Below are 138,223 nucleotides of genomic sequence, written 5' to 3' on the forward strand. Positions count from 1 at the left end.
GGCTAACTATGGACTGTGCCTTCATGCTGCCTGGTATTGAACTATTATTCCGTTTGGTTTCTCTCATGGCCAAAGCAGTTTTATTTATGATGTTCAAACACAGAAAATAAAATTCTGTAACAAAATTGTTTAAAACAGACATTTTTACTGAACGAGCTGCAAGAGTGAGAAATAATATTGAAGGCCAAACTAGAAATTATCTTTTTAAAATATTAAGGTCCAAGATTACCAGTTTTGCACAGTTTGTTAAGAACGATTAACTGGAAAGTAACTACAGTATGTGACATTTCCTGCCCTGTTTTTAGATCGGATCGCTCCACCATGGTCTTGGATGTGTAAGTAACCTATTTATCATTCTATCTGAATCTTCCTTGTCCAAGTCTGTGTAAAATGGTTCTGTTTCCTATTAGTTTGTAGACTGAGGCCATAATAACCTCTAGCATGTTTTTGGGGGCTGTGTTTTGCCCTCTTAGGTGCTGTCGCTGCCTCATCGCCGTTTGGTGTGTTACTGCCGCCTGTTTGAAGTGCCAGATCCAAACAAGCCTCAGAAGCTGGGCCTGCATCAGCGGGAGATCTTCCTGTTCAATGACCTCCTTGTGGTAAAAGCCCTTTCCTCTTCCCCCCTTCCCTGTTTGAGCTTTTGCACCCTTCCAATCCAAAACCAACAATCGCTTTGTTTCCTTTTAGGTAACAAAGATTTTCCAAAAGAAGAAGAACTCAGTTACGTACAGCTTCCGACAGTCCTTCTCTCTGTACGGGATGCAAGTCATGTTGTTTGAAAATCAGTGTAAGTGTTCCTTATGATAGTGTCTACATCACAGAGGTTATTGAAGTTGGTATACTGTGCAGACCTTCCTAAGTTTGGAGGAATTGACACCTTAAATTAATCTGACTGCTTTATAAATCGCTTTTCCTCTCATTTTTTAGATTACCCAAATGGAATTAGACTAACATCAGCAATACCAGGTGCAGACATCAAAGTGCTCATCAACTTTAATGCACCCAACCCCCAGGACCGAAAGAAGTTCACAGACGATCTGCGAGAGTCAATTGCAGAGGTCCAGGAAATGGAGAAATACAGAATAGAGTGTAAGCTGCCTTTTTGGCCCATCCCATCCCCCCTCCCTCTCTCTTGCTAAATTAAATAGAAACTGAGCATGGTACTTATTATTCAGCTGCCTCAGTTTATAAGCAAGTAGATTACAAGAGCTCACAGCATGGTTCAGTTTATAGTGGACATGCAGAGCTGGTGTTACAATAAAGAGCAGGAAGTTGAAAGATCTCTATGTCAGTTAAGTCTTTGCCATTAACCCCAGTGTCTCCACGGTTCATTTCCACAGCCGAGCTAGAGAAGCAGAAGGGGGTGGTGAGGCCCAGCATGTCGCAAAGCTCCGGCCTTAAGAAGGAAGCCGGCAACGGGGGCATGAACCGTGCCAGTCTGGATGACAGTTACGCCATGGGCGAGGGCCTGAAGAGGAGCGCCCTCAGCAGCTCCCTGCGGGACCTCTCTGAAGCAGGTAGAGATTAAGCATAATGCTTGCCTTTTTCCAGATGGGTATAGCTTACTTTTCACGTTCTTTCCGCCGAGAGATTTAAGGGGATAAAAATAGCAAAATGTTGTGTCACTGCACCATACATTGATTTTTACAGTTCTCCTGGCTCCAAATCCATTAACTCACTCTGGATAGTTTGGTCTAGAAGTTGTTGGATATTGTTACGATTTACAGTGTCTCGCAAATGTATTCATACCCTTTTTATTTTAAACAATTTTGAAAGTTAACCGGAATACAGCTGTTCAATGCATTTTGCTGTTATTCTATCTGATAATGAAACACAAATTTGTGCATATTTGAAAGGAAATATAAATTTAGTATTAAATTTAGTGCATAAAACCCAGTGCAACCAATTGTTTTAAAAAGTCACCTACAGTAGTTATAAAATAGGGGCAGGGTATGATTTAATTTCTTAATCTACCTGGAGGAAACAAAATCTGCACATCATTCTGGAGACACCATCCCCACTGTTGGGGTCAGCAGCATCTTGCAGTGGAAAAATGATGGAGCCAATGAGAAAATAGATTTAGTACTGGGCAGCACTGGGAAATATCTGTAAAAGAATCCAGACCAATTCCGTTTTTAGCTGGATGATCTTAACCAAAAGAAGGAATAAACAATATTGATCATTGTTCCAAACTCCAGACCTCAACGGCAGCTGTCCTGAATGTTTTAGATGTTTCCTACTTCATCACACCCGATTTCCATTTATGGCTGACTAATCAGTTTGCAGAACTGCCATAATTCGAATCAGTTGTCTTATACCACGGAAATATCTCAAACTTGCTGGAAACTGGTCCTAGTTAATATCAACATATGATTATCTGATTTAATGCTCATGAGAAGGTTCTGATCTAAATATTAGTTAAAGTGTGCACGTCTGTGTTTTTTAAAGCTCTCCATCTTATCTGACTGAGCTTGGCCTTTTTTTTTTTTTTTTTTAGTAAGAATGGAGTAAAGCATCCCAATCTATACTTGCAAAGCTGGTAGATACATACCAAAAAAGATCTATAGCTGTTAACAAACCACTTCAGTTATGTACTACTCTTGTCTAGGTGTCTCACATCAAATCCACAGCACTTTGTCTGCAATATATTGTTTCAAGGGGCATGAATACGTTTTTAACACACTGTATTTAAGAGCCGATGGCCTGTTTGAGTAAAGGTTGAACAAAGGTTTTACAATTCATTGCTGATAAATAAGGAATCTTGGGCAGTCCTCACTCCTTTTTATTTCTATAAATTTCTTTCTCACATCTTACCATTCTTATAATTGCTTATATTTTGGTCCCAGCATTGCTGCATTCCTAATTTTGTTTTCATCCTAAAACATCTAACAAAAACAGCATTACATGTTACTCCGAAATCCCATGCCGTCTCCTTTTTACCTGTTAGCAAACACCAGTTGAGCAGTTATTAAGATAAAGACAGCTTTTGCATCAAGAATCATCTCATATCCATGTATTTCAGTGTGTATTTCTGTGCCTTACAAACAGGAATACATGTCATTCATTGCAAATAACTGCTGAAGTTATCAGGTGAAAAACTTGATAATATAATGAAATCCAGTTAGGGGGTCTTCCTCACAGTTCTGAAGATGAGATTTCATGTTGTATTGATCGACCCTGTGTGGGGAAGCTCCAGGTCAGGGAGTGAAGGAGTCCATAGACATCCCTCTGCCCTCCTGTCTCCAGTGTTTTTCCTTTTTTTTTTCTGTGCAGGGAATGGCATGCTAGTGGGGTCATTTTTGTTTGTTTTCTTTTCTCCATACTCCATTTTACATGTATTTTACTGTCCATACACATCAGGTATTTCCCTGTTCATGTGTAATTATTGGTCATATATCACTGGCTGAGTGGGCCGTAAAGCTCCACCCTCAGACCTAGATGTGCAGCAGCCACTGTTTGGCTTCTGATCTGACGCCTGCTTTATGACACTAGCTGAGACTGGCTTTATTTTTTATTTTTTTGGCTTTTTTTTGACGTCCCTGAATTCCCTGAGTTGATTTGCTCAAGAGAAAAATCTGTTGAAATTCTGCTCCGCTGTGAACCTTTTGGCAGGATTTAGAAATGACCCTTGGACTGAGAATTTCCTGGTGCAAATTGACTTTAGATGTAAAATTAAATACAGAATACAAGTGAAGTTTTTTATTTTATTTTATTATTATTATTATTTTATTCAAACTGTTTTCTTATTTTAGTTCTGAGTAAAGAAAACCAAAGCTTCACCTGCCCACCACCTCCCTCGCAGACCCGACCGCCCCTCTTCCCATCCCCTCTTCTATCTCTCGTATTTGGATCTTACCCACAGTCCACTGCGCTGCCCCCCTACCACATCACCCACATCTCCTTTAATTTTGGGCGGCCGAAACGTCTGTAGTCGATCCAGGAAGTGCTGTCGATCTCTAATCTCTGGTATTGCATGTCTCGGGCAGGCAAGCGGGGGCGTCGCAGCAGTGCAGGATCACTAGACAGCAATATGGAAGTAAGTTGGAAGCAGCTGGTATCCGAGCTCCTCTTTCTTTGTGATGATGTGCACTGTGAAACACTCCATTTTTTTTTTGGGGCTTACACCTCCTTTGCTTCATAGACTCCAGTCCATTTGTTTGGATCATTTATTTTTTCTTGATGGGATGCCTTATAACCTGCTTGCCTCAGTTAGTGTGCATGCATGGGTTGCCTGATTCCCCTCTTCTGTTTTTTTTGGAAGCCAGAGATCTACTCTTTTGGTCATGTTATATGACCAATATACACTCTACCTTCAAACAAGCATGACTCCCACTAATGCCTCCTATGACCCCCTCCCCTCCTTCCCTTGTCGCCTGTGTCTGTCTTTCATTCAGTCACATCCAAGCGGTTTTCATTTGGTTCTTCTCTTTGGCAGGGTGGTAGCTCTGAAAGACACTAGGAAACTCTTCATTTCCTGCAGCCCCTCTCCCTGTCTGGGTCTGTCTTTTATTTTTTTTCCTCTTATCCACAACTTAGATGCTGTAAGGTTCAAGTCAGCGTATAGCTCTCATAATAAATAATGATTTTCCAACAGATTGGAAAAAAATGTGGATTTCATTCACTCATTTTGCACTCATTTCATGTATTCATGAGTCAAAGTGTAGAATCTTGGAAATCTTAGGGTGCATATGTTGTTTCTTCGATCTTAGACGAAGCATGTCTAAGAAAAAAAAGTAAGGGTTCTTTTGCTCCTTTAGAGCAGTTTTGGACCCAAAACAGGAGGCAGAGTGCCCAGCCCTGTTGTGAAGTCTGCACAGAAGTGCTTAGTTCCTCCTGCCATCTGACTTCTAGATGAATGCTAATGTGTGAATGATAATTTTTGCCTGTCACACCCTCTGCATGTGGAAACTGTGCCTTCATTAATGATACCAATTTGCATGTGTGACTTTTAGAGTTTAGCAAAAAAAAAGATGAAATGTAGTTTTCTCAACTTTTTTTTTTTTTTTTGTTCCTCTTTGGGAGATTTGTTCTTGTCAAACTATTTATGATTATGGATTTACTTTTCTAAGATAATTACCTTCCTAACTCTCTGAAAATGGGTTTCTTTTTGTCATGAAAGCTGAAATGTTCCTGCTGCTGCCTATCATGACATTTTTAGTTTCTCATTTGCATGCTATATAAACATTTTGCTACTTCTTTATCTGACAAATGAAAACTGTAATTATGAACCTTTTAAAAGTATTCTCACCCCTTGAACTTTCTCCTCATTTTACAACCACACACTTGTGTATATATATATATATATATCGGGATGTGATGCTATAGTCACAAGGTAGTTCCTAATTGTAAAATAATATGAAAATATGGTTTAATAAAATGATACAAATAAAGATATGAAAAGTGTGGAGTGTACTAACATTTCAGAACCCACTGTAATCCACTCCCTTTAGGAGAGAACAGAAAGGAGATGGCTTACTTGTGCATAGATTTATCTAAGTGTAAATCCAGCTGTTCAGGAGTTTTTGTAATCTGTAATGCAATAAACAATTGAAGGCAAATGATCAAACCAGACAGGGATAAATTCATAGGGAATTTTAATACAGCATAATGTTGCAGGACAATATATATATATTTTTACAATTCTCACTGAAAGCTGTACTATCCGCCATCTTTACATAGAGTAGCCCACAACTGTAAGTCTATAGAGCTGAAAAGGACAAAAAAAGCATTCAAACTTGCTCTAAAGGAGCTGCAGAGATCAGCCACTCAGGTAGAACAGTCCACTTACAGAACAATTATAGACCTGTTTACTGTTTGTAAACAAAGAGGGTTATGCTCTTTGCCCAGCAACAGAAATATGATCGCTACCATGACTTGTTAAGCTACAGTAGCATAATATCTGAGAGTTATGGCAAAGTTCATGGCAACTGGCTTACATAACCATGCTCACTTATTGAATGGGAACATGATGTTAGCAGGAGGTGTGCATTGTAAATCAGTTGGATAAAAATCAAGAAGCTTCTTATTTAACCCTCATTTAACACCCCATGAGATGAATTAATTTTGTATAAATGTAGAGAAAGGTTTATAATGCAGGGAACGTGCCATCCTTTGCAAAATGCACTTTCATAGGTCTTATGTAAGATGGATATAGCAGGATGAGAACTAATTACTGGACTATTTATTAGCCTTTTATTTAAAGCAGCTCCTGGGCTTGGTTAATATTTGCTCTGTATCATCAGTATATCAAAGCTTGCACCAATTGAAAAAAAAAAAAAATATATATATATATATATATATGAAACGCTTTTCTGCAAATACTGCTGATTAGCATTTGTTTCCCCTTCAGTAAAGGAAACACACAAATGTGGTTGTTCATTAGTCCAAACCTGTATATCTAGATTTAACTGCATTAAGTAATTGATCCTTGGAAAAAATGATCAGTTACCTAATGCAGTTGATCTCATGTTTTCTAGTGATCACAGGTTTTCTAGTGATATCAGAGGATAGCCACATAATCTTACCTGTTGCAAATTGGACATCACTGAAGCCTTTTTGACTTGTTACTGAAATCCACAGCCACCTTCATTGACTCTGAAACGATCTGTGGTTAGTGTGCAGTAAAACATAAGTCCTGTAAACACAACAACCAGTTTGATGCTGGTTATTTGCATTTGATCCTGCTTTCTTTTTACACTTGAAAATGAGTTTGGTTACACTATTTAAGGCAATACAACTGTTGCCACCTTGTGCATGCAGCTTCTTTATGGCTTTGCACTGTAAATCAGTCAGTTAGCCATGCTAAAAACAAATGACATTAATGGAATATTTACCTGCATAAGGACATGGTTGAAAGAAATGAAGAGACATAATTTTTGAAGTTGTTTTAGATGCCATGTAGGGGATACATCAAGCACATGAGCAACGCTGGCCAGAGGAGATGTAAAGATGGATGAGGCTAAAAACAGAAAACTCTTGCTGGGGGGCTGCAGCCCTTTTATAGCCAAAACATTTAACACTGGGGTGAAGGTTTGTCTTCCAGCTGGACAGTGACAATAAACACATAGCCAGAGATTCAATGTTGTGTTACAATGACATAGTTAAAATAATGAACCAAACCCAATTTAGAATTTCTGACTAGGCCTAAAAAGTTAATGTTCACAGATGATCTTAATTCAATCTGTAGGATTTTACGGTTTGCAAAGAACTATCTGTAGACCTGGGAAGCTGGTAAAGACACACCTGGAGAGGCCCTCAGCAGCATTTTCAGTCAACGTGGTTCAATGTTGTATTTACTCAGTGTGGCTGATTTTATATCCTCACCACATATCACAATTTTTTTTTATCTGTAAACAATTTGCTGCATCCTTTCCCCTCCACTTCCCAGGGACACATTTTGTTTGTGGTTGTAATCTGATAAAACGTAGAAATGTTCAAGGGATATGAATTATAGAATTGATAATGCTACATATCAGTTTAATTTTATTTTTAATTGTTTATGTTTTCCTTCTTCAGGGGTCCATCATTAGCAGTCCGCACACACGTCGGAGACCCACCACGGCACGGGAGGGGTCTTCCCGCGGCCATCCCTCCATCCCTAACTCAGCATCCACTTCTATCCTCGGGTCGCTCTTTGGTAGCAAGCGGGGAAAGCCATCATCTCAGAGCCAGACCCCTATGCCGCCGCCAGGACACCCCACCCTCATATCGCACAAGCCCCACCCCACCAACCTGCACCACACAGCGCAGGTAGTGCACACGGTGCAGGCCCAGCTACATGGCCCGCATCCCCAGTACTGCCAGCTCCCTCAAAATCCCCCGCCTTACCACCACCACCACCACTACCACCCGCCTCCCCACACACAGTACCACCAGCATCCGGCCTACTCCTCACAACCGCACCACCACTCACAGCACGGCCACTACAGCCAGCACCCCCACCATCCACCGCACACTCACCACCACGGCCAGCAGGCGGGCCCAGCACACGGCGGGCACAAACCCAAACACAGTGGTATCAGCACCGTAGTGTGATGCTCCTCACCCGGAGACAGGAGGTCGAAAAGAGGGAACTTTTTGAATGAAGGACAATCGCTTACACCAAAGGGACTGACAGCATAACTCTATGGCCTGTCCACTGTGTTTCAGCTGCTGTGCTGGGAACCAGTCACACCCAGACACCGCTTTCACCTCCAGGTCCAACTTATATGCAGGATAGAAATCGGACACAAATCTTCCAATAGGGGCCTTCACTAGTTTGCCTGATCTGGGGCTTCTGTGTGTGGAGGGCTTGGATAGTCTGCACAGGAAGGCTCTTTATTTTCCACAAGCTCTAGTCCGCTGCTTAATCCCCTCATTTATTCCTCCAACCATTACATAATCAGGAGGAGGGAAACCTTAAGATGAGAACATGTCTGACTGTTTTTCACAGTTTCAACTGTTGATTCTTTGGGTTTTCAGATCCTTCCATCATGTGACAGCTATGTGTCGTCACCTCCTCTAGAGCTCATGTATAATACAGAAAAAACGTAGATATAAGCATTTCACACTAAGTCTCTGGACAGCTGAACAACTCATTCATAGTAGTTCTAGTGCTGTACTTACTGTATGCGACAACTATACGTTTTGTGTCTTAGCTCTCATTAAATAAATGTGCCAATTATTAACGCATAATCTATTTAGTCGAGACTTCATGTACAGTATATTGTGTGTAAAGTAATTTGTAAGATTATACTTACAATTATTATAAGCGAAAATGGCGTCTATCAGTATTACGCTGACTTTGGTGACGGGATGAAGATCCGAAGAAAGGAGCAAACTCCCATTCAGCCTGGTCTGGTTAGGTCCAGGCCTCTGATCTGTATTGAAGCTTTTTGTTTGGCTATTCGGTGAATAGAAAAACACTAAATGAACAGCTAAAGATGGCAGCCGCTGTATATTTGACCTTAAATTATTTTGTTTGAGGTGGAGCTGACTTACTAAAAGAGACGTTTTGTCAAAAAAGAAAAAAAAAATACTGAAAAAGGAGCACTAAAAATGAGGAAATTGGTGCTAAGCTGTTAGCAGATAAAGTTTTTGTTCATGTTACAAATGGTCCCAGACAAAGTCAATATGCAGCTGCTGCTTTCTTTGCTTCTAAAATCAGACAAAAAAATTATCCTTAATTTTTTGTTTTTTTTGTTTTTTTGCCTTGTTTGGATTATTTGTCTCATTCCCCAACTCAATTTTGGTAGATTTGTTTTTTTGTTTTTTTTCTATTTAATGTGCAATATCTTTGTACAGATTTTGTACATCAAGAGCAAGCAAGGCCTCTCCTCGCATTTGTGTGTTTGTCATTTTGCGTCAATATTTATTTATTTTCACTTTTGACCCCCTGTCTGAGTAATTTTCTCTGTAAATTAATGTCCACCTGTCCTCATGGTCTTATGAGAGGTACAGACTTGGAGCTCAGTGGAATGTCCTGTAAGATTTTTTTTTTTGTTTGTTTGTTTTGCATGTAATGTTTTCGATGTGAGGCTAACCTCTGCACATTGTATAACAAATCAGTGTTACCACGGCAAGTTTAAGTGCAATCATGCAGGCTTGTACTTGAGAGTGAAAGTCTGTCGTCTTGTTGTCCAGAATGAGATTCAGGTGAAAACACTTTTTTTTTTTTTGTTCTTTTAAAAAGATGTTTAAATACCTAGACACTTCAGAGTGGAAAGTAGAATGTGTGTATATATTTTAATAAAAAGGAAACAGAAATATTTAGCTGGACAAGCACATATAAAAGGACGGTTTTGTTGTTTTATTCAGGAAATGCAGTTATAACCTACACAAATGCAAGCTAAACAAAAGAACTGGTAAATGTAAAGATTATCTTTCTATATTCTACAAATAAGAGTCTATTCTAGTGTGTAAATTAGTGACAGTAAGCTGTTTGTCCCAATATTCAGGTTATAAAATGTATTTTACTATTCATGAAGAAATCCACAGAAGTCAGGCTCACACATAATCTTTTTTTTTTTTTTCTTCCTATAGACGACAGACATATCATGACCCGGGACATTAATGATCAGCTGAATGTGTCTTTTTCCAATGATTTCATATCTTTGCTATAATTCAGAAATTTTTGAATTTGGTGTGAAACTGATACAACTGTTTATTTTTTGGTGTGTTGATGTGCTTTAAATGTTGTTTTTGTTTCTTTCTCAAAAGTACCCCAACAATGCACTGCATGGATCCGATGCATCATGCGTCCTATTCACTGTGAGCTGATGGGGAAGAAATCAGCCTATTAAATGTTGGACTTCTTTGCTTTTTTTTTTTTCTTTTGGGTTCTGAATAAGTTGGAACTTTACAATGTTGGCGTGTCCTTGTCGTTCCATGTTTTATGCCTGGTAGTTATTGAAGCTCAGCATGCATTTCATCTACAAAGCCATTGTGTAAATTACAAACATGGAAGAAGAAAGAAAAACAAACAAAAAGAAAATGTTGCACTGCGTCGCTGAGGGCTTTCATCATGTAAATACAGGATTCTGTCGTGCAAACTGATGAACTGCTCGGTGAGAGAGTTAAACTTTGTGAAGACTGTAAAAGGGACCAAAACTGGGGTTAAAAGGAGATGTACATAATGTCTATATTTCCAGCGCTCTACTCTGACATCTGCAGTTGAGATCAGGATTTACACACATTGCCTCCTGGGTGGATGGGAGGTGCCGATTGAACGGATCGATCCTCTCTTCCTCCAGCTGTTTCAAACTTAGATTTGCTGTGGAAATCAACACCAGACTGTTATCAAAAGCGTGCTGCCCTAAATTACATGCAGCTCTCCTTCCATACATGCAAACACACCTGTAGAGAATACATACAGATAAATTTAATCACAACCTGCTGCGAGCTGTTCGGTCTGGCACGAAACAAGTTTTGAGGAATGGAAACGACAGAAATGGCCTCATTTAAATGTGCATTCTGTTTGTACAGTGAATAGTGAGTCAGTAAGACCCCAGTTATTGTAAAACTTCAACTGTGACAATGTTGAGAACGCAAAATAAACAAATATATGACTTATGGTACACTGGTTGTTATTCTCCATTGTTAAACTTAACCTTTCAGGTTTGAAATCTAGGAGATTCTTGTTCATAAGTTGCTGTTACCAAAAGGAAGGATTAACTTTTTACTTTTCTTACATTCTGTTAATAGATCAGTCTCAACTGTTGCTGTTGTAAATAAAAAAATTTTATTTACTTGCCTAATGACAGAATAAAAAAACTAGCTATGTAAAAGATTTCTTCTAATTAGAACATTTTAATGTAATCCTTTAGTATTTAGTAGAAATATATTTTAGGTTTTATGAATAGAATAATTTTTTGCTCTATCTTTCCAATAGCATCTTGTAATAATTTAATTTTCCTTTAGACAAAACTGGTCTGTTTGGGTTCCACTGCTTTGTTGGAGCATCATAAATAAAAAGGGCAACATATATACATACATACATATACATACATATATATATATATTACACCTTATAATCTGAACAGAGAAATCACCTACAAATTTGTTCAAATTATAATTTATGTTTTTTTTTATTAAAATAATTTGGTTTAAGATATTCATTCATGAAACATAGCACAAGTTTCTGCTTTTATTGTAATTTGCCCCCAATTATGTAATCATTGCTCAAAATGAGAAAATACCATCACCTGTCTTTAACATTAAAAAAATCAACTTTCAAAATGGTCCTATTTCTGTACAGAAAAACAAAATGAAATAATTCACCTCATGTCCTACCACATTATTTCTATAAGTCAGATAACTCCTTTTTTCTTTCAAAAACCTTTTTTTTTTATATCCTTGCACACCTTATTTTAAGGGTTTGTTTTATTTGAAATCTATAATAAATTTAAAAATATTGCATACAGTATGCTGTTAATATTTATTTAATGTAGGAAAAGATGCTTATCTTTTATATAGTTTGGAACCAAAATTTCCAGCAGCACAATAATTTGATGTGTACTCCTCATGTTGATACTTTTGCAAACAGGACATTTTCTAGTAATCTTCTTTAACATTTCACAAGGTTAGAATAGAGAGAAATATTTTCACCATTTTTCTTTGTACAAGAAAGCTTCAGATTCTTCTACTTCCTTTCTTATACTGCAGCTCATCACACGAAAGTTCTAAAGGATCTAACTAGAGTTAAGTTTGTACCACCATTTGTGAACCACTTTTGCGTTGTTTTAAGAATTTGTTTTAGATTATTTAGTTGAATTGGCCAATTTTGACAAAATTTCAGTCAATTTTTAGAGACCAATAGACTCCTGATATAATAGAAAAAGGTTCCTGATGACTCAAATTAACCAGATTCTATTGGCCTTTTGATGAGAAAGCAATACAACAGCAGGAACGCTGGTCCAGCACACGGAACAGCAGGTATTAAGTGCGTTTCCTCAAACCCTTCTGGAACTCTGTATGCGGCTTTTGTCTTAAGAAAAGTATTAAAGACTAGATCTAAGCTGATTTGAGCTATGTTTCTATGCTTATGTTTGCTTATGTACATTATGACAGAAACAAACCTTTGGATGATGGTATCACTGCCAAGGAGCTCATTTAACATGAACATCCAGATGGTTAGCTTAACCAGACCAGCTAAAATGTCTGCTTAAGGTCTTGTTACTTTATAAGAAAAATAAGATGGCTGTCTCAAAAGTGAAAAAAAGTGGATGAGCTGAGGGCTCAAATAAAACCAATACATCAACATAAAGCAAAGAACTGTTAAATTGTGACATTTAAAACCAACCCAAACTTCCTAGTGATATCCAACCATGCATATATACATGGGAAATCATATCCCTAAAACAAAAGGCTCTAAAGAATTAGAAAAAGGGAAAAGCATTGTTACTCCTACCTGGGGTCTTAACAACAATGAGGCCAAGAAGAGACACAGACTCAGAGTAGACCAAGCTGAGGAGTATTAACAATGCCTTCCCACAGCTCTGCTCCTGTACATGTTGATGTGTATGTAGCACACTGAAGCAGAACTAGCCCACTATTTCTTTTCTTTGTTACTCTAAAGCACAATGTGTGCTTTAATTCCCATTTGATCTACTTTACAATGTGATGACTTTCTTTTATCTACACTTTCTGTAAAACAGAAGCCCATCTCATATTTGAATTTCAATTCAGTTTATTTATATAGCGCCAATTCACAACATGTCATCTTAAAGCACCTTACAGAGACAATTCAACCAGATCACACAGACCTATTGGTTCAAAGTTTTCTAGCTGATTTCATTGACTCTTCAGCAATCCCTCACACCAAGCATGCATGTAGCGAGACTGGGGAGAATAAATCCTTTCACAGGAAGAAACCTCCAGAACCAGGCTCATTGTGGGCAGCCATCTGCCGAGGCAGACTGGAATTCTAGAAGCAGATATACAAAAAAGCAAATATTAAATGTTACTGTCCACAGGTGGATCCCTGCAGAAAAGACAAAGCCAGCTCCCATGTCAGAGAATGAAAGAGAGTACATATTGTTAGTCACAGTAAGACAAGCAGGACTACACTGAAAGACAGGCCAGCCTCCAGCATTTAAAAATCTGGAGAGTGTCACAGCCAAACTAGAACAAACCAGATGAAGCTACTACGATGAGAAAAAGCAAAGAGAGCATTAAGTTAGAGGCTGTACTAACAAATACTGCAGAATTGGAAAATAGAGATAGAATAATGAAAAGGGGTCTCTATGTCCACCAGCAGTCTAAGCCTATAACAGCATAACTATAGAGGGGTCAGGATAACCTGAGCAGGATGGCCATCCCATAAAATCATTACTGCTATGAGCAGGTGGAATGAACAGTTCTACAAAGCTATGGCTCTTGGTGAATTTAGCAACCATATTAAAAAGACATCTAGTATCATTCTTATAAACAAAGTCCAAAGTATGAAGATGAGAATGTGTGGGACTATTCACATTTTGAAAAAAAGCCAATAGCGTCTAAGATAGCATTAAAGGCTGCACTTAAGCTATTACCTTCAGTGTCTGCATGGATGATATAATCCTCCACTATGATGACTATGTCAGTATTTAACAATAAATAACACAGGAACTCTGAAAACTCATATATAAGTTCTGAGTAAGGACCTGGTGGATGATACAAAGTAACAAAAAGAAGAGGTTTTGTTGCTTTGCAATTTGGATGAGGGAAACTAAGGGTTAAATGTTCAAAAGGTTATAATTATTAACTGACTTAGGAGTAATCACTAAGTCAGACTAAAAGATTTTTGCTACTCCCCCTACTGGCCCAGAATTTCTGGGTATGTGAAAATTAAAATAACTACAGGGAGTTGGTTATTTATGCTCACATAAAGCTCTTGCTGCAGCCCTTTCTGTAAGACAACATAAATCAATTTGATTATCACAATCAAGTCATTAACTAACAAACTTTTTGAAAAAAGAGCTCTCATTTACTCTTTTGAAATTCTTTTTTAATTTATTTGATTTTGGTTGTTGGCAAGACACTGCCTGGATGGAATGATGAGTGGGAAACCGTCGAGAAGCTGCAGAGAGGTGTGTTAAACTACAAATCAGTGTTCTGGTCTGTACCCTGGATTGTCAGGGTTTTGGAAAATTAATACATTTGGCCAGATTATTAGAAAGAAGAGCTACACCATCCGTCTCTAGGATGGATGCTCTCTCCAAATCACACCAGGTTTCCCCCAAAAAGAATGTAAAATATAATTTTGGCTCACATTGTTTTTAGGAAATCACCTAGACAACCGCCAGCTGAATGGGGACATGTGGCTAAACATGTTATTAATGGCGGATCAGGGAGTGGACCAGAAAAAATTACGGAGTCTGACATTGTTTTGGCAAACTTACACACCGGAGCAACACTAATTTTAGTGACCTCTGATTGGCGTGTTTTTTACTGCCAGCATGAAATATATTCTTTCTGCATTTAACCTTATCATTCGCTAGATAGGATATGATCATGTTGCCCGTTCTGGCCCCCGGCAAACATTAGGCTATGGTCCCTGGTGTCTCTAATGCTACGCTTCTTACCATGGAGCTGCCAATTATCAGAGTGTTCTTCTCAGTGGGTGCATCACTGAGCGGGGAAAAATGGCCAGAAACGTGGATGGGTTGGTGGTGACCAGTGGGCAGAGATATACAACTACACTTTCTGCATACTGTCACCCTGGCTGTTCAGGAACTGTTGGAGAACCACTTATTGTTAAAGGGATGTGTCCCTGGTCTTAGTGGCTCCAGGTTGTTAACAATTGCGCCTAATCCAACTCCTGGATGTTCAATAGCCCGAAGCCAGGACTCTTAACTCTCACAACCTCGGTTCCAAAGCTATAAAAGTGCTACAGTACATGTATTACACATGTAATTATGGCTAAAAGAGGCATAAGAACATCTTACACAGAGATTAGGAGAGAGGAGAGGGAGATTCCCCAGCAGTTTCCTACTCAGTAGTATGGAACATCTCCATACTTGAATGGAGAGCATAAGGCTGATAAAAATCCATCTCATTTAAATTTGCTGTTCATTTTTAGAATGATTTCAAAAATTTTATGAGCCCTTTTTTAATTTCCACATCAGAGCAGCACTAAACCATCCCTACTATTCCACTAGAGGGCATCGATTAAATTTACAGCAGGAAAAAAATAAGTCACCTCAGAACTACACCTACAAATTGAAAGTTTGTCAACAAAACGTCATCACAGTCTATCATCTTACTCTTAAGCATGTCACCAAAGCTTATTTTTGAAGATCTGAAGGTTTTACCTCATAAAATCCACATATCCCTTATGTTCCCCTTCAAATGCTGCAGTGAATGTTAACAGCACACCCATTGCAGTTTTGTTTGGAGAGTCTCAGTCCGCATATTGATAGATAACGCTTATCACTTTGAAGCAGATGGACTTCTTTTAAGTCATGTGAACATTAACTGTGCACTATTATGGGTGCACTCCTGCTTAACATGAGGTTTTATATCGTTGCGCTCACTAACACATCAGTTTTGCAGTAAAGGAGTCAGGAGCTCTTGCTGTTCAAACTACATAAGTATGACTGGCATTAGCAGAAGAGTCCTTGAAGTTGGATTGACACAGAAAGGTTTGTTTTTGTGTTTTTAAAGGCAATTTTTGGTATAAGAATATATACATATATGTTTGTTCTGTGTTTAGTGATGCTACCAGCAGCTGATGTTCTTGTTGCTTAGTGCGACTCTAACCCTAACTAGACTCCTGACAGTGCCAAGTTTAAATATATTAATGAATTTCATACTAATTTCAATTCACTCCAATATTTCAATATCTGTATTACTATAAATATTAAACATCTGGTGTCTTGATGTGAACAGCTGGAGATTACATTCTTGCTTTAGGGAGTCAATTTTGTTTTGTTTTTCTTTTCTGATAGGCATCATCTAAATTTATATAAATATTTAACATGTTTCACTGTGGACATTGTTTCTAGTATTGCAGAACCTTTTAGTTTATGATAGACTTTAATCCTGGTGGTTGTTGTTTTTTTTAACATCACCGGTAGTCTGTCATTTGAGTCTGCTACCAGTCTGCCTGCCTGCTATTCTAGTCTATTATTATCTCTAACTTTCCATAAACATTTTAAAAACAAAACCGTTCAGGCCAAATATCGCGTTTTTGTTGTTTTTTTTTATACTGTTGTGTAACAGGGTAAAGATCAGGGAAGGATTATCCATAAATACATTTTCAAATTCAGTTTTACAAGGTTTTGCTATTGCAAAAATTGTACAGCATTTCTATGGAGCGTGAGTGAACTATGACACAGTTTTTCATACCAACCAAACAGAGATTTGAAGATAGCCCAAAGGTAGTTTTGGAATGAAACCTGTATGTCATGTCTTTTTCACTAAATAAAACCATTAAGGGACACTTGCTGTCATAAACTATAGTGTTACCTTGAATTTCCATCCCATAGATTGAACTGCTGCTTGGCACCAGAAACTGTTAAGAGAACCATTGCAACAATTCTACTTTTCTTTGAAATTAAAAGTAGGCTATTTCTGGAAAAATTCCTTTATGTTTTGGTCCTTCTTTTTTTTTCTCTGTCTCTCAATCTATTGCAAACAGATTGCTGCTGACAGACAAAATGACCATTATACACTCTCCACATCACCTGGGTTTCCTTTTATAGATAACTGCTACCAAACTTGGATAATATGATCCAATGCCTTGTGTATTTTTATTAATGCACCTGAATTTGACTTATGTATTTGGGCTGCTTTGTTATTAATTGAAAAATATCTCAATCTTATTTGATGCAGATTTAAATCCTTAAGCTAAATACATTTATAAATATACATCACCCAATTGTGGTGCAAAATATTAAGGACAAATTGAACTAATTTATTAAATTGATTAAAAGATAAGCAATTGGAGCTCGGCTTTTGCTCTGATTAAAATTATTTTAAAATATCAGTCTCCGTATCGAGATAATCTTTTATATTTCTGATCTCAAGAGCAATCAAATTTCTACCCAGAATTGAACCTGGCCTTTATTGATTGCTTCAAAAAATGTGTTCTTTATCAATAAATTGTCGAGTGACATTGGGTCTAAGGATTATCTGCAGCATGTGTGCAGATGTGACGATGTAGGTATAATTTGACCCCTTTCTGTCGGTAGAAGTGTCTAAAACTCAATTTGGTTTCATGCAACTGTACATTGATGGTGTTAGGATAATTATCATTGATAATGTGTGAGTTTATTACACCCTAATATTACCTGCCTGTTGCGTGTCAGAACTGATGTTTTCCCCCAGTAGTTTATCTAATTAGGACTGTTCCTCTGTCCGGATATACATTTATAATATTCATTTTGTACATGGCAAAGATTTGAGAAGGGAATGAGAACGGTGTCCTACAGCTAAGAACAAAGTTTAATATTTGGATAAGGCTGGAGCCATGGATCTCTCCTCATCTGCAAACAGGTATGATGTAATGATGAAATGACTTGATGATGTGGCAGACTGGAAATGTATAAAATGCTTCTCTAACTGTTAATTGGGGCCCACTTAAGGAGATGTGAGCCCGGTTTGTAAGCACTGTAACCCTAAGCGACTCCTCTGATCTGAGTAAGATTACAATTTCTTTCAAAATGTGTTGTAATTTATCATGGTTATTTCATAGATATACATAATGAAGTTTTAATTAAAGAGTTTGTCCTGAGTGATCTCTTTTCAGGAAAAAGAATCGGAGAGATAAAAATTCAAGGTGTAAACACAGAGCTTCCCTTTAACAAAGGATAAAGACTTCCCAGCCTAACCCAGAACAGGTTTAAAATTGATTAAAAAAAATGTCAGTGCTCTGGGGAGAGTTTTTCTCTATGAATATCTTAAATATTATTTACAATTAATTCTAGAATAAAGGGTCTGGAGAGGGAAAACATAGAAGAACAGAATTTACTGAAGCGATGTCAGTTGAAAGAAGAGACTGGAGATTGGTGAAAATAATGCACTTCATCATTTTGCAATCCTAAAAGCTAAAATATAATAGAATTCTTGTCTGTAGTGTGTATATAATCAGATCACATATGTACTAATGTGTTTTACTTTAATTTTTTATTGGCAGTGTTATTATTATTGAGTAAAAAAAAACTACTTGTTCCAACAGGATGCTGCTCCACAGTGTGACGTTAGCTGTCTGCTTTCTCCTGACCTCATCAAGCCCTCAGAAAACTGCCCAGTCCTGTGTTTTCTCTGTTCTCCAATCATCTGGGCTGAGTGTCAACTGCAGCTCTTTAAACCTCATGGAGCTGCCTCATCTACCTTCAGAAACCACAGAACTTTATGTGCATGACAACCAGCTAACCTCGGTGCCTCCAGGCTGGTTTGACCGACTGCCTAACTTAAAAAAGGTGTCGCTGTCTCCAAACCCGTTCCGCTGTGACTGCAGCATCCAGTACCTGAGGAACTGGCTGTTAAAGAACAAGGCTGTTGTCTCAGAGGAGCCTTTATGTTCTAGTCCAGACTCTGTAGCTCAAAGAACCATCACTTGCCTTGGTGATGCCTACTTCTCTTCATGCAGTTTTCCACGCATACATCAAATAACCACCTCCATCTGTGTTTATGTGTCTTATAATACAGTCTCAGCAGTGATGGTGTTCTGCATTAATCTTCTGCTTTTGTGGAGTTTGAAACTTGCCAGAAAATCTACCTTCACCCTGTATGTGGAAGAGAGACACTCAGGATTTGAGGCGGACTCTCTGCGCTCACTGAAGCCCAAACACAGGAGAAGGTTGCACACCGGACTTTCAGGGGTCAGTGCCGACTCGGATTCTCTTATTCTATCAGAGGACTTGGAAAGGCCACTCCTCAATATGGAGTTACTCCCACAAGTGCTAGAAACGTTACACAAGAAGCACAACATAAAAATTAAGGCCACCTAACGGACTTTTGTTTGCACCTCAGATAAAACTGGCAAAAAGTAAAAAAAGAAGGAAGGGAAAATTAGGTTAAAACAAAGATGCTAAATGGATTTTTTCTGACTTTGCAGCAGCCATTTTACATTAAAGTCCAACTAATTGAGTTTTCATTTTTTGCTATACTTCACAATCAAACCTACTTTGTTTAATTCATTAGAGAGATTACTTACAGGAGTTGTTTTATTTATTGTTCCTTGCAAACTATAAGTGACAATTTTGATTTCTGTGTCCAGAACTCTTTCATGCTTTTGTTCACCTTTAAGTGTGTTGTGTTGATGTTCATGACTGATTGAAAAAAAAGCAAATGGAAATCTGGGCTTTTGTTGATTTAACTGTACTTGCATTGAGACTGTAGGAAAAGATAACTGAGTAACAGCTCTTTGATGCCTGATATTGTCTGAATGGAAGGACATTTCGGTGGAAAATGGTATAAAATATGATGGAAGCCCAAACATAAGCAAAGGATTTTCTTCCTCAGTTTTAGTTATTGGATCATTTTAATAAAGAAATTGTCTAAAATAAATATATTGCTTCATGATAAACCTGTTGTTACCAACGCCTTAGTTACTTTACCTTAACTTTACCTTAACTTTACCTTAACTGTTGGTGCCCCCATGTTCTCTAAAATCCCATCTGACCAGCATTCTCCCTTTTTTTATTTTTATTTCTCTTTATCCATAGAGACCTAACAATAAATGCAAGCACACATTCCAGTTACGTGGCTTTTAGCTTGGCACCATCACTTTGTAAATAAATTTTACTCAAGTTGTTTGAATTGAAGCAACTTCAGTAACAAAACGGTGCAGGTGTTTTATCTCTATATTGGCTAGAAAAAACTACAACTTTATTTTGACAATTCTTTACTAAAAAAAATCTTGCTAAAAACTTTTCTATACAAACATAGATGAAATTTTAACATTTATTATCGATGTTAATGATTTTTTTCTGCAAAAATGGCATCATATCATCAACACTTTTAGTATCAACTTCTTAACCTTTCTCTGAACAAACACTTTCTTGTCGCTACTTTTCGTTCAACGCCTGATTTGTTGAGTCCATCATCATTAACAGTTTCTCCCACCTGAGCTGTGGCTCTCTGCTGTTCCCCCTCCATTAACTTTGACCTGACTTCTACTTTAATTGATGTTATCTTTGCCAGGTCTGTAGATTTAGGTGGTCAGTCATATCCCAGAGAGTTAGCCATTGTTCAAAATAACTTGCATCTTTAGACGAACCAAAGAATCCTTTAATCAGTTTAAAGCTTTGCATTAAGTCTGTGATGATCCTTGACCTGCACAATGCATTTTGTTTGGGTCTTTCAATAAAAAGCCTGGGAAGCGTTCAGAAAAGAGCTGAATCTATTGGGAGGATAATTAACACACAATTGGATACTGTTTATCATTTAGGTGACTTCAGATTTTAAAACATCTGCTTTTTTCCCCTTTAACCTCACAATTATACACTGCCCTGTAATGGAGTGTCATATGAGACACCAGTAAATACACCAAGTAGAGGTTTAGGGTTACAGTTTGACAAAAGGCAATGAGTGAAAGGGAGGGTCCATATATGGCTTATCATCATCTGCATGGTTGACACAGCTTGCTATTTTCCTTGGATTTACTTTTTTGGTCTAGAGCATAAGCTACTGCAACTGGTAAACATCAGTGTAAAACAGAGGAACAGGTAACGATATATTAATCAAGTTTTGTGTCTATATAGTATTATACAGATAATTCATTACGGAAAACAGTTGTCTCAATTTTATATGAGCTGACTAAAGCTGGATTAAAACAGAAGTCAGCTAAATTATTATGCTGCGGTCTCACACTACTGCTTTGTAGGACAATGCTTGCAAAATATCTTCCTCATAGTGGTTAATGTTTATTACACAACATGGCATGAGATGAAACTAAAGGCTTCATTTTTTTTTTTTTTTAATTTTAAAGAAAGGAAAACTAAAAAGAAATGGATTATTACTTGTGCTGATACCAGAGCCCAACTGGATTATTTTGGTTTAGCTGGAAAGAAAAAAAACGCAAAAAGTTATCCAGTATTCAACACTGGAGATGTTCGGGTTTTTTTTAACCCAAATCATGTCTAAAGAAGACATTGTTTCCTCAAACATGTACAGTTATAACCATGTAAGATATCTATACTTTTTAAACTTTTTAACTGTCTTTATTTGCAACTACAAATTAAAAAAAATGTCAAAAATAAATAAAAAAATGTAGAAATAATAAAACAGAAAATCTATCAGTTTATACATATATTCCTGAAAACCAAGACCATCAAATTTAGCCATCTATTTTCGCTACCAATTTATCGTTATTCAACAATAGTCCATCACAGGCAACACACAAAAGGGTTAAACAACCATTAATGCAAACTTTTACCTTAGTGGATTTACTGAAACAGTTCCTATCAAACGTGTTTTGGAACATGTGTGGGTGAATTCCAAAATACCAAGATGGAATACGGCAGGAAGGCTCCAGAATCAGCAGGACCCCACCCCAAGATTGCACTCTGGACACTTCTTGCTGCGAGGGAACAATCCTAACCATTTTGTCACTATGCAGCCTTTTCTACCCCCCGAAAATATATAAAAGAAATTGATTTATTTTCTTTATCAAAGACTTTGCTTAAAATGTGTATAATGAGGGGGGAAAAAAACACATACATTAAGTCAATTTTGTAGTTATTCTTTATGTTTCTACCAAGGTAAGGTACTTACAACAAAAAAGGACTTGGTAAAATAACTGAATGGCTGTGTTGTTATTGTTGTCTCTGGAATGAAAATCTGAGAGCATATAAGAGAAGTTTTACATTAAAGCAAATGTTAAACGGGTAAACAACAACTTTTTTTTTTAACAAACGTAAAAGATCTGTGCAAATATTGGTTATGGCTTTCACAGCAACACAAAATGTGGATAGACGACTCATCTGAAAGAACGGTATTGCACATCAAACTGTTGTTATTACATTAAAACTACTCGTCGTGTTCATGCATAGATCTTAAAGGGTTAACTGAGTGAACAAAGGACTGAAAAGGAAATCATGACAGCGAATGTTCTCAGACTATCCTCTTCTAAAACACAGACGAACTTCTGGAATACGAGGACGGCTTCATGGTTTGTACTTTTTAACTTCTGATCATCTAAAAAATAACCAGGGTCACATAAGGCAGCTAGAACACGTCTCTTACGAACAACAAAGTTAAAGATGATAACAAAACCAAATAATGGTCACAGTTAATTGATTCTCTTACATTTGTCTTCATGAATGTTAGAAGATAAGCTATGTTATCTTAATGCCCTGTCTGTCAGTTATTTACTCAATGTCCACAGTGATGCACTCCCAACTGTTTCCTGCATTAAGTGGTGCGATCCCAGATTTATGCCGTTACAATGTGTACTCGAACGGCAAAGGAACCTGATCGGACCAGAATCTCTACTGAGGCACAAACTTTTCCTGCTGGAAGATGAGCTCCACGGCTTCCTCCACGTCCTGCACGATGTGGTCTGGCTCCACCAGCGCCGGGTCAAACCTGAAGTCCCGGTGACCGTGAAATACAGTTTCTTTGATGCAGCGGCTTGCGTCGGACGGGACCTCCGCGTTGGGGTTGTACACCCCTGTACAAACTAGAACGGACTTACAGGAAGTGGCAGAGGGCAGAGCAAGCTCATTTTCCCACATGCTGTCGATCTCTTCTTCCCCGCCAGGCATGGCGGCACTGGACCCAGTGGCAGCAGCCACCTTGGCAACAGCTTTGGGGTTCTTTCTAGCAACTCTCTCCTCAAGGAAGCGATTGTACAGATTGGCCCCATATATATCAGTCATGAGGTTATCGCTGTAAAAGTTGGAGAAGAAAAAGAAATAAAGTACAAGATTCGTCCATTCTTTCTCATAATAGAGTGTTTCACAATGTTGCTTAGACTTTGACAAGACTGCACTTTAAATACTTAGGTGGGAACTGTTGCCTACAGAAATAAAAGATCTCACCCTATAGCATAAAGGGAAGTGATGGGAAGTTTCCATTGCCTCTGCATGGCCTGGCTTCTGATGAGATACTCTGCAAAATGATAGGTCAGCTCGCTGGGCTTTCCCATGAGGGCCTCATACTTCAGGTCTGTGCCAGTAATCTTCTTAAAGATATTCTCCAAGCACACAAGAAATGTCCCATGGCCAAACCTGAAAGAAGATGAAATAGCAGTACCAGATTATTTACTGTTAACATGAAAAAAAAAACATTCAGGGACAAAATCTATCCCTAGATTACCTTGGAGAGTTCGCCTCTGCCATCCACATTAGGTCCATGTTGCAGGCCAAAAGAGGGAGGTGGGGTAACGCATGGGGTTGGTGAGGACTGTTGAGGTTACCATGGGTCAATAGAACATCAATTATCAGCTGCAGGTTTGTCTCCCATCGGATTGGCTCACCGAACAAAACCACAGCTGCATGTAAGGATAAACCATTGAGATGCAACCTCTGAGATGGCAAAGATATCAGACTGAGAAGGATACGCAAGTGATAGATTCATACCTTCAACTTTAGGAAGGTTTACTATAGGACTGGACTGAAACAAAAGAAGAAAATCTTATCAAATATTGATTTATAGGATAAAATATCTTAAAAGACACCAAATTAAAACATCTAATTTCCAGAAAAAATTGCATGTCTTACCGGCAGTTTGGGTCGTCTGTTATGATCCACCATATCCAGCAGCGGGTACGACTCCCTCACCATGTCAATGCTGATGACATTCTTAAACCCCAAACTGCAGGAAAAGTTTTAAAAAGGAATGAGAACAACTTTTAGGTTTTTCTTTAAAAAAGAAATGAAACCAATGCAATAGGGATAATTTTTGCTAATACTTTTTAGCAATTTCCAGAACAGGCCCTTGTCCCGACACCAGGACACATTTTTCGTGGAATTTCTTGAACATCCTCAGGGGACTATGGGACATGATGACTTGGTCTTGTGTAATCTGAAAGTAGGGCAATGGATGTCAGCAGAGTTGTCAGGGTACACCAGACAAACCAAATGAACAGAGTGTGTTTTGTAACTCACAGGCACTCCCAGGATGTGAGAGAGCTGGTCTGCTTTTGTTTGTCTGAGACAGTTCCCTGCATTAGTGACAAAAACAACTGGCACCACAAACTGTCCCTGAGAGTCCACCAACTTCTCAAAAGCCGCTTTGGCTGCAGGAATAAGCATCCTACCCCGGACAAGCACGCCATCGATGTCAAACAGCAGCCCAAATCTTGGCTGTGGCTGAAGAGAGGAGAGAAGCCAATGCATGATGTAAACTGCATAAAATAATATAAAAAGCACCCAGATGCTATGAAAAATTGGCTTTAAAAATTTGATCCAGTGAACATTCATAAAAAATAAGTCTTACTAGTCCAAAATGTACTAATATACTCCATATTTGATCCTTTGAGGATAAGTATGTTGTATTAATGATAAAGATAGTGATATAAAATTCAAAATTTTCAACCTTCAGAAAACTATGTATTGCACCCTACTGCTGCCAACTGTGGTTCTGATACAGTATGACAGATGAAAACAGAAAAAAAAGAAAAGAAAAACCCTGACAAACCTTTTTCTGGTATAAATATTTTGTTTAACACTCAAACCAAATTTTAGTATTTGAAGAAATAGGAAATGAACTTTGACTCTATGGATGTCAACATGGTTAGAAATGGCCCCACTTCACTGTCTGTAACCCCGGTACTGAAATCCTTTAAAAGCAGGCCCTGGGTATTGGGAACATCCAACTTTTCACCATTAAAACGCCATAGTTAAGGGGAAAGAAGTAGCAATTTAAAACATATTTCAATTAGCTTCTCATGCTAATATATTTATGGCCCCACACGCTCAATTTAAATCTAATGCCTATGTAATTAGCTGCATAAATCCTAAACTATGTAACCAGTGTTCTTAAGCCTCTTTCCCATTGAAAATACTGGGTTTACGCATGTTTTTCAAACAATGGTCGACCCGCTAACAATCAGCATTTGGCAAAAAAAAAAAGCCGTATTTGATGATGGTGTCTGGGGACATCAGCATCCTAGGTTAGCATTTACGCTGTCACCACTGTGGCAGAAAGCAGGAAAGCAAACAATGGAGAGCAACATTTAAAGAAGCAAGGGCCTAGTCAATGTGCTTTTTTTCGTTGGTTTATCTGTCTAAATCTCTCTTATGAGTGCTGTGCCATATTTATCGAATGTAAACCAGTTGTTTGAGCTTGTTAAATCATACTTCACACACAATGGTATCACGTAAACTAACGGGTCTACCCGGGTCTGGTGTTCCCACAGAATGCCGCTTGCTAAGTTGTTTGACCCGGGTAGATGCGCCTCGGTGAGCTGTTCCCACTGCCACTAAAAGCTGATTGATCCTGGGTTTAAACTGTTTTTTCCAGTGGGAAAGGGAGTATATTTCTTTCAAAACTAAGCTGCACTTACTTCCATATTAAAGACAAAAAACGTTTGTATCAAATGATATAATTGCATTATGGCCTCTAGAGCTGGATCTTAAGCTTACAAATCAAGTTAATATTTTTCTTCTTTAAATCAATTCAAATTAAAAATATGACTAAAATATCTTTCTGTGTGAAACAACTTAGAGGAAAATATGTTCATTAGTTGTTTGTATAGATTTCTATTTGGAGGTCAATTGAACATTACTGTCAAAATATTAAGTTTAAGAAAGTTTTAAAAATATTTTTATCTATATAAAAACATTTAATGTAGCAGTATTTTGAGGTTTAAAGCAAACTTTGTGATCAAAGTTCCAGTCTTCATAAAAACCATTTCAGATTTTTGTTTTTGTTCTCTGGGAGATCTTAGGAGCTGTTGGGCGCCCCCTGCTGGTCTGGATGGTGCTTAGAGGCTGCTCAGTTTGCCTCCATCTGTGGCTGGCTTTGAGGATTACAACATTACAAATCATATTAAAGCTTTACCAACAGATACGAATGTGTACCCCTTTCATTTGAGGCTCCATTTAGTAAAAAAAATAAAAATAAAAACTTAAGTTTAACCCCCCCCCCCCTACTGCTGCCTCTGCCCTGATGTTAGAACCCCCCCTTCGCTGCGCATCCATGCCTAACAAAGTTTACATTTTGGCCTAGCCGTTAGATTGTCACAAATCTCCGAAATTACTAAAAGATCCGGCCTTTGTGGAGCAGCGTTATTGTTCTTCTGAACCGAGGAACAGCAACAGTTCGCACTGTACCTTGTTCCCAGACTGAGTTCCGCAAAGCCCGCACCGAGAACCGACAATCCCAGCCTTTCGCTTGGCTTGACGGTTACTGACGGTGAGAAGGCCCCGGAAAAACGGCAGGAGTCCCCTCATCTCCTTTGCTTAACCCCGTGGGGTTCAAAAAAACAGATAAAAAAAACGTACTTAAATATCGATTCAATAAAAAAGAAACAACCCCCACATGAAGCTGGAGCCGGCTCACACCGGCTGGCTGCTGGGCTTGTTTTTTTTCTTTAAAATGTGACTGGAGCAGAGCTGGTGACGCAGGATGGGGAGGAGGAGGGTCTCTGCTCTGCATCTGCACCGCAAAACCCCCGCTGCCATTTTAGACACCCGAGGTGGAGCTTAGCAGCTCTAAAATCGGACAAACAACGGATCTCATTCATCACTGCTTTTTTAATCATTGCAGTTTTCTGCTTAGAATTACAGGTGATTCATATACTCAAGTATTATGAAAAAGTTTATTAGTATGCGAGCTTTGGGAAAACATTTCATGTATGTCCCCATATCCTTAAAATTGCCACACACAAATAAATCATACCCAATTAAGAGCTTTGGCTATATATATATATATATATATACCCAATTAAGAGCTTTGGCTATATATATATATATATATACATATATCTTTGAATCCAACAGAAAACCTGTGTTGATTTTTTCATACATATTCTTCAGCTTATTAATATTGTATAGAGAGCTTCTTGATAGGCATTACAAACTTTACCTGTTTTTTTCTGGTACCCATATTATTAGATATACTTACAATTTTCCTCAAACAGAACTTAATTCGGACCAGTTTCTCTTGTGAAATGACAAACATTTAGTGTCAGCAGAACTGAAATGAAGTCAGACCAAAACACTCCTCCCCGTGCTCCTCCAGCTTTATTGATAGTTTAAAATTACATTTCTATTTTCTAGGACTTCAGTTGCACTTTCCTTCCGACTTAAAAACTGAGTACAAGCAAATGGTATTTATACAGTAGTCTAAGTGATATTGTACAAAAATAACATTTCGATTTCTGTGAAAACATTTGTCATTCCCAAATAACTCCTAATTCTGCTTTTCTGACAACTGTTCTTGATGTTTAATTTCCGCCAAGGTAAAAAATAAAATAAAAAAAAAGAAAAAAATAAAGGAAACCAGAACATTTCCAAGCCATTTTTTTTAAAAACAGAAAACCTACCTTGGACTACCAAAGTGATATTTAAATTGTAAACAGATTTCTATAAAAGAGCATGGGTCTTTTTAATACCTCCAAAATTATTTTTTTTTATATCTTAGTAATATAGCGTTTGTTATCGCCCACTTGTAGCTGCTTGTAGGGCTGAAATGCATCATGTTATGAACTGTTTCCTTGTCAAACTCTCTTGGCCAACTCATATTCCACTAAAACAAACCAAAATAACCACTTATGGATGTTTGGTTTCCATTTACTCCAGTCTTCCATCTCATTTTACTGAGATGCACGTCCACAAGCTCAGAGGTCCTATAGATTCCCATATGTTTAGTCCCGTTTATTCCTCACTGATCACCAGTGGCCTGGAAAGGGGGAGGTTCTTTAACAAAGCATTATACATAACACCGCTACCAAACTAAAACATTTTTTGTATTGAATGCAGAAAGATATTTTTGATCACCCCTTTCTTTGTATTACATATCGAGAGGCTCACAGGCCTGGGACTAGCCTCTGTCAGCCAACCTTTGGCCAGTGAAGAGGATTCAGAGAAAATAATACAACCAACCATCAATCTGAAAAAAAAGGAGGGGCAACAGAGGGTGCTGATTATGCAGTTGCTTCAATGGTGCACTCTTTTGCCAGGTGGCCTGCCTTTCCACAGTTGTAGCAGTTGGTCTCACTGGCTTTACTGCAGTGCACAGCGACATGACCAATCTCACCACATCTGAAGAAAAAATAGAAAGCATGAGTAGGTTATTTAGGGCTAGATAAAACAGAGAGGGAATGGAAAAAAATAAACTCCACTTACCTGTAACATTTCACCTTATCACAAAGCTTTTGGATGTGCCCAAACCCGCCACAGGAATAGCACTTTTGCTCGTTGGCGTGGTCACAGTCCCGGGCCATGTGGCCAGCTTTGCCACAGGTGTAGCAGAGCTGCTCCCTCTCCTTCCTGGGTTCCTTGCAGTCCCGGGAAATGTGACCGCTCCTGTGGCAGTTGTAGCACGCTGGACATGGATGAGGTGGTATAAAAAAGGTTATCACTTTTTTTTTTTTTTTTACCTGTAAAAAACAGCTGATACAGAATAAAAAAAAGAAATCCATTACACACCATCCTCAGTTTGGTCACAGTCCCTGGCCATGTGTCCCTGGTCTCCACAACGATAACAGAACAGCTCTGTAATGTCAAAACCAGTATGCAAATAAGAGTGGACAAAAAAAACAAAACCTAAAGCATATTTTTGTCCAACTGCTGCTCAAGCAATTTTCTGTTTTTATTATTAAAGACAAATATAACATTAAAACAATGAATGGATATTTCTATTACTGAAAAAAGGCATTTCCAACATAGAATCTTGAAAAACCTTAATGAAGCAGGGACAACATCTTAATCAGGAATTGTTCAAACAAAACCCTAACATAAGCACACGTTTTATGCTGCAACAAGGTATACTGTACCCTTTCCTCGTCCTCGGCCCCTTCCACGTCCCCGTGCACCGCTGGCATTAGGACAATGCTTGACCCAATGCCCAGAGCGGCCACATCCAAAGCACTCGCTGTTGCTGCTCATCTCCATAACCTAAAAAAACATGAAAACGAAGTATTGAAAGACAATTTAGGATTATAACATAATATATTGCATTTGTTGAATCCATCTATGTGGTTGGATTGACTTGGTGATACACATCCTGCATATATGAAAGTTTTGGTCTTGTAAAGTGCCTCCAAATATAATTGATAGTAAATTAATTTTATTAACAGAAGTGAGCAAAACACTGATTGCTTTAATAAAAATCAACCAAGCCACTACCATGTGGGGTTCTACTCTACATTGAGGGAAGAGATATTTACCAGCAGCTGTGTCTAAGATAAACAAACCATCAAGACTAACTACAGAGCTAACTTACAGAAACTTCCTCATGATGTGATCGCCTTAGGTCAAACTTCTGTTGCTGAAGACATTAAGTCGAGAAGAATGGAAGTTAATTAAGCACTAACGTGAGTACTGAGATAATGAGGCTCCTGAACAAAAAACTAATAAGATCTATGATCAAGTCACAAACTATTTTAACTTTATTGCTATGCAATTCGGACAGTGCAACCTAAATCTAAATATATGATCGTGCAGTTCTGCTGACTGCTAAATGAATATCAGCCAGAGCACGCCGCCAAGTAGCGCGTCGCATCGTGTTGTGATAAAACGTGTTTAACGTTAACAAAAACCCCAAATATATCCAACAAAATTATACACCTAACTACTTCCAATGGCGGTAAAGGTTACAGACGTTAAGTACGTAGAGGTCGGGTGTGAATGCAAAATGGTAAAAACTGGTTTACAGGCTTGCAAAGCAGAAAAGCTAAAATGCCAAAGGTTGAAACTCCGCTAACGTTGGCCTAGTCACGTTGATTTTCCTCCTGCGTACTCGCGAGACAGCAGCGCTGGCTAGCCCAGTCCGCTAGCAAACATTAGCTCAACACCTCACGACCAACAAACGCGCTTCGGTCGACGACCGATCCGCGCCGCCTTGCAAGAAACCGACAATCCGCGCCTAGTTGTGATAAATATCCGCCATAAGTGCGTTTTGGTGGCTGCTCGAGGAAATACGCCGTAAAAACAAAATTTCCCGCCAGGGCGCACACACCAAAGTCGTTGTGACGAGCTAGCATTAGCAGGCCAGGCTAACAGCCCGTTGCTTGAGTTTTTGTGGGAGCAAACATTTATTGAAAGCTGTATTTATTCACGGAAGGAATACAATCACACAATATAGTCCGGGCTATCGTTAGTGTCAACAAACAGTACATGTGCATTTAAATTCTATATAATAGATCGCAAATGGTTGAATTTAATGCCGTTTTATTACTTACCTTGATGGCTACCTAGCTGTGTCAGTGTTTACGCCTCCTTCTTTGCGCTACATGCGGTGCCAGCAGGAGTTCCTGAATTGTCATTCGCATTATCCAGTAAAAAGCCGCGCTGTCATTGGCCCCTGCTTCCACAAGGAACCAATCATATGCAAGGATCTCTGGACACCGCCTCTGGACATTAGCCAATCACGGACACGGAAGGGTCCCATTTTTACCTTAAGTATCTTTTAGTCATCCATCTACACCTCCCAGTATAGATCTTGATACGCGTTCTATTTTTTTTTTTATTTCAGGAGAGAGCAATATCACATCACATATAGTTTTTTATTTTATTTTAACCCTTTATAGGGCATTCAGTAAAATACTTTGAAAATCCAAAACTCAAGCCAATAGTGTTATTGGAATCCAGGACAAGACTTTTATTACCTTTATAACATTCAATAAATATGGATATTTTGATGGAAAAAATTAATGTCAATGTAATAACAAGAAACAACAAATTGCCCAAAAATATTAAACAGTTATTCTATAAGAAATTCATGAAAAACACTCTGAGTGTAAGAAACACTTCTTTTTTTTGTGGTACAACATAACCTTAGAGGTATTAATGCTGATTTCCATTTGTATGCCATTAATAAGAAACGGTAACTTGCCCTATAAAGGGTTAAATACTAGTTGTGTAGTTTGCTGTGCTGACATGAAAGAAAGGGGGACATAAGGCTCACAAGTTGACATTCACAAGTTTGAAGCAGAACAAATAACCACAAATATACCTGGATATTAAAAGTATGACTGGAAAAGTGAGTTTTTTCACCCATGGATACCTCCAAATACACGATTGCTACCTTCAGTGATACTGGGGGGTTAATTTTTATCTTTTATTTGCCCTTTTTATGTAATTACCGCAGTTGCTTTCACTGTACTATATAACTAAATTGAGTTGGCATCTTGCTACAGAGCTTTAAAAAAATTGAAGGGATAAAACACGTGTAGCTCGGCTGACTGCATTTGTGTCATTGAACACATAGAAACAGGATGATTTGTATTTCAGCCCCCAATTCCCAATTTTAACGTTAGAAATAATTTAAACATTGCCATCAGATCGGACCCTGGTTCACTGTTGTCCACATAATTGTGGATAGAGATGACACAATAAACCAATCGCATTCAGAATCGGGCCATTTTTTTTTTTTTATTATTGATCAGCTGTGATCCTAGATTGACAAATCAAATAGACTAAAATTAGAATTTTATAATCTGTTTGAAACGAAAAGCCTCCATCAAAAATAATACATCACATTTTTTTTTCTCTTTTAAATTCTGTCATAGAAAAATAAATTAAGAATCTGATATTAGATTCTTAAGGAGAGCCTGATCTTTGCTTACATTGTTTAATACATCCCTTTTACCATAAAACATAATTCTTCTGACTTCCACTAGAGGAAGCCCTGGTTCCTCAATTGTTTTTCTATATAAAGTTATTGTTATTCCTCAGGTTTGAGAAAGATGTATATACATTAAGTAGACTAAGAGTTAGACAACTTTTATTTTCATTTTTTATACACAGAGTGTATACAAAACAAAAATTTGTTTTGTAAAGCTTTCAGACAGTAAATGGCCAGCAGCTTTGTAGTGAAATGAACATTTCCATCTCATAAAGTCCAGCAGTAATCAAATATAAACAATGTGGGAGAAAAATAAAAACATGTTTCAAAATAGGCATTGAAATGGAAGTTCAGAGCATTGCAAAGACAAATATATATGGTGCAATTATGCAGTAGACATTTTTCTTTTTCTCTCTAAATCAATTTTTTCAAATTTTTCCCCCAACAGTTCAACGGTCTTATGGCAGTGGGGGAAAAGTAGTTGCAGAACCTACTGATCTTGCAGCGAATGCTGTGAAGCCTCTTCCCAGAGGGCAGCAGGGAGTACAGTCCATGGTGGGGATATGAGCGGTCGCTGATGATGTTAAAGGCTCGGGACACACAGCGCTGGGATGAAATGTCTTTAACGGAGTGAAGAGGAGCCCCGATAATCCTCTTTGCTGTTCTCACTACTCTTCTCACTTTCTTCTAGTCTGCGGCGCTGCAGCCTCAACATCACACAGTGAGATAGCTGGTCAGAACGCTCTCTATGGATCTTCTGTAGAAGGCTGTAATAATTCAGGTTAAAAAAACATATTTTTTTAATTTATAAAAAAATATGTTTTGTGATCATCTTGATTAACTTCCTTAAGTTACCTAACTTATTAAAGACCATGACTAGTTAAAGATGTGAACTATGGAATATAAAAATGATATGTTGATTTTTACTCACTGTGCCAGTGACAGTTATACACCTTATTATCTGTAAGGATCATATTTTAATTTTGGACCTTTATCAATGCATTTGAAGTAACATCCTAAGAATCAAATCCAAATAATTCTCAACCAGCTGTTAAGCATGCTGGTAGCCACGTCATGCCTATTTCTGAGCCAGCAGTAGTTTTAAAGAATTGGACAAAGTGGGTAGCGTAATAAAACAAGCACCAACTCTAAATTCTTTAACATCAAGCAGGTGCTTGCAGTTTGGAGATAGTTGGTCTTTCCAGCTGAGCCACGATCCCAAACACACATCAACCGTAGTATTGGAATGGATGAAGTATTATGCTTCTGAAATGTCATAATCCCCACTTGGATTTTGGATGGAAACAAAAAGTGTTTGGTTTCTCTGCAACTTTTAAAAATAAACCCTTACACACACACACACACATATATATATGTATATATATATTTATTAAGAGTTTGTATGAAAATTCAATGTTTAAAACTTGATTGAAGGAGTTACGATGACCTAAAAGTTCTGTTGCGTTTCTACCACCTGCTACTCTTTAAAAAGTCCCTAATGGATTGATGGATTGTTTATTGAAGGCAGCAAAACTGTCAGAGGCAACCATTGGAGCTGCAAGCATCTCAGCTAAGAGTGCTCAGTGCATGGATCAATAGGTGGAAGATGCGCTCATCATTCTTAAGGTGGACTTGGATCTAAAGCTCCAACACTAGGTTTTAGGTTTTTTTAAATATCGTCATTTTAGAAGCTGGCACACATTTGAGTAAGGGAATTAACTGCAATAATAACCTGCATGGCAATATTTCAAAGCCATTAAGTTCTATTCTAATTAAAAGCAGGAGTAGAGTTGAATGTGGAAAAGGATACCTTAAAAAGCATCACAATGACAAAACCCTGCCCTCATCTTCACAGAAACATTAGTTGGTGTTTCTGTTAGCTGTTGGATTGCTTACTCATCTGCAAAGAGGCCATAGGTATTTGCATATTTTAACAAATCTACATTAATGCATATTTCGCTTTTGAACATTAAGTTTTACGCTTCAATCTCTTGTCCAAAGTGTCTGGAGCTGCCATATGGAAACAATATATGCTGAACCCATCAGGGTATAGATGACACAGGATGGTAGAAAAACTGATTCTCTCTAAGATGCTATCATAGCCTGCTGAGTGGAACTACAGGCTATTTGAGTACCCTAGGGGACTCTGACCAGGATGCCACAGACATGGTGAAGACATGGTGAGTGGAAATGGGTATGGTTTCTCAGTTATATTGTTTCAAGGTCAGTTTCAGAACGAATAAACCATTTTTAGGGTAGAAGAAATTGCAATAATGCTTGGGTATAAAAATGAAAACACCATACCACACTGTGCAAATAAGAAATACAGTGCATTTATGTCCTCTGGACAAAAACAAAAATAGATATAAGTTGCCCGTGCAACGTGCACGCACTACACATTTGTTTTTATATATATCTTTCTGTCTTTTGATCAAATTCGTCAAATGGGACACGAAGTGTACTCTAAGCAGAAAAATAAGGTATATTTCCAAAGATTTTTGCAGTATCCTCTTTTCCCCAGAAGAGGTCGCGCATGGTTATAATTTACTCCTTAAAACCATCCGCTGGTTACTAATTTGCTCGTGCTTTAAAAAAAACAAACCTTAAACTCGTTTGAACATAAGTTTCAAATTCATATAAATGTTGTCTCAAAATTGCAAAAGGGCGATTGGCCGTTGTAAGTTTTTCTTTTTTTATGCTCACTGCTTTAAATACTACGACTCGGGACAAGGCAGGACTTTGAAGTGTGCATAAATTATGCGCGATTATATCAACAGCGGAGCGTTAAAAAAATCAGACATATCTTAGAGAGTTAAAAGCAACAGCCTCGTCTCAGTGGGAGGGTTTAAAGTTCTGTGTAATAGTTGCGCAGTGTGACTGATGTTTGCAGGTCTTGTTGTGACTGCAAGGTCCTGTTTCAAACACTGGCGTCAGATGGACGCACGGCACCAAGTCAGCCCGCTTCTCCCCGAACAACGTAAATATTGATTGTAACAGCGCCGCATTACGAAGCACTTCGTCGGACTTCTACTTTGGAAAGAAGAAAGAAGAAGAAAATCTCTGGTGTTACTTTGAAGGACCTTTTTTTTTTTGTTGTTGTTGCTCTTCCCCTTTCAACACGACTTTCAGGATTCAACATTTTCCTGCTTTTTTGGGTGGTTTCTAAAAAAAAAAAAAGTAGACCCACCTGTGACCTTCGCTTCTTTGATTAACGTGATATCCATCCGCGGTGGGATTATTTGATCCAACGTCTGGACTTTTCACAAACTTTGACTACTTTTCCCGTTTTTTTCCTCCTTTGAATGCGTTGCAATTATGATGATGATGTCACTGACGCCACTTTTCGCTAAAGTTATGGCGGAGCAGAACTTTTTTAACTTCTCTTGGTGAGCACGACCATCCTATAAACTTAACGCTTATTGTTTTACGCTACTTAAAGCAACGTTGGTTTAAAAAAAGCATGAAAGTAAATACAAAATGAACTAGAAATGCACGGAAGAGAGAAGTAGGACGTGAAGTGTCTGCTTGTGAGGGCCTTCGGGGCAGTATCAGTGTTTTAACTGAAACAGCCAGGCCTCGTGAAAACACGTAGCTACATTTTGCGGCTGCCGTTTGTTAGTTTTAGAAAATCACTTGTGTATTTTCATTGACTTTTTGTATATTGTAGTTTTAGATATTTTATTCGTTTTCGATGGAAAAAAGTGTGGTTTTCCACAGCCCGAGCCATTATTAAGGCTAACACGCTGACAATTACTATGGAGGGTTGCTGGTAGCATTTACAGCAGTTGGATGTCAACAAACAGTTTCACCTGAAATCAGAAATAACTTTAGAGTTATACAGTCATCCTGTGAGTAGGTTAGCGATAAAGAACGAAAAAGGAGGGGTTTTCACTCTGCTTAAATCGAATCAGTCATGTAATTTACCTATATTTATTATCATCTGCACAATACTTGGATAAAATGTCCTTCTTACTGCTTAAAATAAATGTCAGCTAAATTATTCCTTTAGCTCAATGCACACCTTTATTAAAACAGGTTTGTGTGATTTTTTGGCACCAGGAAATACTCTGCTTATGTTTGGAAATCATAAAGTTTGTGATGATAGCATATTTAATACTGAATATAACCACTGTTAGAGTTTAAGTGCATTTAATGATAGATGAATAAAATATATCTTAACAATTCATTAATTGCTCATTATAGTAAAATCAGTCCTATTTAAAAAGTAATCTGATTAATAGGTTTATTCTTGAAATTCTGAGTACTTTTTGATGGTTTGGATAAATTCAACTATAGTTAAAGGTGATTGGTTTTAAAGTAACTGTGCCAAAATGCAAGGGTTTTGTGTACAACTGTGACTCAAACACAGTGGAACTACATATGATTTAACATGAGATTAAAATCCTTTCTGTTGTCCACATTTGGTAATTTATGTCCTATTGTTTATAAAGTGACATATTTGGTTTTTACAATTCTGATACTGTAATGTGGCAATTTTCTCCCCTACATGAATAGCTGTACAGCTTTTCATTGTATTCCAGTGCACTTTATACTGCCTGTTATCTGTGTTTCTGTTTTGCACTGATGCCCTTTTTTGGCCACATTGCAGCTCTGAACTCAAATCCCGCAGCATGTAGGAACTTTAAAGAGCCATTTTTTGTTTTTTTCATTTAGCCTTTTTTCCTTAGCTTTCCTGCACATAGAACATATAAATAGGCCTGGTGGAACAGCAGCAACACCAACAGCAGAGAGAGGGGGAGAAAAAAAAAAAGAAAAAGAACCACCTCTCTAGGGTCAGCAGGTCTTTGTATAAATACAGCAGTGGTAATTAGGAGTTATGCAAGCTGATAGTGCACATGCATAAAGTCTCTGCCAGAAATGGGCAAAAACCCTCTGTATTTACAATATAGCACCGCAGTTTGTAGTGCAAACAAAGCTAAAAGAGAGGGTGTGTGGGGTTATGCGGGCCGTGCTTTTTTTCTTTTCGTTTTTTTTTTTGGCAACTTATTTTTGTCTCTTATACAGTTAGTGTCTGAATAAAATAGACAATAGAGGCGGGGAAAGAAAAGGTTCAGTATATTTTGTCATGCTTGCTTTAAAACTACATACCACAGAGAAATCTGTATGTAAATGTTTGCTTATTTTATGCAGGTCGATTGTTCTCTTTGTATAATTTAAATAGTTGCCATTACCTGCTCCTTAAAAAACTTACCTAATTATTAGCTTAATCCTACAGTTTTGCTCTCAGCAAGATTACCTCTAACCTTATAATGATGTAACTCAAATCTTTTTGTTTTGCTACATTTACTTTTAACTGCAGATGAAAACGGTCCTTGTTGTAATCAGGTTGAGTTCATGCCATCTGTTGGGGTTTCCGTTGTGTTTAAATAAAGAGCAAAGACTGACCAGTTGTAAATTAGCATTGCTTTGTAAAAACGGACGCTACTCAGCATGTATTGGTTCTATTATTATCTGTGATAGTCCTGGCAATGAGAGAAGGCCGATAAAGGTGACGCATGTTTTCTTTTTTCAGACCATTTTAAGTGCTTAGTGTTACTGATGGAGCACTTTCAAGGAGCGTGGAAGACCCTAAGCAACGGCTTCGGCATGAAGGACTCACCGTTTGAGGGCCCCTGCCTTTCCCCAACCATGTTCCAGGGCTTCACCTGCCAGCGACGCTCCTCAGACGACAGCAAGATTCCAGATTCCAAGGCTAACAGCACGATCCGCGTCTTCCTTCCAAATCAGCAGCGCACTGTGGTAGGCCTCTGAAATTTCAGGCTCCGATTGATGCTTCAGAACTAATAGATTTTTTTTTTTTTTTAATGTCATTAATATTTGTTGTGGTTCTGTTAGGTAAACGTACGACCAGGTATGACTCTTTACAGCTGTTTGATCAAAGCCCTGAAGGTACGAGGTCTGCAGCCTCAGTGCTGCGCCGTCTTCCAGCTGCATCCCGGACAGAGAAAGTAAGCTGAGGATATCCGATAATCAGAAATAAGATTATTCAGCCCTCCCACTGTGGGTATTAAATACATTTATTGTGTGTCTATATATTTGTAGTAAAAAATCCCGGATGGACTGGAATACTGATTCAACCTCACTGATCGGGGAAGAGCTACTTGTTGAGGTTTTAGATCATGTCCCTTTGACAACGCATAATTTTGTAAGTAGCTTGACCAATCACAACTTCCCTTATTTGGAAATATAACTACAGGAAAAAAAATGTCTTTACACTTTTATCGTGTCTTTTTCTTCCTTTAGGTCCGGAAGACGTATCTGAAGCTAGCCTTCTGCGACATTTGCCAGAAGTTTCTCCTGAATGGATTCCGCTGCCAAACATGCGGCTATAAATTTCATGAGCATTGTAGCACCAAAGTGCCCACCATGTGTGTGGACTGGAGCAACATTAGACAACTCCTGTAAGTATACCAAAAGGGGAAAATATGTTTCTAATTAATTGGATGTCTGTCACTTGATTCTTGGTTTTAGAGCTGAAAAACAAAGTCAATTTCTGCAGTACGAACTAATACAATACAGGAGTAGGACTTTTTCCCCCATTATCCATACATCTGAACACACACAGAGGATTAGTATTGCATGTATATTTGGTCACACATGTTTGAGAGGTAAATTTCTTTAGCACAGAAAAGATAAAAGAGGGAAGTTAAGCTGTAATGATAGCTGACTTCGGATTAGCTCACTCTTATTTGCATAGCTTTCCACACATGCACTCTGAACAGAGACTTTTTAGTTTTTCCCTGCCTGATGGGTGAAGAATCAACAGTAATTACTAACAAAGAGGAGAATCCCTTTAACCTGACAGCTTCTTTGTTGGTGCATCTTAATAAAACAGAATATTATTATTTAAATTGAAAAACTAGATATTATATGTTGTGAAATATTCAGTGTCTATTTTCTGTCACAAAAAATGAGGTTTTGATAAAAAAATAAAATAATGGAACTTTATTGATCTCACATTGGAGAAATTTACCTCTGCATTTAACCGATCCCCTGGGAAGCAGAAGGCTGTGATTGTGGGGTGCCTAGGGTTAGAGTTTTGCTCAGGGAGCCAGGTTGACAGTCTGTGGGGCTCAAACTCACAACCTCAGGATTCCAAGCCCTATACCCTAACCACTAGGCCACCACTCCCCCTTACTTAAGGATTGAGACCTTGAAAAATATTTAAATGACGCCATTTGAAAGATGGTTTGTTTCAAAAGCTCGTTGCTGAAGAAGGTGGCTTCTCAGATTGCAGTATCCAAGCTTAGTAAAGGAAAGTTGAGTGGAAGGAAAAAGGTGCCCCTTGAGTGTTGAGGGTTCATTCAGTGTTTTAGAGGAGATTCTCCGGCAGATGACTGCTGCTGTAGCCTTGACTTACAGGAAATGCTTCACAATGACATATCCCAGACATTGGTTACAACTTTCCCTTTCTTCCCTTTTTACCTCTCCTTCCTCAGTGATGTCAGAAGCACATTTAGCTGTGGGAACAAAGAAGGACTGGGAGGTGTTTTTCTAAAAGAATAAAAATTCTTTAGAGCATTGCAGTCTATCTGTACATCCTATAGCAGTCACTTCCTACTTTAGAGTCAACATTTCCACAAGTTCCTATAGTTTTTTTTTTTTCTTCTCCATCAGGTTGTGTCCAACACCATCAGAAAGTGGTTTCCCGTCCCTACCACAATTTCCGCCCCGACGTATGAGGGAATCCCTAACCCGGTTTCCGAGGTGAGCTGAACTAACTTGGCTTTACAGCGAGAAGTGATGGAGAAGAAACAGATTGCTAGTGGAACCTTTCTATGGCCGCTAACTTCTAGGAAAGCTTTACAGGGCAATACTTGTTAAATGTTCTAAGATTTATGGCTGAATTTTTAGATGTAAAACAGGTGCCGGCATCAGCCCCAGCAAAAATAAATGGTTCAAAATATAGTTGACACAATTGTATGCATGGCATGGCCACCGCAATGTAATGACCTACAAAATTGAACATCAAAGCGGTTATTTCCGATTGCAATATTTCTCATATTGAAACTGCGATGATGAGTGTGATTAGATATAATGTGCTGCTCTGAAAGTAACTAGATTTTGAGAAAGGCAGGCGGATTAGGTCAAACCACTTTTTAAGTTTCTAGGAGAGGTATCAGTTTTATATCATAAATCACTCCTATTAGTATATCATTAGTCTTTGTAGTCTGTCATTGCTTTTTATGTGGGTTATTGTGTGAGGGTATAACCTTTCAGTAACCAAAGCCATTTCCATATCTCTCTTGGTCGTGTGCAGCGCAAGTGCAGGCACTACCTGCAGTGCCTTGCAATAGTATTTATACAGCTTGACTTTTTGCAGAGATTAGGCACCCTAAAACTGCAGGTTTTAATTTGTTTGGCTGATATTTCATCTGATTCACCAAACTGATGCTCAAGTGTAAAGTGGAAGGAAATGAATAGTTGACTTTATTTTCTCTAGCAAACTGAAGTGTTTTTAACATTATTGCAAAATGGCTCACACTGAAAAAACAGAGAGCATCTTAAAATCTGTGATTATTTAAGTTTTTCCAAAGATTTTGATTTTGATTAAACTGTTCTTAACATAGATCTTTTCCTTACCAACTCATTGCTGTTGTCTGTTAGGTCAACCTTCCCCCAATCTCAAAGTTTATAAATTTATCACAATAGTATTTCCTGTCATACCATCGACATATCCGGGGCATAAGCTTTATGGCTTCCCCTGTATTCCTCTTAACATTGCCCACTGTCCATGACCCTTATTGTGAAATTCAAGCCCACAGCATGATGCTGCCACCGCCTCGATCAATGTTATTTTCCCACAAAATAACAAATTATTTTCCCTCTTATTCTTCCAGTTATGGGCTACTTTGAGTTGATCTGTTGTTTAAAATGATAAAAAAATACATGCATATATATTAGGAAGTTTGTGGTTTTAAGTATCCAAATTTCAGTCAGGTGAGTTTTTTGTGTTTTGGTCTAACTACACCTTTGATCTACTTCAACATCTACTGCATGCCAATGAATATTTGTACTTGCTAAAATTAGAAAGTGTAAGCCTGTATGGGCAGACCTTAGATATGAGCAGCAGCCAGGTCATTTTAAGATTAACATACCTGGCTGGTAAGTTTTGTACTCTTTAACTGAGCCAGGACTGGTGTTGGCAAAATGCCTCTGCAACTTTGACACAACAAACAATGGCTCAAAGGGGAAGGCTGTAATAAATATTAACCAATAAGTTACTTCCCCAAAAATCTTTTACTTTAACCTTTTTTTCCCCCTTTGTGCGCTTATCCTTTTGATTAGGTGTGTTACCCACTCTGTTGTCTGTTTCTGTGTCAAAGATGTGACTTCAGCCCATATTCTAAAAAATAAATACCTGAAAAGGAGTAAACGTGACAGAAATTAAACCAGCACACCCACATTGGACTAATTTTAAAGAACTTTCTGAAATGAATGTTAGTTACAGTAAAAAGGTTGTTTATCTGTGGGTCAGCAGCTTGGTTTTTATTCCATTTATTCAATAATTCCTTTTCTTTATTCTTGTCCTCTATTTTTTTCCCAGCTCGATCCACCGAAACTCGACCCCTCATGCCTTTAACTACGCCCCGCCATACCAACCTGCAGGCAGCGGTGGGCTCTCCCAGAGGCAGCGCTCCACTTCTACACCTAATGTCCACATGGTCAGCACGGCGCTGCCTGTAGACGGTAGCTCATTCGAGGTAAGCTTCGTCCAGTTGTCTTAGACCTTAAAATGCTTATATCTTAGAGATTCCCTCAGTCTTTGACTTGCATTATTTAGCTTTGTTTTAAGTCATCCTCTGAACAGTGTATTTATTTAGGCCCTAGATGGCATCTTGTTTCAGCTTTTTTTTTTTTTAATGCCCTTACACTTTTTGACTTCCTCGTTCAGTTCCAGTTTCTGCTTTATCACCATCACTAGGGTTGCATAATCAGCTCACATGTTTTTCATGATTTCTGCTCTACTTAGTCCGTTTAAACCCAAAACATGAGGTTCTTTTCTTATTTCATCCCCATTTTCTTAACTCTTCCCTTTTCCTCCTGTCTCCTCACCGGTCTTTTTATATTGTTTACTGGGGAGTAGCTAGACTGTCTGAGTACCTCTCACAGCTCCTGGTGCCGTAGATTCTGGCTGAAGAGGAAAGTAGGTTTTGTGCACTTTCCCGAGACTTTTGTTGAGGCCTCGTCTGAGAGTCCAGAAAAGGTTAGAAGGCAGAGTAACTGTGTGCGACCTGAATGCATGCCTTGCAAGTGGGTTATCTGCACTTTCATCTCAGTAATGCAGATGTCGCGTGATGAGTGGCAGATGGCATCAATTTTAGTGTTTGTGTAAGCTTATTAAAAATAACCTGTATTTTTTTGTGTGTTAATTTGTGTTTCAGGATGTCATGCGGGATCATGACTCAGGTGAGTTCCGCTTAGCATGTTAATATTATTGTTTATTATATTCCTCACAGGAACTATAAATTGTAAGCTTTTGACTTTTCACCCCATTTTAAATTATGCGTATGTTTTGATCATGTAAAAGAGAAAGCTTAATATTTGAGGAATATGATGGAAGATCAAGCTGGTTGAAATGGGACATTGAGCAACTAGTTTTGGTAATTTTCATTTGTACTTCCTCAAATCAAACTTTCCCTTCTACAATTTTTTAGGGTTGCTTGTGGGTGTGGAATGTGGAAACGAATGGAAAGTTTAGATCCAGTTGCCTGAATTAAATTTGCATCCACCTTCCTTTTGAAGGTTAATTATTGGTCTCTAAGAACAGATAATGTACAATACCTTGGAAAAGTAACCTTGCCTGCAAGCTGAATTCTTGTGGTATTTGTACTTTCAAACACTCTTGATCCGTTGTAGGTTAGCCAATTATGCTGCAGCGTTATGGTTTATAGCCAAAAGCTGCCAAGCCAATAGAAACAGAACAGTGCAGGAGGACGTTCGCATAGCTGCTGCTATCACATCCGTGTTGTCGGAATCCACGATTTGATCTTTTAAAGAGGAACAGCAAGGGCATAAAAGTTTAAGTTGTTGTGGTTTCTCTTTCCATCTGCTGCTATTTCATTTGTAACCATGACTGGCTAAAACCGTTCTGCTGAAATCCCTGAACAAATTCGATTGGAGCAGTCCCTGATTTATATTGTTATTATTATCAGTTATATATTCTAATATCTATTGTTTAATTACTGATATCAAAACTCCATGGAGTCCTGACCCCAACTTTGGGAATCTGTTATAAAGTATTAATTATTGGCTTATTGGGGTTGAATACAAACTCAAACTGTTGAGGCTTTTCATTACAGACCTTTGGAACTTTTACCACTACTCAATAGAGAGAATCGTGACAAATGGATATACAATATGATATGCCAACTGCTCTGCAACCCAGAAGATGCCATTACAGGGGTTCTATGTATTGAATAACACACCTTAGCTACATTGATGCTGCTAAAACCAAATGCTGCCAAGTTTATACTGTAGAATTATGAAACGGCTTCTTTATTTTATATAAAACATTGAAATGTTCTGGCTCAACAGAACAAAATGTTAAAAAGTTAATTACATATAAAAACTTATGCTTCAGTTTAATCACTTCTGATCAAACGGCTTGTACAAGCACTGGTAAAAATGATTAATGAACGCTGTCTTTTGGTTTTGTTGTGATTTTTCTCCTATAGCTGGAAGTTCCCCCAGCCAGAGCCCCACAGGCTGGACACAGTCCAAAGCCCCAGCTTCCCATCGAGAAAGAGCCTCATCCTTCAACACTCAGGAGAAAAATAAAATTGTATGTTCTGCCTTTTATGTTTTTAATACATGTTTTTTTTTGAGTGAATAGTTGCGTCATTCTTCGGTTCCTGTTTATGCAGAGGCCTAATCGAGATTCGAGTTATTACTGGGAAATTGAGGCCAGCGAGGTTTATCTACATTCCCACATTGGTTCAGGCTCTTTTGGAACAGTATACAAAGGAAAATGGCATGGTAAGAATGGTAAAAGATACAAACATTGCAAAGTTTTTACGTCATTGCCTCTCATCTTTAAGTGTTTCTCCTGTAGGTGATGTTGCAGTGAAGATATTAAAGGTTACTGACCCAACACCGGAGCAGCTTCAAGCATTCAGAAATGAAGTGGCCGTTCTAAGGTAATCTCTTACAGGAACATGTTTACTCTGTTACTTATGTTACTGCTAAAGAAATTCAGATATATTGTTGTCTTTTTGGTACAATGACAGGAGAGACTCTTTTCCAAAAAAAAAAAAAAAAAAAAAAAAAAACTATCCCTCAACAGTTGCAAACTGACAAATTCAGAGTGAATCATCCTCACTTCAAAACTTTTATGTGACAGTGTCTTCATTTCCTCATTGCTTTGTGCTCTGCAGGAAAACCCGACATGTCAACATCCTTCTGTTTATGGGCTACATGACGAGGGACAACCTGGCCATCGTGACGCAGTGGTGTGAGGGGAGCAGCCTTTACAAACACATCCATGTCCTGGAGACTAATTTCACCATGATCCAGCTCATAGATATTGCCAGACAGACAGCTCAGGGCATGGAGTAAGTTACCAAGAACGGAGCTTTGATACAAAATGTCTCCGGCAGCATGATTCATTTTTCCTTTTCTTTTTTCCAGCTATTTACATGCAAAAAACATAATTCATCGTGACATGAAGTCCAACAGTATCCTTTTCTACTATTTTTTTCCATTCCCTTTAATGTGTGGCTTTACTGTGAGTGAAGCACAAAGTCAGCCTTTTTCCTCAGTATGTTTAGATGTAATACCTTGACATCTGCACAGACATCTTTCTGCACGAGGGGTTAACTGTAAAAATCGGCGACTTTGGTCTTGCTACTGTGAAGTCCAGGTGGACTGGGTCACAACAGGTGGAGCAACCCTCTGGATCCATTCTTTGGATGGTTGGTGCATTTCAATGAACTTGAAAACAAAATAAAAAAAAGAAGCCATGTCAACCTTTGAGCATCCGGTTTCAGAAACCCAGCCTTTTCCCAACTACTGAACTCTATATTCTTTAGTGTGGATGCAGTTATCGAGGGAATGAAAACTGATTTTGGGTTGTCCTTTATGAAACAAAGAATAGTCAGGGGATGAAAAAACATGCAAGAAGCTGTTTTAAAGGAAGCTATTTTGAAATCAGGGAAGATGAATAATTTTATAGCAAATAATTCAACTCCGAAGGACAACTCACAGATTTATTTTTGCATGTACTGGTGTTCTACTAATTCAGAAGAGCCCAAAGGGCTGCCTGTGGAGAGACCATTGCTTCTTTGTTTATTGAAATTTAGCCAGGAAGCACAACGGGTTGATAACCATAGATACTTTTCCCTATCTGACTTTTCACTAATAGATTAATATCACATACAACAAGAAATGTCTTTTATTATCCTTAATTTTTACCAGATTTTAGAATAAATAGCAACACAGACTTCCATTCTAAAGCAGAGGCAGGCTAAGACTCAAAAAGCTTGGCTTTAGTCGGTAAGCTTTTGAAAGAGAAAAGGTGTCTTTTTGCCCAGAATAGATTAAAAAAAAATCTAAAATCTTAAATACATTTAAAAAAAATGTATTTAAAGAAAACCATGTGTTAAATATTCTGGGGTAACCCTCATGTCTTTCCTTATTTTATGTAATGCTCTCTCCAAAAGCATCAGTTTCCTTAAAGGAGCAACAATCCTTTATCTTAGACAGAAAGAACTAAAGAATATTAATGTGTACATCTAAAGGTTTTTTTTTTTTTTTTTTTTTAGATGCAATATGGTGTGACATCAAAAAATCTCTCTGTGGCATTCTCCAACTGAGCCAGCCACTCAGGACTTTAAATTTTACCCCCAAGCTGATCAGAATTTTCACCCGGGATGATAGTTTGCCAAAATGAAATTCCCTTGCTGACAGCATTTGCAGCTATGAGTTACTTAGTACTTCATTAGACATGTTTGTCTGAAAGGTGACGCTGTTTTTCTTAGTATTTATGCTTAAAAAATATCCACATAGAAGGTGGTTGGTGAGAAGGGGAGGGGAAGGGGGGTTCTGGACAGAGGGTGGTCTGTTAGATGCTGAAAACCTTGAGAATCCAGAACTCAGTGGTGTTTTTTTATTTCGAATTGGAACACTTCAGTGTGATAACAAATTTGCTCCAAGACTACATAATGAATGACTGCTCAAAACGGAAAGGCTATGAAAAAATATTTATGAAATTGTAATATTATACGGTAATGGATCTTGAAAGGACAACAGAAATTTCTAAAGAGTGATCTTAGTAGCAGAGGTTTTGGCTTTTACGACACCCAAATCTCAATATATTAAAAATGTTTACAAAACTCTAATTGCCAAATTTCTTTAATCTTCATTTTATTTTTTTATTTTTATTGTAAAGTTAACAATAATGTGTGCATCATTTACAGGCTCCAGAGGTGATCCGAATGGAGGATAACAATCCCTACAGCTTCCAGTCTGATGTCTATTCCTATGGAATCGTTCTCTTTGAGCTGATGACTGGAGAGCTCCCATACTCCCACATAGCAAGCCGAGATCAGGTGAAATCCTTTACATGTCTGGCTCTTCTTCAGGTGGCCAAATTTAAATTTTTCATTTGTATTTCTTGGTTGTTCTCCTTTTTCGTTAAAGGTTTTATAAAGGTGTCATTGGTACCCTTATCTGTAGTAGGCAGGGATTTTGTTTGAAGAGAAATGAAATTTTCATGGAAAAGGTCAGCTTTTACAAAGTCTGTTGAACAGATGTCTAGCTTATTTTAGCAACTGAATACAGCTTAAAGTTAGAAATCTGAATATTTAAACTTTGAGATATGTTGGACTAATCAAGTTAAGGTAAGTATCACTTGTAAAACTATCAAAAAATTTAACTTAAATAATCCAAACTGTGCAGCAATAGTTTTCGGTATTTTGTTTGGAATAACTGTGACACTGCAATCAGACATTTTCCCCAATTTCAAATCTGTGGTCATGAAAACACTCTGCTGCCATCTGATGGGGGTTGTTGGGCTGGCCTATGGCCGACAGAGACCGACGACTTGGAGCCGCCGGCCTAATTTTAGATCTCGTAATCCAACCCTGTGAAAAAAGGGGTTCTCAAGTTTGCATTTCAGAGTTTAAGTCCTGCCTTTTTATAAAATCCATTAGGGTAGAAGATCTGGCTAATTAAGATCTGGGTTCTCATCTGTATAGAATAGGACTTAAGCGTTTAAGAACTTGTGCCTAAAATAGTATTAGGGTCTATGCAGGAACCTGTTCTTCCTGATCCGGTGGAATGACCTTGTACTCGGGTGAACTTGCAGGCACATGGAGTACTGCTGTCATCTTTTATCTCTGCACCATCATGCCCTCATACCTTTACAATGGCTGTAATGTTTTAGATGTCTGCCACCTTAGTCTATCTCACCATATTTAAAGTTATATCCATCTGAATGACCGCTGTTTCAGGGTGAATGTCGGCTTCCCTTTTAGTTCATATTCAAATATATACAGATATTTTTACTCTTTATTTTTCATATTTTGTCTCTTCTACCAACAAAAGTTGCTTTTGCTCAGCCGTATTAATGCACCAGCGATACAGGAACAGCTTTAATTATTAAATGTGGCCTGAATAGTTCAATACCCCCACCACCCTCACCACCCCCACCACTGAATCGAGGTAACATTATACTGCTGCAAATATCTTTTCTAAAAGGAGTACAGCTTAAGAGAATACAAACATTACATTTCTAAAAGAACTAAAATTGAGTAAAACTCAAAATATTAAGATTAATTTTTGCATAGCTTGTAAAAGCCTTTCTGCTCATTTTCAAATGGCTTCAAGTTATCGTTGCAGATTGTATTTCTCTTAAATGAGTTTTTGTTAATGTAACAAAACATTGCAGGAAATGATACAAGTCTAAACTTTTTTTTTGCAAATTTATTTTTTTAGTACTCTTGTGGTTTAGCCTATGACTGCATCAGATTGGCATGTCTAGCAAAAGTTAAATTTCTTTGCAAAATAGCTCAAGATCAGTCAGATTAGAAGGGAATGTCTAAACATTTAGTACTTCTCACAGTTTATTAGATGTTTAGTATGGACTGAGTTGCTATTGGTGGAAGGTGGACAGCTCCATTATCAAGTCTTTGTTGACTTTAACAAAATTGAGCATTATTCAGCTCCATTTACGTGGTATATTAGGCCTTCTTTTCCCTGATGAAAATGAAGCATCCCTGTAGCGTGATGCTGCTAGCATCATCTCTCATTGCAGTTCTGATCTGTTTGAAGTAATTCACTTTTATTTTTTTCTTAAACACATAAAGGTACATTGCCTTCCTTTGATAGTGGCTTTGCCACGCTTCCATAAATACTGGAGTTTTATCATGCATGACCAGAAATTTTTCCTACTCTCCTTGTGCTGCCCATCAGGTTAGGTGGACAGAGGTGTTGTGATATTTTTTTTTTTTTAGATGTGAAAATAGTTTTTTTGGTCTAGTTTTTTATTTTTTTATCTGGTATTGTACTAGTTCCTAACTATCTTTTTTTTTTTAAATAATACTTTTCACAAAACAATCACATTTGCAGAGATAAATTGCATCTAAGTGGAGTTTGTTTCCTAATTGGATGACTTCTAAAGGGATTTTTTTCAGGCTATAAAATGCTTTTGCGAGACTGTAATTTCTAAATCTGATTAGTTGTCCTCTCAGCTTCATCAAGTCTTTGTAACTCCTCCCATTAGATTATATACATGGTGGGAAGAGATCGTTTGTGCCCAGACCTCAGTAAGCTCTACAAGAACTGTCCCAAAGCCATGAAGAGGTTGGTGGCTGACTGCATCAAGAAGTCCAAGGAAGAAAGGCCGCTTTTTCCGCAGGTGAGCTCCTCTTTTGTTTTTGAGGCTTTTGGACAGAATCTTTAATATTTTTCCAATTAATCTGTTTGTAATTTCCCTTTATATTATCTTGTTCTTAGATCTTATCCTCCATTGAGCTCCTCCAGCACGCCCTCCCTAAGATAAACCGCAGTGCCTCAGAACCGTCCCTGCACAGAGCCGCACAGACCGAGGAAATCAACGCCTGTACTCTGACCACCAGGCTGCCTGTTTACACATAGGCTCCTCCTCAGCAAAAAAGATTATGCCGCACTATCAATAAACTCGTATTCCCTCCCTAAAGACATTTTTATAGAACAATGCACATGCAATCATTCATAAACCAATGTTAGGCAATGAATATGTTAGTAAAGGAGTTAAACGGGAGGAGGAGCATCAGAGATTACGTATGGAAGATTGCAATCAGATCCTAACATGAAGATTTCAGTGTAAGGTACTTCCCATGAGCATTAAGAAGTACATTGAGGCTTTGTGTCTGTATGGTATTTGATTTAAGTTGTATATAGAAGCACACACACGCCTACCTGAAACAACGATGAATGGACACTGAAGGAAGCTCAGGAGACGCGTGTTTCCTGATCTGTTTTCTGTGATGCCTTGCTTTTATCAGGCCTGGAGAGGGACTACTCAAGCTTAGCTGCCTTAGAAGGAAACAAAGCCTGGGCTAAGTTTCAGCACAACTTCACCTCTTCTGGTCTTCACAAAGCCACTGGAAGCAGCTCTAGTTGCACAGTAGCTGATTCTGTTTTGTCTTAAATAATTTGTTCTTTATTTAGGGCTTATTTTCGAAGACTTGAGGGTTTTTATGGCTTTCACTAAACTGGTTTGTGGATGCCCACACCCTTACTATCGTTTGGTTATCATGAGCTGGACATTCGGCATGCGTCTTAAATATTTTCAGTGATTTGGGAACTAATTTTGTTGTTTGTAACCTTGAAGAGGTGAAATGTTTTATTTTGAACTTGGTGGGAAGGTCGTCTATTCAATATTTTAATAAAATTAAGTTAAAAATCCTTTGCAGACATAGGCCGACTTGGTCATGTTTATTTTTGCTTTAGAGAAGTGTCTGTTACTCATCACATCCTGTACAGGTGCACCTCAAAAAAAGGATTAGTCGTGTAGGTTATTATATTTCTGTCAATTTAGATAATAAAATCTGCAACTAATGTAAACCCCCCCAAAAATTCTGTCCCCTCATGGAATCAGAATATTTAATACAATTAGGAATAAATGGGATTTTTTTATTAAAAAACTGCTTATACTGGTTAGGGGTATGACCAATTTATAGCTGCCCAAGTCGAGTCTTTTTTTTTTTTTGGGAGAACTTTCGTTTTTCCTTCGTCGATCAGGAAATTTGTTTCTTTTTTATGATTTTTGCTTCTTGTGAATGTGTTGAAGCTTTTTTTTACTGATAAATTGTTCTTGTTGGATACTTATGTGTAAACACAGCAACCATAGCAAGTAGATTTTTTTTTTAATACAAGGCGCAAGCGAATTAATATCTTTAAAGCTGAAATACCGCATCGACTATTTCTGCACGTACCAACTGAATTGGAAAAAGAGGCGACGGGAATGCAGAGCAAGATCAAGGAGACCAGATTGGAACAAGAAATTTAAGCAATCTCTTCTGTTAGTCATCATTTGCAAAATGACTTGGGGAAACATTTAGAAGAATCCTAAGCTAAAACCATGCAGCAGCCAGAATATCGCAAATTCAGCATTGTGTCTTACTGAAACATGGCTGCAATGTATCTCTGACTCCAGTGTCTCTCTGCCAGGCTTTATGACCATATGAGCAGAGAGACTTAAAGAAGACTGGAAAGTCAAAGAAGGTGGCTTGGCAGTGCTTGTGAACAACAGATGGTATCATCCAGATATGTTTATGTGAGGATTTGTCACTATTGCCGATATATTGAACTACTGGCAGTTGGTTTTCGGCCATATTATTTGCCCAGAGAGATTACAGGTGCTCTGTTAGTAACCGTTTAAATTTCACCTTCCATTGCCAACGCTGCATTTGATCTAATCAGTTCCGTTTTTGCAAAGCCCGAGACACAACCAGATGCATTTGTGGCAATAAGTGGTGATTTAATCACGCCTCACTTTCTGCCATCTGCCAAAGTTAAAAACTTTGGACCTGTTTAATGCATTTATGACTCACGCATCTTTAAAGTAGGACCTTCTCTTGGAAAATCAGATCACAATCTTTTTTTTTCCTGATCAGATTATAAGCCACTTTATAAGATACAACCTACAATAAAAAAAAACTGAAAGAAGATGGTCTCATGAAGGAAGGAGGAAGCCCTGCAAGTTTGTTTTGAGGATACAGACTGTGATCACTGTCAGCCAGATGTAGAGGACATCAATGCAACAAGTTAGTCTGTGACTGACTACATAAACTTCTGGGTTGATAACGCCATCGCTATTAGAACAGTGAAATGCTTCCCAAACAATAAATAATGGATCTAAAGCAACTGCTCAACAAGAAAAAGCAAGTCTTTAAGAATTGAGAAGCAAGTTAAGATGAGGAAAAGTGAAGAGGCTGGACAAAGAACTCCAGCAAAACAATATCAGAGATGTGTGGTCAGGGATGAAGAGGATCACAGGCTTCAAGCAGGAGGAATAAATAGGTTTATTTCCTGAACAAGCTTAGCATCCATCTCTCTTGCTCTGTCACGTGGACATCTGGTCCTCTGCCATTGACCACTGTCAGGTTTTTATGGAACTAGTGGCTAATTTAATCTGTACAGTGGGCTGACAGGAAATGAGGTATGAATGAGGGTTAGAAACGTGTAGCAAAGGACCACAGGATGGATTCAAACCTGGGTCGGCCACATTGAGGACTAAGCGAAGCACACCCAGTAACTACAACATTTAATTAAGGTATTTTCTAAATTGAATTTTAATATAACCAATTGCCAAGTGAGAGCATATCTGTTGCATCAAGTCATCCAGTTGATGCCCAAACCCCTGGCATATGCATTCAATATTTGGTGTATACTTTTGTATCATTTATTGCTTCATTTATGCTGCTAAAGAGGTCTAGAAGCCCAGGTCTTCTTACAGTAGATCTGGTATTTTCCTCTTAACATTTATCAATAGATCCTCAGTGGGGATTAGTCAATCTACCTCGCATTGGGTCATTTGTGCTTTTGGTAGTGTGGACAGTTCATAAACCCTGAGTGAAAATAATATCGGCTTCTCCACAGATTTTGTCATCACAAGGTAACATGGAATGCTCTAACACTGGCTCTCCAAATCATAACTATAAAAACCTATTTAGATCCACTTTCTCCACACTGGGTCTTGATTTCCAAATAAATGCAGCAATTACCGGTATGTTAATCTAAAAACAGATTTGTGGCGCACTAAAATCCAATCCAATCTGTACTTTTTATGTCAGCTAAAATGTTTCTGACAAATGTAATAGAACATGTCCCAGATAGATAGATAGATTGTGTGGTTATGCTTAAAGCAGTGATTCGAACTGCAGCTGACACCATCTTGAAGTTTCAGGGCAATTTGCTTACCAATAACTAAAGTATGTCTCTATCTCTGTTTTTATGCACCTTTCTTTACCACATTTTTTTTCTTTCACTTAACTAAATATATAGTATATGCTTGTGTGCAACTCTCACATATAAAGTTAATATACTTTCTATCAGTGGTTGTTTTTTTTTAAGTTACTATTTTATGAAGCTGCATGAACTGCACCTGATTAGATTATTTTTTCTTTTGTGACCTTTCAGTGCCTTTTGAAAGGCTAATATGAGCACACTAAACACAAGGAAAGAAAAACTGCACACATAACCTTTATTACTGAATATGGATGTGTAACTGTGTTAAATTTATCTCCAACAATGCAAATAGTTGTGTGCGCATAAGGACATTTAGAAAATATACAATCTTCTACAATAATAGCAATAATTGAATCCTTTTATTAGATTTGGAAGGCATTGATGTTGACAGGTGGAGCCCCATCCAGCCTTCTGACACAGCTAAGTCCCACACAGAAGCAAGACTTTGCAGCAGCGTGTAATGTTTGCTATAGCACTGTAGCAACGCGGTCTGGGGATCCAGTTCACATACACCACCAAGGGATTCCACCCTTGGCTGATGCCTCTGTGTATTTCACAGCCACTGGCGGGTGCTCTGGAACAACAACCATCCTGCAGGCAGGGGACCAGAAGTGGAAAGAGACAGGACAGTTGTATTTTGTTTGAGTATAAACATTCAGCAGGCTGTTCCTGTGGGGTTTTGCCACTCAGTGTTAAGGTTTGCTGTAAACATAAGAGCTATATATGGGAATAACTTTATTTTGTTTTTTATGGACTTTTGAAATGGTGCCAGGTTAAAAAAAAACAGCTCTCTTTAGAAGATCTTAAGCTGTTTATATGGCCTTGTTTGGATAAAGGCTCATACCCAGGAGAAGGAGCCAATCTGAAATGTGTTGCAACCAAAGAGCAAAGTCTTTACAGCTTTTTTTTTTTTTTTTTTAATCTGATCTATACCTGCATCAAATCAGCTCAATGGACCATCTGTCAGGCAAACAGCACCATCTAGTGTGGGTTCTAGAACAAACTCTGTTCTTGAAGAATCCACATACACCACATTTATTGGAACTCTGAAACAAAAATTAAATCAAGAGGTATTTTTTCTTGGGATGTCTTGTAAGATGCAAACATTAAAATTTATTTAACTCTGAGTTCTCCCTTATGACTTAAAAGACAGAAAATGTTGAACAGCTGCAGGTCTGGCTGTGAAAAAACATGAATATTGTAGGCCTGGGGTCACCAATTTCTATAACCATAATAGCTGTAACGGGTAAAATACGTGTTGAAAATGCAATCATTTTTCTCAGTAAATATATTTCTAGAGGTGCTGTTGATATGACTTTTTTACCAGATGTTGGTAACAATCCATGCACATACAAAGAAATTAAACCATATATCTCCAGAAATTAAGTAATGTGGATTAATGTGGAATAGCACAGGGAAAAAGTATTGATCACATATTTATCTTTAGCAAACCTATACTTAATTTCTGGACCTCTATGTTTTGATTTCTTTTAATGTGTTTATTTTATTGATTGTTTCCGACATCAGGTGAAAATGTCATGTCAAATGCATCTCTAGAAATGTATTAACTGAGAAAAATAATGGTATGTCCAATACTTATTTTACCCGCTATATTTCTTGGGTGCTGAATCATAGGAAAGCGTACTAATACTGACCTATGAACTGGAGGAGTCGACCTTTTCCTAAACCTCTTGCTTAACATTCATAGTTTTATTGTTTTTCTTTTAATTTTTTATTTTCTTTTAGTTATTGTCATTATTGTCATGAAATCTATATAAATGCAATTTTGGTTAAAAAAGAAGAGCAACTGAATAAAAGAAAATTTCTTTTGTTTTCAGAAGGTGCAGACCTCCTGTGGTCCTTTAGGGCCCCTTGGTGCCAACAGGCACCGCACTGGTGACCCCTACTGTCGGCTTTGATTATAGACTGTTTGACTCTGGCTCTATGTTTATTGTCATCGTCCTCATAAAAGGTGAACCTCTGCCCTAGTCTCTAACTGTTTGCCCCACCTATTGTTCCCATCAACTCCGATCAGCTTCCCTGTCCTGCTAAAGAAAACCATGAGGCTGTCATCCCCATATTTCAGTGTGCTTGCTCAGGGTGTAAGTTTTCTCCTCCACATATTGTTTTGGATGTAGACCAAAAGGTGTAATTTTGATTCCATTGAAGCGGGCAACCATGTTCCCTTTTTCTGTTTTACCTACAGCCAAGGAGGACATTTTTTGTTACTGTCCAACAAGGTTGTCTTTATTAATATATGTTAATAACAGTTGAAAATGTTTTACCAAGAAGGCGACTGCGACAGTTGTTTGGAATAGATTTAATAACTGAGAACATATACATCACACTTTCCTGATTATGCTCTGAAATCTGAGTCGTTTTTCTTTCACTTCACAATCAGAAAATACATATTCTTGGGAATACCAGTACCAGATAAACTTTCAAAACTGCTTTAAGGTTTATAGTTATGACAAGGAATGTTTGCATAGTTACTGTATCTTTCATTTAAGCAAAATATTTGCTAAAATTATCTTACTTAGTCACGATCAACATTAGTTACGTTGTTTCTCTCTGTTTTGAGTGACTGTTTAAGCCCAGACAGTGAGGACGTGACATGACTGGGCAGCAGCAGCACACCAAGCAGTCTTGATAAGCTTATAATAATGTATGTCTTCCACTTCTTTTTTCTCTGGCTAAAAAGCATGCCGTTTTTATATATGTTGTAAAATGATCATTCAAAGGCCACATCTTAATCGGGGGGTGCAGTAATAGCCTCTTGTATATGTACAAGAGGAAAAAAATCATTTTGCAGAATGCAGAGGAGACCCTGAACTGTGGTCTGATTCAGGAAATTGCCATAGTAACTAGTATGCTGCAGACCTCTTGCCTTGCAAATCAAGCCCACCACCAGATGGCAATAAGAATTCAACGTTTTTTTTTTCATGATACAGCTATCATGTTGATGCATGTTAACTTTTCAGAAAATTGATGAATATGGTTGCATTTTTCCTCTCTACATTTTCACTTATTGTTTCTACCGAGAGATATTAGCCATTTAAGGAAATAATCCATAGTGAGGTAATGGTTGTGTTTGGTGGTGGTGGGGTTGTCAGATAAACCAGCATACAACATTTCTGCCAGTCATCTTTTATTGTTTATCTGGATGTGCATTCTGTCTGAAGTTGCCGCCTCCTCCTTGCTCCCCACAATAGGATGACAGAGATGCTGTAGGTTGGACTGGACTGCATGTTATTTAAATGCAGAATCTCAGATGATATTGGATCTATTCATTTTGATTTGTTGCAGAAGCACATGAGAAAACGGTGCACCTATGGCAGCATTCATGTAAGAGCTGCCACTCGGCTAAAATGTCTTGAGATGTGGTGTAATTTGTTTAGTTTTTCATTGATTACATTCGTGAACTAATATTTCAAAAAATAAATCACAGAGGTTTTCAATTCTCCTTCATTATATAATGCTCATCTGTGGCAGATGGTCAGCACTGTGACCCCCCGCCCTATAGGTTAGAACTTGTAGTGCAGCAGCTTGGCAGACAGCTGGTAGGAGTCTAGACAGAAGCCTTTCAGCTAGAACTTCAAATACCAACACTTCCTTTGCTTGGAGCTCCTCTGTACCTTTAACAAGCTTTGGGCCGGGTCAGTCAGCTCGTTAAGATGGAAAAACATCATCAGCACCATCTGGGTGTTTGACGAATGCCTCTTGTAGAACAGATTGTATCTGTTGGGAGTTGCTTGCTGATGTTTGCTAAAAGACTGCTGACATTGTATGTGATAAAAAAACCACACCAGCTTTTCTACAGCAGCTCTACTGTGGTTGAACTCTTTGCAGTGGGATGTTTCCGCTGTAACAGGCAGGCTGCAGTGGCATCGACATTCTGTGGACAGAGCTCAGAACTAGGGTCTGAACTGGGTCATAGAGGCAAGTTTATGAGTGCGTAAAGGAGCCATAATTGAAAGAAATCAGAAAAAGACTGAAATATGATTGATAATTATAAAAGAAAGCGTTGAGTAAAACTTCATCTTGAGTTGGAGGAAGTAATTTATTTCATTGTCATAATTTAAATTTTAATTAACTACAGCCTAATTTCTGATGCTTACTTCTGGGCTGGTTTCACATTTCAGATGAATTTAAGGTGCATCCTTTAAAGGAATAAATATTTTAATAAATGTTTAATTTAAAGAGAGTAAAGGCGAATTCATAAATTAAATTTGCTTGTTTTTATTCGTAGTAAATCTGTTTTTGTCACTGTGTTTTTACATCATCAAGGTCATCTGAATAAGCAATGCTGTTTTTAAACAATTATTTGATTAAAAAGGTGAAAATCTATTCAAACCAACCTGGATATATGTGCATGAGTGATATATACCTAAGACCTAATAACTGGTTATGTCAACCTTTGCTACAGCAGCTGCATTACTTTAAAATTCTCATCTTTTCCATTGCCTTTGCAGGATTTTTTTCCCTTCTGGTTTGAATGTTATGTTGAATAACCCATGTGTGCTCGAAGCTAAGATCACAAAGAAATCCAGATATGTTTTTTTTCACAATGGACTGTTTTTCTGTTTTTGAAATGCCGTGTTAGTTTAAATTAACCTGTAGGGGTTTCTACTTTTTTAGAAAAGGCTTTGTTGCTGGAAACATCTTGTTTTCCTTTAGTAGCTATATTGAATTTCAAAGATGATTTATTTATTTATTTATTTTTTGCTTTAAAATAAAATAGTTTTGATTTCAAATTGAAGATATATATAAGAAAAAAGAAGGCAGCTGTAGGAAGGTAATTTTTTTCACAGCCTGTTATTACATTAAGTTATTTCAGGTGGTGAGTTAAAAAGGACCATGTAGCTCTTAAAGAGATAAAATGTGCATAAATGTGTACTGTTCTGATGGCACATAGAAAAACTCAGTTTTTGAGTTGTTGTGTGCTACCTTTTATTTTTTTTTTTGCGTGTTGTTGCTTTTGACTGAAACAATAATAATTATATCGTGCTTATATGGAGGTACGGTCCTCGGACCAGGCCCTCGTAAAACCAGACGGGCTATGTGTTAAATTATATCCATTGTAAATAGAAAGTCATGGTTTGCTAATTAAATGTTGCTTAAAGTATAAAAATAAAACATTTTGAATTTGTTGAAAATGTTTGTTTCTGAAGATGGATTTGTTTTTCTTAGCTAAAAATATTCTGCAATAAGGTCTAAATAAGTTTCAAGGCAGACAAATATTTACCTGATATACCAATAAATCATTTCAGTACAAATGTTTTCTTAAGGAACATATCCAGGAAGTACCCCGTTTTCCCCATAACCCTGACAAAAGGTATAGTGGAGGATGTTCTTTTTCTGGGTGGATCATCAAAATAAGTGGTCCTCCTAATTGTCAATCATTCTGGTGATATGTTTATGTAAGGTCGTCCTACATGCTCGTCCCCATTTTAGCTTACCAGTGAATGAAAACAGCAACTTTTAAACAGAGTGTGCTCAAGGAGAAATGGGCTCGTTCATGCTCTTGCATGCATTTAATATACATTCCCCCTCGGGAGTGGGTTAGGGAGTGTGCATGTGCTTTTTTTTTTTTTTTTGCAGTGGAGAGGGTGGGTCTTTTCAAAAATTTGTGAAAGTCCTCCGCTATACCTTTAAACTGAGGGGGTGGACTCAGATTTCCACTATCAAAAACCTAGAACACAGTGATAGAGTGGATTCCTTCCCACTATCATAATCCTCATCGGTGTGCAGGGGACCAAGACATCTCTCCTGGTCATCCAGGCCAACAATTACCCTAAAGACTCCCTTTTCAGAGGCATAGACCAGTATCGCGTATTGCAGGCTAGCAAAGACCTCAACGAATCCCCATTCCTAGGGCGGATCTGTTCTTCCGGTTCAGTTTGCATGTTTCCTAAGCCAAAAAAAGGCTTTGTTGGGCTACTCTATAAAGCTTGCAACTCAACCCTAATTCTGACATTTTGAATTGAAAAGCTTCCTGGATGGGAGGCGAAGTCCAGTGGTTTGATTTTTTTTTAAACTTTTTTGGAACACTGATATACAAAGACACAAACAAGACATGTATTGCAAAGGAAGCTTTATTGCCAGTGACATAAATAGTTAACACCTTATTGTTTTACTTTTTTTAAATTTTAACCAGACCTTGATTTTTACAGCTCAGCACTGCTTCTAATAGTTCTTCAGTTTTAGGTACAGTCTGCAGCCAGGAGTATCACCTCAACGCGACGGCCAAATGACAAAGTTCAGCTATATTCAGTAGCCTTAGGGCAAACAACATAGCCGTCAATGACTTGTGTCTCTTCGCTCATCAATGTCATGGCATATTTCCTAATAAACAGAACAACACATCCATAAAGCCTCAGGCATGGCTTTTTACAAGGATACACTCACAGATAAACAATTGCACTTATTACAGTTTGAAATAAAAGAACGGCACACAGATCTTGCTGAATGGATTCTTTTTTACAGTTTGGTTGCCTTTGACCATTTAGGATATTAGATAAGCTAGATGGCCTTTGTAAATAAACCACCGGACAACAACGTGTGAACAAGACGCCAGAAATAAAAGCTGCTTGTTAAAAAGTAATTCAATGTGATCCTGATTATCGCTTTTTGAAATAATTCTAATGGAAGATCTGATTTTAATCATACATTTGCATCTGAACAGTCTAAATTATTATCAATATTTTGATTTATTTCTTTAATTCAATTCAATACTGTAGTAATTATTCTTTTAGACCAGGAACATCTGACTTTTGATCAATCTGTGTGTAGTTGCTCCTGAAGCACTCTAGCTGCACCTCATGCATGTCCCCAGATCTCTTAAAAAGACCTTGCTTTACAATAAACTCTGAAGGCTGCCATTATCGGTGTTGCTTATGCATCTTTATTTTTCTATTAAATGTTTTCCATTAAAGCCTCTGTTAACATATTGGGATACAGACAACTTCTTTAGTAATGAGCTTTTGTGACTTATCACAGTTAAGTAATCTCTCTCTGCCATGTTTCTGCACCAAAATGGCAAAAATACAAAAACAAAACAAAAGAACACGTAAATAAATGTTAGTTTTTCATATGTGTAAAGCAGGATAATTATGTATTAACTATGAATCGATACAAGTTTCCCTCTTTGAATTGAATTAAAGAAATAAATGCAATTTCTGATTATAATCTAATAAACTGAGATGCATCTGTAAGAATATCACGGAATCCAGAGAAATAAGATATAATATTGCACTTTCCATAAACTCCCAGCAATGGCAGTAATCTGAGCACAGCAGAACTATATAAGACACTAAACCTCAGAATAAGGACTCTAGTGCAGTTTAAAAAACACTTCCTAAAAGCTTATATGTAAATTGTACCACCAGGACTTCATATTTAACAATTTTAGGCAGTATCCACACATAAAACATTTTGATTTTAGAAATATTTTTTGCCTCAGAACAACTGAAAAAAAGTGCTTTGATACAGAATCAAATGTGAACCAAACAATTAGAAAAGGTAATTGTTATCCAGTACCACTGGTCATCCATTAATCTGCCCCACCCATGTGCAGGATTAACAGTCCCAGTATTTTTATTTACATTTTGGGTTTCTGGAATGCGAAGACTAACACTAAATATTCTCTTTGGTTTAAAACTCTTCAATTATAGCTTAGTTCTGTGTTTAGAATCTGTACGACTTTCTACAAGATAAAATCTTCTATAAACTTTTAGTTTTTATGATATGGGCATATTTTTAGATTCTACTATAAGTAATATAATAGGGACAGTATTCTAGAATGAAATAATGCTTAATTAAGATAAAAGTACTGCATGATACTCTTAGTATGAATCTGTTATTACACATTCACAATATAGAATCACAAGAAACACAGCTTAGTTATACACAGCGATGTAACAGCCATGTTAGATAAACATCGCACATCATCAGACGTTTAAAGGTTTTACCAATCTTTCTTTCAGTCATGCAAACAAACAAAAATAAATATCTATCCGTATAAATACAAAAATATTCACCACTACAACCATACACACACATTTATCTTACACATACTGAGATATACAAGTTCAAACTGCATGGTTACCTACAGTTTGAATAATATCTAAAGGTACACACCAACTTATGGTAAATCAAGTTAAGACACAGAGTTAGGAAGAAATGAAAGCTTCATAGCTGGGTTAGAAAGTTAGCACAGAGCAGCACTGAACTCAGTGTAGGCACAAATTTCCTCTTATATTATCAACAACAGCCCCAATGGAAAGAAAGAAAAAACACACAGCTGCTGAAACACAAGTGACCTATACAAGCACACAAACCAACAGGTGAACAGGTAGACAGTACATGTTGACACTGCATAGAGTTAAGAAAAAACACAGTCCGGGTCAGCTCCAAGCTGTACCGAGATCACAACAACCAGATCTGATTGTGGCTGTCAGCATTCACCAAAACGTCAGCGCAGCTAATGGGCATCCTGCCATCCAAACTCTAAGAGGACATTTCTCTCTGTGGCTCTCAGTTGGCCTGGACTGGTTTTGGAGCCACTGCAACACCGTTACAGTCAAGAATGTACTGCAGGCAACCTTGAGGTGGACGGCCAGCACCGTTCTTAGTGATCTCACCAGTAATCTCACCTTTCTGGCCAGTTCCCTATATCCCGAATAAAAATACACACATTAGACACAAAAGAGCAGTTTAATTTAATTAAACAAACAAGAAGGACATGTTTTTAGTGCATTTAAGTGTGCTTTCTTACCTGGGATGGTTGTATGGTTGTGGGTCTCTGGGGAGCATTAGCTTCTCTCTCAGCTAATTGGGTCATTTTTGCTAAGACCAAATCAGCAATAAGCTGCCGGTCTTCAGCCTGGTGCTCTCCAACTAGTGGCATAGAAGAACCAACCACCTGTGCAACATTGAAGATGGTTACAGCAGAGGAACCATACTGCACTAATATATATTTACATTCTACTAAAGATCAGAATAATTTACTTTATTATAAGGCAATAACTTAAATACATTTTTATTCTCTTAAGGAAAAATTTGATTAGACAATATTTTTTAGAAGAGGGTCTTGGCCTGCATATTGTTCTGGTCAGCAGTATATGTACATACAGTATACAATGGTGCAAATGCAATACAGGTTGTTTGCAAGGAAACATTTAGATGTACTGCATAAAACTTTAGAGGCTTGAAAAACAGGAGGTGGGTGAACACATATAATTTATTTTGTAGTTTTTGAATTCTACACAGGGTCCTATTTCACTTTACAGGCTTAAATATAATACACAAATTGATATTAGTTAAGAATCCTTAAACTCAAACCAATTTTGTTACCCTTTACAGGCTTTCATAAAACATTTTACTGGATTTTTTTAGAGTTTCAAACTGTAAAAATTCCCACCACATGCCAGGGTTTTAAGCACATGCTACAAAATATCGATAGAATAGGCTGGGATTTCGAGTCATAATTACATCAGGTCAAAGATCTTGGTTTGAACATTCAGGCACATCAAAGGAAACATTGAGACACAAACCTACATTGAACTAAAAAAAATGCTATAAACCCTGTGCCACTGTCGACATTGAGGCGAGCTTTAGAGGGTACAAAAAGGTTGTTGGATCAAAACCAGAAGACTTCTCTCAGCTTTTCAGCTGTCCAGACAGGAAAGATTAAGGCCCTCTGAAGAAGCCTTTAAATTTATGATTAGAGAAAAAAAGTAGATCTATTCACTACAAGAAGAATACTTAGAAATGTAAAGTTGGGGCGTTAAAACAGAAGAGCACAGTACTAACTTTAAGGCAGCGTAATGGCAGCATTATGCTCTGGGGCTGTGTTCTCATCAAAAATACTTGTGTATTGCATAAAGCAGATGCAAGAAATAATAAGGAGTTGCAGAGGAAATTTATGCAAAAAAAAATAAAAGCCAAAGAGGGATAAATACTAATATTGAGCCTCTAAAATGTTCCCTAAACTCTGACCTCCACACTATTAACAATTTGTCGAGTATCCTAACAAAAAATACCTGTGTCATCAAATGATCCAAGTTAATCAACCTATGAAGAATTCTACCAATAATGGTTAAATATCCAGCTCCAATAAAGCTACATGATTTTGTGCTGGTTATAAAAGCACATGGCTAATGCTTTGTTGCTGCTTGATACACAGCAACAAAACAAAACATAAATCACTAAAATGAAGACATGTATGCGCAATTGTTGTTTTAAAATGTATGACACGTTTGTTTCATGATGATGTTATGTAATATTAGCTGGAAAGACCAATTAAGAGAAATATTACATTCATGTCCACAATATTTGGATGCAAGTTTTTTAATGGAACTGAAATAGTGCAAACTAATCCGTAAATATCCTCCTAAATAATATCAATTTAGAAATGTCAGATTCTTACCTCTGTAATGTAATCTTTGCCATCTTTTCCATGAATAGCTTTAACTGCGCAAATGTCCAGACCTCCAAAAATCTCAGAGCAGGTGTCCACCCACAGCTTATACCTGGAAAACAATTAAAATATGACGCATAGTATGAGAAATATTACAAAATGTGGTCTTAATATCAATCATTCAGCAGAAAAGAATATTTGATGAACAGAAAAAAATAATATTAATTATTGATATCTTCTTTTAGAAATGCTTGAACATTTTGTAGGAATTAAGGGAAATGTACTAGGCTGGTTTAAATCTTTTAAGCAATTCTCCTTACTATATATAGGCTCCCAATTGGTAGGATTATTAACACAAGATAACACAAGATTAATGTCCACTGTTATGCTGATGAGGCTGCGCAGTGGGTGAGGGTGTACCCTGGACTAGACTGCTGGACCCTACCACGACCCTGACAAGACTAAGCGGGAGAAGAGGGATGGATGTTATGCAGATGATGCTCTGCTATATCTGTCTATAAATCCTAATTAAACTAACCCATTACATAGACAACAGACTGTGACTCTGCCGGATGACTTTTAACTGTCTGCTTCTAAATGCAGACAAAACAGAAGTTATTGTCTTTGAACCATGAAGCAGATTAGTCAGTCTGTTCATTTGGATGGCAATAATCATCTCTTGAATACTGCAAAAATTAGAACTATACTGTTCAGGGGTGATGCTGAGAAACTAGTCTGTGCATTTGTCACTTCAAGGCTGGTTTATTGAAATTCTTTACTGTCAGGAAGTAAGTCAACAAACTGCAGTTAAAAGCCTTCAGCTGATCCAAAATGCTGCAGCCAGAGTTCTGATGAAAATTAGAAAGAGAGATCATATCTCTCCTATCCTGGCTTCTTTTTATTGGCTTCCTGTTAAATCCAGAATAGAATTTAAAATCCTCCTTCTCACATATAAAGCCTTAAATGTCCAAGCTCCATTTTATATCAGAGATATGATTTTCCCTTATGTCTCTAACAGAACACTTCCCTCTCAATCTGCAGGTTTACTAGCAGTTCCTAGAATTTCTAAAAGTAGAATGGGAGGCAGATCTGTTAGCTATCAGGCTTCTCTCCTGTGGAACCAACTACCAGTTTTGGTCCGTGAGGCAGACACCCTGTCTACTTTTAAGACTAGGCTTAAAACTTTCCTTTTTGATAAAGCTTATAGTTAGAGTGGCTCAGGTTATCCTTAGCTATCTCTATAGTTATGCTGCTATAGGCGTAGACCGCTAGAGAACATGGGGACCCCTTTTTCATCATTCTGCTTCATTCTATATCTCTTATGGAAAGTGCAATATTATATCTTATTTCTCTAATTTTCCCACTCTGTAGTATTTGTTATTTCAATCTCTACCTTTATGCTCTCTCTGCTTTTTCTCAATATAGTAGCTTCATCAGGTCTGTTCCTCTTTGGCTGTGACACCATCCTGGAGGGAAATATCAGCTGTGCTACTGCCATCAATACCTTCATTTTATAGATGCTGGAGCTTAGCCTCTTTTCAGTATATTTCTGTTTCTCTTACTGTGACTAAATGTATGTGCTCACTTTCATCCTCTGACTCTGGCTTGTAGGTTGCCTGCCTGGCTGTGGGTTTCCAGGATGGGTTGCCTGTGGAGCTGGATGACAGCTGCCTTTTGTATCCCTGTTTCTTTCTGTATGTCTGCTTCTGTCTCCTTGAACCCCAGTCGGCCTCAGCAGATGGCCGCTCACAACGAGCCTGGTTCTGCTGGAGGTTTCTTTCTGTTAAAAGGGAGCTTTCATTTCCACTGTAAATGTGTTCTTGGTGTGTGGGATTTCTTTCGAGTCACTGAGTCGATGCAATCAGATGGTTTTCCTTAGATAGAAAATGTTGAACCAATCTGACTGTATGATCTGGTTGATTGGTCTCAGTAAGGTGTCTTCAGATGACATATGTTGTGAATTGGTGCTATACGAATGAAGTGAATTGAATTAAATATTTAGCAATGGTAGAACTTAGATTTAAAGGGTCTGCATCATGGCTTTTAATCGTGTTCTAAAGCTTTTTATTTAAGTAAATTATGCCCAAAGTGATAATTTGCTTAATTCATGGATGTCTAAGTAGCAGCAGGTCCTCCATGTTCTGGAAAACCAGTGGCCATGACAATCCTATGTAGGACAATGATTACCCGCCCCTCTGAAAGGAAGTACATACATTTACTTCATGCCTGTCCAGTAAACAACATGGCCACTTTCTCCGATCAGGGAGTGGTGATGTGAGTGTTTTTTTATTTACGTTGAGACTAAAGTCGCTTTTTTAGTACCTAATCTGCACAGTGACAGCAACTATGAAAATGTGTGTATGGCTGCAAGAAGTCTTTTCAACAAAGAACCTTATTGCTTGAAGTGACATGATACCATGCTGCAACCCAGTACCCACAGGGGGAGAGGCAGCACAGTGAGGTTATATGTATTTCTTCCAGGTTGGGAAGAAAAACGCCAGAAAATTATTATTTTAGAACAAATTAGTACTCTGTAGTACCAAATCTTTAGCTGACTTTAGAAGACCTAAAAAAGCATAACATATCACCTTCAAATAAAAACAAAGCAATGAGGGTACAAAGGATTACCTGTCAGTCATAGCAACTTGCTCAAGCATAGCAGAGCCTGTGTTGGTTTTCCAGTTGCCAGATATAGATGTTCTCCTGATAAGTATAAAACATTTAAATAAAAAAGATTAGCTCTGTTCAGCCTGGTGGGTAACAGACATTTAATAATACCTACATGTAAGCTTTGTAGTCGGTACCAATCTTCTGGATTCTGATGTCATACTTAGAATCAATGAGAGGCTCTGTGGTGCTGTAGGTCTGAGTGAGAGCCACAACACTGGCAATGTCTTGGAACTTACTGTGGTTGTCCACCTTCACCTGTAGAAATTATATATATGTTTTTTCATCTTAATTTTCAGACATTTTGTCTAAAAGAATCTTGAAAAATTATTTTATCTATCTTTTTTTTATTAACAAGTATCAACAACTGATAGATAAAATATACTTGGGTTTGTGGATTTATCAGGATTTTTTAAGTAGTTAAAAAGGAATGTGTTTTTAAAAGCACTGTGTTCACAAGGGCGATTAAAAAAAGGAATGAAACATCACTGTACCTTTCCCATACCGGAGTGGGCATGTCCAATCTTCACAACAACTGGAAATGCAGGCATGCTCACCTAATTGACAAGGATATTCAGTAACTCAGTTAGAATTGCAATGTTATCTCATTATTAATCACCACAGCTTATTACCACAAAATAAGTTTGTTTTTAATCTAATGAGGTGCTTACCATTTCCTTGTAGTTGGGATAAAAGGTCTGCTCAATGAGAGGGAACTTCTCAGGTCCCAACTTCCTGTAGGTGTTGATAAGCTGGGAAAACTGAACACACATATGAGAGAAACTTGAAAATCTAAAAATGCACTCCTTCACCCCAGAATGCAGAACAAATTGTTCCTCTGCCCACCACATTGTTCTGGCACTTACTGCCCACGGCTTGTCGCAGAGGTTATAGATGGATTCCAGAGAGTTCATGCTTGGGACACCCCCATACTGCAGACCAATCACCAGGTTGCGAAAATCTTCATTCTGGGTCATACTGAAGGCATGCTGACGAATGAGGACAAAGTCTGGTTTAAAGGACCTGGAAAATGGAGAAACAACAGACATGTAAACAAAGCTGTGCCAAGTGATGAGAGCAATGTGGATGAGTCAGCCTGTGGGCGGACGCAGAACAGTCAAAACAGAGAGTTTAAGTTGTACACTAAAATCATTTGTTTGTCTGACCTGACAACCTTGGTGCCATTTCTGAGGACCTGCATATTCACACTGCAGGAACCGTTGGCATGGGCAACCACGTTCATCTCACTGAATTCAGCCTGAACCCAGAAAAATCAGAAGGTTATACAAGGTAAGGAAAATTAATCCTCTTTGTTTCACATAAGCACCTGAAATGGATCCAAATGGTTTCATTAAACATACCTGTTCCACTTTGATATCATAATCCTCAAGTATCTTCTTTCCTTTGAACAATTTCCCCCTGGCAGAAAAAAAAAACATGTCTAATTCACTAAAATAATTACAGGTGTCCAATAAAAATCCATTATGAAAATATTACTAAATAGTATTGACTTTGCAACAAGGAGAAAAGTGACTCATTGCTGAATAAAAGCCAATTTGCTGAGTGATGAAAACAAAGAAGAAAAATGCCTCCTTCTGTGTTTGTCCAACTGCTGAAACGCAGAAACTTTCACACTTTTTCACTTCAGTCTAACATCCAAGTTTGTGCAAGATTTCATTTGAACACAGACGTCTTTCTTGTGCTAGTTTTCTAATCTTAACTGTATAAACTTTAGACCTCTTCATTTACTTTATGTTGGTCTACATAAAATTCCTACATAAAATTTACACTGAAATGTGTTTTAAACAACATAAAAATGGACAAGTTAATTGTCAAAATTGTTAAAATCTAACAAGTAGCAATCAATCTGAATTGGAAATATAAAATAACACTTCTCTCCTAATTCATAACTCATGTTCTCCTCTCTCTCAGCATGACATTTACACAGCAAACCAAATTAATAGGCAGGGGGAGCAGTCGACAACATGTTTAGGCTAAAGAAAATCTCCAACATATACTCAAATAATGGGCTCCGCAGAAAACAATCTCTCCCCTCTATTTTCTCGAGTTGCCATGGAGAAGGTTTCATTTTGGTTTTCTCTTTCTACCGCTCAGGCCTCAAACTAACAACATCGACTGCATTGCTACAGAGGTATACTTTGGACCATGTATGGAGACACATCAGCCTAGAAGAAATCATACATATTTCTGCATAACTGCCTAAGCAACTTTTGTCAACATACTAAAATATTTTCCTTCCTTAACCTCATTAGTTTATATCGCTCCTCTGTCACATCCTCTGCTCTCACTGATTATTTATCAAGGGCTCACAGCTGAATATTTCTTTCACAACCCAATTAGATCTTGGGGAGGAAAACATTTATTTAAATATGAATCGCAAACCCTGCGTATGGGAAGCTGATGAGCAAACAGAAAGAAGTTGGCACAAAGAAAAAAAGGCCTCTGATTTCAATTTTGGAATATAAACAGTAATCTTTCCCAGCATAGGGCTGAGTGAGGAGGTGTGGCATATGGTGATTTTTTTTCAGCCTATTATTGCTGAGCAAAGGACAACTAACAACATACATAATTGTACATTCAGTCATCCTTCAGAGAATGCATTAATATGCACCAAGGTTTATCAGGTTCCTGAAAATACCTCTAGTTTTAAAGGTTTTTGATTTAGGCTGTGAATGTTACTTCTGCTTTAAAAAAGGAAGGTTCTTAATGAATGTTCCTGCACAGATTAAACTATAAACAATGTATAACACTGTCTGAAATAAAATTACACTAAACCTCTTTTAGCCTCCCTATGATAACCAACATTTTTCTATTTGCTAAATGACAAAATATTCTAGAGTTTTTTCTTGAAATTCAGAACTTTACATACATTTACTTAAAATAGCCATAAATAAAAATTTGAATTAGATTTTCTTTAGACACATCTAATTATTTTTCCTGACTTCATTTGCAAAATGTAATGATATGTTTTTGTGTTGGTCTTGGAATATTTGCCTCTTTCCTGTGAAGTGGCCTTTCAGATTATGTGAGAACAGGATTTAACCCTGTAGATTCTAACAATCTCTTACCAGCTTCAGTGTACATTATAAGTTCTTTCGCTTTTCTTCTGGGAAAGATTCACACATTTAGTAATGAAACATTTTCACATCTGAAATGCAGAACCTATGTGCTTTCTTAAAAGATAATAGTTGGACATTCCTATGACGATTAAACGTATGTGTAATAATTTCAGCAGACAACTGTGAACCCCTCGGGCATTTTGCAATTGTAACTAAGGACAAACCGGGCTTATGGAGGGCCACAGTGTTAGGGTCTGGGAGTTTCCTCCTTCATTTAACCAGGTTTGAGCTTCTCCTCCAGAGGTCCTCCTCAAGCAATTTCCCTCTGAGTGGCAGGTTGATTGGCTTCACCTCTTCCCCATCAAGCAGTGGACTACTTAAACTGCCTGTTGCCAACTCTCCAGTGACAGAGTGTTAACCTCTGTGGTAACTCCTAGCCCGCCTGGGTTCCTGAACTTTGTTTTCTTAACACTAATGTTCCTGAGGTTCGAGCTCCTGAAAAAAACGCCTTTGGTGCTTTTCCCAGTTGGCATCCCAGAGCAAAGGTCACTGCTCCGTTCAACCTGATCCGCTCTCCTCTGTGCTCACCTGGATTCCTTTGCTTCCATGACAAACTGTCAGTACCAAAGCCCCCTCCCCATATATATATAAATATATATAATGATATATCTCCTAATTTCTTGACATTTTCTATGCCCTCTAAAGGAGGCAGTGCTTTTTACTGTTTACTTTTATTTTGTGTTGCGCCAATGCCATTTTTAGACCCCGATACAGATACCTGGCTGTGCAGTATTGGCCGATACCGGTACTATACCGATATCTGTGTCATCTGTTTGAAATTGATGTGTGTATGTGTGTATATATATGAAGAACTGTATACTACTTGGATGTAAAATAATTGCCATCATGGCTTTGTCAAGCTGCTGCCTACCTTTATGAATTTTATATTCCCTACCTTGAATGGGTGGCAATAGTTGAATAAACTTTTGGCTCTCAAAATGGTATCGGTGCCCTATTTGTTGGTACTCGCCAATACCAATACCACCATTTTAGTGCTGGATCGGGGCCCCGCCAGATACTGGTATCGGTGCAACACTGCTTTTATTACATCCTCTGATTCCGATTTAGCTCAACTGAGATTTTTTTTGTGTATAATTTCCTTTATTTGCTTTGCCTCGATGTACAGTCATTTGGTGCAACTTGTGTGTTTTTAAATTAGCCTTATAAATCAATATACAAACATAATTAACCTATCTCACAATTTAAAAAGTCATGACATAGTTCCCTAGGCTTTCCAAAATTGTTCAAGTGTGTAGTTATCTCAGTATGTTGAATGACGACATTGGGAAAAGGAAGTTTTGAAGCAATTTCTTCCTCTCTCTTTTGGTTTAGTACTAGAAAAGAATTTTTTTTATTTATTGAAAGGAAGGGATTTTAACCACACTGAGCATGCTTACAGTAACCTTAAATAATACAACAATATGAAAAAGTGAAACAATAACCTAGTCTTTAGCGCCTTCTTTCACAAAGCATTTAGAAAAACAGCCATCTTGATTAAATATTTCACATGTTACTGCGACAGAATTTTTCATTCGGATGATTCACCCAAGAGCCAGGCAGGCAGTAGAGACCTTGCTGGATTTTAATGTCTAATTATTCTGCCTGCATCCTCTCTCTGATGCTTTTAATGTCTGCATAAGGCTCTCTTTCCAGCATAAGACATTCCACCTTTATTCAGTTATACCTCTACATTTTACAGATCCAAACATTTAATAATACTCAAGAATCTATCAATCTGTCTATTTTAAATGTTGACATATTACTAAAAAACAAGACAGTTCATTACAGCCATCAATCAGATATGTAGTACAGTGTTTCGTCTGCCTCTCTTGCAATAAGAGTAATTTGTTTAACAGCATTCCTGGAACTATTTGAACCTGTCTGGATGAGTGGTAGCCTCATCTAAAGCATAAAGCATTGGATGGATGACAGGATGCTTCTGTCTGTTCTCTGAATATGGCACACAACCCATTTTCTGAACCTCCTGTATGCAAAACCGGTTACATAATAAACTCACAGTTTAATGTAACATCCATATAGGTGGCTAATATTTTCCATCCATAAGATCGCAGATATCTTAAACTTTTGCCAAAGTTATTTTTTAAAGAAATTGGAAACAAATATGAAGCAAATTAGGTGGAGGTACATACATCGAAAAAATAAAAACTGAATAAAAAAACAGTCAAGATTACCTCATACAAGACATTCAAAAGGCCATAAAATATGTAAAAAAATTAAATTAATATACACACCTGTTTCTTTTTTCATATTTCCCAAGAGTTAATTGTTTTATCAAAATCCTTTCTGAATTCCGACTGCTGTATAAAAATATTGTTTTCTGCAGTTGGTTAAATATTTGCAATATTTGTAGTTTTGACAAAAATACTAATACAAACTTTTAATCTACTGTTTAGTGGAAATTTGAACTAAATGGTGCCATTAACATAGTTTAATGGTTTACACAAATTCTCTGAGATACAGTGAGCGAGAAAAGAGATAAACATGATCCCTCACTGATGATTTCCTTAATAATCGAGGCTTGTTCAGGAAATAAGTATGAGATCTACCCTTCGGCTTAAATTACTGGCAGCACAGACAGAGATATCAACACACTCCTAGTTTCAGTGTGAGTTAAAGCCTACAAATTAAGTTCTAGTCCCAGGATGTGCAACATCACAGAGAACATTAGATTCCTGCCAAAACCTAAAGGAAATAAAGAGCAGTTTTCGTCCTCCAAAGGCTTCCCAGCAGCTGCCAACATATTTAATATACTTTCAGTCCTGCCAATGAGAGTGGTGAAAACATGAACAGCATCAGGGATCTTCTGGTGAAACTCTTTTCCCCTTTTTACTTTTTGGTTTATTATTATTTTGTTGTTGTTTTACTGTATCTTTAGTACTTAGAGTGTAAAATTTCAATATATTATCACATCTCTAGATAAAAAAACAATTTTTTTCCTGTTACTGTGAATCGGAAACACTGGCAGAAAGGTCCTCCGAAAACTACCCAAAGAAGCCAAACACAGTCAAACACCTTCTGCATAGTGCTACTGAGATGTCATTAAAAATAGATGCAGCTCTTAGACAGAGGAAGCCCTTTAAATTCATTATTTTAAGTGCCGCATGTGTGCATTTTATCCACAAAAAGCATGGTGATAATGAGCTATACGCACCAAACACATGGTGCAGTACAGTAAAGAGAGACAAAATGTCTGCACTACAAACTGCACACAGAGTATACAGTTAACCAGATCAGATCTGGATGAATACTAACCACAAGACTGAGGATGCACAAAAATCAAGCAGCTTTTCTGCTTGAAATTATGTCTGATTAAATCCTTCCTCCTACACAAATAGCTTCCCTTTTTTTTTTAAAAAAAAAAAAAGACCACATGAACACAAATGGCTCACATCCACCCTGTTGATAAGAGTTTGATCTGTTATAAAATCATGTTTCCTGTATCTTGGGGTGATTTCCAAAGCACAAGTATTACCATTACCCAGCAGGAATTTCAATATCCTGCAGAAGAAGCTCATTCAAGCAATCTGGTCAAAAACAGTCAGGGTCAGGGGTTAAACGAAACAAGGGGAATAAAATTGGCCAACAAAGCAAACCAGGAATGCTGTATAACTGCCACCAATCTAGACCATTTATAGAAGGCAGAATGTTTTTTTTTTACCGTAAGTTCTTTTATACCAAATTTTAACATGACAATCTGAATTTTGCAGCTGATGTTAAGATCAACAGAAACACAACACCTATTTCCATTCTGTTACGACCTAATTTTGGGGAGCTGCTGTGAATTGTGACCTCAATGTCTTGCTCTTAGCTGGCATGAGTGACATCCGGTGTGGCTTTATAGTTCTGTGGGCCATTTGAAATAAGTTTCGACATGCATATTTGAAAATAGAGTCCACATATGTTAGCTTTCAGTTACCGTTGTATTTCTTTCATCTTAGGCCACTGTTCTGATTCTCATCATACCTCTGACACAAATAGGACGTAATTTCTGAATTTACCACTGTGGGACAATATTCAAACTGTCCTAACAAAACTGGATTACATAGGATTTTCTCTCTTACTTTGACTAGCTTCTGCAGGAGATGGATACATGCATCTTTACCCCCTCTAAATGCTTACAATGCTTTTTTTCCTGTAATATGATTACTTAACTCTGGGAGTATTGGCCTAGTGGTTAAGAGCAGAGCGCTTGTGCTCTTTAAAAGTACCCAATTTGATCCCCACACCCTCCACTCTTGGTTCCTGAGCAACACCCTTAACCCCACACTACTCCCCGGGCGCCACACAATGGCAGCCCACTGCTCCACAAGGGAATGTGTCAAAATGTAGAGAATGAATTTCCCCATTGTGGGAAATAAAGGGATTTACATTTACACATTACATTATTCAATGATGCAAGATGAAAATTTTCAGACTTAATGCCTTGGTTGCAGTTGACTAAGTATTCTGCTTTCTATCCAAATAAAAACACAAACAAACAAAAATAAAAGCTTCATGCAATAAACCAAAGGCTTTTGCATGAAAATGATCTATCCGTTAAATCCACTCTAACCCTATACAAATAAGTGTTCATCATAAAATGTTTCAGTTAAAGTGGATTGCTGCTGGATAGGCTTCTACAAGAAGAAATGCACTCACTTTACTGATTCTAAGTGCAGTATGCAGACAAAAATGTTTATTTATCCTGTCCAGCAAGATCACCCTGGATACCAGGCACCATCAGGTTAAAATGCTTAATTTTTAATTCCATGCTCTTCTTTCTAATGAAATGAGGGTCATTTCCTAGAGTGGGAAATGAAACGGATTCAATGATGATACAACCATTATTTTCTGCTTTGCAGTATTTTAAACTGATGGTTCCCAATGCAGTGCCTTACATTCACCTTTTCCTATGTCCGTGTTATGCATGTCATGTGATATGCAACCAGTGAGCAGTGGGGGAAAACCTCTGTGACTGAAGAAAAGCACTGCAGTGCTTCGAATGGCACCAGAGGTCCAGCACAACCTGTAGCACAGCAGTTTTCTACGAATGCAGTACATCGTGTTACAAAGTAATGATAGGAACAGTTGTATCAAGGAGCCACGTTTAGCATAATAAAATAATGTACAGAAAGAGAAAATGCAGCAAAAATGTACAAAGAAGATGAAAGAAGGAAACAGGAAACATCTATGTTGATGTTATGTCATCTCAACAGAACCATCCCTCCAAACCAGAATACTCTAGTTCCCTAATTCTTCACTACTCCTGATGAATTTTGGATGAAGACAAAAGGGGGATTAATAATAATAAACATTTATTTAGCAATGCATTTGATAGATATGCTATCAGTAATTTCAAATCTCTATCTAACTGTACAAAACCCAAGAGAGTCATTAGAGGAAAACTGAAACTAAGGATGAAGTGAAAACAATTTGTAAAAAAAAAAAAAAAAAAAAAGAAAGAAAAGGTAAACAGCAAACTAATTAGGATTGAGTGATGTATTCCCATACCACTCCTGCTGGGGTTCATCAATCACAAGGAGAATCTTAAACTTCTTGGATGTCGTGACTTGGGTCTGCTCCATGAGCCCTGCTGAGGCAGCTGTCTGCTTTACAACATTGGTGATGGAGCTGAAGAAGCCAGCACCGGTCGACTGAGAAAGCTGAGGTTTCCTCTCTGGAGCAGGGGAAGCAGCTGGAGGTGTTGGCCCGCTTGTTGGAGACTTGGCGGGGGTGGAGGAAGCAGGTGGAGGAGGCTGAGCTGGGTCAGGCCTCTGAAGATCTGTCATGTAGCCATTGGGCAGGTTGGAGATGAAGGTGCTGTCTGAGAGACGTCGGCGCAGGTAATTCATGGCTGGAGAGAAGTAAACAAGAGCTTAGGTGTGGAAAAATCGTCCTGTAGGGTTCTCCGGGGTTGTGGGAGTGTAGCTAATGGAGGCTGGGGTCTCCGTACAAACTCTTAACGAATGTAGTACCTCCCAGCTTTGCAGAGCATCCTCCAAGCTTTCCCTCAGTGACGCTACAGCTTCCAGCAGCCAATCCCCTCTCCCTGTGCTTTTCTCAAGCATAGCACATGATGCTCGACTGTGCCTTCCTCCCATCGTCCTCTCCTCTCTCTCTCTCAGTGGCATGCCTGGTTTCCCTACCCCTCCCCCATTTTCTATTGCTTTACATGCATCATCCTTTTCTGAACCACCGTACAAAAAAGAGGGGTTTCCAGTGGATGTGGTAGGGACCATGTAATACATCACAAAGGCTGAACACCTAACGCCCTACTTTGATGGGATTCTCTGCCCACTTTCTATAAAGAGCATTTCTATCAGCCATGGATTCTAAAATGGCTGTTTGGACCAGTGGGCAGCAATGAAAGGAAGGAAACGTCAGCTGCAGAGGTCCCTCGAGACAAACGCATCCAGTAAACACTCCTGTTTGCTTTATCAAACCCTATAGCTTGACCTGAAAATCATCTGTTTTTATAAATAAATATGAAAGCATCACAGCAAAAGAAAAACAAAGAAGGTGAAAATACAGGGTTTGATGTCTAAAAAAGGCTTTGCAAGGTGTCCAATCAATTTTGAGCATGTGGAGCAACACAAATCTAGAGGCAACACGGTTCATCTCTGACAAGAACATTCACGAGCAGTTGCAGGATGAATATTCAAATTATGGATACTTTTCTATCCCCTTATATTTTAAGAATCCAAATTAACCAAAAAAGGGGACACAATAATATTTCTACCTGACATTTTTTTATACTGTTTTTCATATTTAAATGCTGATCATCAGTCTCACAGGTATAGATAGCCAGAGGAACTGGTTGACTTTCATAAAAACTGGAACATGCATCTAGACGCCTACCTACCTATCCCCTTTTTAGAACTGTAAATTTACAGTCATATGTTTATATTACTGTTTATATATATATATATATANGTCAAAATGTAGAGAATGAATTTCCCCATTGTGGGAAATAAAGGGATTTACATTTACACATTACATTATTCAATGATGCAAGATGAAAATTTTCAGACTTAATGCCTTGGTTGCAGTTGACTAAGTATTCTGCTTTCTATCCAAATAAAAACACAAACAAACAAAAATAAAAGCTTCATGCAATAAACCAAAGGCTTTTGCATGAAAATGATCTATCCGTTAAATCCACTCTAACCCTATACAAATAAGTGTTCATCATAAAATGTTTCAGTTAAAGTGGATTGCTGCTGGATAGGCTTCTACAAGAAGAAATGCACTCACTTTACTGATTCTAAGTGCAGCATGCAGACAAAAATGTTTATTTATCCTGTCCAGCAAGATCACCCTGGATACCAGGCACCATCAGGTTAAAATGCTTAATTTTTAATTCCATGCTCTTCTTTCTAATGAAATGAGGGTCATTTCCTAGAGTGGGAAATGAAACGGATTCAATGATGATACAACCATTATTTTCTGCTTTGCAGTATTTTAAACTGATGGTTCCCAATGCAGTGCCTTACATTCACCTTTTCCTATGTCCGTGTTATGCATGTCATGTGATATGCAACCAGTGAGCAGTGGGGGAAAACCTCTGTGACTGAAGAAAAGCACTGCAGTGCTTCGAATGGCACCAGAGGTCCAGCACAACCTGTAGCACAGCAGTTTTCTACGAATGCAGTACATCGTGTTACAAAGTAATGATAGGAACAGTTGTATCAAGGAGCCACGTTTAGCATAATAAAATAATGTACAGAAAGAGAAAATGCAGCAAAAATGTACAAAGAAGATGAAAGAAGGAAACAGGAAACATCTATGTTGATGTTATGTCATCTCAACAGAACCATCCCTCCAAACCAGAATACTCTAGTTCCCTAATTGTTCACTACTCCTGATGAATTTTGGATGAAGACAAAAGGGGGATTAATAATAATAAACATTTATTTAGCAATGCATTTGATAGATATGCTATCAGTAATTTCAAATCTCTATCTAACTGTACAAAACCCAAGAGAGTCATTAGAGGAAAACTGAAACTAAGGATGAAGTGAAAACAATTTGTAAAAAAAAAAAAAAAAAAAAAGAAAGAAAAGGTAAACAGCAAACTAATTAGGATTGAGTGATGTATTCCCATACCACTCCTGCTGGGGTTCATCAATCACAAGGAGAATCTTAAACTTCTTGGATGTCGTGACTTGGGTCTGCTCCATGAGCCCTGCTGAGGCAGCTGTCTGCTTTACAACATTGGTGATGGAGCTGAAGAAGCCAGCACCGGTCGACTGAGAAAGCTGAGGTTTCCTCTCTGGAGCAGGGGAAGCAGCTGGAGGTGTTGGCCCGCTTGTTGGAGACTTGGCGGGGGTGGAGGAAGCAGGTGGAGGAGGCTGAGCTGGGTCAGGCCTCTGAAGATCTGTCATGTAGCCATTGGGCAGGTTGGAGATGAAGGTGCTGTCTGAGAGACGTCGGCGCAGGTAATTCATGGCTGGAGAGAAGTAAACAAGAGCTTAGGTGTGGAAAAATCGTCCTGTAGGGTTCTCCGGGGTTGTGGGAGTGTAGCTAATGGAGGCTGGGGTCTCCGTACAAACTCTTAACGAATGTAGTACCTCCCAGCTTTGCAGAGCATCCTCCAAGCTTTCCCTCAGTGACGCTACAGCTTCCAGCAGCCAATCCCCTCTCCCTGTGCTTTTCTCAAGCATAGCACATGATGCTCGACTGTGCCTTCCTCCCATCGTCCTCTCCTCTCTCTCTCTCAGTGGCATGCCTGGTTTCCCTACCCCTCCCCCATTTTCTATTGCTTTACATGCATCATCCTTTTCTGAACCACCGTACAAAAAAGAGGGGTTTCCAGTGGATGTGGTAGGGACCATGTAATACATCACAAAGGCTGAACACCTAACGCCCTACTTTGATGGGATTCTCTGCCCACTTTCTATAAAGAGCATTTCTATCAGCCATGGATTCTAAAATGGCTGTTTGGACCAGTGGGCAGCAATGAAAGGAAGGAAACGTCAGCTGCAGAGGTCCCTCGAGACAAACGCATCCAGTAAACACTCCTGTTTGCTTTATCAAACCCTATAGCTTGACCTGAAAATCATCTGTTTTTATAAATAAATATGAAAGCATCACAGCAAAAGAAAAACAAAGAAGGTGAAAATACAGGGTTTGATGTCTAAAAAAGGCTTTGCAAGGTGTCCAATCAATTTTGAGCATGTGGAGCAACACAAATCTAGAGCCAACACGGTTCATCTCTGACAAGAACATTAACGAGCAGTTGCAGGATGAATATTCAAATTATGGATACTTTTCTAACCCCTTATATTTTAAGAATCCAAATTAACCAAAAAAGGGGACACAATAATATTTCTACCTGACATTTTTTTTATATATATTATGTATATGTATTTTTCAAGGCTGCACTTTTAAAAAAAGATGAAATTGTCCAGAGAGCTATTCCAAACGAAATTTCTTTTTGTTTTACAATGGTGTAAACAAAATAACTAATACAATCTAAGTCTCTAAATCTAATCTATCTGATGTTTTTTTTTTCTCCTTTGTGTTTGACACGTGCAACAGTGACACCTGCTGGTTATTTTACTTTAGTGCATCCATCCATCGTACGATAAACTTTATTAAGCATTAAGGTCCCAATGGTCACTTCTGATAATGTTAGTCCCAGAGAGGAGCTGTGTCATTAAATCCAAGTCTGCTTTTTAAAAACTATTATGCAATTTGTGTAATTTATTTTAACGCATGCTTTTTTAAATCCCCAGCAAGTCGAAAATACAACGTAATATTACAGTTATTATAGTTTCATGTTATGACATGATTGTAGATCAGGTGGATTCGTAAACATCCCTCGTCTCCTCGGTGGGGCTGGCCTTTTGTTTGAAGGCTCCTCCTCCTGTGATGGGAAAGTACACGAAGAAGCAGAGCACAAACTATAGTTTTGTTGATGTAGGACCTAGATTATCGATCAAGTAAGTAACGTTAGAGGTTTACTGTTGTTTGATATTAGGATTGTTGGATTAAGAATAATCAATTGTCATTAACGACGTGTCAATGTCTCATTTTTAGCTAAATATGAACTTTTAAACCGAGTTTGCGACTGTGCTCGTTTTAGTTAGTTACTTAGCTAAAGGTAGCATTCTACTTCCCTAACTCCCTTTAAAGACTATTACAACATTATTAGTTTTCTGAGTGTGTTTTTCTAACACCACTATAACTTAGTCGTGTCGTGTAGCTATATAATGTCAAGTGTTAAAATGAAACAATTTGAAAGAAGTAAAGTTTTAGCAGCTAGCTTAGTGGCTAACAGTTGGTTAGCTGTGCTGCTAGCCCGTGGGTGTTTGAGCCTGTTGGGACATAGTTTGATAATGAAAAAATATCGTTAGGAAATTAGCTTTTGTCAAATATGTTGAATTAGAACGCTTTTTACAATATGAAATTCACCAGTGTCTCTTTTTTAAAGGACCTACGTCAGCGTTGTTTCGTTGTGTGGGGGATAGCCTGCTAACGTCAATGTTAGCACCTAGCCTGTACACATAAATGCTTTGCACTAGAATGGACCTGTTGAACTCTCAGTTCCTGGACAAGATGAACAATAACATTGGGAGACTGCACTACGACGGTCAGTTTATCCATTATATTTCTATATGTTTAGAAAGCTTGATTTACAAAGCACTACTGTTACATTACAGCACATTTACCTCCTGTTTTATTGCATTCACTCCACTAATTCAGCTCTTGCTTGTTGAATTGTAACATTTAATGATAATGTTCTTAAAACATAATCCAGAAATTCAATTATTTTTTAAAAACATTCGTTTTTATTTTACATTCAGCAGAATGCAAGAAAGAAATACACAGAAGTAATGTTATTCATAAAAATAAAGTTTCTCCCCTATATCTTGCATTGTTCATTTAAATATTGTAAGGTTTTTTAAAAGCATTTGACACTTATGTGACATTTTAACTCTATAAAAAAGATCAATTATAGATTATAATAATTTCTTTCGATTCACTTGTTGGACATTTATTGTATTTATTAAACATGTATACAATTATGTCAAGCAATCATAATCTTTCAGCGTTTTTCAAATTTATCATATAATAAACATTGCCAATGTTTATAACTGTAGAGAGGAGAGGGTTAAAATCAAGGTACCTGAGTGACTATCCCTATATTAAGTTATTATGGTTTATTGTGGCTTCTAATATTTTGGGTAAAGGAAATGGTAGAGTTAAATTCAGCTGTTTAGAGCTTAATCGCACTATAAATCTGACGGATCCTACCTGGACTAGACTCTCTCCATGGTTTTTCCTCTTTTTTTTATTTTCCTTATGATTATTACCTCCAAGTCTATTGCTTCAAATTAATTTTTTTGTTTAAGGTCTCCCTTCAAAGTTGTATACGCAATTTACTAATTTAAATGGGATGAACCACATCTGTATAGCTTGGATTATCCATAGGTGACAATCGCTGTGGATCAGCCACAACATTTCCACTTATAGCATTTTTTATTTATTAATTTTTCCCTTACAGTTGAACGTTCTTTATTTGGATTCTTTGAAGATCTGAACTTATGTATGGAGAACTAACACTGCTCATAACCTTGAACACGGCATCCTGACTTTGCCATGTTCTCAAACCCAAAACAGAGTTTGTAGATGTGCAAAGCAAGCAGAGAAATAACCCAAAACACCTCCAGCTGTAAGAAGGAACCAAAAGGGGTTTTTCAAAGCAGTGACTCTTGGGGACTTTACATAAAGGTTGCATATGTTAACTTATAAAACATTTACAATTTATAAAATAAAAAACAAACAAAAAAACCACTATTGCATACAAGAGAGCAACTAGTCTAAACTTGTCTTCCTTGTGTAAATCGTATTGGAATTTTTTAATCTATTAAACAACTTACTAAAACCCCCCCAGTCGTTGTCCCAATAACCTGTATATAAGGTGCTAAATTCATATTTACAAAAATATACAAAATATACAAAAAGGTAATGGCCCAAATTTATTTTTTAGAAAACTGATTTTATGATTATATTCTTATTTCTTTTTTATATTTATTATATTCTGATCAACTAAATTTGAAATTGTTTTCATATATAATTTTTAAGATAATATACCAGGTCAACTAGTAAAAAGTTATATATTTTTAATCAATAATCCTTATTTTGATACATAGTGATAGAATGTAAAAATTGAAAAGCTTCTGCTGATTTTATTCCACAGATGAGTCCAGGATCCCCTCTTTGTCTGCTGCTGTGTCCACCATAACTGGGCCCTCCCCACTCTGCCCCAACAAACGGAAGTATGGGGACGAACAAATGGAGAACAGACTCAACTGTGACGACGACCACATGACCAAAATGAGCAGAATGTTTGCTACTCATCTGTAAGTGCACCACACAGCATAAGTCACAAAGTTATATCAAGTTAATTAATATTTTTTATTCAGTTTTAATTTCCATTTAGGAGATATAGATCAGTTAATGGAATGTAACGATGACGACTGCAGAAAACTCAATTTTAAGCATGCTTTATGTAATACCCAATAAATGCACAATTTGTTATAAAGAACAAAACATTGAAGAACCATTTACTCTTTACCTGCTATAATCGTTTAAGAGAGCTTTTTTTCTGTTGCTTCATTAATTCCACACTACATCTTCTTCCGCTAGCTCATAAATCTGACACAGTAAGTAGCATTTATGTTAGTTATGTACAATCCGATTGATCTGGTAGGCATATTTTTTTGCTCTGCTGTTGTTTTGTTCAGGGCTCGTCCCTCTGCTGGAGATCACCGCAATGAGCACTGGAGCCTCAGCCACAGTCCTGTGGAGCATATTAATACCTCCTCTAATGGTATCCATGGGAACCACCCATATGCATCCATTTCTGGTTACGCTATAGATCAGCCTCTGGCTTTGACCAAAAGCTACAATAACTCTGAAGTGTCAAGGACTGTCCAAAGTGGTACCACAGAGCGTCAGCAGGTACATCATTTCTGACTGGTGTTTGCATGTTTTTAATAGCCTGTGATTCAGGGTAGAAGCTGTGCTGTGGGTTAGCTTAGATGTTTAAAGAATCAGTTAAAATCCCATTAAATCTTGTATGACCAGATGAAAACATTTGTCAAATGAAGTTTAAAACTGTTTTGTCAAAACAGTTGGGCGCTGCACTTCTGCGTGAGACGGTAAACATAAGAATGTCGGCATAGAAAACAATCTGCCCTTTTTCATTTGCTGATATCAAAATGTGCAGCTAATGGTTAACCCTTGTCGACTCAAAGGTGGTTAGACGTGCCTTTATCATATGCAGTTGAATTTCTAGTTTTGGTTGAAGCAAAAAAACTCTTATGTAAAAGAAATGTAACCCATGGTATTAAATACTCTCAGCTCATTTGTTTGAGCTTTTTCTCTTGAGATAATTTGACTGAGATGTGTATCTCCACATTCTTTTACTAAATGATTACTTTTTGTAGCTAAAAGGCTTATCAAATCTCTGCTGAAATGTTCTGTTCAGCTTTGAATATAATAGTTTGGTGATTTTAAAGTGTTTTTTCAAAAGTACCTATAAGTATCATGAATACTAGGTCTATCAGTACAAAGAATGTTACGGTTAGAAATATTACTAGTCAGGATGTTTAACAACATTTTTACCGTTTAGCTTTTATGAAACTCCTTGAATATGTTAATATTTTTATTTTTTTTTTTAGAATCGACCCTCCGTTATCACATGTGCTCCAGCCAGTAACAGGAATTGTAACCTCTCTCAGTGCCACATGAATGGCTGCCCCCCCACTGCAGCCGACGAGCAGAGGAAGACAAATGGTAAACCTTAATGTAACATCATTACTCTGGTAATCTTGTTGAAATGGGACCTTAAATTGAGCCATTAGATCTGTAAGCAGTTGTGTTTTCAAACAGTCGGCCTGATTACAAAGCAATGAGATATTTCAGCTTTACCCACATTCATTCCCCAGAAGTGCCGGCAGCATTCGGGTCAACGTCAGTGCCTTGCAATTAAAAAGCAATCAGTGTGCTTGCTTCTCATAGTTTCATTTTAAACTGTTTAAAAAAACCCATCTCATTATTGTCGTACTTAACTAGAGTTAAATATTAAAATGTTGAATATTTAGTAAAAGTGCAGTTTTACTGCCAGTCCAATGCTACACATGGAGCGATATATTCCAAGTCTTTCTTTCTTATATTTTTATTCATTATTGATAACAGATAATGAAAACCCAACATTTTGTGTCTCAGAAAATTAGAATAATGTGAAATGATCCCTCGTTGGAAAGTTGTGGTGTCACACCACAATTAGCTCATTACCTCAGAACACCTGCAAAGTTTTTTTTGAGCCTTTAAGCGGTCTCTCTCTCTCTCTGGGTCACTAGGCTAAACTAGGCTCAAACTGCTGACTTGATGCACATTCAGAAGGCAGTCATCATCTTCATCCTCCTCAAAGAGGTTGAGCCACAATATTCAATTGTTGAAGAAGTTGGTTGTTCACAGAATGCTGTATATAAGCATATTAACAGAAAATTAATTGGAAGGAAGAAGTGTGGCTTGATGAACCTGCTTCACAGAAAGGCACTGAGTCACACTCATTCGAATAACAGACACCTGCTACGAATGTCACTTTCTTCATATCAAGCCACTCCTGAACCAGAGACATCATCAATGAATGAATTAATCTTTAGTTGATCCGTCTTAACGATTGACTAATGATTGATCAGCTATCTGTTGGAAAAAACAAAACAAAAACATCCTTAGTTTTCACTTGAATCAAGAGGATCTTTCCTTTAGCATAAGGGCTTAAAAAATTGGTACATCTTTATACTTTGATAAGGTCTTGTGCCAGCTGTATTACATATTGACTGAAAAAAACAATATTTTCTTACACATTGTTAAACAAGACAAATTTGGAAGATATATCAAAACAGGAACTAAGGTCACTAAATTGAAAGATCTATCAAATATGTGAAAAACAGGATTTCCAATGTACAGAGATGTCAAACTCTTTATTAAAGACAGGATATGTCACTCTGACATGCTGTCAGACTATTGCCACTTTGTTTCAATAAAGTAGACAACAACTTTAATGTAGATCTTCATATTTAGTGTAATCCAGTATTTGGTGCTTGGAGAGACTTTGTGCTCCAAGGTTTAACCACCTTGGAGCACAGCATCTGCACTATTTATATGATAATTTAATGTATTTGAGTGTTTATATCTAGAAATAGAACCTCATAAAGTTCATTCTGTCTGCTTGTCACTATTAAATGCAATCAATCCATGTCTTCTATGTAGCATGTCTTGGTTCTGCCATTAGCTATTACTTTTTTTGCAATTACCAGTGAGGCTCCGCTTGAAAATCAACAGCAGTGCCTTCTAGTGGATAAGAGAACTACCTTCTAAGCAGGTGCTATCAATTAATTGGATGCATCAAATGTAATCTAATAAACCATTAAGAGACAATTAATCGGGGTCCAGTAAAGCAGGCAAAAAAGAGAGGAGAGACTTTCTCTATACAGCACAGTTCCCACAGGTCCTTAAACTCCTTACAAGTTTGGGAATGAGTGTAGAAACCATAAATGAAACCTATCCTTGAAATTCTCTGAAACTTTTTGTGGTTTGATTTTTTATTTTTTTTTCCCATGGATGAAAATTGCATTCAGTGGTTCGTTTACTTTGGTTTGTTCAGGATTAGCTTCCTGTGTTTCCTGAATGTAATCGGATTAATGCGTGCGTAGAAACATACATCGGTGCAACCAGTCTTTTCGTAGGGGAGAAATTACAGGGGATTTCAGGATTTGGGTCTTGCTCAAGACAGTTGGACCCCCCCCCCCAAAAAAAAATAAATTAATAATATGGTTAATATTTGAAGAGAATTTTTTTGTCTTGCCTTATTTTCAACTTGTGCGTCATCCTAACTTTGGTGAGATTAAGATGAAAAGGTTTTTGCAGCTCGGTAGCACTTTGGGTCAGATTTCCAACAATAAGGTTTTAATTAAAATGAGATCTAGTCATAAAAGAACTTCAGGTTTTTACACCTAGACCTTTATCCTAATCTTTAAGGAAACTACCTCTCACATGCATGCTAAAATTAAAAGTGTCATAAAAAACTTTTATACCATTTATTTTTTTTTAATATAATTTGGATTTTATTAAAATAATATGTAATATTCTATATTAGCTATAACTAATATAATAAGCTATGGGAGTACCTAAAGTCCTCCTCATACGAGTTTGAGTAAAGTGATCTAGGAAATTCCTTGAAAGATCCTTGAATTTGATGTTAACCAAAGTGAGGGAACCCTTTTTGGTTTTCCTTGGTTCAAAACATTTAAAACTGACTTTTTTAATTTTATGTTGTATCTTTTTATTGATTTAATGCAATCTTATATAATAGTGCTTTCTTCCTTTCAATTATTTTCAGCCAAGACGGTATGCGACCCAGTTATCGAGGAACACTTCCGTCGCAGTCTTGGAGAAAACTACAAAGAAGCGGAGGCTGTCTCTAATTCGGTGTCCATCACAGGTTCTGTGGATGACCACTTTGCAAAGGCACTGGGTGATGCTTGGCTTCAGATCCAGGCCAGGGGTACAGGCCAGCAAAATCCAGAGGATGAACCATAAGTGGCAGTGGGAAGAAATGAATAGATTAGAGTCTATGAGCGAGTTGAGAGGTCTCATTCTCATTTCTAGCCAAGAACAGTGTAAGAATGTGGCGCTCACATAGGTGGTTCCTGCCTGGACTTCAAGGTCAATCTTTTAGAACATCTGATCAGGCTTTGTCATTTTAATTTATCAGAATTCTCCCACAAAGGAACGATTTGATATTGAATCATTTAATGATTGTGTAGAAAATGCACATAATCATTCTGTAAATTTCAAAGTAGTCAGTTTGAAATCTTTCACCTTCCTGCCTTTTAGCCAAAGACTTTCCCTGCCTTTTACCATCAGCCTGTAAGCCATACATCAATTCTTTCAATGTCACTCTAAGATCACACTGCTTTCTAATCAATATTACTTGAAAATGACAGCTATGTCTCTTTTGCACTATTATGTTCTCCACCTTTGGGGTAGCAGGTTACCTGTTGGAAGTAATATGTGCAACTATGCGTTTTGAGATTTATATAAGTCGATTAAGGCCTTGGCCTTATTACTTTCAGAAAACACTAGATTAAACCTTCATTTTTATGTTGGTGAACTGGACTTATCCACTGTGTACTAACTAGTTACTTATATACGTTCACTAAATCTGATTACACAACTCCACTAATATCAATTGTAGTTACACGTTAAATAGAAAGCATGTTACAGATAGTTGTTTTCTATTACAGACTATTCTAAAACGATGTATTTAGCCAGATTTTATTTTTATCTGCTATATTTTAGAAATACTCACTGCTGGTACAGTTGTACTCCTACTATTTTTTAAAATTGCATATCTGAGCATCCATTTACAAATTGCGGCCTCTGGAAAGGCTGTCTTTGCAGTTTTACCAGCTGCAGCTACAGAGCTGGATGTTGTAGCTTAATACGTGACTGAATATGGCTAAATCTAATCCTCTGTGTTCTAGCTGATGAGCAGTGACTTTATTTATTCTACATATTTTGATTTTTGTGAGAGTTTAGCTTTGGAGGGGATTTCTCAACTTCATTAACAAAGAAGTTGATTTCACTTTGCCATTTTAAAAATACACTTAAATAACCTTAGTTTTGAAGTTTGCATAAACATTCCACCACTGCTGTTTGATTTTTAGCTGTCACATCAGTCGTGCTTAGTGAGTACTGTTACAATATTGTACACGGGTTTTACCCTTTAAATGCCGTTTTAATATTGCCATTTTTAAAATTAAAGACCTATGGTGTCAGAGATCAAATCTGTGATACAGCTCTGGTTTATTTAGTCTCATAATAAGACTTTTGTTATTCTCGTCATCTTACCTTTCTAAAAAAAAATTGTGTCAAAAAAACCTAAATGTGTCATAATGCAAAAACGAGAGAAAAATTTTGAAGTAAAAAGAAAAAATAACTTGCAATGGCTGTTATTGGTATAAATGTAAAAAGTGACCATTGGTTTCAGCCCCCCTGCAGGAATAAGTTGTAAACACCTGACTGCAGCTGGAATGGGCCAGTAGAGTGTGATGATTTTTTTTTTTCTTCTCTGGTTGCTGCATACTGATTCTTGAAAAGGTTTTCAAACCTTTTATCACACGTTAAAAGTTTAACCATAAAACACAAATGAATTTTAATTTGACTTTTCATGACAGGGCAACAAAACGTTGCACATAACTGTGAGGTGGAGAGAAAAGGATACAAAATGTTTTACGTTTTTCAAATATTTCTACGTTTTGTAATGATTAGGTAATTCTAATTAATCTACTTTAATGTTGATACTTCCCTGTCTGTCCCCTCAGCATAATCCTGACACCACCATGTTTCCTCATAGGAATGGGGTATTTAGCTTCATGCCATGCCATTTATTTTATATATACCAAAAAGTTTTGTTGTTGGCTTTTGATATTGTTTCATGACCTAGCCCTGCTCTAGATTTCTCTTCAAATGTTTTTCAACAAACCTCTGAGACCCTAACAGAACAGCTGGATTTCTACTGAGATTGAATCTCAAAAACAACAACTTAATTCACTAATACGCAGTTGGTTGCACTGGAGTTTATTCAGGGATGCTGGAGTACAGGGGGTGAATAAAAATGCAGATTTGAGGAATTTTAAAAAATGTATCATTTTCTTCCACTCCACACGTATGGACCATTTTTTCTGTCCTGTAAAATCAAATCAAAGCTGATTGTTTTAATGTGAAAAATTAGATAACGTTTCCAGCACACGCATTTAGTAGTGTCATGTTTTGTGATTTGTTATTTTAGTTATCCTTTAGAAGTTTACCACCCATGTTTTCTTAATATTGACTTACTTTTTATAAAGTTATATAATCTTTTCTACTTTATTTTACACATTCAAGACCATCATTGCGCAGTGCGGAATGATCAGCAATATTTGCTTTCCTTTCTGACTACTTAGGAGGTAGAATGACACAATATTTTATATTTTCTAGAGTTTTCCTTTAATCAGTGCAGCTTTTTGACATTGATGCTTCATTTGTGCAGACTTCTTTAACCGTCTGGGCTTTCTGTATGTATTTGTAGAGGGGATATTGGATCTGCTTGTTTGACACAAGTAAAAGTTTCACTAATGTATTTGGTGGTATTAGGCCTGTATTTAATGTTTTTGAATACGTGCATCTGAAAGACTGTATAAAGTTCCGGTTTTAGGAGTTATCATTGTAGAAAATTTTTAAGGGTTTTTCATCTTAATTTCTCTGGAAAACAACTTTTGTACTTTAATATTTTCCAAATAAACTAAATAGTTAAATGTTTGTGTTTTGTGTGTTTTCACTTCCTTCATGCTATATATTTATCAGAAAGCTGTCATACAATTTTCAGGCTATAATGCTGGTCTGCCAAGTCTCTTTCAGGTTGAAGTTTTCCAGGTTGGATTTTTTAAATACATTTATACTCATATTGCACATGTAGTAATCCTGAAGTAGTGAGGGTGCTCTTCAAATGCATCTAGTTTTTAAATGTGCTTAGATTTAGCTTAACAGATCCGATTTAAATAAGTCAGTGGAGGTGGCTGGACCTCTGTTTCAGGTGCCGCTGTGGATGGTGGTACTGGCACATTCCTCTGGGAGGACGGCCCAGGACATGCAACCAAGTGCCTTCAGAAGAAGACACATATATATAGAGAGATTATATAATTTATGCATAAAAAGGGCTGAGGTCAGATAACAATTTTTTTTTTTATAGGAAGCACAGAGCGCCGTTCAAACCATTATCTGGAAATTAAAAAGGGTTTAACTTAATCTAAGAAAGAAGTGTTAAAAAAAACCAACCACGCTAGCACAGCTAGTACTCTGCATTCGATGAAACCTTTTTAGAGAACAAGCCAGATAAGTTTGCAAGCTAAGGGTCAGGTGGGGGGGTTCACCTGCCAGCAGGATACACTTAAACAATCACCCATAAAGCAGAACTCTTGGTTCTTTGGTGCCCAAGGCAATAGTAGCACTTTACCCCCTGTCCCCTTCCCAAAAATCACCTCCACAGTTATTCCAAAATAATTTTTTTTTTTTAAACGTTCACCCCAAAACTTTTTAAAGGCAATAATCAGGAAGATAAATCTAAGTCTGAAGGATAGCATTACAATAACCAACAAATTAAATGAATAGAAAGCAACAATAAGTTCTACAATCAAAATTAAAACTAAAATAAGGTTAAGACAATGACTTTGAAAGGCAACAGCCAAAAAGAATAAATGTTATCTTTAAAAATGAATACCCCAGTGCTACCAGGGAGGGTGCAAAATCAAAAGTAGCATAAAACTGGGAAATCAAAGGCAAAACTCAAAACTATTGTGTCATTGAAAAGGATTTCTACTTTCCATTTTGGTTAAGGTTATAGATAAAGCTTAACATTATAACACAATTTGAAATCAAAGTAATCTTAAACTATAGAGGAGCTCTAAGATCTTAGTTATATAAGTTATAGTTGCTTTGTTTTAACACCAAAACCTCACCAACATACCTTTGATTGTTGTTTTGTTTTTTTATTCTGCCACTTTGCGCGCTGCCCAGCTGATGCAGCGACCTGTGTCACCTGTCGGTAAAGCCGCCCCCAAGCAGAACAGTGTAGATCAAAGTATATTTAATGTTCGAATGGCCAAAACCCAATCTAAATACATTTTTATAAATAATTGAAAATCACATATGCACATTCAATGAAACATTTCGTTGGTCTTTCACATACATCCCATTAAAATAGGGCTCGGCTGCAGCAGATTGGTGAAGTAAGGAGCATTTTAATATTTTTGCATGTACCTATATGCAGTAGCCAAAGAACATGGAACATATAACCAAAATGTACTGACAAATCAATGTGGTTGCATGTATATGTACATGAAAAGTTAAAGTACACCCAAAGTTTAATCTTAAAATGATTATTTACCCTGAACCACGATTTTAAACTAAATAAGTTAGAACAGCCCTCTCAGCTGCTTCACTTGAAAAGCATGAAATCTGTAGGCTGAGTACCTGGAAGCCTTGGATTAAAAAAAGCTTATTTTTAGTAAGGCAACTGGCTTAGCTAAAGGAACTAAACGTTGGTATGTCCAATAATAATTAAAGTAACTGTGCAACTGTATATTGCACATGTGTTTTTATGTAGGGGCTAATGTTACTTACTCTTGCTTTGATAAATGTTATGCAGTCTACCCAGTCGTCCTAGAGTTCATCTTTTAGATTCTGCATGTCTTAGTCAGCCAAATGTTTGATTACATGCAAGAGAGAAGTATTTCCACAACAAACACCTGTTTTATTTTACCATAAGATAAAGTAATTTATAAAAAATCCTCCAAAGTCCCACTTTTTTTTCTGTTGCCATAGTTGTGGAGAATTTGAAATGAGGTTTCCAGAGTCAGACACAAGCTGTTCTAACACTATCTCTGAGCATCAGGTCCCTCTGGTTGATATTTGAAAGTTGAATGTTCTTTTCCACAACCTAAACAGCCTGCTGACAGGTCGGCTTTGCAACAACTGTTTATCTAATGTCTTTCTATTTTCTACTTAATGACCACATGTGTGAAATAGATTCTGCAGCCAGGCTGGCTTGCTCTCGACTAGCAGTTGCCATGTTGCATTAGACATCAACTGCAGTCTATCAGACAGTATTTGTTTGCAGCCATGGTGATTAAAACACTGACAGTGGGACATGTTAAAAATGGGATTCACATTGTGCTACAAGGATTTTTTTTTTTTTTTTTTTGCAATATAGCACCTTTCATAACTGCATATAAGTAATTGTTTAACATCCAAAGGATGACATTTTTCAGGATCTCTCCTTTGACCAGCAGATGGCATCATTATGCCTCTAAAAATCTTATAAAATTCCTCAATCCTTTGAGAAAAAACCAGAGTATCATCAGAACCAGAGGATTGGAATGAATGCTGCAAATCCTTGGTATATCTTTTAGTGTACTGAATATTTCCTTTTGATATTTCAAATATCAAGTATGGTTAACTCAGATCTCACTGTTATTTATCATAGAGAGAAATTAAACAGATTACCCTATTAGATTTTAGACCTTTTTTTTTGTTTTGTTATGATTGATATTTTTAAAAACATTTCTTTAGATACACTTGATGTTTAGGCTCTGATGCATTCCTTACACTAAAATGAAAATGCACAAAATGACAACTAGACCACAATTTTCTGGAAAATATTCATGACAAAAGTATTTAGAGCAAATAAAATGATGTATTTTTTTTTTTTTTTGCATTAGAAAAATTGTTGCTTTCAACCCTCTGGCTGAAATCTGCTGGAGAGCCCCTAAAACAGCCCAGTGCCTACACAAGATTAGACTCCCACCATTCAGTAAACCACAATGCCCCTAATACTGCTGCGGCAACATGCCTTCCAAGGAAGCCTGATTTTGTGGGATTATAAGGGAGGAGAGCTACATTTTCCAGCTCATTCAAAAAATATAGAAAAACAAAGTATATCCCTGCATAGAAAAACTCGACAGGCACGCAAATATCAGCCTGCATTGGTAGCCGACATGAGGCAAGTGTCTTAATCAAGATGACACTTCAGGGTCATGCCAAATTCAGCTTGGCCTCTTCAATGTGTGAAGGCCACAAGGAGCATGACATCTGTGCTTGAAATGGAGGCCCAGTCTCTTGGTCGCTGCCTCATGTTTTTTCAGTAAGAGGATGTAGTCTGCTGCTTTGAGGCACACAGTCAGGACACACACATGTCAAACACTGTGCTCCCTCGCCTTTGTAAACGAACTGAACCAATGAGAAGAGCTTAACACGGTGCACTCTGGCCACTGTATGGCATATAAATGAATCCAGTTGGATAAATGCAAGATTTTACCAGAGGCTAAATAGGAAAAGTGTGTTTCACAGTGTCACACATGTTGACTCACATACTTTGTACATGCTTTGCTCCACAAACGGCTGATAGAGATCTCATTCATTCGTTTGCATAATTCCAAATTTGTTGTGCCTGAACAGAGTCCAGGGCTGCACCCCTATCTACAGCATCGGTGAATGCACAATGTCTGGGGAATTTGCATGATTGCCTGTAGATTATGTGAACATCATCACCTCCCCCTCTTCCTAGTCCTCCTCTTCCTTTTTATTTTTCATTTTTTCTGTGGCTCTCCACTGTGAGGATGCACACACATCCTTGGGCAAAAGAATCTAAAATAGATCATACGAGCAACTGGAGTAGATGCACAGGCACAGGAAGCAGCTCACGGGCAGACTTGAGTCATGCTGGCAAGATCATGCACCCTGAGCTGACAGCCCAACACACCCGATTACCAATCACGTCACTTGCAAAGATACAGCTGCAGCCTCATATACATTGTAAATAAAGAGTGGGAAATGTGGAGAAATGACCCAGGTTTCCACTCATATAGGACGTCTTAGCAAAGTCTACATTTAAAAGGAAGGCTGTGTGCGACTGGAGACAGACCTGATGAACATCTCTGGCTCAGGCAGCAGTGGCTCATTCAATGTGTCATGTGGACTGCTGGCAATGGCATAACCTTTGCAGGGGGAAAAGAAGACAACACGGTCACTCTGGATAACAGTCTCGCGATGAACAAAAACAGACCCTGTCAGGCCATCTCAGCATCAGTTTTGGGCTGCACACCACTGCAAACACAACCTACCAATCCCTTCTTCCTGCTATCAGTTAAGACGTTTCCTTCTTTATAAGGCATGTAGGCTCCACAGATTTGCTGGAGATGCTAATAATACCCCTCTCCTTTACATCCTCCAACACTATGTGCTGCCTCAGCTCCATGTTTGACCTGTTTTGTTGGAGATATTTGGCCTGTTGCATCACCGTATGGTGCTTGACACAGCCAGTATTTAGTTTATTACAGATTTGGTTGGCATCAGTGCCACAACATTATTCATTATTGATTTGTAATGACTGATTTAAAGAACCATCTGCTGTGAAAGCATGCTGTTTTCAAATTTTTGCAAGAAAAGGCAGTGCTAGGCAATTTATTAAAATGGAACATTTCAGCAGCAGGACAATTCAAAGTGATTTACATGAGGAGAACAAGAAAAATACATTGCAGTGGCATAGAGGCAACACAGACAATAAAAGACAGAAAAGGAATTATTAAAATATAATGATTATATATATATATATATATATATATATATATATATATATATATATATATATATATATATATATATATATATATATATTAAAAAATGAAAGGAAATTTGAAATGAAAACTTAATTGTCTCTATAACCAGTCAAAGGTCACATTAAACAAAACATTTTTTAATCTCAATTTAAAGCATTTTCAGGTATCAGCGCTTTTACAGTTTTCTAGGAGTTGATTTTAAATTAGTGGAACATCAGAACTAAAAGCAACTTCTTCCATGTTGGGTTCTGGATATGGGGACTAGCTTTGAGCCAGAGGACCAGAGAGGTCTGGGTGGGTGATAGACTGACAGCCATTCTGTAATGTACTTTGGTGCTAAGCTATTCAGTGATTTATAGGCTAGCATGAACATTTTAAAGTCTATTTAATGAGCCATGGGGAACCAGTGTAACGCCTTTAGAAGAAAAGGAATCAAACATCAAATGTGGGGCATACACCCCATGCAAAAAGCAGCAGATTATTATAAAGAAGAGGAAAAAGATACATATTTCTCAAACCATTTTTTAAGAAAAAAAACTGGCACATTTGTATTCAGCCTCTTTTACTTGGACGCTCCTAGATAAAACCAACTGTAAATGTTTCCTTCTGAAGTCACCTCATTAGCTTATAGAGCCCATCTAAGGGAAACCCAACCTCTGTTAAAACATAACTCTTCTATGCAGACCGAGAAGAAAATAAGAAAATAAACAGCTTCTGAAAGAAAGGACAAGGAAGCGGTAGAGACGTTTGGATCAGGTTTGGTTGTAAGAAACATAGAACCCCTCCTACAGCTAATTGGTTCAGTTCATATGTGCTGATGTGCTGGAATGGCAATGTCAAAGTCAGGCTGCATTTGTGGCAAGGCTTGAATACAGACATTCAGTTTGACTGAGCTTGATCCATTTTACCAAGAAGAATGCCCAAGATTATAGCACTCAGATACAAAAAGCTGGGTGAGATTTCCCCAAAAGACTCGGATTTCTAATTTAATTTGTTGGTATTTGCACAAACTTTTGAAACAAGGGAGCTAAATGGAGAATAAAAAAGCATGCTACATATGCACCATTTCCTTCATGCTTTACTTTCTGCTATAAGCAATACTTTGTCAAGTAAAATCTCCATAAAATACATGAAACTTAGAGTTGATCATGTAGCAAAAACAAGCTGAATGTGTATGAATACTTTCCAAGACTTTACTAATGAGAGGGTGACTTTTAAACCTTTTTTTTCCCAGGACCGCATGTGATCATTTCGATTTCCTCCTTAAACATCCGGCTGAGCTGATGTGCATTCAGACAGTGTGTTTTGGACAATGAACAGCAGATGGATGTTTGAACCATCACTAAGGGGCATTCTCATGTCTCATTATGAGGCTTGTTAAGGCCCACATTACAGCTGCTTGACTGAGCAGCCTTAATCAGGAAAGTGACCCAACACCAACATGAGCAGCAGCAGCATTTTACCTCTCACTGCCATCTATTTGCTGCTTCCTATCGCTTTCTTCTCACTGGTCAACCTCCCCCCGTTTTGCCACAGCATCCTCCTTCTCCCTCGTTCCCCCACCACAACCACCAACACTGCCACCACTACCACTCTCCCCGTCGTGTGTTTGGCAGTCACACAGTTGGCCATGTGTGTGCTGAAGACGTTACATAATGCCCTCCTTTCACTGCACTCTAGATCAAAGAGAACAATCCAGCACAGAGAAATCATTCCTTGCCGATTTTTTCCCCTTTTTTATTCAGCCTTTGCATTGTACCATAACCAGACTTCTGCACAGTATAGTGCATAATAGGCAGCTCCAGGATTCCTTTGGAATAAACAAAGGTAGTGATCTGAAGGGTTTACAAGAACAAATAAAGAAAAGGAAGAAAAAAAAGCCAAAGCTGCCAAATAGGAAGTGTCCTAACAAGAATAGATTTGTTTCCTTTGCAACTGCCGTCTAAAAATTGAAAGTAACTTTAACAAATTTCAATCTACATTGCATTTCCTCCATCTTGAGTCATCAAAAAACTGACGCAACTATGTTGAAAGCATTTTTCCAGAAGCATTTCCACTCAAAGTCTCTTTCCTTGTTATGAAACGTTTAACCGCACGTGTTCACATGAAGACAAAATGGGAACAGGCAAGGAAGAAGACAATCTTTTTCATCCTAAAACAAAGGTTCTCATCAAGAGGAATAAAAAGCGGCACAAAGAGAGGGAGAGATAGAGAGAGCAACAGTGCATCTTATACTGTCAGCGAGGCTTGGCCTGTCCACATCCTAGTGAGCATTGAGATAACAAGGCTGTGCTGAGGGGACATTTACCTTCCATAACAAATTGTACACATCCCTTTGTTAGACCAGAGGCTTTAGCTTTTAAAGTAAAGCTAAAAGATTCTGCTTTAAATACATGGTGGTAAATTTGAATGCTGTAAAATAATTTTTACCCAATTATAGGTATCGCAAATTTTATTTTCAGACAAAGATAACAGCAGTAAATCTATCATTTCATCTACTATCCTGGCCCTATTTAAAAAAGTAATTGCCCCATAATCCTAATAATGGCCCAATACTGGCAAAAACAATACGTACCAAATACTTTGATGAATGGCCTTGAGTCTTTTACGTTGCTGTTAAGAAATGCTTAACCTCTTTCTGCAGAATTGTGGGAATTTTCTTGATCCAGACTTTGACTACTCCAAAATCGTATTTGTCGTTTGCTGATTTATTCAGATGTGAATTTGCCTATGTTCTTTAGAAAGTGTTCCTGATTCATAACCCAAATGTATTTAAACTTAGAGGAATTACAGTTTTCTAATGATACCACCACCTGTGGCCAAAACATAGAACTACTCATTCATCCTTGTACTTCGTAAGGACTTTCTTACTTTTTTTTTTTATTTTTTTATTTTTTTTACCTTACTTGGAGTTTAAATTGGTGTCGGAGTTTAGCTGGTCGCCTCTGAGTATCCACAAAATCCATTTTGAATATAAGGCATTAATAGTTTGTTAAATGTCTCACCAAAACATGCAGCGTTTTTGGAATATTTAAGACAGAAAGACAAGAAATTAAATGGCATGTGATGTTCTTCATAACTTATTTTCTTCTGTTGTTTAGATTTAAAGCAGTTCTATGTGCTCTGTTTGCGAGTTGTTTTTAGCTTGGCATACTCCAATGTATGCAGTTTTTGCCCAGCCTCTTGTACATTGTTGAATGAGGAACATTGACTCTAAGAATATGAGACACGTGTTTCAGTTTTTTAAAGCCTTTTTTTAATGCATGAGGACAATTTTTTGCATTACATAAAACTAATAAATGATGAAAAATAAACAAAACAAACAAAAGAAAGCAGAATAAATGGTATGGTCTGTGTCGGTCAGTTGGGGCAAAAAAAATTCACCTTTTTTAACGGTGACATTGTGTGTTTCCTTTTTTAACCTCCAGGCTGATTCCTTGATGCACTCCTGGAGCAGTGTTGATAGGCCTGCCTCTCCGGGGAAGGCTCCCCAATGTTCAATGTTTCTCCATCTGTGGATAATAGCTCTCACTGAGTTTTCACTGATGTCCCAAAGTCTTAAGCCGGCACAAACAGTGCAATACGAAATGATGCATGGCTTGGCTTTGCCACACTGTGTGATCCTGACATCATGTCACACTGTATGAAAATAGATAACGGACAGAACTACTGGTTTCTGCAGCAAAATCAACTCCTCTTATCTGCTGGAGGTGTCAATCCATAAATCGAGCTTAGGTTACAGGTGTTAATAAATGCACTTATTTGAGACATAGTCTAAATATAGGAAGAAGATAAAGATAATGGAAAAGAGACTGGTTAAAGTTCTCATGGCTTGAGAAACTAGGAGAAGAGCAGGAGGTTGGTTGTAGCAGCAGCAGAAACAACACTATACAATTTTACTTCATTTTCTGGAAAGCTGAATAACTCGATAAATATGTGAAAGTGCACAACCACAGACCAAGAATTCAAAGTCATGACCAGAAGCTAGTATTTTGCAAATAAAAAAAATAATATTTTAAATCATATTATATCTATAGGTGATCTGTAAGATTTTTGGAATTGAAACAATAAAAATCAAAACTAAACTGCTAATGAAATGTGTTAAAAGTGTAGAGAGAATTCAACCTGAAAAACTCACAGAAAGAAAAAAGACAATTAGAGGAGTTTTATTTAAACAATATTTTAACACCTTGCAAGCCAGAAACAAGGCACAGGTTCATATAAACCTCTATGATTAGCAAGCTTAGTGCGACAGTGGGGAGAAAAAATACGGTATTACGGCACCAGTGGCTTTTTTGGACAGTAGACTGACAAGAAAAGGGGGTATGAAAGAGGGGGAGAGACATGCAGCACAGGACCAGGAGCTGGGTTCGGAACCGGGTTGGCCTAAGGCCTCCGTACATGGGTCGTGTGCACTAACGACTGCACCACAAAAGCACGCCCACCAGGTGTTTAAAAAAAAAAAAAGTCGGTTGTGTAGTGATTAATCTGTAGAATGATGACTGATGACCACATTCGTTCTGTCACCCTTTACAGACTGATAGATGACAGTGACTTAATTTGTGGCATGATGTGTTTTAAAAGGCTCTATTTAACTGATTTCTTCAGACCTGAGTAAAATTGGACTTCTTTAAAAAAAAGAAAAAATGTTGATTGCAAAAAAGGGCCTAGTTTGTTCTAACAAAGGTTTTCCCTTTAAAAAGAGGTTATTTAAAAGCTACATTTAATATTTATTCAGAAAAAAAAAACTTGCTTTATGATTGGAAACATCTAAGAGTGATAAAAGAGCAAAGGCCTTTTTAAAAGTTAGCTATATTTCATGCATCATTGTGTCTGAATCCCAAATTATCCCCAAATGAACCTCAGTTGATGCTGAAGAGGGTTTCATCTCCCTCGGACGACTGAGATCGGCAGCAGTCCTTATCTCTGACGAAAACCCCCGGCTGACTGGTCTGGGAGAGCAGAGCGGATGGGTAATATCTGGCCCTCGGCCAGAGGGGGAAGAAGCAGGTGAATCTGAAATAAAAGCATCTCTAGGACACAGCATAGGCTTGCAGACATGCTGACCACAAGCTGTGCAGCTGCAGGATCAGACAAACTGTGGGTGGAACCGAGGAGGGCAAAGCTTCAGAATGGGTTTGGTGCTCAAACTGTTATCGCACCTGACAGCGTCTGGTTTGGGATCCAGTGGTGCACGCGGCATACGTAAGCAACTGATCATCTATTAAGCAGAGTGATAGGGTGTGACGTGTCACACGCTACATTAGCTTCTGCCACAGGATGTGCTGAACAGACCAGAGGAAATTTTAGGGGTTTGCTCTTACTCCTGACATATAACCTGGCCAAGCTTTCATTCGGGATCATCATAACATACTGACTTTTACAGGAATGTTATCTTTCATAATTCAAATGAATCATGATTACAAAAAAATAATCCTCTCAGTGGTTGATAGTTATAGTTTAAAGTTATATCAGAATATTTCATATCAAGTCTATCTAAGGCTCCTCACCAGAAACCAAGCCATTGATACCAACAGAAGATCCCTTCGAAACTAAAGCAAACCTTTGCTTGTGCTCTGTCTCTCCTCTGGCTAACAGGAAATGTTCTTTACTGACACAAACTCTCAAACTCTTTTTTTTTGTGTGTGTTAATTTTATCCTGGTGGCTTGAAGCCTTTTCTCATTTTATCCTTAATAAACACTCTTTTTGCTTTCCGTACTAAATTCTCTTTGTAAATTGTTCCGACAATGCCACAGTTGATAAACCAAATTTCTGTTTTCTGTGTGTTGTTCAGATTTGTGAAACAATATTTTAATATTCAAAAATAAACCAAGATATTACATACCAAAAGGCAATAATTTTTAAATATTCTATGCTTTACCTTTACAGTTAAAATGAATTGCTAATTTGATGCTACAATTTCATCAATCATAAGTGCAAAAATGTTTCTCTTCTTTTGATTAGAAATTAATTCACTTTGGACTTCATATTCATATTTTAAAATGTCCAACACCTTATTCTCTGGCTCATTTAATCCCAACCACAATTTGTATCTTTATGAAGAGGTAAAACGGGACAGATGAACCCCATATTTAGGCAGAGTCAGAGAGTGGGAAGTTTCAAAATGTTTAATGACAAAATAAATAAACAGAACAGAAGCTGCTGTGGCTCAGCGGACCTGCAGTGGCAGCAGGGGGAAGGCATAGTATCACTCATCACTGGCAACTCTGGATGTGGGAGAAACACAGGTAAGTGACCACAATATTCTGACAGAAGATGATTATCCGCGCGAGTCCCTTATCTGGTTTAACACTTCAGTTCATCCTCTCAAAGGCAGGATCAACCGATGCTCTGCCAACGAGATGCGGCGCTGAGCTGTCCAGACTGTCCCTGATGCAGCAGCCCCAGTAAGCAGGCAAGAGACAAATCCAGGTCAGCGAAACAGTTCAAAACAGGACCACTCTGAGATCCCGGAGTCCGTAGCCCGACCAGGGGTTCGATCCATACAGGAACAGACAGATCCAGGGTTCTAGGAATACACAAAGCGTTCAAGGCAGGTTCAGAGTTCAAAGAGTTCAGGAGCAACTGACCTCAGACAGACACACTCACATGGAGACAGGCGGGCTCAGTGGTACAGAGTAACAGAGACATGGTACCTGGAAAACTGCAGAACTTTAAACTGTACTCCTCCTAGAAGTCAGCATTACCGGAATTAAAACTGACCTCCCCGCATTTTGAGCCAAAACCAGAGGGCTCTGTGGAGAAGGGCCGGGACATAATCAGAAGAAAAACACCAAATCCTCTCAATCCACTGGCCTTTAAGAGTCAGAACATGGACCAGGGACTTTACTAAAACAAAAAAAACAAACAAGCATGAAAAACTAACACTAATACATACGAATAATGATCTTGCCCAGATAGCTGGGCTGAATCGTATATATAGCAGAGGGAGCAGGTGAATAAGATGAATGATAATTAGACAGCGGGGAGGGTACGGCAGGTGAATGAAGTGAGTAATCAGCTACCTGTTGGGATCTGGAGCTGTACCACCTTCCTCCAGAAGAGTGCGCCGTGGGTCCTCCTGAGCTGAGCCTCCAACACACCTGTGGCCCATCTCATCATCAGAGGATCCACCACTATATAACCTGCCTTCAGACCTTGCCTCAACGCCGCAGTGTTGATCTAGTTTGGTTAGCAACCTGAGCCTAGTAAACCTGAGAATCTTTGCTATCTCTAGTTGAGATAAGATTCTAACTCTTCCTTGTTTTTGCCTCACAGGAATCCTGTCTCTCCTTGAAGCTCTGGATGAGCTTAACCTGCCGAGCCTGCCCTCGTGAGCCAAACCTGAAGACTCTTCTCTGGATTCCCCTGCAGCTCTTGGTTAAGAGCTGGAAACCTCAAATCAAGGTCAGAAATAAGACGCTGAAGCAGTTATTGGACTCTGCTGAACAAACAGTCTCTGGACCAAACAGTTACCTCTCTCATAGAGAAACCCGGACTCCTTCAAGGTATTCCTCAGCAAACTCTAAAAACTCATAATTCACCAGTCCCTATGCTAACTGAACTGTCATCCCTGCAGACTCCAGTGAACCTGCCCCCAGGCCTGAACCAGTTCCAGTTGCAATATTCTTGTGCTTGTGTAAACAATAAACCTTGTTAAACTTTTCATCAGCCTCCGTTTGTGTTCTGCATATTGGGTTTACTCAGTAACCAATCATGACACTACCGGGGCTGCGACCAAATAAAATAAGTTTGACATACTTTCCCAAGCCATTATGTTAAAAACAAAAAGAAGCAAAAATTTACTTTGACGCATCAATATTAAGCTTTTGCGAAGAGAAACCCACTTTCAAGAAGGTTTTTTAAAAAATTACAGAACATTTAAACAGACTTTGATATATTAAACCAAGTGAGGGTCCGAAGTTTACATACTCTCATAGTGGATGTGAAATGACTCACTAGGTTTTGATCAGCACTAAATACTTCTGTTTTCTCAGTGTATTAATGATACAAACAACTAAATACAACTACATACATTTATATTCTTGTGTATTTTTCCGAATCCACATTTGTTCTAATTTGCACATGTCACCTCAAATATAGTAATATGTTTAGTAAATTAGAACATTGATTCCAGTGATGTTTGTGTTATTGGCGTCAATTTGGGTGGAGATTTGACAGCACCCAAATGCAGACACTAAACCTGAGGGTGGTTACTTGAAGATTTATTAACAAAAAAGGATAACAGAAGCAAAAACACAAGAGGGAAACAGAGGGCAAACAAGAAATACCTAAGAACTGAAACACAATCCAAAATATCTAGAATAACACAAAATGGAAATAAAACCAATCAAAACTCAAAGATAAAATTTAAACAGAACCAAAACCATGACAATAGGTGTCTTCAAAAAAGCAGTTATGAAGCAAATATTTCTAAAGTAGCATTTTTCTGTATTTAGATATGTTTAATCGCTCTGATGTAAGAATGTAATCCGAAATCAATGTGTTACATTCACTTTAAGTAGAAAATAATCATAATTAACAAAAATGTATTAAAAGCATCAGTCTGTTTGTAATGGATGTGTTTCACATTAAAATATTAAAATACTCGAACTGCAAAAAAATATTCAAATTGAATGAATATGACTTTTTACCAAAAAGGACGATCTATAATGTGTCTACTCAAAGTGCATAAAAAAAGAAAAGGATCAAAAGAATAAAGGGAGAAAATATGATGTATCTATTCTGATATTTGACCACTGTATGATCAGAAATAAACCAAATCAAATCTCCCCCCCCCCCACTGAAGTTGAAATTTATTTGCAGCAACTTTCTCTTAGCTGGATCCACACTGAGTGTTTTGGTTGATGATTTCCTACTCTCCTGTCTGCTGTGCACTGCTCAGCAAAGGCTGTTAAATAAAGTGCTGAAAAATGAGCTTCTGCTTTATGGTGGACTGTAACACTGTATTCTGGTATCATCAATGTGTCACTCAAGCTTTGATTGTTATTGGGTTGTTCCTGAACAGCGTGTAGTTCATTCTAGGGGAACAGATTGGATAATGTTGAATGCTCTAAAAAAACAATGATCCCATATGCACATCAATACTAGTTTTGCAAGGATTCATGTATAGCCTCTTCATAGCAAATTTAGACTTTTTTATTTAATAAAAAAGTAAGATGAAATAACTTTTGCTTCTTTTAATTTCTTCATGCATAATGTATCACCATTAGAGAAATATGTTGGCATCAAATGAAATATTAGTGTCTGTTGACAGTTTTAACATAGTTTTTAAAAAGTTTATTTTCCTGAGTGTCTTCGTTAGGAAGCTGTTTTCTGCTTGCTCCACTGTCTGGTGTTACCTTCATCCCCCTGATCCTTTTGCTTGCCTCAGCCTTGTAGTAGTCAAGCTGTTCCTGGCTGTGTCTTACCTGTCACAGTGCAGCTCAGGGTGCAGCAGCTGCAGGACCAAGATGCCTGAGGAAGGAGGGCCACTGTGGCTGAGCTTAGGCCAGCTCACCCATCACAGAGCACAGTTCCCAAACCCCGCTGACAGATCAGAGTAGAAAGCATGTTCCACATCATAGCTGTGATTCACCACTGCCTTAAGACCAAGCATGCCCAGAAGGCCCCCAGATATCTTAATCATCGCTTACGCATGTGTGGATGTTGTTTACGGAAGACAGGGAGACAGACAAGGAATGAATGAGCTTGTTTGCATATGACAGTGCTTCTTTAAAAGTTCCCTGTGTTTTCTGTGTGTCAGAAAGAGTAAAGATCCACCCAAACAGACCATCAGAATGTCTCCCACAGAAAGGCAATGAACTGATTTTGATGATTTTGCCACATTTTTAATCATTTTTTGGGGCTTGATGCAGGTCAGCTGCAGATACTGCACGGTTACAATGTGCAAACAATGACAACAAGAAAAAGTGGAGAAAATTCGGGAGGATCCATGCAAAGCACGTATGAAGGTCGCTTGGTCACATTTGGTGAAGACAGTGTGACAAAAATAATTAAATTAACACGCATCAGTATGCAAACATAATTAATAAAGATGTTTTTTGCCCAAAAGATTCATTTACTCATTTTCTGAGAAACAAATCTACAATCTAAATCATTTGAACCATTTTAATGTCATAAATTTAGTCATCTTTCACTTTGCTTTCATTTCTGATTTCTCCTGAACTGAGCGGATTCAGGCAACCTCCGAGGAGTGAAGTGTTAATAGTGTGCTGGCGTAATCTGACAGAACTTATTTAGAATGCAGGTCTTTTATAAAGCTGTGCCTGCAGCAGCTGCCTTGTCCTGTCTTCATGCTTAACGGGAGTGTTTGTGCATATTCACATACAGTACCTTCATCCACACTAGTAACTATACAGACAAACAGCACACATGCATTCACATGTTTGCATGCATAACCGATTACATAAAACATGCACATAAAAAATACTTAATATGTGTATAGCATTGCTTTTTGCTCTCATTAGGTTTCGGAAATAGCAAAATTATGATGTTCTGTTTATATTTATGTTTTCTCTGTTTTTATTTCTAAGGAAGAGTTTAAACCACAAGATCATACCATTATTTTCATACAGAGTATTTTTTTAACCATTTAATGTTTGATTGCATGAGCTCTGTTTTTTTTTTCCTGATAAAAAATAAATAAAATAAAAATAATAGAAAGGAAGACACTTTAAAGAGTATAACATTTTCCAAATATCAACTACTTACATGGGTTCAAGATATCATTGTGGATAAGCATTTTTTTTTTGCATGAAAATCATATTATTTTAGATTACAGATAGCACACACTGTTCATCCAAACTTGAGACCAGTTATGTACATTTCTTTGCAACAGTGTTCAAAACTGAATTTTGAGCTGCTAAAGAGTTGAAACCGCAGTAGTGATCACACTGTTGTAAAAATATACAGCTGTTCCAAAGGACTAGTTGGATGGTATGAGTAATTTTACAAATGTTTATCATTCAACCTCTCCCAACGTTCAGCATACGAGGTCAGCTGAATGAGGCATAACTCCCCTTAATGTTACAATATCTTGTTACATTTTTCTTGTTATATATTTCTTACTTGATATTTTAATACTTTATCTTATTTCTTATATTTCTGTTTGTCATTTTTTATTTTTTATTTTTTCTTCTCTATAAGGTGACTGTGGGTTTTGGAAAGGGAGGCTTAAATAAAATGTGTTATTATTGTTTTTTTTTTCTTGATGGCCACAAAAAAATCTATGTTTCTGACAGCAGTAAAAAAAAATACCTCCAAAATAGGTTTATTTACCGTCAATATTGTGTATTGCATTCTTAGAGAAACATTCGTTAAAAAAAGAATCAGTAGGACCAAGAAACACAGCCGGAAAAGTCAGGGATGAGGTTGATCCAAAGCAGAGTTACACTATAGAGCAATATCATAAATTTAAAACCCTGAGCAGTTGAATCAAAAATGCAGAATATATGGTGCTAAAAAATACCTGAAGTCATAGAGTGAGCATGACCAGGATAAATCAGACCCTGTCATAACTCTGAAGGAGCTTCAGAATTTCACTGTAAGGATGCTTTGCTTTAGCAGGGAGAGAGATGCTGTAAATTGTGTAGAAATGGTTGAAAGAGATCTGTTAGAAGCTGCTGAACACTCAAGACCACTGTTCACTTTCAAGTACGATAAACACTCCTAAGCATCGAGTCAGTGGCATGATAAAATTATTATCATCAAAGGATATCCATTTGGTAGAGTTTTCAAGTCATAAACCAGACTCTTTTTGAGGATCTGCAGAAATACTCCAAACTGATGTTCAAAGAGATTCTCCCTCCGACCTGACTGATCTCGAGAAATTTTGCAAAGAACAACTAGCAAAAAATGTAATATCAATGTCTGTCTGTCTGTCTGTCTGTCTGTCTGTCTGTCTGTCTGTCTGTCTGTCTGTCTGTCTGTCCAACTGCTCGAGGAGTTTTGAATAGAGCGTATTTACAAAGATTTTCACATCTTGCAAGACTACGTAAAAATGTTGCTTTTTCCAGTTTGTGCTTAAATTCATTTTGATCGCCATCGATCAATACAAAAAAAACATGCTGCCAAAACATAGCATGTCACCATGCATGCTGCATGAAAAGTTTAAAGCGAATGCTAATTTTGAACTCCTGTCTTGATTGTTGCTCTGATTGGGTATTTCTTTTAAGAATAATTTAGGTTTGCAGATTTAATGTTATCAAATACGAAAAGCATACAGGACTTTACCACCTTTGCATGTCACAATGTTTTAGCACAATTTGACAGATGTTTCACAAGAAAGAGATTTAAAATTTTGCTTCCTTAAAGAAGACTATCAAAATAAAAGCTGATCATCTAAAAACATGTTCTGCTGCCTAAATCGTTTTCCTGTGTTTTACTCCACCTAACCCTCTGCCTGATTGCATTCCTTTTTCGACCCAGGCAGTAATCTACAGTGGCTCTCCATAAGCCTCTGGCACATTGAGGAGATGTTATAAGCTGTGACAAAAGACAAGAAGGGCTGGATCCAACTACATGTAGAAGAGGACAGGCTCCTGATTAGCTAAACCAGCATTCACTTTCAGTCACTAAGCCTTATTTTGATCCTGGTTATTTTCATGTATTGATTGATTGAAATGCTGCCATTGTTTGGATTATGTGATCCATAGAAGCACAGAGTCGGTTATGAATACAGATTTGGGAGACTGTATTTTCCCCAGTGTTGTTATAGGGTTTACATTCGGTTAAAATTTGATGTGGAGTCATCCTTTTTCAGCATCTGTGGTAGTTGTAGATAAAGCATATTTAGTTGTTTTAGCAGGAACATTGTAAACATGGTTTGTACGAGGGTATGCTTTTCTTAAGTATGTGTCAGAATTGTATTTTCTGCAGACATAGTCACTACGTCATCAATAAACAGCACGATATGAGACAGCAAAATCTTTGGGAATCCACAATAGTGTTCAACTGTTCATCTTTGATCTCACTTTAGAGCATAAACGCTGGGCTTAATGTGCAAACACCATGGTAGTCGATATGCATGTGCCAAAAGAACAATTAGTAACCAAGTTTATTTCAGCAAGGTTCGCATTCAGAGTGCAAAAAGGGAGCCCAATTAGCATACATGCAGAGAGGCTTTGCATGCTTGACATCCTCTCAGCCCCTGTGCTGGAAATAGCCACGCATACAACCTCCTCTGATTACATTGATATGTAGATTCATGCATCTGCAAAGATTAGTTATTCATTAATTTATTTGCTCATAATTCTCAGGTGAGTGTACCTCAGACTGAAGTCTGGGACAAACCGAGGCATCAGAGGAAAAATGTTGCAAATAATCACTATGAATAAAAGTCACAAATATGGAGGTTCAGTGACCTGAACAACATAAAGCCAGTTTGATATGACGATGAGCACTGAGGTTAAGACAAAGAAAGAATAAACATAATTATCAGCCTTTTTATCTGCAGGAGAATTAGCTTCTCTTGCTAAGTGGGCTATGAGGATTAATCATGACAGTGTGTGTGTGAGTATATAAGCTGCAGAGATCTGTCATCCTTTAATAAAAGCATCATGGATCACCAGTTTTTGCTACCTCCATGTCCCTCTCTCCTGCAGCCACACTGTTAGCACTTTTCAACTTTAAAAATAGGCTCTTGACAAAGAGTGCCAAAAAACGCTAAACTCTGGACAAGGTTTCAGTGCTCAGATCTGGTCACAAAATGGAGCTGGCTCACTTCAAGGCATCAGGCTTTACAAGACAAAAAATAGAAACACGTTCATTTATGTCATCTGTATCAATTAACATGGTGAGCTCTGATGGGTGTAGCTAATGTAGAGAGTCAGTTTGTGCTCAGGTTTATTCATATAGAAAATTAATCAGCGAGTCAATTGGTGTCACATCTTCTGCATTATGAAACAGGAAATGAAGTGAATCCCTCTGGGTTTCGGGGGAGTTCCCTTCACGCACTTAAGATGGTCCTTTGAAGATCCAGAAGCCATTTAATCGTTCTGGGAGAGAGTGATGCAGGGGGAACAGCTTTATGGGCAGCCTGGATTGACAGGTGAGATGTTAGAACTCAAATGATGTTTAAACCTCTGCAGAGCAGCAGCTGCTGCAGCCCACAGAAGGGTAACAAAAAAAAGATTAAAAAAGGGAGCTATATAATGTTCAGCCAGAGAAAACTATTAAAAAGTGAGTGTTTAGATAAAGATTTATGAAAAATTTGCGAAAAACAAATTGAGGGATTACAAGATGATGCAGTTGACATTATTATTTTCTGATTTTCTCTACCTTTCTGCTAAGCTGCACTTTAAAATAACACACACTTTATATCTGACATTTTGCAAATAGTTTATTACAGTCATCAAGTCCCTGTTTAGATTTGGAGCAACAATTCAGCCAACAATTCAGATTATATGCTTTTATTACCCAAAAATATTCGAGTATGTTTAAACACCCGGTTAAAGCCTTTAGTTGAAGTATGCAATAGGCATTTTTAAGCCATAAAGCAGAGGTCACGGATTAGCTTAACCAGACCTTTACTGGTTGATGATTTTACTTTATTTGGACCTCACCCCGCTGATTTTTAATTGGTTACCCCTGCCATAAAAAAACATTCAAAAAGGTGGACATTTCATGTCTTTATTCTTAATTAAAATTGGCTCACACACAAAACTCATTTTTGTGATTGCTGAAATCAATTAACTGAGAAAATAATCACCATTTTAATGAAAGTAATATTGAGCTGCAGCTTAATATGGAGAGGTTTCATTACATAACTATTTGGATTTGCAACTATTTTTGACTATCGTTGGTACTTTTCTTCAGTAAAGTACTCCATTTATCAAACAAATGTATACTTCATATTGTTTCAATGACAATCTATAGACATTTGCTGTTTGCTGCGGTTCCCTATAGCTCAGACAAATTTCCTATTACAGTATTTAGGCTCCATTTTAAATACTATGAAGTTGGTTATTTTATATATCCTGCTTAAGTTGTCTCTACTAAGGATCTCAACTTTTTTGGAATCAAAATTGAGTCTTGATGTGCTTGTTAAAATGTAATAAAACTAAAAATATGATGCAATACTATATACAAGAAGTGACAAAAAGTGAAACCCTCTTGTGTTTGGAGTCATTTTGATATTGAAAAAAACCAAACCCATTGAACTATAGTTTATAAGTGAAAATTTGATTGTTATAAATATGTCATACTTGAATATGGTATTAGGGTATTTTAGTCTGGTTTGGATTTTTTTTTTTTTGGAAGACATTTCTTACTTTATTCACACCTACTCTTCACTCCACTTATGGAGAACACAGGCGACTGTTGTCACATGTAAAACACGATCAGTACTTGCCAAAAATTCCTGCAGCTCCTTGCTGGGGGCTCTTGGCAGCCTCATTAATCAGTTTCTACCTCGTCTCTTCATCGGTTGTGGAATAAAATTCACCATTTCTGTAATGTCATTGTTATTCCATAGTTATTATTAATAGCTATAGAACTGAACGTCTATACTCTAAAGATGAAATTGGATCAAAGGCTATTAACATGTAGAAGCTTGGGCACGCTGAAGCAATTTTGCAACTTTTTATTTATGTTTAAACATTTTTTCTCTCGCCTTTTTTGTTGAAACATGCAGCGGATTAGAAGTGGAAAGAGTTTTAAATGTTTTTATCTCGATCGTATATATTTTTTTGCATTATAAAAAAGGATTTTACTTTAAAGAGCCATGGCTTATACCAACTGTTTATCTACTCAAACAAAATATCAAAGAAATAAAAACTGCAGAATCATAAACTCTAACGAAAGAAAGTGAATCTGTTACTGTGGATCTGCCATACATCGTAGGCCTGCCTGAATTCTGCAAGATTGTCCAAACTAATGAAGATCTTTCACCGCCTGTCCTCCTTGGCCATCAGTGATGATCAATGCCTTCAGCAAATTTAAGACATCCATCTGGGCTGTCATGGTGGTGACTTGTTTTGGTAGGTAATGATGCTAAATTACACAACAAGGAATGAAGGAGGCCACCAAGTCATCCATCAGGGGGTAGTAGCTGTTATTGGTGGCATTTTTCAAACCTCGATCCACTTAAACAAGCAGCTTTCTGTTCCTAACCTGTCTCTATTTCTCCCTCCCTCTCACACAGAAATGAGCTAGCATCTACAAACGCACCAGTTTCCCACAAGCTACTGGAGGGGATATATCATTCTTTCATCCACAGCGAGTCATTGTGGCGGTGTCAGCTGGTGCCATCTCTTTTATCACACTGGAAGCTAATGGAAGCAGCGACCGGAGGAGGTGGTTGTTGGTGGGGGTGGGTGACTGGCTGGAATGAAAAAACCAACAAAAAGAAAACACAAATATGCTTAGAAGCAGGGGAGACGGGACATGCAGGCACGGCCGGCCCTGAGGCATGAGCTGTTTGTAGTGATGCTGAGGCTTCTCCCTATAAGCTTGTAGAATAGATCCAGACACCTTTCTCTATTTTTGCTATGATCTGTTTAAATTTCACCCCCTGATAGAGCTAAGCTGGATGTCATCTTAAAACATAAACTACTGTGGAAAAGATTTATTTAATTCTGCACATCCCACCTGGATTACATTTAAAACTAATGACTAGAGATGAATCAAGCGTCGCATTTTCTTCCACCTAATCCTTCTTTTTAGTTTTATAAGGACTCAGAATGTTCTTACATCTATGGACTGAAAACCCTCTATGGAGGGTTTATTTATGAGAGAGGAAACAACAGCCAATTACTGCAGCAGGATTCAGAGCAGCGTACATCTTTTAATAAGATAGTTGACCTAATTTTCTGGTAGCATTGTTACCAGAAACATTGCTATATTAAAGACACATTGTTTAAGGGACATATGCCAGGACTGTATTTGGCTTATTTTATCTATAACTCTTTATTTTTTCTGTCTGTTTCTGTTTGTATAACATAACAATCGTGCTTTATCATTTGACACCATTTAGATACATATCATGTTTATATTATCTTTTACAATAGGCAGTGAGACAGTTAAAAATATACAAAACAATATTATTTTACTAGACATAATTTCTATTTTTAATATAATCATCAGTATCTTCATTTTTCATAATCATTTCTTATATCTCTGTAGGATATGTGCTTTAGCTTCTGTGATCAAAATATTATTGCAGAAAACAGCAACTCCATTTTTTTTTTAACATTTAGACAATAACTTCCAATGTAGTACAGACATTCACAGTTACATGTTTTACACGGTACAGTTTTACAACAAACTTCCAGAGAAAACTGTGGTAGAGTAACTTTATACAAAATTCACAGGACATGAACTCTAGCCATTTTCACGTTTTCGCTCAGTTGTTTTGCTTTTCAAAGTAAACATGTTCTCTTCAACCACATGCCTTTCACTGTAGCTGCCATAGAAGCAAACTCACATTGTCCTAACACGCCATGGCAAAAGTCAAGGAAAACCTAAAAAGCTTTTGTGCTTTTTTCTGTCTTTTTTTTTTTCTCTCCACTGGTAAAGCAAAGACAACGTAAACAAAAAGGGAAACAGACCATTTTGCTGACTGGTCCGCACCTAAACACCTACATATGTATTGCTCAATACATATTGATCGGACTATGATTGATCATGACACATAGAGAAAAAGAAAACATGACCGTACTAAAACACAGAGTTGGTCCCGGTTGTTTTGTGCTATCATATAAAGTATTTCGTAATTCTGTCGAGACATGTAAACAGGCAATCGCTTGGCTGAAATCGTGCGTTGGCTTAAGGCCTTTTCTGTTGAACTTCTTTATTTATTTATTTATTTTTGTTTTTTTTTATCAGGAGACATTGAAAAACTTTTTCAATGATGTTCCTGAGGAAAGCATGCAAGACGTAAACAGGATTGACTGTCAGCATTAAGGGATAGTCAATGTTTGCAAATCACATTTCTGACCATGTGCTTCTTTTTTTTGTACTTCTTTGTACCCTGTGCTTTGCCAACTGAACACTCAACGGCATAGTTTTTGCTTTTTTCTGCCTATTGATTTTGGTCCTCCATTTCAACATACATAGTATAAAACATCCTAAAAATAATTCTAAAAATGCTTTGATCACATAAAAGTTTTATCTCTGTTTTTTTTTTTTTTTTTACACTGAAAAAAATAAGGAAAAATAACAGTCTCTCTCACACACAACATCTTTTGCAAGAAATCTGGACTGCTCCAGATTGCTCCTAAACATGAACTGCTTATTGGCATTGTGCTTACGCCGAGCTCCCAGGTTGCCTTGCGGCTTGTAGTTTTACCTCACAGAGAGCAACATTTGAAAAAGAGACAACTGTGTGAGTTGGTAAACATCCACAAAAAAAAAATTGACGCCATCCTTTGCACTCTTCAGCGATGTCAAGTTTGTTTAACTACTTAATCTACTATATTCACACGGTATTTACTTGATTCATGAAGATATTCAACAAATCTCTATTCTATTACTCTAGTCTTTTTTTTCTCTTCTCACAGTATTACACAGTATGTTTACATTTTTTTTTCTCGGAAATACGGTTGTATCGGTGAACACTAACAGTCTTTAATTTTGTTTTCAGAACGCAAACCAACAATAAGACATCGTTGGCTTGATTTAACAAGTACAGAAAAATTAAGCGTGGTTGGAAAATCTATTTTGATCACATATTGCCCCTGGAGGTAGGTGAATCAATTGAAATCTTGGAAGTCCTTTGTAATGTTCTCAATTGTCTACATGTTCTACGAGGGTTTTGTTGTTGTCTACACATTAGCCTCAGGATTGGTCAGGTTAGTGGGTGGGCTCGTTGGGTTAGGGGGGTTAACAGCCTCTGTTGGGCTAGTTGGCTTAGGTGGTGGGCTGGTCGGGCTAACAGTTTTGGCAGTTGGGTTAACCGGACTGGTTGTAGTGACTGTGGTGGTAATAGTGGCTGTGGGACTCGTTGCCGGAGTTACTGGGCTAGAAGCAGTAGCTGGATTGGCAGGTGGAGGAGCCGGGTTGGCGGGTGTCGCAGGGCTGGTTGAGTTCACAGGAGCAGTACTAGTTGGGCTGGCTGGGTTTGCTGAAGTTGGGCTAGTGGAGCTCACAGGGTTGGTAGGATTGGCAGGGCTGGATAGATTGGCAGTGTTGGTTTCCGCTTGCTGTTCAGGTCCATTCTCTTGACATTTTCTGACGACTGCAGGAGGCTGGAACATTATCCGAAGTCGCTTGGAGAGAAAAACAGAGCAATTAGGAATCAGATGAATTTTTTTCAGTGTTGGTCCCTACATCACTTTGTCTTAATTTTGCATTATTTGTGACAGACTTTAAAAGGGGCCAAAATAAGCAGGTTAATTTAGGCTTTTTGCACATTCATCACATCGTTTCATGTTGGCCTTAAGGTTCATGCTTTATACTCATTAAAGTAATTATTTTAATAACCTCTCTATCTGTAAATGTATATTTTTTGTGAATTGGTACGATAAAATGAGTTTAGCTTATTAAGTCTGCCGTAGTCATGCTACATACTCATCCAGGAGGAGCAAATCTTGCAAAGTCAATGACTGGATGCAATCAACTGGTTTTCCTTAGATAGAAAACATTGTTCCTGTATGATCTGATTGAATTGTTTCTGCAGACACAGACACACACACACACACACACACACACATATATATATATATATATATATATATATATATATATATATATATATATAAACTCAACTGACATGAACGGAGATTATTGTAAGGTTAACTGAACTATACTCATTATTGTGTAAAATCTAAGTACATATTTCCACCTCACTGTTTTAAGCTAAATGGCTGACAAGCATATCTGTTGCACTGAGTATTTTCCTTCTTCCACTGAGGCTCACTGTAGTGCCATTACATCAGGGGGCTTTTTTTCCTTTTGATTATATAATGTTTATTTGACACATCCAAAAAAATGTGTGGCAGTCTGGCTTGACTGGTGATCAAATTCTAAATCCCACTGACTTAAATGCAGAGCACCATAATGCCAATACCTAAGCTAATGTTTGCAATGCAGTTGGTGTTCCTTTAACAATTAGGACTGTTAACAGTGTATCTAGACATGTCTATGCTAATCCAGGAGAACTGAATCCTGTATTGTTTGTGACCTAAAGCAATCAGTTGGGCTTACTTATAAAGAAAACTTTTAACCAATCTGTCTGCATGATTTAATTGTCTTGGAAAGCTGCATTGTAATGACATTTGTTGTGAATTAAGGATTTACAAATAAGCTACATTGAACTGAATGTATCATATTTGACACATAGCCAAGAAACCAAACATATCAGTAATTTTAAGGAAAGAAACAGTGAAATAAGGAAGTTTTACAGAGATTTCTCTTCTCACCTCCTTGTATGTGCCCTTTAGCCCGAGATACATGTAGACCATGTATCCTGGTATGAGAACCATTGAGGACAGAGCCATGAGCCATCCCACTCCCTGACCCCAGCCTGGGAACACATAGTCTCCCATCGTGAGAGGAACCATTTGTACGGCGCTGAACAAGAACACTCCCTGTGGGAGACAAGAGATGTTTTATGCATCCTGACACCTCTGACTACAGGCAGCACTGGCTCAGCCCGGCATGGCTGCAGGCAGGTAATATTGACTTTATTTATTGTTTCATCTTTCAAATTGTGACTTTAGATGTACAAACCTATTAGCTTAAAATACTCACAGCGACAATGAGAGGGGTGAACACGACCCAGCACATTTTCCACCATATACAGGGTTTGTAGCCAATCATCTCCTCGATGTTGTCGTAAAACTTGTTCACACCTGCCGGACAAATGAATGCATGACCAAAATATTCATGCCTGATTTGTTTCTCACATCTGAGATCTGCCATGCATGATGATGAGTACCGTTAGGCATATGACACATGAGTGATCAAGACCTTGTGGCCGAGCAGAATTTGAAGCAGGTAAAATGTTTCAATAAACTCGCATGTTTTTGTTTGTTTATAATAATAATTAAACTCACATTGGAGAAATTGACCTCTGGATTTAACCCATCCCCTTGGGGAGCAGTGGGCTGCTATTGTGCAGCGGCCGGGGAGCAATGGGGATTAAGGGTCAAGAACCCAGAGTCGAGGCAGTGGGATTCGAATCGGGTATTTGCAACCTCCTCAGTCCACAAGTGCACTTCTCTAACCAACTAAGCCGACCCCCCATGTTTAGATCTTGCTTTTGTTGTTATGTTTTAAATTAAAGTCAGACTAAAACGCACCATAACACCAAGATATGGAGATGCACTCAAAGAAGACCAAGAACAGCAGACACATCCCACTGGCAGAGTAGTAGTCGAACAGTTTGAACACATAGATTCCACCCTGGATACAATGAAATAAAGATAAATGTAAGTAAAGATAAACACAGAAATATGCCCATTGATACAGAGTTGCCCTGCTTTACCTGTGTGATGTTTGAAAGTCCAATCAAATAAGACACCAGGCAAACAACAGCGATGAAAATCTCTCGCCTCCCTCGAAGAACTTTGGGGAACTCGTCCACCAGGGCTGTGATGAAGCCTTCGACGGTGCAGAACTACAGCACACAATAACAGTAACAGCTTTTATAATCTGATTAGAAATGTGTACTTCTTGCTTTGAGATGTACATTCTTAGACAGATTTATTTAGACTTAGATTTATATTATCATTGTGTATACAAAAAGAAATTTAGTTTAAAACAGCTCTAGACAATTTCATTTTTTAAAGTGCAGCCTTGAAAACAGTAATAAATACATTAAAAAATAGTAATATAAACATATGACTGTATATTTACAGTTCTAACATAAATTTCTCTGTGGTAATTCTGTAGTAATTCCGTTGATGTTCTGGAAATATTTTAGGTCCACAGTTTGGTTACATTTTGGTAACGAAATGTTCTCATCAGAATTAAGTTATGCTGTTTTAAGAAGTCAGTGAAAAAAATCTTAGATTTAAAAGCATTTCATTTTCATCCCAGAAGGTTGACACTAATTTGTTTATATCTGATATTTCAAATAAAAGCAAAAGGTTGGCAGCAAAATAAATAGAAAGGAACCCTATTATTTCATACCCCTTAATTTTCTCTCTCTTCTGTTATTATAGGATGTGCCATTTCTTCCATTCCTCAACAGTGTTTACAAATTAAACAATATGAACAAGAGCTTAAAAAAACATCAAAAATTTGAGGGGGGTTGGATTAGAAGGAATTTCTTAAAATAAACCTTTGTTGCATTTTAATTGCATGTAAAACATCCATTTCTTATATGGGCTTTGATGTCACGCGGTATTGTACTTACCTAATAGTGCAGATGTAAAATATGATAATTTTTATCTGTTGTCTATCTGTTTTTATCAGTTTGTTATAGTTTTATATTTGAAAAAGTTATTACATTTCAATTTCTAGTCATAATCAGTATGATCAACCCATAAATTAAAAACAAAACAGCTGATATGTCGACGTAATAGCTTGTATTTTGTAACCCTAAATCCTGGTTTCCAATATGTGGGTTTTCTCCTGGTGCTGCAGCCTCCTCCCACAGTCTAAATACATGACTGATTGTGGGTCTCTAGAGTACGGAAGAGGATTAGGGCCACTGAAAAAAAAAGTTAACTGATTTTTAAATTTTATTTCAGTTTAACATGGGAAAAAGTCAGAATTCTGACTTTAATCTCAGAATTCTGAGAAAAAAAATCAGAATTCTGAGATTAAAGTCAGAATTCTGACTTTAATCTCAGAATTCTGACTTTTTTTTTAAATCTCAGAATTCTGACTTTTCTCAGAATTCTGACTTTTTTCCCATACTAAACTGAAATGAAATGTAAAAATTAGTTAATTTTTTTAATTTTTTCAGTGGCCCCAATCCTCTTCCGTACTAGAGAATTAACCTTAGGTGGGAGAGTTGTATGCATGGTTGTTTGTTATGTGTGTCATGGATTGGTGACCTGCCCAGTCCTATACCCAGTCTCTAGGCCATAAAAAAACTAAATAGGTGCTTCCCAATGCATTCTTAAAATACACATAGAAGAAAATAATTAATTATCAAAAAAATATTTTCCCATTTTTTAAAATCTGGACATTCTTCACACCTCAGTTTTTGCTTGCATCCCATTATATCATTACACATGCATTGCTGGGTTGACTTTTTCCAAATATTGTTTTCATCATTGATATTTATCCTAATAAAATGAATCAAAAACTGTGAAATAGGTTTATTTTCTACATCATTCTTTAATAGTTTATGGTGTGGGCACCTTTCCAGAAGTTTTCAGAAAAAACAGCGTCCTCTACAGTCAGAATTTGTAGATTTAGGTGCTTGTCTAAGAATTTGAAAGGGAAAGACTATTTATTTTTAATGTAAATTTAGCCTTTATTATTTTATTCATGGTTGTAAAATCAAACCATGAATTTAATTTCAAATTTAGTATTTGACCAAAAAATCACCTGATATGTGTTTTTTGTTTTTCACTAATTAAAGGAAGTATATTTGTATAGCAAATTACAGTTTGCTATATCTGATGAGAAGATCTAAATACCAAAACACAAAGAAACCAAAATATATAATTTCTGTGTTTTGCTAGCGTGCCTGGTCAGCGTCAGCCTTATATAAATCACATGCAGAAACTAAAAAACGATAAAAACATTGTGCGAATGGGGATGATAATGTTGCATTAAAAATTCTTGCCCTTTAATGTTAATGCTTAGCTACCTCTATATGTAAGGAGCAAATTGCATGCTTATCATGCAGAGAGCAGAGGTGAGCCACGTGGTATATAACTGCTCTTAAATATTTAGGTCAGCCCGTGAGCTGATCGTCACCGAAGCCCCTTACCTGACTGTCTATCCCCAGCATGAGAAGCATGGAGAAGAACAAAATGGCCCATAGAGGTGAAACTGGCAACTGGGTTACAGCCTCTGGATATGCAAGGAAAGCTAAACCAGGACCTGGGTGGTAAATATGAAGCATTGTTAAAAATTTGAATCAGTATAAAGCTTCCAAAATAGCATGTTAATGTTACAATCATTTGGTAATAGTGACAAAAGCCACTACCATATGCAGTTACCTGAGGCTGCCACATCTGCAATGTCTTTCTTAGTCACATGCGCCATGAAGCCAACAATGGAAAAGATTACGAAGCCAGCAAACATGCTGGTGCATGAGTTGATGCAACACACAATGATAGAGTCTCTGGGGAGAGGAAATATTTTTTCTATTAAAATAGGACTTTTGTAAAAAGGTTTAAAATTGACTTTTTCTTGCCACTTGACCTTTTTAAAAAACTGTGCAGTTATATCTGAAAGATCAGCAGTGGGAGTGCTTTCACTGCAAGACGTTAGGTAAAAATGAAAGCTTTGTACCAGGAACATGTATATTCTGCTTGAATGCGACTACCAATTTACCTTATGTTTAAAACAACATCAACAAAACTGAAACAAGCTCAGAAAAAGTCCAATTTGAATGCAACTATTTTACGTAACTGATTTTGTGACCTAGAATGTGGGGCCGTTAGAGAAAACACTCAGGCATCACAGTAATAGTCTTTTTGTTCCTACAGCACAGAACGGGGGAGACTTCACCTCACAGTGATGCTCTGTTCCTTCCCATCCATTAAATCCTTCATTACAATCCTTCAATGTGGGTATATATTTTATACCTTTTTCTACAGTTTCATGAGTGATATATTTATTTTCAATATTAGCCCCTTTCTCTCTAGTCAATTCAGAAATCAATTCCACTGCATTATTCATCAGCAGCTCTTACCTGTAAACATTGTTATTGAATGTGTTATAGCTGCCCAGAGCTATAAGTGACCCCAGTCCCAATCCATAAGAGAAAAAGATCTGCGTAGCTGCATCCAGCCATACCTGACAGAGGAAAGGGGGAGGAGGAGGGGGTGTTAGCTGCATGAGGCCAAGTTCTGCCTGCTCAGGGAAAGCAGCATGAGGCAGGAACACACAATAACATATCTTTACCTCCGACTCTTTGAGTTTTTCAAAGTCAGGGGTGATATAGAACAAGATTCCCTCCCTGGCTCCAGGTAGAGTCACCCCACGGATGAAGAGAATAAAGAGCATGAAGTAGGGATACGTTGCTGAGAAGTAAACAACCTGAAAATGTAAGGAGGTGATTAGAGGAAAATATGAAAAATGTGTACTGGGACATAGATGTTTATGAGGCCTGACTGACTTTAACCGAAACAAATTTTTTTCTGCATGGTCATGTGATGAACTTGACTTTTAAAATGTAGCGTCACATGGGGGAGAAACTGAGTACAAAAGGAGGATAAATCCAGATCAAGGGGGTATGGCTGATTGTTGCTCCTCCTATCATAAAACCACACTCGGAATGGAAAATGTGTCAGGAGAATTGGACTTAGAGAAGCCGACCGAGAGGCGGGGAGAAAGAGATTAGGGGTGCATCAGTTCCATTTATTTATTTATTTATTTGGCCTCTTATTTAAAAAAAATCAATTCAAACCAGCGCTGAATGCAGTCTGAAAGATTGATGAGATGAAATTTGACTTTTTAATATTGCATTGGAGATGCATGCTCTTATTAGAAACCAGCATAAATAGGAAGTGTTGGATTACCATAAACAAACAAATATTTTACCTTCCCTGTCCAGCTAACCCCTTTCCAAATACAGAAGTACACAAGGACCCAGGCAATGGCTAGTGTTATAGCCAGTGGCACTCGGATTTGGCCTGGTTTTTCCAAGCCATCAGTCATTTGATGCATGTTGCGTCTGTAAGTCAGAGCAAACAGTGATAAAAACCATTATACGCACAGGGTAGCAAGCATGCAGTAAAGGAGCCTGCCTTTGGAAGCAGCTCACAGAGGCATGCAAGAAAGTTAAAGGGCTGCAGTAGAGAAAATATGTCAATATCTTACTCCCAAAACTCCAACACAGAACTGGTGAGATTTGCAGTGTCTAGAATGGAATGATTTGTATAACATTTTTCTGTGTTCCATGGATTGTTACATGAGCTCCATGGAAGTTCCTGTAAAGGGTAAAGAACAAAAAACACGTGTACACTTTCGTTACCAATTTGGATATTTTCTTAAGCCCAAGTTCTGTTTTTAGTTTAGAATATACTTACAGTTGTAAATGAGTTGTACAGGTAGTAAATGGCCCAAGCAATGATTACAATGTAGTAAATGTTAAGCCAGAAGGATAGGACAGCTGCAGCAAGGCCCACACCTAACAATCAAATATGATTTCAGTAGGTTTACAAAAAGAAAAAAAAAATGCATTTGCATTTTGAATATAATATAAATGTACCTTTAAACATAGGAGCCAGTTTCCACACACCAAGCCCTCCAATAGAGGTGTATTGACCAAGGGAGCATTCCAGTAAGAACAAGGGGACCCCAGCAAATATGAGGGTCAGAAAATATGGAATCAAGAAGGCCCCTGAATGGACAAAAGTGCATTATGATAAGTATTTGAAATAAAAAGAAAAAGCTGCTCTGGTACTAAAAAAAACAGCAGAAATATTTTCCATGAGCCTAAATTAAGATCAAATAAATATGATCTAATTTTGATATTTAAAGAAAAACAGGAAAAGGGCCAATTCAGACTCATTTGTTTGCGTTTGATCATACTCATGCGTTTGTTCTAACCTGAATCCATGTCCATAGACACAGTCAATTAGGCTACACACTATCAAATTTGATCCCAGTTATAAATCAGTGCATCCAAAACTCAATTTATATGTCTAGATAAAAACCTGCAGTTTGCAGGTTGCAAATGAAGGCAACGCTTTCGGAGATGTTTTCTGCCTTGGACGCGCTAAATTAAAAGCCCCATTATGTGCATGGTTGAGCTTAATTGGTTACTCGGTATGCATACATGAGTGCAAAAAAATAAAAAATAAAATAAAAATATTTACCTCCGCCGTTTTTCCCGCAGAGATAGGGAAATCTCCACACATTCCCCAGTCCAATTGCATAACCCACACAGGAAAGGAGGAAATCAAATTTCCCTCCCCATGTTTCCCTTTCTGGGAGCACTTTTTGCTTCTTCTCGGTCTTCACATCGAGGGACTTAGGTTTGTCGTTGTTGGCGGCCACCTCGTTCAGTTCTGTGACCTGTCCATCCGCTTTAGTGCCGTTCGTCGCCATGTCTCTGAATTTGGCAAAGGTCCTGGCGGTCGGACGGGAGGCTTCAGCACCGGTCCACGTAGACAGCAGCTTCGCGGTTTTTGGTTTCTACAACTAACCCTTCGGACCAAATGTCTGGAGATGAAGCCTGTGCGTCCACACGACTGGTCAGTCGTCGTTAACCTAAGATTGTGGATAGAGTGATTGTTTGTTTGAGGGTGCAGGGAAAAAAATGGTTACCTGTTTCAATTAAGATGGACACATAATGTACCAAATTCATTCCCTCTTAATCAGCAACAGCATTTTAAACAAACAATGTACTTCTGATCTCTAAGGACGCATTTGACATAAAGGCAGATGCATTTTCTTAACATTTGACACATTGAGATTTTTTTTCCCATTCATTTTAAATCACCGATGGCAAAGGCATGCTGCCTAGCCTGCACAACAGACAGATTGCACGTAATTTAACAGCCAAACACAAAACAACAGACACGGATGCCTAAACAAACTCCATTTAGATTTTTCGAGTAAACAAACAAACAAACAAAAAACAGATATCAACAGAAACGCAAAGTAATCAAAACATGCACTTTTAAGCACAGTATGCACAGAAGCAAAAGCTTCCAGCCTATGAAAATTAAGCACAACGAAGCCCACCAATTAACACCCACAGAATTTCCTTACAGTTATTTGCGTGGATAACCGAAAGTAAGCGTGGACAGAAGGACATCTCTAACACACTGGAAAACAAAACGCACCGTGGAGACAAAAGGGATGTCCAAATGCGTAAAAGCTTTACGCATCAGGCTGCACACATTCTGCCATATGAATTGGGAAGTCTGCGCACCAGAATGCGACTCCTTGCATCTGCATACACCAGACAGACTGGAATCAACTCTGCATGTTAGAGATAAGTGTGCAAATATTTACTTGATCCCCCCTCAGCAGAGATAAACAGCCTCATTCGCAATCCGGTCAATCAAAATGTTATCGTAGGGACACATACCTGAGCAGAGCAATAACCAACTTGCAGACAGGCAGGGGGAAAAAAGCCTATATTCAAAACCTTTTACTCACAGTGAATCTGGGATCCGCACCACTGAGGCTTCGCTGACTGCCACAAATCTCCAAAAGAGGGATCCGAAGATTCCTCCTGTGGGTCAACTTGTAAACTCCGAGTGTTTCTTGAAACATAAATAGGTTTTTCTTCCATTAAAAGACATTAAAGGGGACCATGCAGCCTTCGTGGGGTCCAAGCGGGAGCTGTCCAGTTGGGATCAGTGCTGAAGACCAAAAGGAGGAAGAGAAAAGAAAGCGAGAGGAGGAGGTTGAATGAACACGGACAGTAGTCGCTTCGCCTTGTGCGACTGTCTAACATCAACAACCAGACTCAGCTCCCATCTACACAGCCTCAATGTCATCTCAAAGTCGCCCCCCCCTTACCTCCCCTCCTCATTCTGATTCTCATATAGGCTGAGCCGAGTTCATACTCGCTTCTTATTTTATTCTTTTCTTGTAGTTTTAGTCTGTTCATTTTATTAAATTTATATTTTCCATTTGAATTTTTAAATAACTGATAAGTTCTGTTTTAAATTAAAATGCTAGAAATTAGATAATACATTATTTATCTAATGGTATCAATAAATTCGAAATGTCAGCCCCCTCCCAACATCCTCCTACCCCCCTCCAGTTTAGAAATATATGGTCGAGGTGCAAATGGCAACATATGAGGGGTAAATAGCAGCCCCATCATGTCAAAACGCGTAGTGCGTTTTGGATGCTGAGGCCAGTCAGCGACTGTCTGGCAATTCTTGGCAAATTGAGATAAAGGGAACCCTTCAATAAAAGAAAGGGAGGGAACACTGACTGGCTGTCCAACTCAGCCTATGAAGCCCGACGCCTTCACAAATGATGAGTTGAAATGAGGAGGATGCATTGGAAGAACATAAATTCTGGCCATAAAAAGGAGTAAAGAAAACGAAAAGAGGTGAAATTAACGGAAAACCCTAAGAGGAATGCAACCAGCTTTCTCCTCTGCCTGCTTTAAGAAAAAAAATCATGAATCAAAAAGATGGAAAGTAGAAGAAAGGATGAAAACAATGTGGATCCACTGAATTGGTAAGTGTTTTCTTAATGTGTTGATATAACTTGTTTGATTTTCTTGAATTTTGAGTGCAACTTTTACCATTTTGAAGCTCTTTTAGCCGTCCCCATGTTTTGTACTCTAATCTCATATCAAATGCGTGTTCTTGCGTGGGAAAGAATAGCAATACACCTTTTTTAAGAGTTGTGTAGGATGCGGTGCAGCACAGTCTGTGATGTAAACTGCTGGGAATGGGCTCTGGCATACAGAGACATCGGGAGGGTTTACAAGTGCCGTGTGAAAGCTCCTATACTATCATGGGGCTGAGAGGGCACCAGATGGTAAACCAATGAGGGGTGAACTAACCCACTAAATGTTACCACGTGAAATGCAGCATTTAAAATCCCATCTGGTTTGCTGTCCCTGCGGACATGAAAGTGTGAAACATGACACATATTTATACACCTGCTGATGGAGCACGCAGGCATGTCCAATGGGGCTGGTGACATGCACTTCCAGCCAGCTGACCCCTTAACCCCCAAGCTTTTTAATTTAGCTCACTGCCCTTTTTCACCAGTGGCTCCACAGCCTCTTAATTTCAACAGGAAGCCAGTGTGTGGTTCCTTGTGACGGCTGTATGTGCTCTATTAGGCTGGAATTACTTGTTCTCTCTTGCCTTCAGAGTGTGCGGCTTAAATTGAGCCACTAGTTCCTGCTTTTTACAGGCCAAGTGGATGTAAGATCTGTGTAATGTTGATATGAGGAATTTGTAAAAAGGTGAAACCAAGGACAAGAACTTCCTATGAACGCACTGATTACTATATTATTATGTGACACTTTTGTCATCATTGCACAGTATCTTATCCTTAATTCTCTTGTATTGTATTTTTTTTAGTAAAGTGAATCTACATGGCTTAATGCTGCCATTTATATTCTAAAGTTATATTAATGCTAATAAATACAAATTAGTTCAAATTAATCTCATATGTTTTTATATTGCACAGCTATGTAATTACATGTTTGGAATAACAGTGATTTAGCACAATTTGGACTCCAAGAGACAGCCTTAAAAAACACATATTACCACCAGAAGAAAGAAGAAAGAACATTTTAAACGAAGCAACCAGGTGGACAGTGTGGAACTGCTCTAACTTGCAAGAAAACAACCAAGCAGATAAGGCACAAAAGTACTGAAGCATGTGTTAATTGTGCATCAAAATATATTAATGTTGTTTAAAGGAAAGTGCATTAGAGCAACTTTGACAGCCCTAAATACATTTCTTTGTTCTGTTTCATCTCTATTACCCTTCTTTTAGTTCTTCAAGTAATAGTATACTTATATGTATTCAACCAGATTATACAGTTAGATTGGTTCAATCTGATTGTATGATCTGGTTGAATTGTCTCTCTAAAGTGCCTTGAGATAATATGTGTTGTGAATTGGGGTTATATAAATAAACTGAATTGAATTAAAAACTGAAAAGTTTGCATGTTGTAATGGAGCAGGCGTGAGGTCGTGGAGTTTCAGACGACCACATGTTGGGACACACACACATTTTAAGAATAAATTACACCTCTAATGACCATGATATTCAGGTCTTGGATAGGGAAGAATGATGGTTTTGTTAAGCTAGGATCCAGTGTTTGAGGCGGACAAACAGATTTCTCAAAATGTTTATTGGGAACAGGACTGCAGTGAACAGTGTTTGCATCCAAGGCGGGAACCTCTGCAGAAGGAGACAACTGGTTAGTAACCACATCTTTCTGGCGGAGGATGATAGTGAACATGTGAGTCACTATCCTGGTATAATAGTTCAGTCCGAGCCTAGTGGATGAGTCGAGTGGGCCCACACGACGCAGCGGTTGTTGCACAGAGAGTCCCAGACGCTGATGTATTGGAGGTCGGAGGACAGGCAGTCCAAATCAAAGTATCTTTATCTGTCACTCAGCCAGGAGCAACACTCCAGTAGAGCAACATTTTAAAGTCGTAGGGAAGCAGCTATTCCAACTGTTGCATTTTCGAATTCTCCTGAGTGGTGCCCAACTTTACACAAGTGAATAAAGTAAATGTGATTGGTAATTTATCAAGGGGGTGGGATTGTTGTAGCGGAAGGTTTGCAAGCAGTTTGGTTGTGGCTGGTGTCTCGGAAGCATCCTGCTAACTAGTTAACAACTTAGTCCTAGTAGGTTCCCAATGGGAAATTACATTGGGACCAAGTAGCACTAAGCAACGACACTGTCAAGGAATGCTATGGGCAGTGGAAACATACAAGAGGAGGAGAGTTTGGTGTTGGAGGTCGTGGATGAGTCTCCTCCATCATACACTTTTTATTTAGAGGAGGAAAGTGGGAACGAAGTTGTTCTGGAAGAGGATGCCATGGTGGCAGAAACTTTGTTTGGTGTAGAAGGCTTACAGCCGTACATGTTTGAGCCCTTGCCTCACAACGCTGCCAGTTCTGTTAGCTCTACGCCTGCCAAAGACACAGACGTCCATCCCCGTAAACACTGGGACGTAACTCAATGGTAAGGTAAATGATTCTTATTTCCTACTTCCACTGTTGCGTATATTAGCTGCGACATATGAATCAAGATGCTATGACCGAAAACATTTACTTGTCAGATGACGGTTGATATATGATTGGCCGAATTTAGGTATACAAGCTGACGTATAACTAACTGGCCTGCATAAAATAAGAAAGAAAAAACAACACAGATTTTAAGACAGGATTTATTTAAGAATAGAAATGTTCTTACTTTTGGGACAATATCGTCTGATAAAGAGTACATTTATATACATGTTTAAGCCAGAATGATTGGTAAGCGAGACGCTTCAGAGAAAAACCGCCCACAATCAAACTTGCTTGCAAACCTTCCGCCACAACAATCCCGCCCCCTTGATAAACGACCAATCACATTTACCTTATTCACTCGTGTAAAGTCGTGCACCACTTGGGAGAATTCGGAAATGCAACGGTTGGAACAGCCGTTTCTCTACGACTTTAAGCATTCTTAAACTTTTTTTTTTTTTTTTATGCTTTCAACAGCCTTTGTAAATTCTCAGTTATCAGGGTCATGGCAACTACAAAACCGGCTTAGATCGGAGGTGTAAAGAAAAGCTCTGTGTTTACACTTTTAAGCTTTCTCTCCTCCATTCTTTCCTGAGAAGAGATTACTGGCAAACACTTGACTGGCAAACTTTATGTTGGTATGTGTATTAAATAACTATAAGATATAACATAAGTTTTTGCAGAAATTGTAATCTTACTCAGACCAGAGAAATGGCTCGTGTTACAGAGGGCAGCACTTACCACTGAAGTTGCTTCCTTAGAAAGTTAACCCCGAATCCCAGTTAAAGAAGCATTTATACACGCAGCCTGACACATTATTACATCATTACATCATATACATGCTTGTAAAATGAGGCATCACTGGCCCATGTCTTATCAAAACATTACACAGTGTTCCAGATAACGGACGTTCTAAATACACAGTGAGCTCGCTGTTAAGAATTATTAACCATGTCTGTGCTCTCAATTCATTCCCAAATCTTTGTTGTGTACGTAATGAAGAATAGAACAGAGGAACTGTGCTAATTACATAAACTGCTTGGGAAAACATTAGCCGTAACGCATAACAGGCAGGTAGTATTAGGGTTTTACAAGCACGTACACAAAACATAAAAGTAATCCTTACAGAGGCAACCAGACTTTCACTCAGTTTTTCTGCAGATATTATATATATACATTTTTGCTAAATATCTTGCAACAATTTTGGCTCCAATGGTTGGCATTAGAATCTGGCACAACTTGAAACCATTGTTTCTTTCCATATAACCTCTCTCTTCATCTGCATTCACACATTAGAGTCAGTAAACACAGTCAGGACACAACTGGTACATGATGAATCCCTGAAAGACAGGACTACTTAAATACCTAACTAGATTTATGACTGGTCTGACCTCTGCCTATGAAGCAGATATTTCAAATATAATGACAACTTTTACCAACAGAAACATGGGTGTGCCATGAGTTCCCCTGTTTCACCTTTTACGGCTAATATCTACATGGAGGAGGTGTAGAGCAGAGCACTCTGCGCATAAAATGGAGTATAACTAGCTCACTGGTGCAGATATGTCGATGACACTTGGGTAAACCGTCAGCTACAGATTGCTCCATAATGTGAGCCAACGTAATAGACAAAAAATGATTAAAAAAAACTGCAAGCAATATCCTAGATTTTCTATATTTTGGGTCTTTTCAGCAGAAAAAAGCAAATGTTTAATTTTAAAAGTTAAATACATGTTTGTTTTTTTGCCAAGTATACATTTTAGTTAATATAATTGAATGTCTGTGGTCCTATTTAAAGTTAAATTCAATTAGGAGCAAAAACCATTTCCATTGTGCCTTATTTTTTCCATTGAGGGAGAGCATTTTGTTTGACATGTTTGAAAATCACCTACCTATGCTGGCGAATCAAATTTAGGACAATCTTGAACTATGATCAAGGGCCAACCAAAATCGCTCTAAGGGCTGCAAACGGTCTCATGTGCCGCACTTTGTATACTTCTGGTTTAATTGAATAAGTTAGAATTTGGCCCAAAAAAAGAAACATTTCTGCCAGGCATAAATTTATTTTGAGATCCATATGTTGTGGCATTTTAGTATTTTCTTTGTTTTTTAGCTAAAATATTAATATACATTTGCAATGTGTCAATTCTCTGCAATTAAATTGTATTTCTATGCTTTGGGAATCAAAGTCATGAGACCTTGTTTCATTGAGTGGAGTAATTGTTTATTGTTAATGGATGCGCAATATCAGCAAGAAGAAAATCAGAAATATTTGACAGGAACGTATGCTGACATTTTGAGGTCAAGCCATCATTTTCTGGTGACTTGTTGAATTTTAGGTTTTTGATGCACTCGTTCATCTCTTCATTAGAAAGCATTTCATCACTGTCTCTTTTTCAAGAGTGTAATTAACTTGTTTATCTTTTGATTAATTCAATATATCTGTGCTATATTTACCGTGATTAGCTTGTATAAACATTCATATAAAACATAGACACATATTTTGAAATTACTTAGTTGTCTTCAGGTATTGAATAATTTGTGTTCAGTTTAGATAATTACTTCCTCACCATGTTTCCTTTTACATGTTAACAAATGATTTGCTGTTTTTTTTCACCCTCATTGACTTGTGTTTCAATCTAGAACAACTAAAAGCACCACAGTGTATTTCTTTGTATACCTAATCTATATATAGATTTTTCTGTAGATGTGCTACAATAGCTTAATCATCTGACATAGCCACTCAATATAAGACGCACAGATCAGTTTCTTTTTGTTTGTTGGTGGTGGGCTATGTATGTATGTATGTATGTACAATATAGCTTGTCACCATCACTGTGTGAGTGAAAGGGTGAATGAATTAATGTAGCGTAAAGCACTTGGAGTCCCCCGATTTGAAAGAGGTACCATGTAAGTAGGCTAAAGTCTATTTACCATTTAGCAGATTGTGTCTATATTGGGTCTTTTAGACAATTACCTATGTTGAAGTTATTGTTTGAACATCACACAAGCCATTTTTGGAACTCATAAAGACGTCCAATACAGGAGTAGATAATTAATTTATTTCCTGTCCTTTGAAATAGATTTAAGTGCTCTAGCTTTTTCTAGTTTAACTTTTTCTCTGATATGCACCATGAATTTTCTGATTTAAGAAATTAGTTTATCATTTCCCCCAAATTTGTTACAATTTTAGGCAAGTGTCCATAGGTATGTTATTGGATTATGGATTAATGACAAATGTTTTAAACTATTTGATTTGCTGGTGGTGGGGGGGGGGGCACCGCCCAATCACTGAGATGCACGAGGGAGAAACATGGGTAAATGAGCATAATCTGACACAAAATGATTATCAGTTTGAGTCACTTACCTGGTTTGACAGTTCAGTTCATCCAACGAGCTGCGGCCCTTAGCTGTCCAGAGCATACCAATGCAGCAGCCCCAATAAGCAGGCAAAGATCCAATCCAGGTCAGGCATACAGATCAGACAGGAAAGTTCTGGAATTCAGGAGTTCTCAGCCTGATCAGGGGTTCTGATCCACACAGGAACAGACAGATCCAGGGTTCCAGGAATCCACAGAGCGTGAAGGCAGGTTCAAAGTTTCATGCGTTGAGCAATGAGCTCAGACAGATACGCACAGATGCAGACAGGCAGAATCCAGCAGAAGTCCAAAGATGGTTCAGGCGAACAGATCATACAGGGACAGACAGGCTCAGTGGTTGAAAGGGGAACAGAATAAGGAAATCAAAGACCACTAAGGAAACGCTGAAATGCTCTCCCCGCTGAATAATAAATAAACTCACCTGAAGACACTGGCTCATGAATAATCTCCTCACTGGAATGGGGACATGAACCTTTGAATGACTAAGATTAATGGAACACAGGATCAACAAGCATCAAACAACGATCTGGCCCCAATAGCTGGGCTGAGCTGTATATGAAGCTGAACGTCCAGGTGGATGAGATGAGTGGTGATTAGGAACCGGGCAGAGTTAGGCAGGTGAATGAAGTGAATAATCAAGATCCACTATCAGGGCAGAGCCTCCGGCAGAGCGTTGAACATATTCCGAGGGAGGTGGGGGACATTGAGTCTGACTGGACCATGTTCCGTGCCTCTATTGTTGAGGCGGCTAGTCGGAGCTGTCGCTGCAAGGTTGTCGGTGCATGTTGCGGCGGCAACCCTCAAACACGCTGGTGGACAACAGCGGTAAGGGAAGCTGTCAAGCTGAAGAAGGAGTCCTATCAGGCTTTATTGACCTGTGGGATTCCAAGAGCAGCTGATATGTACCGGCAGTCAAAGTGGCAGGTGGCTCGGCTGGTCACTGAGGCAAAAACTCTGGCGTGGGAAGAGTCCGGAGAGGCCATGGAGAAAGATTTCTGTATGGCGCCAAAGTGATTCTGGTCCAAAATCCGGCATCTCAGGAGGGGGAAGCAGTGCAGTACCAACACTAATTATAGTTGAGGTGGTGTGTTGCTGACGTTGACTCAAGACAACTTATGTCGATGGGCTGAGTACTTCGAAGACCTCCTTAATCCCACCAATACTTCTTCCATTGAGGAAGCAGAGCTTGGGGGCTCTGGGTCGGGTTCTCCCATCTTTGCGGCTGAAGTCACTGAGGTAGTCAAAAAGCTCCTTGGTGGCAAGGCCCCAGGGGCGGATGAAATTCACCCTGAGTACCTTAAGGCTCTGGATGTTGTGGGGCTGTGTTGGTTAACGCCACTCTGCAACACTGCGTGGACATCAGGGGCAGTTCCCCTGGATTTGGCAGACTGGGGTGGTGGTCCCTCTATTTAAAAAAGGGGACCGGAGCGTGTGTTCCAACTGCAGAGGAATCACTTTCTTAAGCCTCCATGGTAAGGTCTATTCCGGGGTTCTGGAAAGGAGGGTCCGTCAGATAGTCAAATCTCAGATTCAGGAGGAGCAGTGTGGTTTTCGTCCTGGCCATGGAACACTGGATAAGCTCTACACCCTCAGCAGGATCCTGGAGGGTGCATGAGTTTGCCCAACCCATCTACATGTGTTTTGTGGATCTGGAGAAAGCATTCGACCGTGTCCCTCGGGGGTCCTGTGGGGTGTACTCTGGGAGTATTGAGTACCAGGCCCTTTAATAAGGGCTGTTAGGTCTGTACGACTGGTGTCAGAGCCTGGTCCACATTGCAGGCAGTAAGTCAGACTCGTTTCTGGTAAGGGTTGGACTTCTCCAAGGTTGCCCTTTGTCACCGATTCTGTTCATAACTTTTATGGACAGAAAAGGTGCAGCCAGGGTATTGAGGGGATCTGCCTGGTAGGCCTTAGGATTGCATCTCGGTTATTCGGTTATTGATCTACAGCTCTCACTCGAGTGGTTCACAGCCGAGTGTGCAGCGGCTGGGATGAGGATCAGTGCCTCCGAATCCGAAACCATGGTCTTGAGCTGGAAAAGGGTAGAGTGCCTTCTCCGGGTTGGGGAGGATGTATTGCCCCTAGTGGAGGAGTTTAAGAATCTTGGAGTCTTGTTCACAAATGAGGGGAAGATGGAGCTGGAGGTCAATAGGCGTATTGGTGCGGCATCTGCTGTGAAGCATGCACTGTACTGGTCTGTTGTGGTGAAGAGAGAACTGAGCCAAAAAGCAAAGCTCTCGATTTACCGGTCGATCTACGTTCCTACCCTCATCTATGGTCATAAGCTTTGGGTCATGACCGAAAGAAAGAGATCCCGGATACAAGCATCTGAAATTAGTTTTCTCCGTAGTGTGTCTGGGCTCTCCCTTAGAGATAAGGTGAGGAGCCCAGTCATCCGGGGAGGACTTCAGAGTAGAGCTGCTGCTCCTCCACATCATGAGGAGCCAGTTGAGATGGCTCGGGCTTTTGATTAGGATGCATCCTGGACATCTCCCTGTTCCAGGCACGTCCTACGCTGGAGAGACTATGTTTCTCAGCTGGCCTGGGAGCATCTTGGGATTCCCCAGGAGGAGCTGGCCCAAGTGGCTGGGGAGAGGGACACTGGGCCTCCCTACTGAAGCTGCTACCCCTGTGACCCGACTGCGGATAAGCGGAAGAAGATGGATGGATGGCATGAAATTGCGTTATATCAAACTGGTCCTATAGTCACTCTATTAAAGATGGAGTCATGTAATGAAAGTGATTTTGCCCTGGGATTATAAAAATATTTCTGATTCTGATTCCTCATTAATGGGACAGGTGTTGTGAATGAAACGATGCCCAGCTTGAAAGAGCTGCTGTGTGTCGCTGAATGTGTGCATTGATGACTGAAAGACATCTTCTGTCTCCATTTATCTGTTTACTTCAGTGTGTTGAGTTCATGTTGATATGTATTTAAAAACATTTCAATTAGTAGAAAAAATTGCAGGGGGGAATATGAAAAAAAAAAGTCTAATCAACCAAAACTTTCGCGACCCCCATGCAGTACCTCCATGGACCCCCTAGGGCTTGTGGACACTCTGTTGAAGACCTCCACTTTATGTTTAAAATAACCATGACACATGACAACAGATTTTGATAGAAATTGTAATTTTACTCAGACCAGAGAAATGGGTCGTGTTAAAGATTGCCATGCTTACCACCGGGCTCGCTTCTTCAGGAATTCAGCCCCGAATACCAGTTAAAGAAGCATTTTATAAACAAAGCCTGCCACATTATCACATCAATACATCATACAAATGGTCGTAAAATGAGGAGACGTTCTGGCTCCTACCATATCAAAATATTACTCAGTGTTCCAGGTAAAGGCTATTCCAAATGCGGAGAGCTTGCTGATAAGAATCATACACTCTGTCTGTTCCCCTATTTTATTCACAAATCTTCATGTGAATAATGATTATGATAGCTTTATCCTGACAGACGAACTTTGCTTATTAGATAAACTGCTTGGGAAAAAAAGTTGCCTTAACATGTAGCAGGGAGGTAATATTAGGGTAATACGTGAATAATAGAAAATAATTCTAACAATCCCCAAAGGGAAACATGGTGATGGTAGCGGGATGCTATGGGGATACATTTTGCCAACAATGAGAGTTGATAAGACCTGAAAGAAAATTGGACTTAGCTCTTAGAGATTGCAAAAGCTTTGGGGGGGAGGCTACGGTTCATCTACTATGAGTAAGATGACCCTAAACAAACAGCCAGAGCGACAATAGTGTGCTTTAGATCAAAGCATATTTATGTGTTAGGATGGCGCTGTAATACCATGATGCAATCAATAATTTGTAGTGAGACTTCAAAATTACATACGCTATCTATCCAACCTGACTGAGCTTTATCTGTTTTGAGACACATCAGTTATAACTGCTAAACAAAATAACCAAATCCATGTATGATTTGCCTTTTATTTCATAATCCTGCATTATGTACTGTTGACCTGGGAAACTAAATTCTATTCAGGTTTTTGGAAACATTTGATTATTTGTAAGGTGCAAGAAAACCTTTTGGGAAATCCTGCTCACAAAAAAAAAAAAAAGCTAACAGACATTTTGAAGTGCCTCAAACACTGGCAACACTCTTTGCTCAAAATTCTTTATTTAATGTTCAACATTGATGCCAACAGATTTCAAAACATTTTTAACAACCCCACTGTGAAACTATAGCTTTGAATGCTCAACAGTTCCCTTTTACCTCTCACAACTGTTCTCACTGTCAAATGCATCTTCAAGGAGTCATATTTTTCAGTGCCAGTCTACAATTTCAGTCCCCGAAATGAACTAATTAGCATGATGATTAGTCATTAGTATGCTAATCATAAGCAATTCAAATATTTTATTCATATTGTCACCCAGTTTTTTTTCCTCCTACTGCTGGATTTGTGTGCTGCTGTTTTTTATTTTTCTTTCGAATCAGTCTGATGACCGACGGAAGCTTTGGTTTTAAATTGGAATGTTATTTGAATTAGAGAATAATATGGATGACATAGAAAACAATGAAATTATTCATATCACTCATCTTTATCCCACTGATTGATCTCATTCATACTGGAAGTAGTAAAACAAAAGCAATCGTCATTCAGACATGTTGAGATAGGGAAAAAGAAATCTGTTAAAATTGTTGTTAAAATTTGTTGTAAATTCACAATAGTGTATCCATCCCAGCCAGAGCCCTGCTGGATTAAACCTCAATGTGCGACCATCTCGCTGTTGTTGCCAGATTGTAGTTTTCTCTTTGTCAGCTAACATGGGTTATGTTTTGAAGATGGAGGAGCTTGCATACCTTTTCTCTCTATGATAATAAAGAATGACCAAATTAGAGCTCACTTAGTCTTTGTCTGTGCAGCCTAAATATAATTAGGCCCTCACTCACAGGGAGAGCTGATGAAATTTAACTCACACCTTCACACCTTGACAACCTATGTGGTTTATTGAAATAATTCACCTTCATGTGTTGTGCATCTCCACTTTGTGATGTCAACATATTTTGTCAAAGAATTTGTTTGACCTAAATTGATGAGAAGAAAGTGCTTCAGCTCTGTCTTTTGTTTTCCTTCCCTGTGCTGCCCCCTATTCTTCTGGCTCTATTTCACCCTGTCCAAACATATTTATCCTTAAGCAGGCTAAAGAAGCTGAGAGGAGATTTCTTGCTAATAACAATCAGCTTAAGCCAGATATTATTATATATTGGTGCTGTTATTTGTAAGAATCAGAAAGCAAGATATTTTAGGGATACTAAGTGAAGCATCCATCCAGTTTTCAACTTCTCTCCTTTCCAAATAGGTGAAATCCCCCACATCTGTAAAGACAAGCAGACTTTTTTTTTATAGCAGTTGCTGCTAACCTTTTTTTTTTTTTTTTTACCCAGTTCCAATAGAAATGGATAGTTTCTCAATATATTAGCATCAGCCTGCCAGTGCATACTGATCAGACAGGTACTCTGTGTGTTGACAGCTCTGTGTGACAGCCAGCACACAGTGTGGATTTTGTAAACATATGACCTCCATGATAACCAGTATGGGGGCTTAATCACTTCAAATTTTGTACATGTGTTGCTAGGCAACAGCGTAATGGCTCCCAGTTCGCCCCGAACCTTTACATGGCTTTCTACAAGGATGGCTGTTCTTTTCCTGCCGAAAATGGTTAATTGATTTTTAACAAAAGTCCCTCAATTGTGAGCATTAGGCTTCTCAGAGGAAAAAAATAATACCCAGCCACTTAGGCGTAAAGGCTGCAAAATGCAAATATATTTTTAAAAATTGTGTTGGCAACCATTCTTTCAAATTCTTTCAAACAAATAATCTCATAACAATACATTTGGTCCTACAGTAGTTATCACAGCTTTAATGGCTGCTGCAAATAATTTTCTGTTGCAGAAAATGTATTTGTTAAACAAATTATATTTTCAATTTATAAAAACATTTGGTACAATACCTAAAACCTGAAAGATTGCATTGGAACCAAATCTTTACATGCACTGTATACAAATACAATATGCAGGCATACGCAAACATTTAATTTTCCCAAGATGTGACAATAAATTGTATTAAACTTTTCCTGTTTTAGGTCAGGTACGATTACCATAACACTTTATATTAGCTATAGATGCGAATAACTGGAGTTGTCTTTTTGTATTAAGTCACTGAGGGCTTGATTTGGAGAAATGTGGCATCTATAAAAACATGCAAACTCCATATGGCACAAAGCTGATCTACCAACCTGATGCAGCCCAAACTTAATATATGAAATAAAAAAAAGTAACAGGCAAAATCCATTTAATCCCTTTTCTATTATAAACATGCAGAGCATATAAGAAAATGCATCATTTCGAGAGTATATGCAAACTTTATTTCTTGATATGCAATTTATCAAACCAGAAATGGTTCCAGTTGCAGGTTTTTTTTGCCTATATTTTAAAGTTTTTAAAGTCAGGTTCAAAGTAGCAGGAAAAATATCACCAGTCATTGAGCATGAATTGAATGAGAGAAGACAGAAAAAGAAAATATTTATTCCTGACTTAGAGCCATTTACAGAAGCCATGCCATGTCTTATGGAAAACTTGTTCCTTTTAAACCTGTATTTTCTTATACCTGGGTATCATTCTGGTGGACCACCACAGAAAGCAGAATCCCCCATATCCCCCCCTAGTGGTCTGGAGAATTTTTGTTGTATAGAGCAAGCTCGCAGCTTTTCTGAGCTTGCAGTTTTTGCTTCATGCGGCATTCTTTTTTTCTGCTCATGTTCTGTGTGTTAGCAGTGGGTTTTGTATTTCAACTTGGTACCCTTTATTTTCAGCAATTCTCTGCCTTCGCATTTATCTTTGTGTATCAGTCTACTGTTTGTGTTTGCTAATCTAAGTGTTGCGATAGCAGTACTTTGTAATTTGCAATGTATTTGCTACTTACAGCCACTATACATGAAGATTGTTTTCCAAAAGCAAAAAGGTTGGGTGGAGGTCAAATACAGAGATCAAGAGGCAGAGGTTAGGCTTGGTTTAATTAGGCAACTGAGGCAAAAGAACAACAATAAAAAGAACAAAAAAAAAACTGAAAAAAAAATCAGGGGAAAACAGTGTAGTGAGACCTGCTCAGACTCTTCCATTAGAGAAACCAAGGGAAAAAATACATAAAACCATGATGCAGCAAAGAAAAGCCATAGCTTGGGACAAGATTCAGATCTTTACTTTTAACTGAAAAGGAAAGAACAAACCTTTGATTATAAGATCTTGGACAAAGAGGAATGATAGTTTAAAAGAAAGATAAAGTGATCAAAAGAGAAAAGCCACTTAACAGCTCCCAGACAATATTTAACCCTAAGTCTTGAAAATCATTTTAAAGAAAAATAAAATAAATGTTAAAACTTTTGAATGTATGGAGACAGAAATGGAGTTTACTGCTATACAGGCAGTTGTTGTTGACATGAAATTGCTTCCCTGCCTTATAAAGCAAATAGTTGCAATGCCACTTTTGACAAATCACTTCTCTCAACTTCCAGATGATGGTCTGACCAACAAGAATTTTCAATAGGAATATGCAAATAATTTTACCTTGGCTAAAAAAATTGGCACATTATTAGCATTTCTGAAATAAACTACCTGTACTTGTCATTTTCTGCTTAATCCTGGTGGGTGAAGTAGCCTCAGCAGAGATGCGCCTGTTCCCCTTCACCCAAACACCTTCTCCAGCTCTGCTGGGAGAGGCCTGAAGAGCTCCCAGGCCAGCTGAGAGACATAGCACCTCCAGCATGTCCTAGCCTCCTCCTGGTGGGACGTGCCGGGAACACCTCCCAATGGAGGTGACCAGGGTAGATTGGAAAAAAGATGAATGTGTACGTAAATCTATGTTCATTTATCTTTGGCAATCTGAAGATAAAATTATGCTCACATACCAGAATGCACATTTACAAATGACTTGATTGCCAGATAGGGTGTATACTAGTGATGGTGTGATGAAACCTCATGAGGGATTAAACCGTTTGGACAAATGGCTTTAATGATCCTCAAAGTTCATGGAGCGCAGTAACTACAGTTGTAGAGTAACTAGATTGCATGCAGTTACTAATATAATCTGTGATTTTTTTTTTGCAATTGTTTTCCTTCTTTTTATCCCCATTTAAGTTCCTTTGAAATTGTTAATCATTAGTCTGTATAATAACACATGGAAAAACACCATGGAGGTTTTTAAAAGTCCAAGGTGGATTTTTAATTATCCTCAAGAGGGAAGTCTGTGTCTTCCAGCTGACACCACTAGGAAAGTGAAAGCTTACTAGAAAGCAATACTACTTACAACCAATCTTACAGCCGAAACCAGTGGCTTTCTAAGATTTAGATCATTACATTGTTTAATCAAACCAAAATAGTTTTAACCAACTAGATTGGTTGTTTTTCCAACAAATCTGTTCTTAGAATCTATCCAAACTCTATCCAACTGACAGCAACTCTCCTACAAACTCCCACATCTTGAGTGAATACTGAGGCTGTTTAAATGCCTGCTGAAGTTCCAGGCAAGCTTAACCACTTCCCGAAGCGGTCATGTGGTATGGCGGGTTAGCAAGGCTTCCTTTGGGCCTCATCTACTTTCGCTCCTCCCCCAAATGAAGCAAGCCTCAATACGCGCCTCGCAGAAATTCCTACTCCACTACTCGACACACGTCTCAAAGCCTCAGCTCATCTCATAAGATCAGTAGTGTATACCAACTCCTAGGCTGACCATGAAAAGATAAAGTTAGCACTTCTCATGGTGATCAAATGATGGTGACCCAAGATAGTGACTTACACTCCTTCACTAGCTGGCAGAGGTAATGATGGTAATACATTTAAGAAGGAGATCATGGTGTTGGTAAATTTGGTTTCTGAAATGAAATCTTTTTAATTTTAATTTTCACATCTTATTGAACTGTTTTCTGAAATGTGTCTCCAAGTTGCAAAAGTGGTTTAGGCTTTGTAATGTTGGTTTGCACCTATTGGCCACTGTAGTCTATGGCCATTATGTCTTTATTTGTTTCACATGTGGAGTGCCTTATACCCCCGTATCAGGACTGGGCACAAAGGTGGAAGACATTTAAATAAAATTAATTAGCCGTTAGTCATTCACTTAAAAGGTACCCACAGTTACAGTAAATATTTAACCATTTAAATATAATAATGCAAATAAATATAACCTGTTACTTTCCCCAAATACATTTTAACCTATCAGGGGGTTCTGATCAGCTTGCAGTTACTGGAGAAAGTTTGGGTGCTAGAGCCCTACTTATTTACCCAGAATGGCAATCTTTTTTTTTTTTTTCTATATGTCAGTGATCCTGTGGTCGCTGTCCAGGAGGATAACACCCTACTCACTAACCACTTGGCCACCTCTTCCATACTCAAGTCCTTCTCCGCCTTTCTCAGTTCTTTTATATTTTTTGCTAATGGTTTTAATTCTACCTGTTTTTTTTTTCATGTGCCTTCTAAATTGCAGGTCTTTGAAAAATGTTGTCATAGTTTCGTAAAAAACAATTCCTAATGTCTGGTAACCTGGTAACTGCAGCCTGCTCTTTAAGACTGATTACTTCTATAATGAGAGATTGTTACATTTCTACTGTGCCTAGGCCTGTGTATAAATGAACACAGATGCCCAATTCTGCTTAATAGAAACATATGTGGCACCTTCAGGCATCTGCAAAGTGTGTGAGATACCAACCAGAGCTTTGGAGATACACAGTTCTGATTTTCTTGTGCTTTTCCACAAATAAATAGTGTCATTGAGGTGTTGCAGTAGATAAATCAATATGGTTACCTCTGCCTGACATAACTAATCTAAGACATAAAGCAAATACTTACAAAATACTTATTTGGCACAAACATTCCTACTTCAATAGGGATAGTACATAAAGGGCCAGATCTATCAAAGGTTTGCGTGTATAAAAACGTGAGCTATTTCACTGCGCACGCTAATAAATGTACAAACTGAT

The 138,223-nt window shown here is 37.9% G+C and overlaps 8 protein-coding genes across 23 annotated transcripts in view; 4 read left to right on the forward strand and 4 right to left on the reverse strand.

Moving 5' to 3' along the window:
* Positions 1-11,120, forward strand: part of iqsec1 (IQ motif and Sec7 domain 1) — a 141,021-nt gene extending 129,901 nt beyond the window's left edge. For 3 of the 10 annotated variants that reach the window (XM_015380145.1, XM_015380148.1, XM_015380146.1), the window contains exons 8-14: positions 306-335; positions 474-599; positions 688-787; positions 928-1,089; positions 1,341-1,517; positions 3,987-4,036; positions 7,516-11,117. In XM_015380145.1, the coding sequence (XP_015235631.1) occupies positions 306-335; positions 474-599; positions 688-787; positions 928-1,089; positions 1,341-1,517; positions 3,987-4,036; positions 7,516-8,034 (1,164 nt within the window). In that variant the 3' untranslated portion in view covers positions 8,035-11,117. Of the gene's footprint in view, positions 1-305; positions 336-473; positions 600-687; positions 788-927; positions 1,090-1,340; positions 1,518-3,986; positions 4,037-4,435; positions 4,498-7,515 lie in introns of all 10 variants that reach the window. The other 7 variants (XM_015380150.1, XM_015380142.1, XM_015380143.1 and 4 more) reach the window with 7 other exon arrangements.
* Positions 11,121-15,999: 4,879 nt separating this feature from the next.
* On the forward strand, positions 16,000-19,933 carry LOC107088178 (platelet glycoprotein IX-like). Its single transcript, XM_015380189.1, has 2 exons — positions 16,000-16,100; positions 18,638-19,933. The coding sequence occupies exon 2, from the start codon at positions 18,639-18,641 to the stop codon at positions 19,410-19,412; it is 774 nt and encodes a 257-aa protein (XP_015235675.1). The 5' UTR covers positions 16,000-16,100; position 18,638; the 3' UTR covers positions 19,413-19,933.
* A 2,382-nt stretch (positions 19,934-22,315) lies between these two features.
* LOC107088177 (cat eye syndrome critical region protein 5 homolog) lies at positions 22,316-26,955 on the reverse strand. Its single transcript, XM_015380188.1, has 8 exons — positions 26,685-26,955; positions 24,516-24,719; positions 24,320-24,432; positions 24,129-24,222; positions 23,988-24,021; positions 23,725-23,899; positions 23,448-23,636; positions 22,316-23,295 (listed from the first exon to the last, which is right to left on the reverse strand). Exons 1-8 carry the CDS (start codon positions 26,802-26,804, stop codon positions 22,896-22,898), a joined length of 1,329 nt encoding a protein of 442 aa, XP_015235674.1. The 5' UTR covers positions 26,805-26,955; the 3' UTR covers positions 22,316-22,895.
* A 624-nt stretch (positions 26,956-27,579) lies between these two features.
* On the reverse strand, positions 27,580-30,878 carry cnbp (CCHC-type zinc finger, nucleic acid binding protein). Its single transcript, XM_015380183.1, has 5 exons — positions 30,758-30,878; positions 29,351-29,471; positions 29,004-29,069; positions 28,701-28,899; positions 27,580-28,616 (listed from the first exon to the last, which is right to left on the reverse strand). Exons 2-5 carry the CDS (start codon positions 29,466-29,468, stop codon positions 28,499-28,501), a joined length of 501 nt encoding a protein of 166 aa, XP_015235669.1. The 5' UTR covers positions 29,469-29,471; positions 30,758-30,878; the 3' UTR covers positions 27,580-28,498.
* A 3,174-nt stretch (positions 30,879-34,052) lies between these two features.
* Positions 34,053-50,040, forward strand: raf1 (Raf-1 proto-oncogene, serine/threonine kinase). 3 transcript variants are annotated; one of them, XM_015380176.1, is made up of 17 exons: positions 34,053-34,322; positions 37,676-37,902; positions 37,999-38,111; positions 38,206-38,308; positions 38,407-38,564; positions 39,781-39,870; positions 41,711-41,867; positions 42,549-42,573; positions 43,842-43,948; positions 44,031-44,142; positions 44,219-44,303; positions 44,541-44,717; positions 44,794-44,840; positions 44,959-45,077; positions 46,581-46,712; positions 48,887-49,021; positions 49,120-49,260. In XM_015380176.1, the coding sequence occupies exons 2-17, from the start codon at positions 37,702-37,704 to the stop codon at positions 49,258-49,260; spliced, it is 1,902 nt and encodes a 633-aa protein (XP_015235662.1). In that variant the 5' UTR covers positions 34,053-34,322; positions 37,676-37,701. The 3 variants fall into 3 exon arrangements, with proteins under 3 accessions (XP_015235662.1, XP_015235660.1, XP_015235661.1); XM_015380174.1 differs by lacking the exon at positions 34,053-34,322 and adding an exon at positions 35,336-35,528; XM_015380175.1 differs by lacking the exon at positions 34,053-34,322 and having other exon boundaries at positions 37,702-37,902; positions 49,120-50,040.
* Positions 50,041-58,710: 8,670 nt separating this feature from the next.
* On the reverse strand, positions 58,711-77,594 carry LOC107088169 (synapsin-2-like). Of its 2 annotated transcripts, none has more exons than XM_015380178.1 (11): positions 76,951-77,594; positions 67,066-67,123; positions 66,871-66,962; positions 66,571-66,727; positions 66,376-66,465; positions 66,199-66,261; positions 65,820-65,962; positions 65,666-65,740; positions 63,047-63,149; positions 61,394-61,540; positions 58,711-61,287 (listed from the first exon to the last, which is right to left on the reverse strand). In XM_015380178.1, exons 1-11 carry the CDS (start codon positions 77,289-77,291, stop codon positions 61,153-61,155), a joined length of 1,404 nt encoding a protein of 467 aa, XP_015235664.1. In that variant the 5' UTR covers positions 77,292-77,594; the 3' UTR covers positions 58,711-61,152. The 2 variants fall into 2 exon arrangements, with proteins under 2 accessions (XP_015235664.1, XP_015235663.1); XM_015380177.1 differs by lacking the exon at positions 76,951-77,594 and adding an exon at positions 74,356-74,988.
* A 1,090-nt stretch (positions 77,595-78,684) lies between these two features.
* On the forward strand, positions 78,685-88,215 carry LOC107088167 (transcription cofactor vestigial-like protein 4). The gene is made up of 6 exons (XM_015380173.1): positions 78,685-78,788; positions 79,280-79,438; positions 81,050-81,212; positions 81,597-81,813; positions 82,536-82,650; positions 85,262-88,215. Exons 2-6 carry the CDS (start codon positions 79,357-79,359, stop codon positions 85,459-85,461), a joined length of 777 nt encoding a protein of 258 aa, XP_015235659.1. The 5' UTR covers positions 78,685-78,788; positions 79,280-79,356; the 3' UTR covers positions 85,462-88,215.
* Positions 88,216-110,598: 22,383 nt separating this feature from the next.
* Positions 110,599-121,620, reverse strand: LOC107088165 (sodium- and chloride-dependent GABA transporter 1-like). 4 transcript variants are annotated; one of them, XM_015380168.1, is made up of 16 exons: positions 121,285-121,620; positions 120,966-121,074; positions 119,994-120,387; positions 119,384-119,515; positions 119,202-119,302; positions 118,993-119,102; positions 118,714-118,846; positions 118,075-118,209; positions 117,863-117,966; positions 117,165-117,289; positions 116,933-117,045; positions 114,527-114,658; positions 114,342-114,444; positions 113,791-113,891; positions 113,460-113,627; positions 110,599-112,307 (listed from the first exon to the last, which is right to left on the reverse strand). In XM_015380168.1, exons 3-16 carry the CDS (start codon positions 120,223-120,225, stop codon positions 111,864-111,866), a joined length of 2,133 nt encoding a protein of 710 aa, XP_015235654.1. In that variant the 5' UTR covers positions 120,226-120,387; positions 120,966-121,074; positions 121,285-121,620; the 3' UTR covers positions 110,599-111,863. The 4 variants fall into 4 exon arrangements, with proteins under 4 accessions (XP_015235654.1, XP_015235657.1, XP_015235656.1 ...); XM_015380171.1 differs by having other exon boundaries at positions 120,892-121,074; XM_015380170.1 differs by having other exon boundaries at positions 120,966-121,104.
* Positions 121,621-138,223: the final 16,603 nt, after the last annotated feature.

Source organism: Cyprinodon variegatus, unplaced genomic scaffold, assembly GCF_000732505.1.
Source record: "Cyprinodon variegatus isolate N-32 unplaced genomic scaffold, C_variegatus-1.0 Scaffold208, whole genome shotgun sequence".
Lineage (NCBI taxonomy): Eukaryota > Metazoa > Chordata > Actinopteri > Cyprinodontiformes > Cyprinodontidae > Cyprinodon > Cyprinodon variegatus.

What these genes read in the sequence shown, in the direction of transcription:
- LOC107088178 (XM_015380189.1), top strand. Translation starts at nt 18,639, where the DNA reads ATGCTGCTCCACAGTGTGACGTTAGCTGTCTGCTTTCTCCTGACCTCA.
- LOC107088177 (XM_015380188.1), bottom strand. Translation starts at nt 26,804, where the DNA reads ATGAGGGGACTCCTGCCGTTTTTCCGGGGCCTTCTCACCGTCAGTAAC. An exon ending in AAACCTTCCTAAAGTTGAAG is followed by an intron (nt 23,900 to 23,987) that starts GTATGAATCTAT and finishes CCTTACATGCAG; the next exon opens with CTGTGGTTTTGTTCGGTGAG. An exon ending in ACTTCCCTTTATGCTATAGG is followed by an intron (nt 23,296 to 23,447) that starts GTGAGATCTTTT and finishes CAACTTTTACAG; the next exon opens with CGATAACCTCATGACTGATA.
- cnbp (XM_015380183.1), bottom strand. Translation starts at nt 29,468, where the DNA reads ATGGAGATGAGCAGCAACAGCGAGTGCTTTGGATGTGGCCGCTCTGGG. An exon ending in CTGTGACCAAACTGAGGATG is followed by an intron (nt 28,900 to 29,003) that starts GTGTGTAATGGA and finishes ATCCATGTCCAG; the next exon opens with CGTGCTACAACTGCCACAGG. An exon ending in GATAAGGTGAAATGTTACAG is followed by an intron (nt 28,617 to 28,700) that starts GTAAGTGGAGTT and finishes TTTTTTCTTCAG; the next exon opens with ATGTGGTGAGATTGGTCATG.
- raf1 (XM_015380176.1), top strand. Translation starts at nt 37,702, where the DNA reads ATGGAGCACTTTCAAGGAGCGTGGAAGACCCTAAGCAACGGCTTCGGC. An exon ending in CTCAGGAGAAAAATAAAATT is followed by an intron (nt 43,949 to 44,030) that starts GTATGTTCTGCC and finishes CTGTTTATGCAG; the next exon opens with AGGCCTAATCGAGATTCGAG. An exon ending in TCGTGACATGAAGTCCAACA is followed by an intron (nt 44,841 to 44,958) that starts GTATCCTTTTCT and finishes ACATCTGCACAG; the next exon opens with ACATCTTTCTGCACGAGGGG.
- LOC107088169 (XM_015380178.1), bottom strand. Translation starts at nt 77,291, where the DNA reads ATGAATTACCTGCGCCGACGTCTCTCAGACAGCACCTTCATCTCCAAC. An exon ending in TCTGCGACAAGCCGTGGGCA is followed by an intron (nt 66,466 to 66,570) that starts GTAAGTGCCAGA and finishes ATGTGTGTTCAG; the next exon opens with TTTTCCCAGCTTATCAACAC. An exon ending in ACCGACTACAAAGCTTACAT is followed by an intron (nt 65,741 to 65,819) that starts GTAGGTATTATT and finishes TATACTTATCAG; the next exon opens with GAGAACATCTATATCTGGCA.
- LOC107088167 (XM_015380173.1), top strand. Translation starts at nt 79,357, where the DNA reads ATGCTTTGCACTAGAATGGACCTGTTGAACTCTCAGTTCCTGGACAAG. An exon ending in GTACCACAGAGCGTCAGCAG is followed by an intron (nt 81,814 to 82,535) that starts GTACATCATTTC and finishes TTTTTTTTTTAG; the next exon opens with AATCGACCCTCCGTTATCAC. An exon ending in CGAGCAGAGGAAGACAAATG is followed by an intron (nt 82,651 to 85,261) that starts GTAAACCTTAAT and finishes AATTATTTTCAG; the next exon opens with CCAAGACGGTATGCGACCCA.
- LOC107088165 (XM_015380167.1), bottom strand. Translation starts at nt 120,225, where the DNA reads ATGGCGACGAACGGCACTAAAGCGGATGGACAGGTCACAGAACTGAAC. An exon ending in AAAAACTCAAAGAGTCGGAG is followed by an intron (nt 117,967 to 118,074) that starts GTAAAGATATGT and finishes TTCCTCTGTCAG; the next exon opens with GTATGGCTGGATGCAGCTAC. An exon ending in TGCTGGGGATAGACAGTCAG is followed by an intron (nt 114,659 to 116,932) that starts GTAAGGGGCTTC and finishes TGTGTGCTGTAG; the next exon opens with TTCTGCACCGTCGAAGGCTT.